The sequence below is a fragment of the Epinephelus fuscoguttatus genome, linkage group LG2 (genome assembly GCF_011397635.1).
Source record: "Epinephelus fuscoguttatus linkage group LG2, E.fuscoguttatus.final_Chr_v1".
Lineage (NCBI taxonomy): Eukaryota > Metazoa > Chordata > Actinopteri > Perciformes > Serranidae > Epinephelus > Epinephelus fuscoguttatus.
The window spans coordinates 25,187,354-25,331,532 of record NC_064753.1 but is presented as its reverse complement, the minus strand read 5'-3'; the positions used below and the strand labels follow the sequence as shown (position 1 = coordinate 25,331,532).

Here is a 144,179-nt window from a genome sequence, read left to right as displayed (position 1 = left end):
ATGAGATTGCCAGCTATGCTCGTCAGCATGGCAGTATGGGCATTCTGGGACAGGACTCAGACTTCATCATATACGATAGGTTTGCTAAAATTATCATGTCTTAATACTTTTGTACTTTGTTGGATTAAAAAAAAAACTTCAAATTTGCTGAGAAAGACTTGCACTACAACTCACCAATCAGTGAACTTAAAATGCTGGGATTTTATGTTACTGTTAATCATGGAAAATGTGGATGAACTTTCTGAACTGAACATGTAGTTTTGTTTTCCAAAGTGCCCCCTACTTGTCTGTGGCAAAGCTGCGGATAGACAGCCTCACCACTGTCCTGTACGACCGACAGAGACTCTGCCAAACCATTGGACTGGCTGTTACCCAGCTACCGCTGCTGGCCTGTCTCCTAGGAAACGATGTGGTGTCAGAGGAGCGGATGCAGCATGTCAGAAACAACGCCATGGAAACATACAGGTGTCTGTCTTTTAATATTTGTTAAAATATATCTCCCAAAATAAGTCATACCTAGTGTTTAGTTATAAGAACATGAAGACTGGATGCACCCATTCATAATGTAAAACCATATTTTCCGCTTCATTTTTAGCCATTTGATAATGAGCCAACTTAGTTCAAACGTACATGGGGACATTACATGACCATAATTTTATTGCTTCCCAGAACAAATGATCCTGCATCACACTCTGGTGCTCCTCAGGGGCAGATGGTGCTAGCTGTATCCCATCTTGTGTGTTCCTTGTGGAATAGAGAGGAGCAACAGACTGGGCTCATCCCTCAGTCTCTGGATTTGTCAGCTCCTCAAAAAGAACTAGTGAAGAAGGGGGTTCGCTCCTATTTACTGCCTGGGCAGGAAGGTCTTCAGCAAGGTGACATTTCTGTGCCTCCCTGTGGCTTTGAGAAACATGTTAGTCCAGAAATATTAAAGGTACGTTCTTTACATCATTCTGTCTTTGACGCTGTGAGAGTAACTATTGCCACATTGGCTTATTATGTTTTTAATTTTCTTCCCCCAGGCATGTAGAGAGAAGCACGTAGCAGCAGAGGGTTACATGGTTTACAGTGTTCTGTGTGAGGGAGTCATTGAATGTAGCAACACTCTGGAGGACGAGGAGGACGCTGAGTTGCAGCCTCAGGCTCTTGTCTACAAGCCATGCAGACAACGCATCTATGGGCTGCTGCTGCTGCAGGGGCATGATGGTGGGACAGTAGATTTACTGCAGCTCATAAACACACACACGTACAGTACAGGCCAAAAGTTTGGACACACCTTCTCATTCAATGCATTTTCTTTATTTTCATGACTATTTACATTGTAGATTCTACACAAAAAAAGGTGAAATAACTGAAAACATGTTTTATATTCTAGTTTCTTCAAAATAGCCACCCTTTGCTCTGATTACTGCTTTGCACACTCTTGGCATTCTCTCCATGAACTTCAAGAGGTAGTCACCTGAAATGGTTTCCACTTCACAGGTGTGCCTTATCAGGGTTAATTAGTGGAATTTCTTGCTTTATCAATGGGGTTGGGACCATCAGTTGTGTTGTGCAGAAGTCAGGTTAATACACAGCCGACAGCCCTATTGGACAACTGTTAAAATTCATATTATGGCAAGAACCAATCAGCTAACTAAAGAAAAACCAGTGGCCATCATTACTTTAAGAAATGAAGGTCAGTCAGTCTGGAAAATTGCAAAAACTTTAAATGTGTCCCCAAGTGGAGTCGCAAAAACCATCAAGCGCTACAACGAAACTGGCACACATGAGGACCGACCCAGGAAAGGAAGACCAAGAGTCACCTCTGCTTCTGAGGATAAGTTCATCCGAGTCACCAGCCTCAGAAATCGCAAGTTAACAGCAGCTCAGATCAGAGACCAGATGAATGCCACACAGAGTTCTAGCAGCAGACCCATCTCTAGAACAACTGTTAAGAGGAGACTGCGCGAATCAGGCCTTCATGGTCAAATAGCTGCTAGGAAACCACAGCTAAGGAGAGGCAACAAGCAGAAGAGATTTGTTTGGGCCAAGAAACACAAGGAATGGACATTAGACCAGTGGAAATCTGTGCTTTGGTCTGATGAGTCCAAATTTGAGATCTTTGGTTCCAACCGCCGTGTCTTTGTGAGACGCAGAAAAGGTGAACGGATGGATTCCACATGCCTGGTTCCCACTGTGAAGCATGGAGGAGGAGGTGTGATGGTGTGGGGGTGTTTTGCTGGTGACACTGTTGGGGATTTATTCAAAACTGAAGGCACGCTGAACCAGCATGGCTACCACAGCATCCTGCAGCGACATGCCATCCCATCCGGTTTGCGATTAGTTGGACGATCATTTATTTTTCAACAGGACAATGACCCCAAACACACCTCCAGGCTGTGTAAGGGCTATTTGACCAAGAAGGAGAGTGATGGAGTGCTGCGGCAGATGACCTGGCCTCCACAGTCACCGGACCTGAACCCAATCGAGATGGTTTGGGGTGAGCTGGACCGCAGAGTGAAGGCAAAGGGGCCAACAAATGCTAAACACCTCTGGGAACTCCTTCAAGACTGTTGGAAAACCATTTCAGGTGACTACCTCTTGAAGCTCATGGAGAGAATGCCAAGAGTGTGCAAAGCAGTAATCAGAGCAAAGGGTGGCTATTTTGAAGAAACTAGAATATAAAACATGTTTTCAGTTATTTCACCTTTTTTGTTAAGTACATAACTCCACATGTGTTCATTCATAGTTTTGATGCCTTCAGTGAGAATCTACAATGTAAATAGTCATGAAAATAAAGAAAACGCATTGAATGAGAAGGTGTGTCCAAACTTTTGGCCTGTACTGTAGATACAAATGCACTATGGCAACACCATACACTCAGTCCAAAAACCACATATCTAAGCATGAAGTCACAAACAGACAAATGTTCATGTGAAGGTAGACACCTGCAGATTTGTTGTGGTTGAAAGAACAAACAAAAATGTTTTTTTTTTTTTGGCAGTCCAAGACTAATCTTGATTTTGCGTGTCCTCAGGCAGCAGTGACGACCTTCCAGCAATTAAGGAATGGTTTGTCTACCCTGGAAATCCTCTGAAGGAACCTGAAATAGTTCCTGCTGTCCCAATCAGCCTTCCAGGTACTGTACTTGATAGTTTCTACATATATTGGTCTCTGTATTTTTTAGCTCAGGTTAGGACAAAATCTGGATCCAATCTAGGAAGACCAGCTGATGCAAATGAAAAAGATGAAGGTATGAGGGGTTTTGATGATTTTCTTCTCGTTAGGATGACATTTTCCCAGTCTTGGGTAATGCACTCTAAATTTACAAAGCTAAGATAAGCAACAAAGACAATATCAACAAACTAGTTATTTGGTAATGGAAAAATCTACAATGTTTCCAGGGAATGGAAACTTAAAGGGACACATATATATTGTTTACTCTGGACCCTATTTTCACATGTTTTTGTGTCTCAGTGACTAATAGGAACAAAATTTTTTGAAACTGACGCAGCAGCGAAACTATAATGTAATGTATTCCCCACAGGCAGTTGTGCACTGTCAATTCATGGCCATTGAAAGTGCTTCTTTTTGCCACTGACAGGCTCCGATTGTTATTACAAGTGTCTGACGACATTACGGAAAAGACTCTACAAAGAAATTAAATGATTTTCTTTACCTATCGCTAGTCTGTTTTATTGTGACCATGTCTGGCTCACAGAAGTCTTGTTCTGAATCTCCCAAGAAGTGACTTGTTGCAGGAAAGGCAACTGTGAAAAATGCGGTGGAAACATTAGTGAGAGTTGGAGAGAGGATTGCAAGATTTCAATGAGGCTTCTCCTTGAGTAAAACTTGGTTACATGCACTAACAACCAGATTGGATCAGCTAAAGGCAAAGAAAATGTGTGATTTCTTTGTGGGATCTTTTCCATAATGTTGTAAAACGCTTCAAAAACGATCTGAACCTGTCAGTGGCAAAAACAAGCACTTTTAATGGACACAAATTGTCAGTGAACAGTTGTACATTGGGATTACATTGCAGCCTGTTTCACTGCTGCAGCTATGGCTGCCTCTCTCAATATTGGACCAATTTAAAAAACTGTTGTCGCCATTCATCACTTAGGCACAGAAACATAGGAAAATAGAGTGCAGGTTCAAAAATACCAAAGTTTTCTCTCGTTATGCTTAATACATCAAAGACATTATGTCACATTTCATGCAGTGATATTATTGTTTCTCTGTCTCAATGTGTAGGTGATCAGCCCAGTCTGGACTCGTTATGGTTTGGTTCTGGTTCTGAAGTTTCTGCTCTTCGCCTGACATGCTTCCTTTCGATTTTTGACTGCCAGGAGTTCTCAGAGTTGCATGGAGCCATTGAGGACTCTCTCCTGGCTGCTCTCTGCCTGGTCACTCACATAGTCCTCCAGGTAGTGTCAATTCTGTCTTGTTTCTTTGATAGATTTCAACAGGAGATGAAAGAAAAGGAAACAGAGCACATTAGCCAAATTCAAACCAATGCTGAGGAGAGTAGTTATTGAACAAAAATGAAATGAATTTCACAGGAAAAGGTGTGTATGAAGGGAAACTGTAAACCTCAGTCAAAGATTTGTACAGGCAGTCCAATGATTTGATTATGGAAGTTATTCACCTCCATGTTTCCTCATGTTTCACTGTGACTGATGTGACTGTTTTGGTTTCTTCAGTCAGGCTGCATGTTTGGCTTAGCCTCAATGAAGAAATTAAGCCGTGAAATGAAACAGTGGAGCACAATGGCATCAGTTTGTACTTAGGCGTTTCATAATGGCAGTGTATGGGTAGTGAAGCCTCACCTGGTGATTTATGTAAACAAAAAATGAAAGACCAAATGTTTTCAGTGACAATTGAACACACAAGGCAGCTTTTGATTTAGGATTTACATCTATAACATATACAACAATTACTCCGCTCTTTTGTCAACTTGTGATTTGAAGTTAAACATCACTTGTTGACGGTCTGTTCTGTGTTGTTTTGTCACTGCTTAATGGTCCCCACTATCACCCACTGAGTGTCCAGTTTAGCCACAGACACTGGTCTTTGTAACTCCAGCTCTTGCGTCAACAACTCCTCTGATAACCACCCAGGGGCTTTGAATATCTTAAGACCCATTTCTTAATTCACTTTATAACAGTCTTGTCCATGTTTTGCTTGTAAATTTTCAGCTATAAACACGTGGGCTGTTTTTAATCCTGTTGTAATGCCTTGTTTTTGATTTTAATTCCTTCAACACAGTGACTACTTTTCAAAGTGTGTGAAAGAAGAAGAGATGTGTGTTTTTGGTTTGTACATATTGCATTGACGTCATCTGACTGAGCTTCAAAACAGCAGAGATCACAAGATCACATCACCAGGATAAAGATGCGTGCGTCATTTTGCAGAAGCTAAACAAAAATTAGATTGTACATTCATACATTCATTGATCAACAATATAACAAACGAAGTCCTTAAGTTATAGCTCAAATGACCTGAATCTTAAGTGTTATCTTGAGTTTTCAAAAAGTGCTCATGAGGTTAGACTTGCCTTGCATATTTCCAAATAATGCTTATATTCCAAACATCTTTTTGTGTCACAAAATATTCCATACATTAGTTTTGTATCTCAAGGGAGTGTGATTTAGTATTGCACCTCTCCACGTTGTTTGACTCCTGATGGACATTGACAAAAAAAATTTCAAAATCAAAGCAGCAGAACCAGAGATATCGTCTCTTTTTTTATTCCAAGCACTCTTCCTCCTGTCAGAATCACAATGCAACTCAAGGTTTGGGTGTTTTTTGCTAGCAGTGTAGTGTAGCCCCGAGTCTTTTGCCTCTAGCAAAGAGGAGGAGTAGGCTCGAGGTCTGGTAAGTTCAAGATTTTTAATGCCTCTGTGTCTTGCAACAGCCGTAACTGGAGGTATTATGTTTTTGGGTTGTCTGTCTCATTCCCATGAACGTGACATCTCAGAAAGCCTTGAGGGAATGTCTTCAAATTTGGCACAAACGTCCAGTTGGAGACAAGAATGAACAGAGTAGATTTTGTTGGTTAAAGCTCAAAGGTCAGTCATATTTTCAGTCATAACTTAAGAATTCAGATGCTAATTGTCACAACACTTCAGACGAATGTCAAACAGAATAAAATCATGAAGTGATTACATTTTATGTCTAAAAGGGCAATGGTCAACTTCACTGTGACATCATAATGTTCTACAAAATCACTTTTCTGGCCTATACTCCACACCATAACTCAGGAACAGATGGGGAGACATTTGGTCAGAATTGGTGGCACTAATCTTGGGTGTCCATCTTGAAACTGGGTTGATTGTCTAGATCTTCTGTGCTGCCGGGTTGAAGACGTGTGTGAAGCATCCACATTTTAGAATGTGTAGCTTCTCTGCAGCAACATCCATATTATTAAGCACTGCCTACTATCATGGCTACTTATGAGTCTGTAAACTGTCACTGCAACTTGACTGGTTGGCAGAGGCATACAGCCGTGAGATGGTAATTCTAGTTTCATTTTCAAACTTGTGGTCTTCATGACTCAAGTGACATCACTTAAGGATGATTCAATTTTGTGCAGCTCCCTCTGGAGCAGCAAGACTTCATACAACTTTTTACATATATGCAATAGTGCTCCCCAGTATCTGTAAACGGACTTTGATGTGTAAAATTGGTGTAGTTCCCCTTTAATGGTACAAGTCTTGTATTTAATTGAGGAACTGTGTCCTCTCCTGCTGTATCCTCATGTAGTTATTAAGTTGAACCAAATAAGTTCCTAACATTTAAGCTCTACAATTGCAGCTCTAGTTTACAATAAAAACGTGATCAGTTTGCTATGAAGGAGCAGTGTTAGACTCTGGCTCTGGTTGACTGGCCACAGTCAAACACACGATCAGTGAAGTTTTAACCAACTAACTGAACAGGATTTTAACCCGACACCTTTGTAAGTTAGAGCTGTTTCTACAATATAATTTTACCCATCAGCACTTTGTTCAGACAGACAGAGATACAGAGGTCAATAGACCGCCTTTCAGACAGATGTAGATTTTTTTGGAAAACAGACAGACAGACACTTGGAGTCAATCATTTAAGTGGCTGAAGGAGCAACAGACAGACAGCAGAGCGGCTTGTTTGACGGCTCGTTAGCTGAGTAGTCAGGCTGACAGACAACAGTAGCTGTTGTTGTGCGATCACTACGGCATTCACATTCCCTCGTCACTCTTCAATTTAAATAGCTTCAGGGTTTGTTTGTTTTGTACACACAGCTGGGCAGCCTTGTTTCTGCATTCAGCATTGTTTCTTTCTATGTTGAATTGTTGCACAGAGAGCAGACAAAACAAACTGACCCACACAGAAGACGCACTGGGATGTGATTGCATTGGCTAACCATATATTTTCCTTTGTGTTTGTGTGTGTGTTTTCAGGTCCAAACTTTGTCTCAAGAGGATGTTGATGCCTACCTGAGCCAGGCTGTGTGTCTGAGACTAAAATCCCCCAAGGAGCTCCAACAGATCAAGGTCAGTTTCAAACATAAACGCACACACACTGCATATATGCGCCACTGTTTATTATTTTCAACCAATAATACCCACGCTTTTAAAAAGGAGCACATCAGTCTACTGATTTCCACTCATTCATTTTGTCCGAATGCACCATAAAGTCGTGGAGTTTCCTGCTGCGAGAAGACAATGTCCTCTGCAGTTTACAGTAAACAAGGTTGTCTTGTGACAAACACAGCTCAGAAAATGTTTCCAATAATAGAAAGTGAGACGAAAAATGGGGAGAAAACACAAATAAGCTGCTGATTGAGTCTTCAGAAAATCAAACAAACAAGCACACAACCAAAACACCCCAAACAATTATGGTTAAACTCTAAAGTGGCTGTAAAGCAAATGGCAATTTTTGTATTATAGATTTTTAAAAAATCAAATGCTGAAATTAAAACACATATGTTTCCATATTCTTTATTTATTTATTTATTTTTTTGATGAATAAGATCCCAAATAACATATTGACAAGCACAACCTGAAAACTGATGGCTTATTATGATATGACTGTCACAACTGAAGCAGCTGTAGTTACATTTTATATCTGTAAACAGTTTTGCAGTTGTTATAGCTGATGATCAAGTTTATTGTGTAAACTACAAACAAAGTAGCACTACCTGCTGACGCTGGTAAAACATGTTACATAACTCTTAAACGTCCAGTGTGCAGGATTTATTGGCATCTAGCAGTGAGGCTGCAGAATTGAAACCGCTCCCGTTTGCCAAATCTGTAGGAGAACTATGGTGGCTAATGCAAATGGCCCTTTCAAGAGCCAGTGCTTGATTTGTCCACTCTGGGTTACTGTAGAATACGTCAGACTCCATGGCAGAGGGACCTCTTGTATATAGGTATAAACAGCTCAATTTGAGGTCATGGGAATCCTAAATGCTATATCATAGCAGATGAGAGAAATTTTCCTTGAGGTCTTTCCTCAGAAAGGGATCTCTTGGTTAAGGTTAGGAAAAAAGTTGTGGTTTGGGTTAAAATGAATGGATTTCTGTCAGAAAGGGCCTTCTGGGAGTCTACAAGGAAAACTAGTAGGCAGCTGGACTTGCTTGAGTTTCTTGAAGACGTTTCACCTCTCATTCAAGAGGCTTCCTCAGTTCTGAACTGGATGAGAGGTGAAAACATCTTCAAGAAACTCAAGCAAGTCCAGTTCCCTGTGATGAAGCACTTTGGATTGTGAACTGTAGTAGATGGGGAAAACAACTTGTAAAATGCCACGTGCCAGTTTCGGTGCTTGCAGCACTACTGTGTGAAAATGGCTGAGGCCAAGTTTAAGTGCATGTTTACATGTTACATTGTTGTAAGGGTAGTGTAGGTCCTCAGGGGGAATAGCTCAGTGCATGGTGGCCAAAACCAAGTGAAGTGCTCGTGTCTTGTTTCCCAACTGCGGGTTGAAGTCAACGGGGGAACCAGTGTCACCGATGGCGGTCTGGAAGCTGAAGCAGCAATGGTTATCAGCTTTTTGTTACCTAGCTGTTTTAGAGTGGTAGAACCAGTCAGTATACACTTTAGTTTGCGTGATCTGTCACAATACTGTTGTTGACAGGAGATTAGTGAAGTTCATATTTACTTTTCAATGACCGTAATAATGATAATAACGATAAGGAAGAAGATATACTTTAAAGAAATTAATTTTAAAATTAACTGCATACTAAATAGTCATTGCAATGTTGTTCTTAGAAAATTGAATTTCCTCATGAGGGATGTGCGCGATGAGTCGACTAGTCGACTAAACATTGCTACCATTGCTAGTCAGCACCAGAAATACTAGTTGGTTAAACTTTTCATTAAAATTACTACTTAATTGATGTGGCCTACACATCTAAATTTCACTGAAAAGGTTAGATCTTTTTAGCTGAATGTTGCTTTACGAAAAAAAACAAGCATTTGTGAACTTCTAATATGAAGAACACAGTTAAGCAAAAACAAAAAACCCACATCTTGTAAAGCCAGCATAGTTTGGTGGGATTTTTATTTTTTACTTACTGACTTGTTTTCATGTTTCGTGGGATAATTTGCAAAGTCCATAATGCACAGTGCAAAGTGCCATGCATTAACGTAGCGTTTAAAATTCTATTAGGTTTTTGAAAAATGTTATTATTGATCTCAGATGGCTTATGGTGATGTTAAGCTAAGTTTAACCTTCCTTTTAAAAGTCAGGGACATTAGTTGTTAGGACGATCGCTGTTCCTCATATCGTTCAGCCCTACACTGAGACCAGCGGGACAGCATCCTTACTTCTGTCTCGTCCCAGAGTCGTCAGTGAGCCCCGTGGATCCGACTAGTGAGCTCTCACAGATGCGAGCATCATCGAGTCAGCTGTGCTTTTCCATCTTCTGGGAAAATGGCTGCAGTGTTTGCTGCCTTGTTGTAGCCCCATTTATTTTTACGGCTTAATTACCATACTTAGGTCTAGTAATTTGTATTTTTGCTGCTCGTCTGTTTTCTACACAATAATTAGGGCTGGGCGTTGATTTGAATATGCTGTCTGGGAGAAGTTCAGAGCTGCAGCAGGAGGTTAACTGAGTGACTAGTGTATGGATTAACTACACACACAGACTAAGCACATGCCAAAGGTGGGATAACACACAGTCAGTTTTTAATATTTGATTGTGTATGCAGTTGTGTGCACAGAGAAACCTGCAGTGCAAAGTCAAAACCTGCCTCTGTGTTTTTCCACAACACCCCCCAAAGAAGCAAAGATTTTTATAAAGTTAGATAAGTGTGTGTGCATGAGCGTGAGTGTTCAAATGAGTGAAAATGAGTCACACTATTTGTGTGTGTGTGTTTAGGGGAAAGGGGTTGTGGGTAGGTTTTGGGATGCGTCGGTTTCATTGCAACATTCCTCCCCATGGGACCGTGATTGTGGCGTGTGTGTGTGTGTGTGTATGTGTGTGTGTGACAGAGAGAGTGTGCTGGCGACAGTCGCCTGTCTGTCCTGGCTGACGCTCACCACATGGAGCTATTTACACCAAGCACACTCCGCCCCGCTGGACACACACACCACACGTTTCTGTCTTTGTTTCTCTCACTCGGTGTGTTCTCATGTTCTCCTGCTTTATACTCTCGACCACTTTCCCTCTTTTGTCTCTCTTCACGTTGCTCTTTACCTCTTGTCTCTCCGTCCTTTTGTGCCTGTGTGTTTGAGCGCTCCTTCAGGCTCTTGTGTCTCCGTCCAGTGGTTCATTGTTTTCAGAAGGTGAAGCTGTGTTTGACTGGAAGCAGGTGGCAGGCAGGGCTGTGTGTGTAAGTGTGTGTGTGTGTGTACACGTAATCACTGTTATCAGTGCTATCTGCCAGAGGACAGGTGACAGCAGAAAGCACACACACAGACATCTGCCTGCTGTTATCGACGGCTGTTGGCACCGTTAACTTGCTCTCCACTTCCTCGTCATCTTCATCCTCCTCCAGTTTCTTTTTTCTGCTCGTACACTGTTGCAGCCTTTTATGGTCTTTGTCAGCAAACAACATAACTGTCCTCCTGTTTTTCCTTTAATGGGTCAACTCAAACTATCGTAACGGAATCCATTATTTAAAAAAAAAAATCGCATTTATTTTGCAGAAGCACAAAACATCTGTAGAAAATCTTTTGTGTTTTTCTCTTTGTTTCAATATTAAATTGAGATGAGATGTTGTCTTTAAAGTGTCACTTTATTAAACAGTGGGTTTCATTGGATATTGAATAACTTGCTGACTCACTTGTGTATATCTTAAATTGTGGATTGGACTGCTTTCTTCCAACAATACAGAAACTCATGGAGCTTTACATTCATAAAAATACATAACCAAAATGTTTTTTCATCCTCACCTTTCCCTTCCTCATGTCTTATCAATTTGTAGTGTACTGAGGGTGCATGCCGGTTCTTTAAAAGTCTTCAAATGTCTTCAATTTTGTAAATATTAGGTCTTAAAAGTCATTAAATAGTCTTAAAAGTTGATTTTGTGAGGTCTTAATTGACACAAACATTTAATCTAATTTTATTTATTGATCTTTTAATTCATTTTTGTCAAAATGAGTTGAGCCCTTCTGTGTGAAAGTTCACATTTCTGGTGTTACAAATCTTAAAACCTAACTTTGAATATAATATCGTCTCTTTACTTTATAATTGAACTCACCTGTTGGCAAAATGTAGATCAACCTAACTCACTCTAATAACCATATTCCTATTAAATAAACCTACCTTGGCACAGGACCACCTATATGGACTGCTGCTTATCTTTATACTCACCTGCAGTGCTTGAATAAGAAGATTATTTATCCGAAAATAAATCACCTTTTAAAGGTCTTAAAAAGCATTTCATGTGCGTATCTGGAGCCTGTAGACACCCTGAGCATATCATTCCATTAGAAAAACTCTACAGTCTCATTTAAATGTCACATATACTGCATTATTTCACTTTAAAATCAGTGTGAAATTTGTTGCAGTGAACAAATCCTAGCAAAGAAGTTTCACTGTCAAATAAAAAAAACCACAGCAGCCAATCACTTTCACCTAGCGGGCTGGATAGCTGGTGACAGTCGAGTGGGTGGTCTGAGTCGTATGTAATTGTGTGATTTATGCATCAGGATTGAGCAGATAAGGTTGTGCAAATTAGGGTTGGGAAACAACAATTATTTTAGCAGCTGAGAGTAAACTCTTAAGGAATTTGTTCCGGGTGGTGACACCGAGCATATTGAAGAAACAGATGGCTCTGTGCAGCAGGACTGTTTCAATGATGCTATGCTTCAGGAAGATGTTTGTGGTGTGTTGATTGAAACTAAAGGTGTTATGGATGCCTCAAACTCGCGACTTCTCTTTTAATTAAGTTAAGTTCAACAAGCTTTATTAATGTAAATGTCATGACAAATATGTCAGAGTGTGTAAGGTGAATTTATTATTGAGGGAGTGTGACTGCTTGTAAATGGATGTATGAAAACTAGTTGAGATTTCTTTGTCTAATGATAATTCATATTTTGCATCAATGATGTCAGTAAATTACAAGATTTTTTTACGGGAAAATTGGTCATCCTTGATGTGGCTGTCCAATCAGTGCTTTAGTAAATGTAGTCAATGAAAGCAAGAAATTTCTCATGCTGTTTTGACCGAGAAAGCTGAGTTGGCTGCTGCAAAATCTGTTCTTCTTCACGCATCCAGCGCCATCATTTGACATGACAGTGATGTAGCTGGATGCCAGGAAGAACCACAGTTTCAGCCTTGTCTTTTAGCATAACCATGGGCCGTTCTCTCGATCAGCGGTTCCCAACTGGTCAAGCCAGGGGGTCCAGATTTCTCCGTAGTCATTATTTTGCAGTCCCACAGTTTAATACATTCAGCGTCATACATAGTGTTTGGCCATGTGGTTGAGCTACTTTGCTGTCTCTGTAAAGTAGCTGTCGGTTAGTCACTCATTCTACAGCAGAAAACAGCACTTCAAAATAAAAGCTCTACGCTGGAAATTTACTGAACTTAACAATTAAATTAAGTGTGGTCACTTACAGTCCATTCAGAATGGGTCCACAACCCACTTTTGGACCAAGACCCTCCACTTGAGAACCACTGCTCTAGATGTTGCTCAAAAACAGAACTTTCTTGTTCTCTTTGCTTGTATTGTAAACTCTCTACATTTCCAAAAGCGAGACACACATCTCAAAATATGAGCGCATGAATACATTTATCATCAACACTGATTGGACATCCACATTAAACGTGGTGAATTTTCCCTTTAATTCACCTCTGTTGATGTCAGGTTTGACCTGCTGGCAGCTCAAAAGACAGTCACCATCACTGCAGTCATGGTTGTCTCATTTTCAAAGTACAGATACTCCAAAGTATCAAGCGTCATGTTAACGTACTACAAACCAAATGTAAAACCAATCTTTTTCTCTCCTCCATTCTCAGCTGCCTTTCCTATCCAGTCGTGCGGTGCAGCTGGGATCTCTCTACATCCGAGGACTGAGCCACCTGCTGGGTGCTAACTGTGCCAGTGGCTGCCCGCTGCCCAACGCTTCCCTCATGCCTTGGCACAGTTTCGATGGACGGCTGTTCCACTCAAAGTACCTGCTGGCACATAGCGGTACAGAGAAGTCTGTGTTGCTGGACAGCGATGTGAGTGGAGACAGAAAAACAAAAAGGGGAATGTGTGTGTGTGTGTTCTGTTGCAGCTGCTTGTATGATATGCTGTATTATTTTTTTACCGTTTATGAACAGTATGATTTTGAGACGTGTAATCCAAAGTGTGTTTTTGTCTATCTCTCTCTTCAGTCGTCCTGTTTGTCTCTTTTTCTCCACCTGAAAGAGAAACTTACAGAAACCTGCAGGAAGCAAGGCAGAGTTCTGCAGTCCAGACCCCGTGTAACAGAACATAAAACCACACCAGGACCCAGATACAGAGGAAGACACATAGGTGAGACATGAGACATACTGACATGTCTTTATAGATGCCCAATAGCTTCCTATAACTTCAGCCACCTGCCTTTTACAGACTGTTTTTAGTACAAGTGAACACTTTCTTCTTACTTATGACCGATGTTGTTTGTGGATGGTTGTCATCATGTAGGGGAAGAGACATCAACACTGTGGGTGTGAAGTTTTGTCTGTAAAGATGTTGCTGTATGCTACCCATACCCACATATCAAAAACATAACAAGGGTCACAATTAAAAAATTATGATACTAGTACCAATGCCACGACCCTCAAAGTGATACAGATACCAATAGAGAATTTAAAACCTTTTTCCCCACTTTATTTGATATCCATCATGTGAGTGGAAGCAATTAGCTGTGTGAAATGCCACCAAACGACACAGGCATGTAGTATAGCCATTGCATTGGACATTTTGGTGGCTCCTGGGCGCACTGAACATCCAGCTCCATCAATCACCAGACCACAGACTGTATGGGTTGTCTTGTTTCTAGATCTAAGTACAAAAGGATCAAATGCAGATATTGTTTAAGCGGAGAAGCTTCAATACTACTTGGCACTGGGTTACTTCAGCCACTACCTTACAGTTATTGAGTACCCATATCCAGTCCTATCAGTGTCTGTTTTTACCTCCAGGTACAAATAGACACTGAATTGTCACACTGCAACTATTCGACTATTTACACCCATCCCCATGACGCATATGGATCCAACAGTGTGCTGTGACTGGTTAGCACTGTTCACATTGACACGTCAAGGTTACAGATTTACATGAAAAAACTCACAAATGTACAGCCAGAGAGTCAGGTGATGTATTATAAAGGTCAGCACTATGCAGGAGGGTAGTAAGACACAGTGAGTGAGCACAGGTCTTTCACACAGGAGACAGGCGTTTGAGTCTCAAGCGAGTCAAGGTTTGGTCTATTATTTTCAGTTTTAGGATGAAGCTGCTGAATGAACATTGTGTACATAAACTTCAGAAGAATAGCTAAATGGACCTGTCTGTGTTTACATGATATTTAGACGTTGCCAGGACACCAAGACCACAATGGCTATTTACACCTGGGGAGTATTAAGTATTGCGTATGAAGTATTGCAAATGTTTTTTGAAATTTGCCAAATTTTCCACTGTTTCGAATCAACTTTGATGATTTTAAACATAAAATCATAATTATTTTAAGCACTTAAATGAGCATGTGCAGTTGTTTTAAAGAATATTTTTTATATTTGTTGAAATGCTTTGTGTTTTAAAAGTGATTTAATGCCTTTCATGTTTTCCCCTTCCTTTCTCTTACTCAACACTCGCTCTGTCTGTGATTGTTGGTTTTGTGTTGTTTCGTGTAACATAATTATGCTGCTATTTTGGCCAGGACTCTTTGGGGAAAAAAAGAGTTTTTGATCTTGTGACCATCCTGGTTAAATAGAGGTCAGAGAGAGAAAAACGTTTTGACCTGAATTAAGAAATATTATGGTGTCTCTAGGGCGCCCTGGTGGCCCAGTGGTTAAGATGCATACCATATAACCACAGTGTCCTTGATGCATATCTGGCTGGGGACCTTTGTCCCATGTCACATCCCTCTTTGTCTTCCTGGGTGTCCTTTCTGTACTGTAAAAGTTTCAATTAAAAGGCAATGGCCCCTAAAAACATAAAAGTGATTTTATAATGTCTGCATATTTTCAAGGCTCTAATAGGAGTTGGTCTTTATTTCCAATCACTGTCCAAAGCACAGAGAAGTAAAAACACTGAGGCTCATATGAGAAACTGATGAAAATACTCCTGGAGCTGAACAGAGAAGCAGCATTTTAATCTTGACAGTTCATCTGTGGTTGTAGTTCTCTGGTGCCCCTCACAGAACCACATTACCCAGAGGGCCGCGCTGTAACGAGCTCCATGTGTGCTGCGGCCTTAATGCATACTGCCCGTGTGTGTGCGCACACACACGCACACGTGCACGCTTGGATCCGAGACTTGCTTTGTCAGTGCACTAGTAATAGTAGGTTTCTGTTTATAGGCTGAGAGAGCTCTATTTTAAGACACACAACAAGACTAACTGATTACAGACCTCTCTCCTCTGTCTCTCCCCTCTTTGTGTTCCCCTTCCTCTCAGTCGTTCCCCTCCGTCTAACTCCTCAGCCTTTTATTTTTCTTCGTTTCTTTGCTTTATTTCTCGCTGTTGCTCTCTTTCTGGTGCTGTGTGCAGAGCCAGACGCCTTTCTGTCTTATTATACTCAGATTTTCAAACACGTCACACACCTACTATCTTGTTTTGTGTCAGTGTGGCCTGTCTGTATGTGATGCTCTTCACTGTACAGACTGGAGCTCTGTCCATACAAGACTCGTCTGTAGTTTACAGACTCACTGGGCAATCTCAGAAGACGACTCAGCAGCAGTTTATGAAACGTGAACCCGTATTTTCTGTTCAACCCTGTGACTCCTTGTAAACCTTTTGTGACTGTTCCTCTGCGTGCCCTGTTGGCGCAGAGTCTCTGAATTGCGCCGAACTGTCTGCGTTTTGCCCAAGTCGACCCTTGTGGGTCTCATGAGGATGTTCGGGGTTTTATAGATGGAAGGCTGTGCACTCTTTATACCTCAGTGTTTCATTTCTGCCAGACGCAGACACCAATCATTACTACAGAACTGTGGGGATATGGAGTGTGTGCCTGTGTGTGTGTGTGTGTGTGTGTGTGTGTGTGTGAGGGGGAGAGAGACAGAGAGTTTGTGTGTGCGTGAGAGTAGTGGTGGCGCTATGTGGTATCGTTGAGGGCCCGGTTTGGTTTTTGTTTGGAATCAGGCCTGATGTTTAGTCTCCTCAGCAAATATCTCCTCTGCCCGCCTGCCCTTGCAATTACACTCCAGCAGTGAATCCAGTATAGCTGCTCTCCCACATCTTTTCAGGTTATTTCTGTCCAAAAAGACAAAAAGTAAATGAAGACAACCTCATTTTCAGATTCGTAGAGTGCGTTTTACTTTGGCTGAGAGAAGTGATGTACCTCTCTCCTCCAGTCTGTCCTCCAGTAGTGTTCATTTTCCTTCACACACATTTAAATCCCGACACAGGAAGAACATATTTTCTCTAATCTCCCTCTTTAATCTTATTTGTCTCCCTCTTTTGGTTTTATTCTGAATCTCTAAGAAACTGAGACTTTTCCGAAGACATGTCGACCACAGAAACAGATCTGAAAGAAGTGTTGGTGCTTGCGGCCTGACTGACACATCCACTTAAGCATGGCGTGCTTTCATGTGCCTTTTTTCTGCACTTTCACACTCAGCGAGTGGATTGATGACAGGATGGTGGCCTGATTTAGTCGAGCAGGCTGCAGCTCCCTTTTGGCAAGATCTAAAGTTGGACTTGATGTTTTATTTCAAGCACTTTGTAATTGGCTTAAAATCTGCCACATCTGTCAAAGTTCTTTAAGTGAAAAGTTTGTCACAGGCTTTTCTGAGAGTGAGGATAGATTTTAATGGTAGCTAAACTGGAGTTGGGAAATATTGAGCTTTTTCTGACGGTTAATAGATTTTGTAACCAATAGTAGAGCAACCGACCATAAATACAAAACACATGTTTCATCTTAGTTTGTTTTTCTGTGAGATGACAGTTGACAAGGAGATCTGTGAGCATTCAGCTCCACGAAACCTTTCTGTCTCTGAATAATTCGGCTTTCGACACTGGCAGCGTTTGTCAGACTTGATGAGTGTGTATGTCCTCTGTGATATGCCGTTTGGTTTTTTTTGGCTGTTCTGTGGGAAGCCTTGAAATAATTGCGGACAGACTTTAAAGACAAGCTGTGTGCGTGTATGTGTGTGTGTGTGCGCGTTTGTTTGGGAGAGAGAGGAGCAATTGTTGATCCTTTTTGCACAGAGCGCGGCATTTAACCAACATCTACTAAGATTGCTGAATTGATTGCTGGCGTTGTCTCTTGGTTACATTAGATTATTCCTAGACTCCTAACACAAGTAAGGCTAGTAGAGGCTCATATTTCAGTAGAAAAACAACTTCACTACCACAGCTTCTCTGTTTTAGTTCACTTTTACTGCTCTCATCAGCATTGGTTTTGGCTTCAGCAGGCAGCTGTTTTCATCAGTCTTTGATAACCCTGCTGTACTCTACCTGCTCAGCACCAAACAGCAGACATACACAGGCTACATCCACACACACTTGAGAACCCCTAAAATGGAGACAGGGATGTGTTCTTGTCGGGACGGGCAGACATGCAGACTTTTTAAAACTACGACGCAGACACCCATGTTCACTTCCAGATTGGGTCTTATCAGTCATGACGTGTCAAGTCAAACATCATAGCTAGGTCTACATACTTTTTGTGATTTTATCCTTCTTGTGTGAGTACTGCCTTCTCATTGTCGTGGCCAGAAACGTTAGAAAGGTAACCATATTTGCTTTGCAGCGACAACCAATAAGTTTATCACTGCCTTGACCACACTAAGCCCTGTTTCCTCCGAGCAGTACGGTACGGATCAGTTCAGTTCAGTACGCTTTTTGCCCATTTCCATTGTGAAAAGTTGTGGATGGCACCAATGGAACTGTTCTGTACCGTCCCCATTTTTGGTCCCCCCTCTGTTGGGGTACCTAGCACACAGTTCCAGTACTAAAAGGTGGAGCTGTGAACACTGCAGTCCGTTGATTGGTCAGTAGTGGACGGTCACTCTTGCTCAGGGCTGAGTTGTGGCTGGTTTTGAAGCTTGTTCATACCATGAAGAGTTTTATGACTGCAAATATAAAATGAAAGGATGAATCGCTACCTCTCACAGCAGCTGTAGTCTGAGAAAAAAAGTAACTTTATTCACTGGGCCGACAGCTGGCGACTTTTAAGGTGAAACATGAACTTGTAATGTTACTCAATGCATGAGTTGACAACGTGAATCAATCAACGCACCTTAAATTTCACTGTGACAACTTGGACCATTTCTTTAGTTTTTATATGACATACACTTTTAGTAATGAGTGGATCTTCCAGTGTTTATATATATTAATTACGACTGGGTTATGTGAACTGCATATATTCTAATCCTCAAAAAAAAAAACATCACGGAGTGCCGTTCATGTGACACTAAACACCTGAACTTGCCTGAGAAGGACTAAATGCACAAACCAGCTATCTTTAAATATCCCATGGAGAGAGACTCTCACTGCAGCCTGTTTAATTTTGTTCTGAAAATGTCAGCGTGTAACCCCGTTCTGTGGACGATAAACGAGGTGCAGACTTCCATATGTGTCACTGCTAATGAGGAAATACAGTGAGTGCTGGACGGAGCAGGGAGTGACAACAACCCTGCCCACATTTAAGGGTACTGTTTGCGGTGGTAACCCTAGGGTCTAGGTACCACGTCTGAAGGGTACTTTTGGTTCCAAAGGTACGATACCGAAAGTGTTTGGTGGAAACAGGGCTTAAGTTTTCCTGTCGTTTAAATATGATATTTCTCACTTTCAGGCCGGCCTCCAGGTGGAGAGAACTGGAGAGAAAGAGGAGAGACGACAGGAGACCATCGACATGGAGGAGGAGGATGGAGGGAGAGAGGGGAGGCAAGAGGAGACCCGCGTGAATATGAAAACAGTGAGAGACTGTGGGACAGAGGAGGAGGGATGAGAGGAGGCCATTTTCACCCTCATTCTCATTCTTATTCTAACTGGCATGATGGAGGACCCCAGAACTGGAGCTGTCCTCCAAGACAGTCCAGAGGTCGATCGTACCGTAACACAGGAAGATACCAGCTGGCTCCGAGGTAACACCAGTGTGGAGCTAAATGTCCTCCTTCTTTAATGTTTCATCTGTTCTTATCTGCACTATAATGTCACATTTCATCCTCTCCTCTCCTCTCCTCTCAGATGGTCACAGCCTCCTGCACCAGGAACATAACTCGACCCTGAACAGAGAGGAGAGAAGAGGAGGATTAGAGGGGAGGATTGAGGAGTTAAGAGGATGGGAAACAGATGATGAAAGGAGCAGAGGAATCAAATTTCTCTGAACAAACTGATTAGTGAATTACCCGTCAGGAGTGTTTGTCTAAAGGATGCAGTAGGTAGAGAAATGGGGATTAAGAGGAGGCAGAATGAAGATCTTAGGAATACGTTATTCAATTTGCCATTTTAACCTGAATTTGTCTTTTTGTGCTTCTCAAAATAATCCCATAGACATACTTTCAAAGTCTATCAATTCAAAGCCTCTCCTTTATCTCAGGGTATCTTACCTTTCTCACTGTGGCAGAAAATGAACAGTATGCATGAGCACTCACCAAACAAACACAGAAATGAGCCACTTTGAAAATGCGCTGAGGAGTGGATTAGAGGTTAATCCTCAAGCCTGTTTTCACCTCTTATCTTTGACAATAAAAGGGCAGAGATCTTAAAAGCTGTGTGTGTCCAGTAGAATAATCCTTTTAAAGGAATGGTTTTAACTGGAGAAACAGTAATGCCGGTATCAGATATCGGCTGAAATAGGGCATCAGTACAGCAGATTTATACCCGCCTGTTAACTGATACCGAGAGCCGTTTGTGACATGTCAAAAACAAAGTGAGACAACTTGAGTTTCAGCTTTTGTCATTCACAGAAGAATGTGGTTGTCTGTAATGGATACTTATGGAGAAAGAGGTTTATATGTTTAACTGTTTTGTACTGACGTAAATGTTTTCTCTTGAGGCCGGTGCGTCCTTTCTTATTTGATGAGGTCGACCGTTAGTGTTTTATTAAAGGCCGTATGATAACGACAGTTTGGAGCAGGGAAAGCTGAACAATTTTTTTCAGTTATTCATACAGTAGTCACCTATAACCAGTGGTGTAGTGGAGGATATATTGAGGTATGCTGGGTACACCCACATCTTTTTCTGGCCATTTATAATATACCCACCTATAAGCTTAAAAGCTACTGGACAGTATACCCACTTTCTCCTTGGTAACCTACCCATCTACCTAGTCGTCCACCCACCTCATCAACTACCACGACACCACTGACTATAACTACAAAATGAAATTACTGACTGAGTTTAATTTACTGTGCCGCTCAAAGGCTACTGCCAGCAGCTACTGGCAACTTTTAAAGTGGAATGTTTTTTTGCATGTCACTCAATGAACAATTGACATCAATCAGTCAATCAAGATAAAAACCATTCCATTTGTTTTTATTGACTCTCTTGCATACGCTTTCAATTTCAACCAGTTAATGTGAACAGTAAATTGTTGCAAGCACACTCCAGGCACATTGCACTGCAACTCATTAGCAGACGACCACACAAGTTATTACGACTTTTACTGAAAGACCTGTAAGTCTTCCACCTCTGGCTTAGCTTAAAATCATGTATGAACAGCCCCTAATTAAACTTGATTTCTCACCTGAAGAGCCGATCTCCAGAGCTATGACTTGCTAGGCAATACCTTTTGGCCACTGTCTTTATAACGATGGGATCGTGGGTGGTTTAGTTTGAGATATTTAACAACCTCAATAATTAGTCTGTTCTTATCAATTCTCAGTCACACATGAGAAACAGTGACAGCAACAGAGTTCTCTTTCTGCATCCATAGTGAGGAGAGGAGTCGAGCTGCCATGGGAGCTGGTATGCTCAAGCAGGGAGTCAGTGGGGGGGGATGCATTTAATTCCAGGGTTGGCAAGGCAAGAAATAGGATAGTGGCGTAAAGTGCTGCGCGTCCAGGAGCACTGATGTGGGATTGCACATTAAAAATGATACGGGCGTATTTTTAACGTGCGGCATTCGCTGCCGGTGTGTTTTGGCCTTAAATATTCTGATGCACTCTGCAGCACTACCCTGCACTATCTAACAGCATGAAAAAAAGATGAGAAGACACCAACTGTGCACAGAAACTTTGGTCACTCAGCTGCTGTGACATTTTGCTATGGTATATAGCAATATACCCTTCAAATGCCATGGCTAAAGCCAGCTAGACAGCAAGGGTCATTCATGTGAGATCAAAAAGTACACTAGACGGTTGCCAATTAATGTGCACATGCCATCAACTGGACAGGGGGGTGATTGACTTAAAGTTACAGTAGAACACTGTCAGTGTTTTAATCTGTGAAAATGACGGATGGATGTATAATGAAACTTTGATCTTAAAATTGTGATCAAGACCGAAGTCAAATAAATGTGTCAGTATTTGTTGACAACATTTGACATGACAACACATGAAAACTCACTCCGTTTGAGTCAGTGCTTATTTTCATTACTTGTGGTTACAGTTGATGTTATCTTGAAACAATAGCATGGAGGATATTGAGTGCATGGGGATCAAAATGTTGTGTGTGTGTGTGTGTGTGTGTGTGTGTGTGTGTGTGTGTGTGTGTGTGTGTGTGTGTGTGTGTGTTGGGTTGATGAGGAATGTATAGCCTTTACAGTCAGGTCGTCTTCCTGTAGCACTGTGAACGTCGTAAAAACCCACTGGAGAGGAAAAGGATGCAGAGAAAGTTCCACAGCCTGAGTGCTCTCATTCCTTTATTCCTTTGTGTGTGTGTGTGTGTGTGTGTGTGTGTGTGTGTGTGTGTGTGTGTGTGTTTGCCTATAAGCAGAGCAGTAAAGAAATGTGAGTGAATTTCTAAACAAATGAGGGGAAGTCAGAGTGTTGATGCAATGATGGTGAGACAGTGTTTGGTGTGACAGAGCTGAGAGTTACATCATTTTTTGTTCACTTCCCACAGGCTTTGAAGCCCCCAGATTTAAAAACCCCTCAGCACATGGACAGTGCTTAAGACAGTAATCCTTACTTCATGTGTTGGTGTGTTGTGGTTTTTGGGGGGAATCATTCCCATTCTTTATGGATTTTGTAGCTGTATGATTACCAACATGTTAAAGATATACTATACAGGATTTTCCTGAAAACAATGTACAGACTCATACAGAAGTAATCCCTCTCAATCATCACTTACGACCCACTAGAAGTGTGTGGTGGTGTATTTTTCAGCAGAGACTCTGCCCTGTATTTTTTTATTTTCTTCTGTGTTAAGGACATTTATGGGTGTGTATCCCCACAGCACTCAGGTGACATCGGGGCTTTATTTAAAGATAGTGACCAGGTGCCAGAGCATAAGCAGCAGACATCCAAGAGACAACAGTGCTAGAAAAAATGCAAATACAGCAAAACACCAAAATGAGAATGAATCTGGGGTTGGCTTTCTTTCACTGGCGTGTGTGTTTACAAATAGTGACCGACCATCTGCATAGTATTCCTTTTAATTTCAAATTTAGAGCAATGAAAAGCATCAATTTGCATAGAAAGCTTGTGCAGATTGCCCTGATACACACTGTTGCATAAGTCCTTGGTTCCCTGAATCTCTACAACAGAGGTGAAGAGTGCAAAGTTAGCATGACCCATAAGCCTCGCTTCTACCAGTTTCAGTTTAATACCCTAAGAACCAGTACGTAACCCATATAGACATGCACCTAAAGCCTTGATCTGTTTAGTGTTACCACCATAGACAGTGCCCTATGTAGCTGCATCACTAGGCCCGTTTCCACTGAAGAAGTTCCTGATACTATTTGGGGGGCAGGAACTACTACAGCAACGTCCTCTCGCTTGGCCCTCTCAACCGCCGTGTCTTCACTGAGAGAGCGGAGTAGGAGGAAGGTTCCTGTAAAGTTATGGGCTCTTGATGTGACGTAATCGTTGCGCGACCATTTACCGGGGAGACGTAGGGACGCCGTTAGCTGATAGCCCTTAGCGGTGTCTGTAATAACTCACTAAATGGCCCGTGAAAAAAAAAAAAATTCCAGCAGATGTCTTAGTTACAACATGATTGAGCTAACTGGAGTAGTTTCATGTCGTATCTGACAACGGGAGGCTTTTAACAGATGAGGTCCTGATGTTAGCCTGCTGTTAGCTGTCCCTGGCAGCTGCAGCCACTGATGCTTTCTAGACATCGTGATTTCCCAAAACTGAATAAATACCACACATAGCAACACAAAACTGCTTTGGTAGCTCAGTCATGTTGTAACTAAGATATCCGCTGGAAAAAATATTTTTTTCACGGGCCATTTAGTGAGTTTTTTTTACATGACGGAGGAAGCTATATGAATCCCCGTCAGCTGAGTTTTAAATATTCCGGCTATTTTGTTGTTTTCTGTTGACATCACATCCCTCCTTGAGTATATCCAATCAGCACCAAGTAATCCCCAAGCCCCAGCCGGGAGTCTTTCGGGGCCGTTCTGAGTACCTACCCCGAGGCAGGGACTTGTTTAGCCCCTGTAAAAGTTCCGGAACTCTGTCCTTCGGGGGTTGTTCCTGCGGTGGAGACACGCACAAACGGCCCCGGCCCCGTAAAATTACCTCGAAGTTCCTGCAGTGGAAACGGGCCTACTGCTCCTTCCAACTCTCGTTGTATGTCCTCTTTACAGGTGATGCAGAGGTGTTGACTATCCACTGAATGGGGTTGCATGCTGACATGCAAAAAAGAACAGGTTGGAGTTTTTACAGTCTTCATGGGATATTTAAGAATAGTGGATATGCGCACTGAGTCCTTGTAGAGCAAGTGTAAAAGATCTCTCTTCACCAGTCAATGAACTGCAGTGTTTCTAACTCCACCTTTTAGTGTGCTAGGTACCTTGACAGAGGGATGACAAAAAAAGGGAGGGAATGGAGCGATTCTATTGGTACCCTCCACAACTTTTGACAATGAAAATGCCAAAATAGCTGTTCTAATGCGTAACGAAACTGAACTGAACCTGACTACTTGGTGGAAAAGAGGCTCTAGACTCACGGTGGCCCCATCTATGGGAATAAAGTTGAAATATAACAAGTCTTTCCTTTAATGTGACTGTGTTATATTCACACTGACCTGCCGAGGAAGACTTACAGAATGCTCTTAGTCTGGATATATGCAGATAACCAGACGACATGTTGTTTTCACATATAATCTGACGTGTAAAGCTGTCAGTGCATGTGTGAAAGGGGCCATTGGTTCCTTGCTGACGTAGGAAAGATTAAACATTTTATTGTCATGCTGAAGTTGTAACAGGGTTAGAGGGGCAGGAATTGAACAGCCCAGTGGTTATAAGAGTTTATAAGGGGATGTGATCAAAGTGTCTACCCCCTGTCTGCCCCCTAAATCCAGAGGCAGCACAAGAAACAACAGAGTGTGTGTTTTTAAGTTAGTAACTGTGGTGAGTGGAGTGGGTGTGTACACAAGGAGGGACGACAAGGGTGGGGTACCCAACACGCACACACACACGCACGCACACGAATTGGGGTCCCGTGGCCCCTTTTACATAATAACAGTAACAGGAGGAGGGATGTTTTCTGGGGTAAAGAGGAAGCGAGGGATGGAAGGTTAAAAAGAGAGGAAGGTGGAAAAAAACAAAGTGAAAGACAGAAACAAAGTGTAAAGGAGAGAGAAGTGAATACTGAGAAGAGGAAAGTGAAGAAGACGAGGAGTGGAGGAAACACACCAGAGGAGTGTGTGATCGAGAGGTAGAAGACTAAGAATAGAGAAGACTACAGAAAACAGGATGAGAGGGGAGAAAAGAGAGGAGCTGGATGTAGAGGGTAAGACAGAGGAGTTAAGAACACAAGCAGCTTGAGTCGGTAGTCTTGCCTCAACCACAGGAAACCCTGTTGGCTGCCCGACAGATCAGCTTCCTGCTAGTGTGGTGGAGGTCTGGGCGTGGTCCCTCCAGCAACAGGGAGACAAACAGTCAAACCCCCTTTGGAGGCCTCCTCCCAGGGACTGAATCAGACCTCTTTCCTCTCCAGTGGCAGTCACTCAACAGGCTGTCTACTTTATTTTGTCTTACACTCTCTCTTGACTTATCTAAACTCTCTGAGGCTTTTCTTCCTGCCAACGTCCTCAAACTAGGCACCCGCTTTAACCCAGTTGGACCAAGGGGATTTGATTTAAACCCTTGTGGCGTCCAGCGGTGGCCACAATGGGTGGCACCGAAATGGATCCCATTGTGACCACAAAACCACTTCAACAGACTTCACCCGGAGCAAAGAGCCACTTTGAGGGAGTTACAATGATTCCACACATGTACCTCTGGCAAGGTGTAAAATAGTTGTACTGTGAAGTGTTTGTCACAGGTGTTTTGGATGATTTGATATTTTCCTAGAAAGTATAATGGTGCATTCTGATTGAAGTCAAAGTCTCACTGACATCCCCCCATTTTCCTCTAGGACCACCAGGAGGTTTACATTTGTGGCTTTGATTAAAATGTCTCAACAACAATTGGATGCATAACCATGAACTTTGGTTCAGACATTCATGTTCCCCTCGGGATGAATTGTTATAACTTTGGTGTTTCTCTAGCTTTTCATCGAAAGGCCAACTTATGATTTCCATGCACTGTACTGTATTCCCCACATTTAGTCCTACCAAGGAAGGGGAACCAACTTTTTCATGTTGTTCAGCCAAATACAACAACAGAAGGAGCTCTTCTTCTTGCTGTAAGGAGGTCTTCATCACATTTTCTGGAACGTGTCTGGTTATACATACCCCCGACTGTAGTATGTGTAGATGTGCATGTGCATCTGCTCGAGTTTGATCAGCTCATAGAGCCGGTATCAGGTCAAACGTTTTATTATGCTTGCTTGGAACTAAATACTTGCAAAACTGACATTCCCATCAGACTTGGTTGTACTTTTTGAGCCTGTTTACACCTGGTATAACACACGTTTGTTTGATCTGAACACAGGTGGACAAGTGAGACACATCGCGGTTCACACCTGTGTCTATCATGCGTCTCCAGCTGACCACTTGTGTTTAGGTTTAAAACTGCCTACGTCACTTATACCAGAAATTCAAGGCACAGTTGTTAGGTCTTTGCTCTTGCTAGCTGCTAGGTAGTCATATAAGTGGTTGTGTCAGTACAACTGGAGATATTGCTCTCAGCAGAACTCAACACTTCTTTTTCCATAGGGTAACATGGCAGTCATGTAACACTTCTTCCAACTCGTTGGTTATAGGCAAGATTTAGAGTATGAACGCGCATAACAACCACCACTGATGACAGAGTCCTTGTCATTGAGCCCAGTCTCACTCCAAAGTTGTCACAATCTGGCACTTGGGCAGTGACTTGCAGCGTCAGAAACCAACAAAAAAAGGCGTCCTTTAACGTCGGCATGATACACAGCAGGTTGCCATTATAGTTTAACGGCGGCCGGCAGCATCAAGGGGAAACGCGGTGGGACAAGGACGAAAGTTAAAGTGGTGAAAGTCCGCCTGGGGTGGGCGGGAGAGGTGGTGGACGGGTCCAACAAACACCGACTTTCACCCAAGAGAGCGGTGTTCACATCCTGTAAGATTCTAAAGCCAAACTCTGTTACTTTTTCCTAAACCTAACCATGTGCTTTTGTTGCCTAAACCCAACCATGTTTGTTTGTTGTTGAAGGAAAAAAAAGTAAATTTGTGGTGGCCGTAGTTAGAATGTGTTCAGTCATCAGGACGCATTAGATTTACACTACAAAAAATATGTGCTCAGATGCATGCCAGACCACCTAGGCAAGTGGTTTGAGTGATCAGATCACAATGCAATTTGGCGGTCATTTACACTTGTATTTAGCACTGTCCACTTTTGATCGGATCACCCGAGATGCATATTAATACCAGGGGTAAACAGGCTCTTTGTTTTGTGCTAATTAGGTTGTCAGTAAGTGATGTGAGATGGATGACACTCCCTTGTTTGTTCAAATTCTGAGCAGCATCCAATTACAGCATTTTGGGAGAAACCGTGAGAGTAGACATCAATTTACCTCAACCACAACACCACTTGTTAACACACAGCACGCTGCCAACAAACCAGCTGTTACAGAGGGTAATTGTTATCATTATACAGTGAATAACATGTGTTCTAGTAAGTTAACAAGTACCTTCAAAATTGAAGTGTTGTTATGTAAAAACCTCCCACTTGGTGTTTTCTCCTTCTTAGATACGGGGTGAGCTTCAGGATCGCAGAGAAAACACGTAAACACGTTTAGAAACACAATATGTTGCAAACCATTCTTTTGTCTAAATGAAGAGCTGTATTTATGCTGCGATGCCTCTTTATTCATCCAAACTGTTACTGCATTCAGATAGACATGCAAAGAGGACGGCCTGTGACTGTGTGTGTGCGTGCGTGCGTGCGTGCGTGCGTGCGTGTGTGTGTATATACACACACAAAGAAAGAATCTTGGCGACAGAAATGGCTCTGTTATTTTGTTGTTGTTGTTTCTGTCGATTTTACAGAGGCACGCACCAAAGTGGCACAGGCATCCAAAAATATACAGAGCCATAGTGACCAAATATAACCCTTCTGTATTTACAGCACAGACTATAAATATAAACTGCTTTCTTTAGCTGAGGCCAGAACACAGAGGGAACAACTCCCAGACTGCTGTGTGTGTGTGTGTGTTTGTGCGTGAGTAACCAAAACTAACACACTCCAGACTCCTGCCTAGTGTAGCAGTGAAATTGGACAGAGAGAGAGGAGGCAACAGAGAAGGAGAGAACAGTGAGCAAACACAAACTGAGAGGAGAAACTAGTCTGACTTTTAGCTCTATTAACCTAAAGGCCCAGACCCACCAAACTGACACTGAGGACTACTGACATTGAAAGCTGACCACTGCATCGCCTCATGTTGCCTGTGTCTTGGCCAAAAAGTTGCACTAGCACAATGTTCTGCACCTGTGAAAGAGGAGTCTACATTCGTCATTCAAAAAGAAAAGTCAGAGGACCGACAAAAGGGATTCAAGACACTTGTTAACAGGTGACAACGGTTGACTTGTGCCAACGGTGCAGGACACACTGCAAAAACTAGGGTAACAGACGCTCACTGACAGCTCGACATTGAACAACAGTCAGTCGTCAGCTTGGTGTGACAGGACCCTGAAATGTAATTGGATCATCCTCATGTTTTATATGTCCTTTCCCCTCCTCTTTCATACTATACCAACAACCAAGTCTGAAGCTCGTCAGGAAGGCTGAACTGTCAGATACAAAGGAGTAACTCCTTCCCAGTGCTAGTCCACAGGTGTTTTGTCAAGGTAACAAAAATATGCGACTTCCAGGAAGTACACCTCTGTCTGTGGAAACAAAATGAGGGGAATTCATACTAAAAACACTGCAGCTTTGGAGGACACTAACTTGATTTGATTTCATTTATCATCCAAGAGTTAGACGAGAGGATTCACTCACATGTCTGTGCATCAAGTATGGAGCTGGAGTCAGGAGGCAACTAGCTTAGCTTAGCATAAAGACTCGAAACAGGGGGAAACAGCTAGCCTGGCTCTGTCTGAAAAAGTACTTTACTCTGATCAGCCTGTTGCTTTAGTAGAAGGCACAGACTGTCGGTACAGAATGTTCACTGCAGTTTAATATGTTCCAACGTGTGCTTGTGATGGAGTGGTGCAACATGTCAACAGGAAGCAGTTCCTCATTATTTAGTTAGTGTTCATGTTAATGCTTTGTGGGATTGATCAGTCAGGTTGGACTCATACGGAGAGAACAAAGCATGCTCTGAAACTGCAGTTGATGCGGATATTTAGAAAAAAGAATGTCGTTGAGCATCATGTAACATGTTTTTTAATCTGGTGGGAGGATTTTTCAGTCAAAGCTGAAACAGTAAAGACATGATGGGTTATACTGTGATTTACAGTGTCCGCCCCACTGACTCCAGTAGAACCAACACCAAAGTCTGGCTCCTCGAATGCTTTCGCTGTCATTATGAGTGTTCTGTCTTTTATATTTTCCTTGGAATGGACTGATGTAGTGCTGCTGTAACCATGGCAATAGGCAATAATGAACTGTAACAAGATCAGTTATTGAGTATTATAGTAAGATGGCGGGATTTTTTTATAGGACTGTAATCTTTTTATCATTACCTTTTAAGTGTCATAAATTGGTTCCTTGAAAATAAGATCTAAAACTAAACCCAAGTAAATATAAATTCATCATTAATTTATTACTGTAAATATGGGTGTTGCAGTTTCAACGCTAACTGTGATATTTAAAAATTCAATATTTATATGATGTTAATAACACACATATGATAATATCATGTAGGCCTAAATAATCATAACCCCTCACCCCACTATATATGAACTACATTGCTCTTAACATTAGAGCAATAGCATCAGTGTCGTTTCGTTGCACCCCGGTGAGTTCACTACATTCCACAAGCTCGCTGAGTTCTTTTAGTCTAATGGATACATGAATAAATATCTTCGTTAAATGCCACAATGTTATAAACGCAGGTGAACTGGCTATCTGGCCCGCTGGTAGTTACTGCACACTGCTGTGGGTGTGTGCTTTGTGCTAACCTTAGCTGCTGAACAAGAGGCTGTCACAGTACAGCGGCTCTCTTGCTCTTCGGTGAGGAGGGTGTGTGCTGTGCAATCATAGACTGTGTGTGCTGCTGCGTTAGTTGCTAACGAAACTGTGTAGCTGCATGACTCGGGGGTCGTGTATGTTACTGTGCTACAGAGTTAGCTGCCAGTGAGAGTCTTTCACTTTGCAGGAACTCCATCTTTGACTCAGCTCCTTTAGCGAACACACCCCAGCATCTCAGAGCAGAGAATAGTGCTCATTTTTGCACAATTTTGAAGCCTAAAATTTTATATTTGCTGGTTTTGTCAATCATTCTAATTTGTCTGGGTGGTTAATAAAGTTGTTTTGTTTTTTTTTCAAATTTTCTGTAGAAATTGTGATAATCCTTATTGTGAACTTTTTTGGCCATGATAATAGTGAAGTGAAACTCTGATATCCAGTCAGCCTTACTTGAAAACTTCCTTCTCATATGTTAATTTGTGTATACATCTCAGAAGTCATACCCGACCTTAGTATTTTGAGGATTTACTCAACAGCCAAAGACAAAGGTGTGTTGTCTCTCCTCACCGCCATGTCAACATCAGCTCACTGAGTCAGTTTGTTTCCAGTGGTGGGTTGGAGCCCTCCCTCCCTCTCCAGCTCCAATCAGCTCCATCCCTCCCTTCTCTCATCCTCCTTTATCTCTCTCCACCTCCACCCACCGCTCCCTCGCTCTTTTGCCATTCGTGTATCTCCGTCTCTCCTCTCCACAGCCTCCTCCTCCTCCTCCTCCTTCTCCACCTCCTCCTCCTGCTCTCCTCTCTCTCTCTGTCTGTCCTTGAATGAATGCTCTCTGACTAGTGGAACATATGCTGCTGGTTGTTCAATACCCTCCCTCTGAGCGGGGGCGCATCCATGCATGTGTGTGAGCGTGTGTGTGTGTGTGTGTGTGTGAATAAGACACAGAGTGTCGTGGGTGTGTGTTTGTGTGTCTGTCCCTGTGTGAATACGAGTGTGTGTGTGTGTTCATTGAAACATATGCCTCCTGTTGCACATCGGCCATCTGTTCCTTGAATGGACTGATGGAGTGCTGCTGTAACCATGGCGATAGGCCATTCAGTCAAATAGCCCGTCAAACAACCCCTGGCTCTGTGCGTGTGTGTATGTATGTATGTGTGTGTGTGTGTGTGTGTGTGTGTTTGTATGTGTTTATGTTTAGGAATTGACTGGCAGAGTGGAGGAATTCTCACATGTTGATGAAATGAGGTTGACTCTCTAAGACGACCTGCTCCTATGTTATCCCATTTCTCCTTTGGTCTCCATATTCACACTGATTTTTTTTTTTGTACTGTAGCTGACTGGGGACATTGTCTCCAGGAGACCTACTAACCCAGCCAGACCATTACAAACCAGGAGGAAAACACTATTCAATTTGATCAATCAACAAAAATATTATTATATATAAAATATATTCACGTATATTAAACTCTGCCATAATAAGAAGTAATAAAGTATTTTCTTGTTTGAGCAAAATCTGTTGCTTGGTAGAGTTTTGCATACATCCAAATTGTGTTTTCTTTTATTCTTCAAACTATCATGTGGAGAAATCCTTTTCTATAATTAGGCCTATTAGCCTGAAAGAAGCTCAAGTAACTGTTATGCTGTGACACTGCGACTTTACGTTTCCTTCACTTTAATTTTATATATATATATATATATATATATATATATATATTAAAGAAGATTTAATATTTTCTGTCATTTGACTCTTTTGGATACTTAAAAGAGTAGAGAACAATAGGATGTTGGAAAGTAAGATTTACACAGTTAACATAAAAGCATATTCTGTGCTTAAAGCAACACACGTACGCATGCACACACACAAACAGCAGCACGGCAACAGTGAAAATGAATATTGAGTTTCAACTGTCTCTAACCACTGGTCTATTCATCTTCACCCTCAGTCAGACCATTCAGCGGCCCCACCCTCACACACACACACACACACACACACACACACACACACACACACACACACACACACACATACACACACCCTGCTCCACCCAGTGCAGTGGTCTGCTGGCCATATGTCAGCCCATCTCCTCAGAGACACCTCCTGGGACCCCCATTTCTTTTGTGTACATGCGTGTGTGTGTGTGTGTGTGTGTGTGTGTGTGTGTGTGAGAGAGAGAGAGAGAGAGAGAGAGAGAGAGAGAGTGTGTGTGTGTGTGTGTGTGTGTGTGTGTGTGTGTTCCCTAATGTGTTTGCCATCCCCACTCACTATCTTCTCTGTGACAAGGATTGAGTCCATGCAAGAGATTTACTTAAAACACATGTAATTTATTATTTAACTAACATCAACACAGAACAAACTATAGAGTGTGTAGTTCAGCAGTGACAGCAGTGCACAGATGTTTGGGTGATGTGCTGTGGAGATGTTGAAGAAGCAAACCAAAAGAAGATGATGCAGGGTGGATGATGGAGGAGAGAGGGGCAGAGGGAGGCACATGGGCCAGAATAGTACTGAAAATAAACTCATATATATGTTCTTTTTTTTTTTTAAACATGGGAAAGACCCCTAAAAGTAAGCGATAGACTCCCTTACCATTTTCAGTAGATCCGAGCCATCAGGCTCTGTTGCAGGTGAGTATGTCTTTCTGTTTTGTTTATTTTCTTTTGTTTATTTCTGGTGTGTTACATTCAACGTCACAGATGTGCCGGGAAACAGGCAAGTAAACAGTAGAAAGCAGCATGGAGTTCAGTGAAAATGTTATGATGGTTACATCTTTTTTTATAACTGTTACCTATTCAGTCTCTCTTTCAAACTCAGTGCCAACTAATGCTAAACGATGTTCGAGTGGAGGTGGGACAGAGACAGACAGTATTTTGTGGGTATCCACCTGGGTGTCTTATTTTCGTCACTGCCGATTGGAGCCAATCGGAACTATAGCCAATAAATACCCATGACTACTGCAGAGTCATTTGTCCCAGGAGTGAATACTGATTGTAATGAAGTGGCTACCTCCAAGGCTGAGAAATGAAGCCAAAGTGCAAGTGCCAAAAACTGCAGTTTCCCAAATGACCACTTGAGGCTGGCTCCAGAAGCTAGTCAATCCCCATAGATCCCCATGTTAAAATGCCCAACTTTACAGCAGAAATAAATATGTTTACAGCCTGGTGCAAAAAATGGTTTTGGTCTCTATAGCTAATTTCAACATTCATGACAACTGTATGGGGGAGTGAATCTTTATATTACTCTACGTTTATATGTTATCAGGTCACATGGCAAAACTAGTTAACTGTTGCATGACACTTATAAATAATATCCAAATATGTAAAGACAATACACACCTCGAGTCTATTTACTTTTGTAGTAACACAGAAAAGTGAAAAATTAAGGAAAGTGACTAGTTTGGTCGGCAGGAAGTGAGCTAAAACCCCTGACCCTAAGTACAAAATGTTGAGATCAAAATGAGCACCAAAGCACATCACAAGTGCCCAATATAGTGTCCTGCAGCAGGACAAAGCAGCAACAATGCTCTGCCTTCAAAAAAATTCCAGCCACCAAATAAACACAAAACTGGAATGACCACATGAGCGCCAAACCAAAGCAGCACTCCAAAAGGTTCCTCTAAACAAAGGCTCACTGGCCAACCAAAACGTCCCAAGACGCAAAACACAAAGAGCAAAACCATGCTACAACAAAGCTTACACAAACAAAACATACCAGAGCATGGGCTGTAGGGCCAACTACTAAAACTGCTTGGCTGAGCTGCCACGTTGCAGACACGAAACCCAACATTAAGGTAGCATTCAAGGGTTAACAACTTCCTCACTGCCAAATTCTAAATCTACGGATTGTAGGTTATACCATGATCAAGTCAATTTATCACGACATCACACCATCAAGAATTGACAAAAGGCTGTTTTACATTATTAGTTATTCTGTGTTCAAGGTTACAAACCCACAAGACAAAAACAAATGTACTGGAACATATGCAGCTATGAAATAAAAGAACCACCACAGAGTCCAAGCTCCCCAACCGTATCTAACAAATTCCACTTATCTAAATAGTCTCAGCCCTGGTCTTTGGACAGATACTGGTGGTGGATTGTTACGCAGTGATTCCACCAGAACCAAAGGGCAACCAGAAACTGGAGAAACTAAGGAGACACTTCCAAAATACTGTCCTCACTCACTTTCTCCACAACACTAAAGTAAAAACACAACCAGATTGGTTGGTCTCCTGTTGATATCAACCAGGTCAGCCTACAGAGGGTATGGATTGCTCCTATAAACTGAGACAGGGCTGTATACCTTTATCCCTAAACAAAGGGGCTCGTAAACTTAACAATTAGGGGACCAATGCTGTTCCCTTCCAACATCCACCAAACAAACTTGTAGCCAAAGCAGCCATGCCAAATAATGGTTTCAATATTTTTAAAGACAGATCTAAGGTGCGTTCTTTCTAATGGCCACCAGGGGGCGATGTCACTGGTTGAGTGGTGAAGTCTTAAAACCCAGAAACAAAATAGCATTTTAGCACTCCCGGTTCCCTTGTCTTGGGTTTTGGTTAGATTCCTGAAGTAAGGTCTGTGGTTAACACAACACCAGTAAATACCCCACTCATGAACTCTGAAGCCTTTAGGTGTCTTGAAAAAGGTGGATGCTAACAAGTTGCTAAATGAGACTACAGAACGTCATCATGCGGAACACAGCTTTATAGCCTCATTGTGGTGGTGACGTTAAGACGTGAGCTTGATGTAGTTTCTTTGTAGCCTAACGTTAGCTTTTTACTTCTGGCGATTGCATTTACTCATAAAAAATCATAAAAGTGGTGCTAATTATTATCTTTCTGAACAAAACATGTAACTATCATATTTTTTTGCTTCCATGGAGCTTATTTTCTGCAATAATCTGAAATCCAACTGAAAAATTGGCATTGACTTTTTGCAGAGGGAACCAGGGCAATGCTAACTTCTGCGTCAGCCAACTGAAAAACGTCATCCTTCAAGCACTCTATGAAGTCTGATTGTACGCTCACTTGATTTATTACTTGAGTGAACGTTTTTCTAATGAGTTTATGTCTCAGTCACTAGTTTCAAGTCTTCTTCAACACAGCGTGGTTTTCATTTTATAAATTATGGTCCCAGTTAGAGCTAAATAGACGATAAAGCATTTTATGATTTAGGCCAGTGGTTCCCAACTGGTGGGTCGCAGTCCAAAAGTGGGTTGCAAGTCCATTCTGAATGGACTAAGAAAAACTAAGAAAACTAAGTCCATTTGCATTCGATTCAATTGCCTTGAGATTTGCTAATGTACTTCTTATGCAATGTCCCCTGTGTAGATATGGTGTTAGAGAGAGAGGGTCAGTTGGGGTGAATCATTCTTGTGAGTAGGACGCCTCCATGTTAAGGCATTCCATGCATGTGGAAAGAGAGGCTGACCCAGAACACGCTAGAGGGATTACATATCCCATCTGGCCTGGGAACTCCTCTGCATCCTCTACAAAGAGCTGCAGAATGTGGCTGAAGAGGAGGCCATCTGGGCCACCATGCTCAGCCTGCTGCTACTATGACCCACATCTGGATGGTAAGACCATGCGGTAAGTGGAAGGCTGGATGGGTGTCGCAGAAGTTCAGCAGATGAACATAAGAAGATGGGCGTATTTGGTGTTTAATGTATCAAGATGAGGACGGTTGAATAGTATGAAGCTGGGGTACATCTTGTTAGAAGTCACAGGCTCTTTAATTCATTTTTAATGTTGTCAAGAGATGTTGTGCAGACATAAAGGCCGTGTGAGTACAGACATCTGAAGACATCTGAAGTTAACAATCAGTTTTTGTGTACACACACACACACACACACACACACAGGGATCCCCCTCTAATACAACAGTATGGGGCAAACTGCAGCATCCTAGTTGTTTGGCAGCTGAGACTCATTCCATGTTGTGGTGTTTTGTGTTTGAGCCCAAATTATGATCTTGGTTTAATGTCAACCACCTAAATTCTTTCCCATTTTGTTGGTCTCTCACCACTGTCTCCACGAACAGACATGCCTTAAATATACTGTTACATTTTCCATAAGTAATACTTTTGTTGTTATTAGTGCTAATGCTGATTTGCTTTCACTGAGAAGAGCCATGCTCATCCCAAGACGGGAGACAACTGTATCCTGATTTATGAGACTGAATTGAAAGTGTTCTGCACGAACAACAGAGTAAAACAAGTAATGCTTAAAATCCAAAAGACATGTTCAATGACTGTGTGTCTTAGTCAATGTGATTGACAGCCATGTGTCTCATTTGTGACTGTGAGGGTGAGTTGGAGGATGAAATAGACCTGAAGGATGCAGCAGGAAAGACTTTAGTTGGTCAGCTTCATTCAGTATTTGTGTGAAGCTTTAGAGATAAATTATATGACATTAGATCGAACAAATTTGGGGTTCCCAGGTTGTGAAAATTTTATGAATAAATCTTGTGTTAACATTTAGGCATCTCTTTGATTCATCAGCAAGATTACTCAAATCAACAGTTCACCCAACTACATTTGAGGAAAGGGCTGCAGAATAAAAATTCATGTATCTGTTTATTTTTTACAAATTCTGAGCTCTTTATAAAATGTGCCTTGTACAAAGTGGTACCAAAAAAATTTTTTTTTAGTACTTTAACTTAGTGGTGGCTAAGCAGACAGTCACAATTTTAAACTTGTAAAATTGTGACTTTTTCTTCAAACTCATCCTAGTCTTTTTTTTTTTTTTTAAATTGTAGTCTTTTTTTCCAAACTTGTAGTCTTTTTTCAAACCTGTAGTCTTCTTTTTAAACCTGTAGTCTTTATTAAAAATGTTTTTCAAACTCATAGGCTAGTCCTTTTTTCAAACTTGTAGTCCTTATTAAAAAATTGTAGTCTTTTTTCAAACTTGTAGTCCTTTTTCAAACTTGTAGTCTTTAAAAATTGTAGTCTTTTTAAAAAAACTTGTAGGTCTTTTTTTTAAAAATGTACAGTCATTTTTTAAATTTGTAGTCTTTTTTCGAATGTGTAACTTAGTCTTTTTTAAAAACTTGAAATCTTTTTTAAACTTGTCTTTTTATTAACACTTTTAGTCCTTTTCTCAAACTTGCAGACTTTTTTTAAAAAAACTTGTAGTCCTTTTTTCAAACTTGTAGTCTTTTTTGAACTTGTAGTCTTTTTTCCGATTGTTCTTTTTTTTTAAAAAAACATGTTGTCTTTTTTAAAAACTTGCAGTCTTTTTTAAATATCCCATCAAGAGAGACCCTCACTCTAGCCTGTTCTTTTTTGTTCTGAAAATGTAGGTGCGCAGCCCTGTTGTGTGGACGATAAACGAGGTGCAGACTCCCCTCTGCATCACCGGTGAAGAACAAACACAGCTGGATGGAACAGTGAGTACCAACAACCAAACAAAATGCTAAACGCATCTTGGGTCTAGGTACGTGTTCGTAGGGGTTACTTTTGGTTCTAAAAGTACTATACCGAAAGTTTTTGGTGAATGCCGCTAAAAGGCTCTGCACAACTTTTCCCCCGTTTTTTTCTGCATTTTATCCAAAGTGACTTACAGTACATGCATTCAGCCATGTGGGTGCAACCACAAAAATGCAAGAATTAAGCAAGTAGGCCAACATTGACTTTGTCAAACATGCTGATCTATTTAAGTGCTAAATTTACAGACAATTAAAGAAAGAGAATTTTGGAAAAAAAAAAAAAATCTAATCATATTTTTTTTATGGAACAGGGTACAGTCTGAGCAGATGATGATCAGTCTTTGATGGAACATGTGTAGGGTTTCTGCTGTCATGATTTCAGTGGGTTTGTTTCACCATTTAGGAGCCAAGGCAGCAAAGACTAGCAGCAACAGAGCGTAGTGGACAAGCTGGTGTGTATGGTTCAACAATATCCTGAATGTAGGGCAGGCCTGAGCAGTTCACAGCACGATAAGCAAGTGCCAGTGTCTTGAATCAGATTCAAGTAGCCACCAGGAGCCAGTGCAGGATGCAGCAGAGCAGGGTAGTGTGGGTAAACTTGGATAAAGGACCAGCCGCGTTGCTACTTTCTGGGTGAACTGCAGAGGTCGGATGGCACATGCAGACACACCAGGAAGGTTGCAGTAGTCAAGCCGTGAGATGACAAGGGTCTGGAGCAAAACCTGCTCTGCCTCCTGGGTGATGTTAGAAGTATCCTTTTGATGTAGTTCACATATGCATTAGTCCTCCCAACACCTGTAAACATTTTGACGTGTAAAATTGGTGAAGTTCTCCTTTAAATGGAATCGCGTTTGTGTGAAGCTTCTGCTTTTGGTTTCTTGGTTCTGTATTCAGCAGTTGTAAAGTTATCTTGGAAAACATGCAAGCAGACAGACACAATACATCTTTGTGTATGAGGGGATGTGTGATATTGTTCAAAAATAATTGAATCATAGAAACTATTCAGCAGGCAGTACAACAGTGTCATCAGCTAGTTATGGTTAACCAAGATGCCTCCCTGCATTCAGTATGTAAGCATGCAAACTAGAGCTGTGTGGCACATCTGGTTGTTTGTGTTTGTGAGCGTTTTAGCTGCAGACTCTCTATCCTCAGACTACTTTCTGTTTCTTTTGGTCCTTTTCTCTTGATGTCTTCTCGTTTGTTTTCTCTTTTCTGAGATCAGTCTCACCACTTTCTCTCCTTGCTCATCATCTTCTTTCCACTTTCTTTTCTTCTGTCTCTATTAAGCAGATCCATGTGGGTTTTTTGTGGAATTTAGTGCAGTTGTACCTCTCTGACAACTATGCGGACACATCTATCCTTCATCCCTACAACTATAAATATAATTCTTTAGTTCTGCTCAGAGCAAAGAGGTTCGGATAATTCATTCTCCACTGGGTCACGAAAGGAATTTTGTCTGTGTACCTGTCTGTCTGTCTGTTAGTATACTGTTGGTTTAACATCCACAAAAACTCACAAGGTCTGAGACACACATGTTATGACACTCAAACGCTGCACACACACAAGCGCACAGTCCTCATTCTTTACACACATTTAATTTTAGCAGCCATTCTTGTGAAATTCCTCCAGACACATTTGTAAAAAATACTCTGGTATGATTAATATTTTGTTTAACTTGGATGTCCCACATAATAGTTTAAACAAAACTGGAAGCAAAATTACTCTTACTTCCTCCTTGAGAAATTCTGGATCTGGACTCGTGCCCCGCCAGCCACTGCTGGTTGCACTAGATCAACCAGTGAAAGAGCAGTGTGCTTTAAGACGCCTAACATTAGCGTTAGAGAGATCAGAAAGATTCATCCAGACATGTTTGAGCCTCAGTCAGACTCAGATGATGTGGTGCATGGAAATTGGTGACCAGCAGACGTATCAGAAGTGTAGTTAGTATCTTTTATTAGTTTGTGTTGTTTGTTGTCATATTAGGTTGTTGGCTAACCAGCAGTTGCTTACACAGCGTTAATGTGGCCTGGTCTCACTCCCAGAGCATCAATATAAGTCTCTTGGGCAGTGCTCGCGGTGTCATTATAGTGACGCCAGGAGCACCGTTTAGCGTCTCTGTGAGACACACTGGGCTTTCCACCAACTCCAGCGTAAACCCAGTTGAAAAAGCTTGACGTCTGCTCAGGTTGGTTGGGGAGTGGATGAGTCCAGGAAGGACTTTGACCCAGGAGACCAGTGTTTGAGCCCAACAAACTACATCTGTCATGACATTTGTGCCACTCAAAGATGATCTTTACTAACCATAACCAAGTAGTTTTTGCCTGAATCTAACCACCAACCACTTTTTACCGTCATCCCCTTCTGCAATGCAAAAGGCTGCCACTGGCGTCATTTAAGTAACGTGGGGGCTTCTGCCCTGGCGGCAAAACACGACAAGTAGGGATGAGATCATGTTGGTCAGTTGTGAAACATACAATAACATCTGCAACAATGGGGTTTTTGATAGATATTGGAAGGATGCTCCGGTTTACATCCAAAAACAGCACATTCTGCCATGTTTGGTGTCAAAACTTTCGCTAAGCTAATGCTAACTCTGCTGTCTGCACTGACAAGCCTGTTCAGATTTTCTTTTGCTAGGCCTGTGTGTTTATTGTATTAGACAGCGATTGTCTTCCGTATTAGTGACATACCTAATCTAGCTGCCCGGTGTACGTTTGAATCTCAGATTTTAGGGAAGTGCGCAGACATCACCCCTTCAGTTGAGGAATATGAAAACACCTCTCTAGTGTCAAACTTTGAACAGATAAAAGTCAGTCAAGGTCAGACATTTTAGGAGACATAAACACAAGAAAAACACATTTTTGAGTGGAAGGGATCTTTAAACAGCGGGCCACAGTGTGCGTGCAGCATGTGTTGACACACTGACTGCTTCCATCTGCAGCTATTTGTGTTCTTCCTAATGATGAAAAAAAAACATCCATTGTTTTGTCGCTTACTGTGAGACAGTCATCTTCATGGATATCTGTGGGTTTTGCTATTGTGTAATCCACAATATTGCCTATGTGAGGGAGTATGTGAGTGTAGTGGGTATACCCACTAGTTCTGTCGACAGTGGTGGAAAAATAAATCTGTAACGTAACACCAAACACATTTTATTTACATTAACCGTATAGCAGTTTTGGTAGGAAACGGGTTCCACAGAAAGTTATCAGTTGGCTCTCAGCAGCTCTAATCAGCTCCTCAAGCGCCTTTGGTTTTGTGGGCTGCAGCTTTAATGTTTTGCTTCATTCTCTCCGCTCTCATAGCATTAATTTTGGCAGCTGTTTTCAGCACAAAAGCTCTAAAAACTCAACTGTATACTAACTAATCAGCGCCAGACAGCAGACAGGCACAGTTAAAGACCAGCTGGTGAATACAGTGGAGCATTTAGCAGCTAAAGAGACAGATATTTCCCACAGGAGTTGGTAAAGACATTAACAAGACTGAATGCTGGTCTTACATTGGCCAGGTCGACAGAAACATAACTCCTAAGGGATGATGATGTTGCTCCAGATCTAATAAATGTGAAAATTTCAGTTAAGGTGATATTATTGATGAATTATGCAAACACTGTGTTGATGAATGTTTTCAGTATTGAATTTTATTTATTAGCATTAGAATTATTCATTATATACTGCAGTATCGTTATATTCAGTTATATTTTTCTGAGCCCTACAAGATCAGAGGAACAGCAGCACCTCTACAGATTCTCCCTTTAACTCCCTGCCCCTCAAACAACCCCACCCGCTGTTGGAAACTATCGTGCCTGTTCCACTTCTCAATGGCATTACTGTGTTAATGCATGAATCATGACACTTTGACTTCTTCTTCTTCTTCCACTCCCTCGTTTTCATTCACATCGTCCTCTCTGTCTCTCTCACCCTGTAACGGTTTAACCCTCCACAGATGACTCTGTGCTGGGACTTCCTCTGAAGTGCTGTTAGGTCACATGCATGACGGCTAGGTTAACAAGCAGGCAGGTTCGGGAGGTGGGTATAGGGGGTCATGGTCAAAGGTCGGGATAACAGGGAAATCCCAGAGCTCAATGCAGGGCTGCTTGGGATGATTACTTCAGAAATCTGCTTTGATCTGCAGCTTGTCGACAGTGCATCTTCTTTAACAAGTGGCAAAGGACTGTTAGATATTCTATCATCTTGTAATTATTTATTTAGCTGTTCGCTCTGCTGGTGACTTTTAAATTTACAGTATTTGCAACAACGATGTACAGCAGCATAGTTTTCATCCTGTTTGTGCCACACTGTGAGCAACAGGTGGTTTCAGTAAAGAGTGTGCACTTCTTGGTTTAGCTTACGGCACAATTCTGCTGTCTGTTTCTTATGTCTAATATATTCAAAGACTGTTTAAAATGCTTTTGTTAATTATCCATTGTCTATTTCATGTTGCCAGTCAGTCCACCTGGCAGAAATTCAAGCCAGCTGGATTTTAAAGTGAGCACAGTGCTCAGTAATACAAGCCACAAAACATGACATGCATACCTTAATTAGTCATCACAATTGCTTTCAACATCAGGACATGCATCATTGTCTGTGAAAAAAATGGATAAGAAGCAATTTAACAGACCTATTAAAGTCTGTCACACCACGGTGGCGTCTTCCTCTGTGTAAATCACATGTCATGGCTGTAAATGCCTGACTGGAAACTCTTTGATCACAGTGAAAGAAAATAAGAGAAGAGGGAGAGGATGTCGACATTTCACTGGTGAGGAGGTGCACCCCAGGTGCTGCCAGGTCATCTTTTTCCGACTGGGCACATGGGAGAATATCTTTGGGGGAATGTAGAGACAGCATTGTGTGTCAAAGAATTCACACTGATGAAATGAGCCTGCAGACAGAAAAGTGCCAAAACTGAGGTAAGTCAAGTCGAGTTGAACCATGCAGAGGAAATGAGGTAGGTAAATGAGCAGCACTGCAATACTTTGACACACTTTATACTTTATACTTATATTCCAGGTTTAAGTAATGACATCTATGCAAGGTTAAGAGGCTCCAGCCATACTGGGAGTAGACACTCTGATTCGTTTAACTTTATGGAAGAAACCAGAAATACATGACACTGCAGATTATTTCCCGGTGATGGTGTGACAACAGATGTTTCCAAATAAGTGTTTTAATACAGAACATATCTCCGCAGGGTTTTGCAACTGCCCCCAACTCCCACGCTAACACACACCACACACACACACACACCCAGTGGTTGGGGGAAACGGCACAGTAAAAAAGCTGATAGCTCTTCAGCAGGTACATGTCACCTCATCAAGCTCTTTGATAAGCACAGACACTTCCCTTTAACATGAGATTGACAAACACAGACACACAATCGACCACCCTCCCTGTGTCCTGTCACGCAGTGATCCTCTGTGACTGTGTCCAAACCAAGCATTTTGAAAATGCATCATTTTGGTCACTACATTTACTGTAGATGCTGGTTTTCACACACCAAAGTGCTTCATATTTCCTTGAACTCTTTCTGCTATTCGAATGTCAGTATACCCAGACACACAGCATTGGTCTGTATTCAATTTGCCAGAAGGCTTTGCAAGGCTAAAATAATAATTTAATCAGTTTCAGTACAAAAATGCAGAAATTACTGTTTGCCTTGCTGAACTGCTTGCATTTGATCTAATCACTCATTCGATGTCATAAAAAAGTACATTTAAAAGTTTTTAAAGTATTCTGTTAGTTCGGCTGTACTGACATGATATAGGTGATGATTGAGAATGGGAGGTGACGGAGTGTACAAAAGTAACGGAGCTGTGTCTGACCTCAAACTTTTCAAATATGACCTGAAAATACTCATGAAGGAGCAGGTTTTGTTCACATGTCAACAACATTTTCAGATTTATCTGCCTGTATCTCTACCTTCTTCTATCTTTATTCGTCATTATGTGTGCAAGAGAGAAACTGTGTGTGAGGTGAAGAGATTTAAATTAAATTAGAGAGGGAAAACAGCACTCTGTGTGCACACCCAGAAGATGATGCTGAGCAAGGCACAAGAAAGGAAGAAAAAACTCTCACAGAAGCCTTAAATAGTACAAATGAGTCCCGGTCTGTCTTTAGCATGTATCCGTCAAAAGGAACAGGATGTCTGTGTGTGTGTGTGTGTGTGCGTGCGTGCGTGAGAGAGGCAGCAAGAGTTTACAGGATCGGCACACTGGCACTATGGAGCTTTTAGCTTTAGAGAACCTAAAGAACATACACATTGCCTCCTCTAAACTGGTGCCTACAGTATAATAGCCTATTCTGATGCTGCCCTTAGCTGTCTCAGTGGGAACGTGTATGAATTAACCACACACATTTTCCTCATTGGACAGGAAAGATGTCTCAAACCGCGGGAAACAATGTGACAGTAAACTGCTCCATTAAAAATCAGTGCACATTTCACTGTAAAAATAACCATTTAACATGTCGGCATGTTTCTGAGAAAAGGTCTAATTTCCACAGCAGGAATCCAGTTTGACAAAATAATGTCTGTCATGATAGTGGAAGGATCATTCCTGTGGTTTTGTCATGTAATTTACATGAGAGGCAACCATTTTCCAAAACATACCATGAGTTGCAGACTGATTTCCTGCCTCAAATGAGCTTGTTAGATGCATAGATGACATGAACCACTGGATGTCTAAATTTTTTTTTTTTTTTTTTTTTTTTTTTTTACAACTTAACAAAGACAAAACTGAAACTCTGAGAGTAGGTCCAGAAGTACAAATGCAGAAGATTGTATCCATATTATCATAATTTTCTCCAAAGGCCCTGACAGTCTAAGCTGACAGTTAGCTGTCGGTCAAAGTTGGGCCGCTGGTGAACGTCTGCCACTCTCGTTGGCCCTTGTCAGTGCTAGTTGGACTTTTTTCTGCCAATTCAGCATGTTTTATTGGCATCCGCACAGCGGAGCTCGTCAGAATATGAAATCACTCTGATTGAGAGTTTAGCTCAGCACATGAGAAGAAAAACAGAAGTGAGGAAAGTAAACAAAGAGCTAAAGTCAAGAGGGAATGAGACAAAAATAAACTTGTTACACAAGGTGAGATTACTTTTCTTAGCCACTGAGCTCTTTAGCAGAAATGTCTCCTGATGGTTTGTGTTATTGTCCACTGGCACATGGTAAATATGCTCTGTTCTTTCAACATTTGATTATGTTGTTCATGTGCTAACTGGCTAACTAGCATCAAGACGGTCTTCTGGCTTCCCCTTTTAAATGATGTTTACAGATGACTGCTGTTTGCTGGTATAGAGGGAAACATACACGCTTGTTGACCGTTGGTTTGTGGTGTTCCTGTGCAACTTTTTGGCCAAAAACACGGCGACAAGAGATGACAAAATGGGGCTCTCATCACCGCTAGCTCTCCACATCAGTTGGGTGAGTCTGGGCCTTTAAGCACAGTGAACATGTCAGAACCCTGGGTGTTACTATTAATGTTAATCTGAACTGAACCAGCATCCCATCACCACCATTACCAAGACAGCTTCCTACCATTTTAAAAACATCTACGGACTCAGGAGCTTCCTGCTCCTGTCTGACTCTGAAAAATTAAGTATTCATCTCCAGCAGATTAGATTACCATAATGCCCTTTTTGCTGAACCTCCCAAAAAGACAATAGGCCCATTCAGAGTATCCCAGTGAGGGTGCTAACTGGAATTAATGACATAGAACATGTTACACCTGTATAGAAAACACTCCACTGGCTGCCGATACAGACCAGAATTGATTTCAAAGTATTACTGCTTGTTTACAAGGCCCTAAATGGTATGGCTCCTAAATATATATCTGACCTGCTCAGTAGCTGTAGCCCAACCAGATTCCTCAGATCATCAAACGTGTCTCCCGAAGGTACCTCAGACTAAAACTAAATCAGATGAAGGTGCATTTAGTCATGATGGTGCTATCCTCTGGAACAAACTGCCTGACAACCTGAGATCTGCTGCAACTGTATCGTCTCCTAAAAGCAGTCTCAAAACATTGCTTTAAGTTAGTTAGTGTTTGTGTGAGTCTATAACTACTTTTACACTGCCTATTCAAGGCAGGAATATCATACCAATATGCTGCCTCGCCGTTCTGTATCTAAGGTACGGTTGCAGAAAGAGGGGACAGAGTTGTGTCACCTCTAAGCCTGTAACAGAGGAAGTAACTGACACAACGTCTGTGAGGAACAGGTGTGATGTTGTGATTACATATTATCTTGGCGACCCACCGCGGGAGATTTATAAAGCAGTTGTTAGCAGTTAGCGTCTAACTCAAAGAAGAAGAACGGCGACTGTAAATGTCCACAAATCGGGAAAACAATGAGATTCGGGAGCTTTGTATTCTCCGAGCAGAGGACAAGATCAGCCGCCACATAACAGAGCAGGTAAATGATTGCGATTGACATGTTATGCCATGTTATTGTTTATAAAGCGCTGTCGACATGTATGTTATATGTCACACTAGAGGCTGGCACTGTTGTGTTACGTCATGCCCATCATGCCTCTTTTGTTTGCAGGATGCTGGAATGCAGTGTATAATCACACACTAGACTTATATATATATAATATATATATAATCACACACTTATGTTTTCTACGCTGCACTGTCAAGCACATTGAATTCACCTGTGTATGAAATGTGCTGTACAAATAAAATTGTCTCAACTTCGAGGAAGCCGTTAGTTTTCCTTCAATTTAAGGTATTTAAACTCTGTTTGAAACCAGTCACAGAGAGTATTTCATCCTGTTTATTCATTTTTATTCATTTATTTCTAAACAACTCACACTATCTTGGCGTGGTGATGCAGTTGCAAGCAGGGATGTTTTCTTTGTTGGTGCGTCCAAGGACTCACTGACATCTGAAATGGATGATCGTACAGTCAAGCAGCAATCTTTTGAGTTCATGAAAGGATCAAATTTACACTATCCTTCAAAACCAAAATATAAAACATGAGTAATGTTTGTTTTATTTGTCCTAGACGTTTGATTTATTAACAACATAGCTTGTGACAACACTCTTTGGCACTGTGCAGATTACAGTTGTTGGAATTTAGGAATGCTTCAAAACCCACAACTGCATTTCTATGGAAATACAATGAGGGTAAAATGCAATAAAGTGGATTGAATGTATCATCAGTCAGTGGAAACTAAATGCTGCAAATCAGAAGATATACAATGAAATCTGGAAAATGGTCAGCAGTCATTAAATCAACATAAATGGGCTGAAACTTCTCTGCAAAGCTGCAGGTATGACCCTTTACTATGCACCAAGGATTTCTGGTATGAGTGTGTGTGTGTGTGTGTGTGTGTGTGTGTGTGTGTATTAGGAGGTTAGTTACAGGATCATCTCCTACTGTCAATGAGGTGTGAACCCCAGATTTCTCACGTCCTCCCACCCCCCTCTTTACACCAGCCCAGGTGTCAAAGCCCCCACTGAGGTGACACTTATCACTGGTCTGGGAAAGAGCCTCTCTGCAACAACACACACACACACACACACACACACACACACACACACACACACACACACACGCTCAGATAGCAGAGGATGACTAGGGTTGGAAAATGTGTCTCCTTCTCACCAGATATTAAGGTCTACAGATTATCAGGTCTAGACAAGAATGACCAAATGACTGTGTTTCCTTGACGACGCAGAGCGCAGATTGTCCATTCTGTTTTAGGTCTTCCAACTGTGTCTATTAAACTGCCCATTTACAGATTTTGGCTCAACTGCTGATCTACATGATCCGTGTGGCTCAGCATGTCTCACATACTGATGCCAACACACACACACACACACACACACACACACACACACACACACACACATTTATCTATGACTACCTGCCTGGTGTCTGTTTTTAGGCGCGTATCTTGCCCTGTTCTCCCTCCTCCTTTCCTCTAAAGATAAATATGTCACTCACACTGCAGACAGAGTGTGTGTGTGTGTGTGTGTGTGTGTGTGTGTTGTGGCTGAGAGGGAGAGTGTGTGGAGATGATTTGGGATGTTGAGTCACCCCACTAAGGTCAGATAACACAGCAGACAGTCAAACACATCAGCACTGAGAACCCAAAACCATTAATTTTTATCAAATTTATGGCAGACTTAATAAACACACAGTAAATGTACAGTTATACTCTGGGATTGTAAACTTCTTTTTGAGTTGTGTGGGTTCACCATGCAACAAAATACTTTAACCAGACATCGAGGACAAAAGTGCAAACAGCAGAATATAAACATTTGTGGAGGACAGTAGCCAAATGGTTGCAGAAGTGACCTTGTGACCAGAGGGTCAGCGGTTCAAATTCCTGGACCGCCTGTTAGAGAAAGTGTCTAAGACACAACAACTGCCATCAAAACACCATAGAGCAGGGATGCTCACCTTGCTTTGTTATGGGGCTACTTTTGTGAAATGACAGGAGGCCAGGGGCCAGATAATTAACAAATAGCAGCTCCACAGAGGGGGCATGTATTGGATTTGAGGACATTCTGGGCTCAGCCTAGACCTCTTTTGGGGTGCAGGGATTAATCCTGGCATCATATGAGCAGAGGGAATCTCCGCTCGTCACTAGGCTATTTTATACAGTGTAAAATGCCATAGGCTTGTATTAATAATGTTAGCATCTTATATTTGTTTGGAAAACTTATTATAAGACAGTTGTTTTTTAGGTGAACCTTGTGAGTTGTAATGGAGCCAAATTCTGTAATGTTACCTTTGTTAAATGTTGCTTATGTCCCTTTCCTGGCTTCATATGAGTAGAGAGAAGTCTGCTAGTCGATAGGCTTATCTATACAATGTAAAATGCCATAAGCTTATGCTAATAACATTAGCATGTTGTATTTGTGGGGAAAATGTGTCCAGATAAAGACAAGTGTTTGTCTGTGAATGCTGTGAGTTATAGTGAAACCTATTTGTGTTCTTAGCCATGTTTAATGTGTGTTTTGAATCAGCTAAACTTCACATCACTTCAGCACTAGCTGCAGACTAGTGTTGTGGAGGTGTAACTGCAGAGTTAAACTGACACACCATCGCACAAGTATAAATGCTCACAACGGCGTAGACGATGTGTGTATGCTACAGTGTAGGATCTGTCACAAAAGTATAAATCCCCCTTACGTTGAGTATCACTGTTAAAGAGCAAGGTACCCAACCCTCAGTCACTGCAGTGGATCAGTAGCAGACTGGTTTATACTGTACCTGGCAGCTACCAGATGCCAAGATGTCACAATCAAATGGTCTCTGCAGCACAGTCAGTGGAAAAAAAGATGTATCTTCTGTAATTTCACAATTTGATTATCAGATCAGATCAGATCAAATCACAACTGTGGGAAAACATGGTAAAACATATTCTATATTAAGATTGGAATTCTGTAAAACAAAATCCTCATATTAATATTTAATCCCTATAAACTGCAAGTGTAACCATTTCTGTCAACCTGACTGATAGCTCTGCTGCTCTCAGATGATATCCGCTCATTGCGTTGGTGTACTATAAAGTCTGGTTGAGTTCCTGTGGCTCCCTCTAGGCAAATGTTTGCACATGTTAGCACATATAACAAAATGTGCACAATAAGTTCATATGGTGTGTCAAAGTTTGTTGCTGTGTGAAGCCAACTAGACCTCAAGCTGTATCCTGTATTATCTGAAAAACAGTTGCTACAACAGATGAAGTTATGTTTTCCTATTAGACATCCAGAACAACCTCAGTTATTATATTACATTAGGATATAGTGTGTCTCTTCTATCTTTTGAGTCTCCTCCAACTTAAACAGTAATGGTTTAATCTTTTGTAAAAGCTGATCATGTGTTTGAGCTTGTGTGTTGTGTCACTACTTTCTGCAGTCATTTTCAACTTTCTGGATATTAGTAGTTTCCCCAAACTGGTGTTTTATCCCGTTGTGATGTGTTAATGTTCACCTTAAAAACAGAAATCATGCAGCTTTAATTCACTGATGCTGACAAATGACTTTTCTGATGAGCTTTCAAGTCAGACAAAATGGAAAACTTGCTACTGCAGCTCATAGAGGAAGATAAAGGCTCCACTGCTCTCTTGTGGCCCCCTACTGTCTGCTGACAGACAGTCTGCCACAGTCACTGCAGGAGCAAAGATATTGGTCTGTTCAAAACTTTAATGCATTAGTGAGTTTGGTTACCTCTCATGCCAAAAGTCTAAATCAAAGAGGAAAAGCACATTTTATGTTCTGTCAGAGGAGGGATACCTCCATCTGTGTGTGGTTTTAATGTCATATCTGAAAGCAGACTGTTATACAGACAGACTGAACGATTTTTTAAAGCTTTCACTTTGTTTGGAAGCCAGACTGGTGTGGCTTCTGGTTTTTCACAAGGCTTCACTGTTCTTAGCAGTGTAGGAAGTATGTCTGTTACTAGTAAAAGTCCTGCAAGTATATAAGTACAATCAGGAAAATGTATTTAAGTATTAAAAGTAAAAGTACTTATTGCAGAAACATGTAAATCAATGTAATCAATAAAAACTAAAATGATTAAAAAGAAATGCAGCAAGAACCTCATATGCGAGAAACTGGAGCCATGAAATGTTTTTTCATGAAAAAAACTATTTCAACAATTATCAGAATCGTTGCCAATAAATTTCTAATCAATAAACTAATTGTTTCTGCACTTCCATATGGTCTGTGTGCAAAAATCTTAATTTGTAAAGCAATTAGTAAGTTAAGTTATTAAATACTTGTAGTGGAGTAAAAAGTACTGTATTTCCGTCCCTGTAGTGGAGTAATGTTAGAAAATTGCATTAGACTAAAATACTCAAGTAAAATAAAAGCACCTCACATTTGTAGTGACGTACAGTACTTGAGTAGATGTACTTAGTTACATTCCACCACTAACTGTTCTTCTCTTTTTGGAGAAGGTTCCAGTTTTTATCCCTTTGTTTTTCCAAACTTTCCAATAGAGTTTCTTGTTTCTGACCCTTTTATTGCAGGGTCCTTCAACATCTTCTGCACCATCATCCTGTTTTTAATTCTCAAAATTCTTGTAAATGCACAGAGCTGTCATTCTATGAGCCAAGACAGAGCCTCAAAGAATCTATACAGAAAACCCCAGAAACAGTCATAAACTGTATTAAAACAAATCAAATGTCAATACATCACCAGAGATCTGTCGTGACCCTGTCTGCACATAAAGCATGATAAAGCTATGACGAGCCTATATGTGTATTTGACCTGCAATTTTTTGTCTCGAGTTCATAAGTGACCTGGATGACTGAGAATCTTCACCTGCAATTTGTCTCGAGTTGTGGCTCTGTCAGCAATAAGAATGACATCTCTCCATGTTCATCAGTCCAGATGGAATAAAACTAACTATCACTTGTGCTGTCTACATAATTTGTGTTTTGTTATCCCTCTAAATGAAGGGGTCTTGACTTTCTGGATCCGAATAATAACAGCTTGCCCCCTCTTGTAGCCCCTGTGTAAGTAGTCTGGTCAGTTGTACTGTAATTGTGACTTTGACTGGGTGTGCCGTCAACCTGTGATATCCCCGTGATAATAGCTGATGTCCTCATAATTGGTGTTATCCATAGTTCTGTCCCTGTAATCTGGACTGTCCCACATGAGGAATCCTCCAGGTGACACTTAGCCTGCCTCCAACAGAGACCATGTTTGATCTGTCACGACCTGCCATCATGGCCTTCACATGTAAATGACACTGGATGCAGTGATGTGAGTACTCCTCACACCTGCCGGGAGTCTGCATGTGGTTACCATTTAAAAACTATTTAAATTAGCCTTCATTTAAATCCCAGCCTTTGATAATCAAACTTCTAAACCTTTGTGTAATGTACTACAAGTCAACATCAATCAAGTCCATGCATATTTTTTAGAAGAGGAACAGCAGCTTGCACATATAATAAAGAAACAACCCAGAAAACTGCACACCACTCTACATGATTTATGATGATGTTTTGGTGAACAATTGGATTTTTCCAGGATATACTCTTTATATATACACACAACATGCACTTAAAAAGCCATCACAAACCTGATAGCAATTAAGTTAATTATCAAGTTTATCCCATAACCAGCACTTCTGGTGTGTGCTCACCACTACTATGTTTCAGTAGCATAGATGAAAATATTTTTAAACCTGAAAGACACACACACAGGGAGGACAAGAAAGAATAAATACTATAATCTCCATAACATAATGGACAATGACAACCCAACACACTCAGCCACATGGTTCTATTTCCTGTTCTGTGTCTTCAGAGGAGAAGCATATTTAAAATGATTTTTATGGCTAGGACAGTATTGTGTGTCCTCAAAGTTACCCCAGATCTTGGTTTATTGAGCCATCTAAACAGAGTCAACACAGGGACAATCCAAGAATAAGTAGAGGTGAAAAGAAAAGAGCAAATACGCCATCTAGTGTAGGCAGGCAGGAGACACAGTGCACTGCTGAATAAAAGCCATAAGTGTGTAATTTGTAAGTTACATTACTGCCTCTTTTCTTATGACTACATAGAGTCTGATGTGGGTTTTTTATTTGAACATTTTCAAACAGATATATGCGGTAACAATAAGTGAAGACTGTATTATATATAGGATTAAAAATTATATATAGGCCATGTAGAAAAAGTATGTGTAGAAAGACTGACCAACAATGATTACATTCATTCATCATTAATTACATGAGTTTAAATGGTGTCTGTGTTTGATTTGTTTGCACTTACAGTTGTGTGTTCTTATTTTGGGGCTATAAGGAGTGTTTAGTTGTTCAACTGTTGGGACTACTATCACCATGTTTGAGTACTGTAATTATGCATACATAATATGATGTTAACTCCACTACAGGGCAGACTTGATGATTTCTAAAATTGGGTGGGCAAAAAATGTTTATGTCAATATCTATATCGGTTATTGGTCAACTGAGTTTTTACACATCGGCATATCAGATATCAACAAAAAAATCCAACATTGTGCATCCCTATGTGGAGTAGTGGTATACAGAAGTGGAAAATGGAAATATACAAATAAAGTTAAACTAATTCAAAACTGTACAGAAGTTGGCTCCAGTGGTTAAGTTAAATGTACTTTTTTCCAATTCAGCTTTATTGAAAACAGAAAAAAATACAAATTCAGACATCATAGAAAGCAAAATATGTCAAAAAGACAAGTAGTTGAAACTGAAATTGACCAAGAAAATGAAACAAAGAAAATCAGAGAAAACATTTAAAATCAAATGGTAGACAAATTATCAAATAGCAGGTCATATTGATCTGTGGTTGTTATTTTTTACATGTTCAAGAGATCTATAAAAAAATCTATAAAAAAAAAAAAACAACAACCAATAACTTTGAAACAGGGTGATGATTTTGCAAATTTTGATCTGTGTATATGAAATTTGCCCAACAGGATCATGAGGTTTGTCGTGAAATTCAATGAATTAACATTTCTTTCAAAATTAAAAAAATGAGTAAATGTACTTACTCCACCAAAAATAGACGTCAGTGACAAAACTTTTATTTTGAACTAATGGCACTTCCTTCTGTCAGCTTGAACCTGGCGAGGAGAGCGAACCTCGGTCGTTGTCTGCCGACGAAAGGACTTCGCGACGAAGTAAATAAACAGCAAACAAGATGAACACTGTGGAAAAGAAGCTGGCGGATTTAATCCGTGAACACCCGAATCTGTACGACCAGACACGGCGGGACTACAAAGACAACCTGAAGGGGCATCTGTCGTGGAGGGATATCGCAGACAACATGGGGAAGTCGGAAGAGGAGGTGAAGCTCAAGTGGAAAAACCTACGTGATAAGTTCTGTAAGGCGAAGAAGCGAATGGCCAAGAGAAACTTCCCTCAGCTAACAGACGAGGAGAACCCGGTGGAGAGGCCCGTCCCGGTGCTGTACAACCAGCTGGCCTGGCTCAGCGCATATGTCAAACCCAGGGTCGACGCTAGCACAGGGGAGGCCGACGAGGTGGGCTCACCTGTCTGTCACTCACTGATGTCAAATGTATTCACTTCTGTGATTTTAAAATGCTAGCTAGGTGACTTATTAGTAGGTAAGTTATCTTTGTAGCTAACGTGGGCCTGCTGCTAACTCTGGACTAACTGCCATCACATTTACCCTCTATAGAGATTTAATGCAATGTTCCTAACGTTAACTAAATATATTTTTATTAAGCTAATCATGTGATAACAACCAGACTACATGACAGCACCATTGCTAACGTTTGACGCTCATAATATCCGGTTTACTTTCAAAATAAAACCACATAGTGGAAAACCCTTACACAGGTGAGAAAAACTGACTGCAGTGGCACTGTATGTGTGTATCAAAGAACAAAAACTACAAACTTAAAGTAACTAATGTTATAGTTGTCTCCACAAAATAAGAATGCAAACGCAAAATTGAGCCTGACAGATATATTTTTAAGGATGAAAGATTTAGTTTAGTTTATTTGGACATACATGTACAGAAAAAGAAAATAAAAGGTAAAACAATGTGCAGGAGAGGTTAGAAGCCAAAAATGGTGTATGAAGATACCTCCCCTATTAAATAACAACAATCATACATAAAAAGAAAAAGATAAAAACAAAGATTGCATAATAAAACAAGAGTTCCAGACTAAGAAGTACTACAAAATTTTTAAAGATGTACATTTTACCAAAAAAAGTTGCAAATTAATCAATGAAGTGTTAAGAGTCTTTGCAAATTAGAGTTCTTTTCAGATGTTTTTTGAATAATGATAATGTAGATGATGATTATAGAGATGGAAGAGGGTTGTTCCGAAGAGGTGGTCCTCTGTATTTCAATGAATATTGATTAAGAGAAGTCCGTGTCTTGTAGAATATGAGTGAATGTCTGAGGAAGACTTAAAAAGATGTGGAAAACACTAGGCAAGTCATGAGTGAGATGTACATATTTATGCTCACATGAACAACTGATATTTTCTACACTCTAAAAAAAACTTTTGAATTAGAAAAATCTTATTGAGATAAGTGGGACATTGGGCAACCCAGTATAACTATACATGGTATGAGGGTAAATTAAGCTATAGTAAAAAGTTGAAATACAGGAATGATTGACCAATGAATGAATATATAAAATATATCAATATTTCACTTATTTTGAACACACACTTATTTGGCTGTTTAGACCTGTGTGGGTGTGATCAGAATGGTCTTGAGCAAGCATAACGGAAAAAACCTTTTGGGGTGTGCACAGCCTTTAAATGTTGTTATCAAAGAGTTGTAATATGTACTGAGCAAGACAAAGTACAAATGAAATGTTGTTGCTCTCTGATGGACAAACTGTGTTGTATCTAAATTACCTCAAACATATCTTTGACATTTCTGCAGTGCAAAGTGTTGTTATTTATTAGCTTATACAATATATCTATGATAAGCTATTTGTGGCGTCTAATATCTATCTGCTGATTAATCAGCAATGGTGGGAAGGTTACTTTTGAATTATAAGAGTTATTAGATTACCAGTCACCCTATTAAAAATCCAATAAGTAATGTAACTATTTTAATAACTTCATCAACGTAATATAACTTATTGCATTTATTTGATTTTGATTACATTTCAAACAAATGTTTTAAACTGGGCAATAAAGCTGAAAAGTCCTAAAAACACAACTTTAAACTAGGCAGTGTAAACCTCAAAACAGTACTCAACCTCTTTTGTTTCAAGTAGGAGGTAGGACTGTTGAAGTAGTTTGCTCCAGCAGATGGCGCTCTAAACATTAGGCATGTTTAACATGAGCTGCAGCTTGCCATGAGAGGTGACAACAATATCCAGTTGCAGCTAATCGTGGTACCAAAAAGCATACCTGAAGTCAAACAACTTGGAGTTACAGTAGGTTTGTCACTACCAGATCCATACTGGAAACCCGATTTGTTCAGTTCATATCTGCTAACTAGTGTCCTGACCCTAACAATCTGAGGTCATTGCCTCACCCCAAACTACACGTGTGTAGAACAAATTGGGTTTGCGGATCAGGCAACAACAAGCTTCAGTTGACTTGCAAAAGTTGAAGTAGCTGTGAAAGAGGATGCAATAGAAGTTCCACCATTATTGTATAGAGATGAACATGATGAACACTGTTCTTGAAAATATCAGTTTATGTTTTAAAGTCTGATCTGATTCAAATTGTGCGGTTCTATGTCAGTCTGGCTCATCTAAAACAAGCACCTTCACTATCAGCATGACCTAGTATTTTAAGAAGATGTCTTACCACAAACCAGCAACCAAAGTGGAGGGGCATTCGATTGTGCATCATTTGAGATTTATTCAGACTTTTTTTTTTTTTTTTGGGAAAAAGTGACAGCCCAGTAGGTATATCTTTTATAAGGGACTTTGATATGTTTGGCTGTGATCTGCAAAGAAATTAAAGCTTGTTAATGTTGTTGCTGTCTGTTTTGATCAGTAATTCTATGTGCTGTTTTCCTGCCACACAGGTAGCTGGAAGCGGTGATGACATAGAGAAAGAGCGAGATAAAGACGAGAAGGAGCAGCACTGTCCCATGCCTGTCGTTAGTACGAGCTATTCTCTCGCGGAGTCCTGTTCAAACAACCATCAGGAGATGGGAGTCTCTCTGAAACGCAGAAGGCAAACCACCACGGACACTGAGATAAGCTCTGCAGATGGGCTCACCAACCTCAGAGATGAAGATGAACTGTTTCTGCTCAGCCTTCTGCCTTCACTGAAGAGACTGACCATTAAAAAAAGGATGGAGGTACGGATGAAATTCCAGCAAGTGCTCTACGCTGCAGAGTTTGAGGACTAAAGGGCTGGTGTTAGAGCCTGTTATTCTCTGTAATTCCATGTTGTCAGAGTTTTTTATTTATCAAGAGCATTATCTCTGAATTTGCAGACAGAGAAAAGTCTCTCATTTTGAATGTAGGTGATGGAGCCACCCTTTTTTACTAGTCGTACCATTAAAGTAACCATTGAGTTGTTAATCAGGTACACATGCAGTAAAATCTAATGCAGTCAAATCCAACAGCCCTGTAACTCCCTCCTGCTGGGTAGCGTGTGTGCATGTGTACCTGTTTAACCTGGTTACTCAGAGCAATGAGCATTTGTTTGGAGCCACTGGTTGATTAAATTCCCTATCGAAAAATTACACACTAATGCCACAATTAAACAGTTTTAGAATATTATGATGTATGACTGTAACAACAATACATAGGAGGCTTTATGTATTAAGTTTCTTAAATTTGGCATGATGTGAATCAAGACAGTGGAATCCCTCATACAGTGTGAAAAACAGAAAATCACCAAGACAACCTGCCACCAAATGCCGGGCATTTCCCAGTTGTTTTACCCTTGTCTCTCCCGCGCATCCTTCCCCAACTTCAATGCCAGCATTAGGGTCTGAAAAACGAGTGTACACCTACACAGAAAGCAAAGGTACTGTGGTGCCTAAACACAGTAACAAAACACCAATCATACAAGTCAAATGAGGGAGTGGGAGACCTATTCTGTGCAATGTTGCAAAAGTGATCCTTACTCTAAGTAACTTAAATTTAAATATCAGTCCAAGACACATTAAAAAAGTCCTAAATCTACCTTTTCTTTGAGGCTCTGTATGCAACATTCAGAACACGAAAGTGAAAGCCCACCCCAGATTCACTTTTCTTTGGCGTGTCACCTTACTATATGTGTTAGCACCGTTAGCTAGATGCCAACTCTGCCACCTCCATGTTGAGAACTGTGTCTAGACAACTCACACTTTGAATTTCACATCGAGCCCCTTTAAACTGTAGGAAACTGTGAATTCCATCCAAGTCAGTGAATCTGCACATCAATGCTGCCAGCTTCTTTTCAGATTATTTTTGCAGATTAGACAGCTCTCTGACTGTACATACATATCTCTCCTTTATCTTTCTGAAAGGAGTCATTTCTACTGTATATATATTTTTTTTTTACAAATAAATATTTTCTCAGAAAAACATTTTTTTGCTTCCTGTTATTTTTGTTCGTCTGTAGATTTACAAAGGGCACTCTGTTATCAAATCTAGGAGTAGTTGCTGCTAAAATGAGTTGATGTTTTACAATAGAGGCTTATCGATGGACAGGAATGGTCGCCCCAACTCCAAAAGTCTTTTCACAAATTGTAACCTGCTACTATTTCAATTTAGAAACATACATGACATTTTAATCTATTATGCGAACTCCACAATTATACTGAATATACGATTGTTTATATTTAATGGTAGAAATGCAGACTGGGCGATTAAGCATTTGCTTTTATCATCCACCCAAGTGTACAATCATCTCTTTTGTCTTTCATTCTGCTGCTCAGTCTTCGTGCTGGTTTACAGGAAAGCATCAGCAGAATGAGCCTTATCTTATATTCCTCTGAGAGCACTTTGTAGCTGCAGTGATACTATTTAATTCTCGTAGCTGCAAAGTCATTCACCAACACACGCACACATACACACACACACCCCAATCCCTGGTCTGTGTCAAAAAGGACCTCCCTCCCTGCTCATGGATTGGTCGGTAACAATAAGCTTCACCCTCCTCTGTCACAAAAAGCACTACTCACCAACATACGTATGTTTTCATTCATTCATGTTTTCCATTCATAAAGCAGTGTATTAATGGTCATGTGTGGGTGGGGTGTGTGTTTGAGAACAAGTCAGTGCTCTCTTGCTGTACTCTCCCATCCTCTCTCTCCTCCTGTCTCAACCTCACCGTATTCATCCCCCTACGAACCTCCTCTCCTCTCTCCTCCCTCTCCCCTCTTTGCTGTGTTACTCCCAAACCCCTCCCCCTCTCGCTGGCTTCCTGCTCTGTTGTCATTGGGTGTTGTGTGGGGTGATGGTTGTGGTTTCTGTCGGTGATGTCTCCACAGCGTTTACCGGCATACTGCTTCTGAACTACAGAAGCTCTTCTTTTTTTTACAGCCTTGTAAAATAGATAGATAGATAGATAGATGTGTTTTGAAAGAACATGTGAAAGAACATACTAAGAGGACATCTGTATCTGCTCATCATCTCTGTGGAAGTACTGTTACCAGCTGAAGTGTCCATCATGGGACATGTAGGAGCCACTAACTGCTGCCTGTAGCTGCCACAGCTGGACTGACACATCTTGGACGAGGAATCGAGCCTATCCTGAGCTGTGTCAACAGAATCATTGCCTAAGACTCCACGTACTGGACCAGAGCATAGACTTATCACATTTGGGACCAGACTACTGACAAGCTACAGAAGCAAGGATCAGCTCTGTGCCTTCTACTGCCTGAGGTGAGATGAAATACTTGCATGATAACATAGTGTACATGTTCATAAGGGACGATGGTGTGAAACATCTTGCTGGTTTAATTACGGTACACGCTCTTCTGCTTTATGAAATTTGCTCCCATCTCTTCTACTATTACAGAACAGTATAATCACTTTGTTTTCTGCTAATCAAAGTGGAATAAATAAATCACAGTGTCAGAATGTGTGAGCACAGCACCACTCCAGCACTGCTGCAGAATGAAAGGCTTGTTACTACGATGATGCAGCATCTCTTCACCCCATTGGTGTGAAGGGGTTCCACTGAGGACTGCTGATTGGTTGCATCGGCCGTCATGTGGAAGGGTGTGTTCCTACAGGGATTAACATGGTCATATGGTACAAACATACCACCCTGGAAGTAGCGTGTTTGTTTAGGTGTGGTTGGGGATGATGAGAGAACAGAGAGAATAGACAGACAGAGTGGAGGAGGAATGTGGATGCAGGGCGGCAGTAGAGAGATGGAAAAATGAGATAAACTGAAAAAGAGTGTGTCATTTGAACTGTTGATGTGGAGTCAGAATGAGCTACCATGCAGGCTGCGTGCATCAAATTCCGAATGCGACAATCAGTCAATTAATTGACGACAAAAAACTGACGGGTGACTATTTTCATCAATGAATAATTGTTTTAGTCATTTTTTTTACACACATCAAGTCATTGACAGCAATGACTTAATGAATGATGTTTTGACTGGCAGGCCATTTCAATGATGGGCATGGGAAATAAGATTTTGATATATTATTATCATCAGTTATATTTTACTATAATAATAATAATAATAATACTAATTTGTTTTTATTTGTTTATTTTAAACATTTTCCCTTATCCTCTCTTGAATGTGCTGATCCTTTCTTGGCTGAGCCCCCCACTTTGAGTCACTGAGTCAGGTAAACATAAAAAGAAACAACAAAACAAGAAGTGGACATCAACAATAGGGAGGCAGCCGCCTGAATTTTGAATTCTCTGCTGAATGCAGCCATTCAGAAAATCAACACAGGCAGTATACAGTCAGCTAAAGGGTGTACGTACGGATCTGCAAGAAACCAGTCATATGACCTCCGGTCAGCCCTCAGCTATTAAAGAGAGAGAGAGAGTGAGAGTGAGTATGGCAAACAGAGGGAGAGAGGCAGAGCAAGAGAAAACAACAATAGGGGAAAAACACCAGTGGTCCTTATAATGCAGTTTACTGGAGCTTCCATGCTTTGACAGTTTATCTTGCTGCGTGCTGTAATGGAGCTTATATAGTCAGTTGGTTTGGTCGAAGGCTTTTACATCCTCCTCTTACATCGTAGTGATGTGAAGGCCAACTGGAGCCATTTCTCATAAGCTACCACTCGAAGAAAAGGTAAAACCTCTGTCTATTCAGTATTTCAGTGACTATTTTTACATTAAATCAAGATTTATTAGAGTTTAGTAGAATATCTGAAGAAAGAACCTTTTGGTTTATATTAGTGATGACAGTGAAAGGTCTCATTGTGTGGAGTACGTGTGAGTGGTGTTTGAATCAGTTAGGAGAAACGGGAGGTGAAGATGTAATGGTCTAAGACAGAGACTATAAACAGTGACTCACCTTTAAGTCTATATTACCCAAGTACATTTTAAGGCAATCTAGTGGCTTGATAATCAGACTGAATGGCCATTTTGAAAACTGGCTTAAAATGCAAATGGTTGGTTGTTTTTCAAAACAGGGGTTCTTGTCCACCTCAAAATTTTGTTTATCCTGGTGGGCCAGCAGTTTCGAACCACCTGTGCCTGGCTTGTGCCCAGCCAGGGATGTTTTGGCGTTTAACAAAGCTCGGTTGTGTTGCAATGTAACTCTTGAAATTACCCTTTGTGTTGTGTATAGATTGGAGTTGGAGCATATATAGCAAAAGCATTTGCATTCCCTGTGTGCTGATGCTGAAATTTCTTTTACACTCTTCTCTAATCTCTCTGCTTCTTAGATCATATTAGCGCTGTCTTCACTGTCTGTTTTGCTCCAGGCTGTCTTCCCCAGCAGAAGCCCAGCACATCCTGAGACCGGCCAAACTGGAACACGCCATATTAGAGGGTCATCTGGTTCCAGGGAATCAGAAAGTTTAAGGAAACTTGACTGTGTGGCACCAGCTCAACAGAAACCAGACCAGAGGAGGCCACTTCAGGACTCAGGGATCTGCTTGATTTACTATCCTCTTTGCAGCAAGGCAGTGGGCAGAGGAAAGTCCAAGTCACCATGTACTCCCCTCAGAGTCTCCACCGCTGGGGCATCACACACAGTGAGAGCATGGAGCGGTTAGCCTACAACCAAGGTAGGTTGGCAAGTGTTATTTTAATCTGTGTCTCTATCTAATATGCAATGACATCTCCCGTCAACTCCTACTGCAACCTGGTCTCATAAAATGTTCTTGTAATGACTCACGAAGAGCTCACTACCAATCAGTGTATCCATGTCACTGCAGTGAAACAAAGCATCCCCCTGTTTGCAGTTCATGTCTATCTATTATAATACATTCAACCAGAAATATCCAGTTCACATCTTTTCCACTCTGACCCTAACCCTTATAGATAGGCTATACAGCGATCTATGTGTTATCCATGAGGCCTGATGTAAGTGAAAGTTAATTAATAGTGCCTTTGATTAAATGAAGCACCATCTTAGTTCTGCTGAAGTCCTGCAGTTGATCAGTATGAGCTGACTGTTGCATATAAATGAGTCACCCATCAACCCAGACAGTGAGGCGGCCTTTACACTCTGATAAGCCTTAGCATTATCCATGACAACATAAAAATTGTTCATTGCTTCATACAGTGTCATACCTTCATTTATTTAACTGCAGGCAGTTCATCCTCTCAGCCCCTCTTTGCCTTGTTCTCTCCCCCTCTGTTTATCAGACCACAAATTAGACAAGAGTTAGCTAGCTAACGTTAGCACCCCACCATCCCTTTGCCTTGCTTTTCGCTGCTGTGGACTGCTTCCCTGGGAGGAGAGCAGGCAGCAGCTCGCGAGACGAACCTTCGGTCGGCGGCTGTAGTGGCTAAAAATCGGTCAGCGCATATCCCCCAGCCATGTTTGCACTGGTTGGATTCATGTCACTGCGGTCACTGACTGGGGGTCTGTAAAGTGAAAGACACAATGTTATTTGAGGCTCTAGCTAATGTTAACCAGGCCTACATAAACAAGAACATAAAGCTGCAGCCGTGCACTTTGGCTCCAGTTAGCAGAGGGCTAAACTATTAGCAACATTTCTTTCTCTATCTCTGAAACACTTTGCCGATACTGAGACATGTTTTGTCTCATTTATTGGGTTGTTGACAGTGTAGGCAGTTGCTGCCAATGCTGGAAAAGCAACTTTCTCTGCAGGATTCTCCACCATTGAATCAGGCTATCACTGAAGGGACGTGTACTGTACACATATCTGCATTTGTAGAACAGCCAGTAGGAACACCCTCTACCTGAAATGACCTGATTGGTCAAAGTCTACCATCACGGCCCATATTTTCCAAAGCCTGAAAACAGAGCCAAGAGAGGGTGCAAAAGTCTAGTTCTCTCCGACCACTTTAACCACAACAGGCTCAAAGTTTATCGTGGGATTTTAAAAATGAAACTGCTTACCCCAGCTTTAATTGACTAGTTGGTAGTTATTCTATAGTTTGGACAATGGGTTGATAATGTATGTCAAAAATGTCACAAATTCACTGGTTTCAGCTTTGACAATTGCGAAGTATTTGCTTGTTTTCTTAGTCCTCTATGATGGTAGACTGTGTGTGGTTTTAGACTGCTGGTCAGCTGTCACCGTGGCCTCTGGGAAATGGGGATGTTTTTTCCCCTGCAATTCTGCCACATTTTATAGACTAAAACAATAATCAGAATAATCAAAGGAATAATCAGCAGATCAAGTGATTATTAAAATAGTAGCAGCTAATGTAGCATGTTTGTCTCACTTGAAACCTTAAACAGGTTTTCCAAAGCTGACTCATCCTGACTCTCTTCATGTCCTCCTCTTCTCTGGCGCCTGTGTGGGCGTTAATTGTTTCCACCGTTATACTTTTAAATTTTACTCAACTCTGTCTTGCATTGGTATTTAAGAAATTTCCTCTGTGGGTTCATCATATTAATTGAAAGTAGGGCCACAGCTAGCTCTTTGGAAATAATGAGGTCATGAGGCCAAATTCCCCCAGCAGAACCCCGTCCACCTCAGAAACTATAGACAAGTCACCAACCAAACCCTGTACATTTTTTTTGAGTATTTAAAGAAATCACATTTCATTCCTTCATTTGACTCTTTAATTATATTATTTGTACATTTTTTCCCTCAAAATCATTTTTGAAAGTCATCATGACACTGTCAGGTTGTTGTGGGGAACAGTAAATTTTATTTAGAAAGCCCAATATCACAAATCACAATTTGCCTCAGAGGGCTTTATAGCATATGACATCCCTCTGTCTTTGGACCCTCACAGCAGATAAGGAAAAACTCCCCCCTACATAGCAGTTTTTGAAAGTGATGAAGTAGAGAGATAGCAGCAGCTAGGGTTGAGCCAAATACCCTGACAAAACAAGTATCCAGTACAAATAATGTCCTTTTTACAAGTACGAGTACCATCTGATTGAAATGTTTCAATATCCGTTCTTCTGATTAAAGAAAATCCACATTTGGGTAGCTGTGTTCAATCTATTATTCTTCTGATCAAAAATAATATGACGCTCAAATCTGAGATTGTTCAGTAAATACTTATCTAATGAACAATAAGTATTGCAACTTCTGATCAACCCTTGTCAATTTTAGATTTTAATAACAACTTCCAGTTTTAAGTCCCACCCATTTTCATTTGAAACCACACCCACTTCCACATTAAAGCCCGCCCATCTCAAATGCCGATAAGGACGCAGATAAATTGGGTGGTTGAACAGATACAGACACAGATAGAGATGCTCATCCCTAGTAGCAGCTGTCTGCTGGGGTACAGCAATACTAACTGCACATCACACATTGTGATATTAGAGCCAGTAGTAATTTGTTAAATGTGTTCATGATTATAACTGCATTTGCTAAAGAATATTTAAAATGGCAGTGTGTGGCTGCCTGTTGTAGCATAGCATTTTTTTCTTCATATTTTATTAATCAAAAACATGGGGACAGGGGGCTCAAGTAAAGTAGCCTCAAACTGCCTCAAATTATAGTATTTGAGTGAATGTATTTAGTTACATTTCATTTTGCAGGTATATTATTGATTTCAGTGGGAGCTACAGCTTCTCTAAAAGTAAATGCTGGACTCTTTTTTTAAGCTCACATATCTTAAAATAGCTGTCTGGGCTCTTGTCTCCAAGCCTCTCTGTCCTCTCCACTCAGTACCATCCTCTACCTGGAGGCTGCCGTGTAGTTCACCCTCTCACCAGCAGGGGGCGGCACGTCCACAACACAGCAGCCGCTGAAATCATTACGTAGTGCTGCCTTTTGTGTGTCTTGTGAGCCTGTTGACACCGCCCCTCCAGAGGGTGCAGGGGGACCGTAAGAAGCCAATTGTCGGTTAGGTCTGCTGGCTGTAAACAAATCTGTACGATGTACGGAAAAGGTTTGAATCCCGAGGAGCAGCTGTCCACGCTGTCGCCGCCGCTGCTATCGTCCACCATGTAGACCGACGCCTACAGTTTACAGTCCGGGGACGGATCGACGGTTGATTGTTGCCTCTTAGCCAGACCTGTCATTGCTTTAGCCGGTGTTATCACAGGTATTTTGATCTTAACGGTTGTCACAATGGATTGTACATCAAAGCTAACTCGCTAACTGTTAGCTAACCGCATGAATCTGACTGTTTCGGTACCGAGCCTCACCAGCTTTACTAATTTCAGAGGTACACGAACATGGCATCGCCCGCTGAGCACGACCTGGCGCTGTCTGAGGCGGACAGCAGCAAAGAGAAAGCTCAGGTGTTTGGCATTTTGAGGCTGCAGGAGGAGAAATCTGGGGATAGAGCTAACAGCAGTAGCACAGTGAGAGGAGGAGGTGGAGGAGGAGGAGGAGGAGACGGGCGATGGCAGGCTCCTATCTTCGCTTTGGCCAGGAAAGCATCCGAGACCATTTCAGGGAGCATTCACGTCCTGCCCAAAGTGTCGGAGCACAGGACGTCTCTGCCTGGGGACTGGACCGTCCAAGGTAGAGTATTATCAGCATCATGGGGGCGTGAGGTTCATGAAGGGAGTGTCAGGTTGATAATAACAAGTCTGAAGACACCCAGTGACTGACTGTTTAGGGGCACATGAGTATATGTGACCTAATGTAACTGTGTTTATCGTTATCCGCCTCCTGGCACAGATCAGTTCTCCCCTGACATCTTCAGGAACAATCAATCATTCAGTCAGCTGCTAATTGGAGCACAGATAATAGTGTCAGCTGGTGTGTGTAGATGTGACAGCCCTAACTGGTACATCTCTCATATCTAACATTACCTATTATATAAACCTAAAATGCAGCAAATAATCACATTTAAGAAGTTGAAACCTGCAACGATTTGGCATTCATGCTTGACAGGGGATCATACTTTTGAATCAACCAATATATGCAAGTTAATTTTCTGTCAAGTGACATTTGATGTTGTTTTAGCAGAGCTCTGGGCTCTGTTTGTTCTCTGCTAGTGCGTCTGTCAACCAATCTGTCAGCAGGACTCCCCACACACTCACAACTATATTTAGCTTCTGACAGATTTCTGGTGTCCATCACAGACTTGCATTGGAGTTATGTAAAACCAGAATCATTTGAAACAACTGAGCAGTTGTTTCAGGCATTCAGTGCAACAGGGCCTCCTGATTGTTTCAGTGTTTTTTTGATTTTTCTTTAAACAAGAAGATTGGGAAATGAATTAGGAGCATAACCTTTAAGGAGAATTTAAAGGGGAACAGCACCCATTTTCAAAAATTCATTCATAGATCAATTCATTCCTGTGATCTAAGACGTTCCAAAAATATTCGTAAACATGGTTAATTCACTCCTAAGTGTAAAAACTAGAGTGCTAAAACTCAAAATTGTGATGTCAAATGGTATTAAGTCTGGAACTGCTCCATTACATGGACCTGAATAACCCTTTTATGAGGCTTATCCCGGTTATGATCATATTTGGGATATGGTGTTAACATGAGCACAGAGAAATTAGGTTATTCATATTCCCCATATTCATCCTGGTTTCTTAAGGACTACTCCAGCTAGCATATTCAGGTTTCAAACACACAAACAGGATGCTCTAAAAACCCGACCATAAACGGGTTATTTATGTCCATGTAAACGCACTTACTGAGTTGGAAAAGCTGTTATAGATGACAGTGAGAGCACCCAGGGGAGTGTTCTGAGTATACGGGTACACTTCCTGTTTCAGAATTGAGAACACTGCAGCAGAATGAAGCTCATTTGGGTATAAAAAGGAAAACAAACTTTCTGTGGATCCACGAAAACAGCCTCCCATTCATGTGTATGGAGAAGCTCCAGACTTCATACCCTATGACATCACAAGTTTGACACTTAATGCTCTGGTTGCTGGCTTTGAGAGAGAGTAGCTCATGCTCACAAATATTGATTGAACTTTCCTAGGGCGTGGAAATAACACATTGCAATTCTAAATTTCAGTGGTGTTTCCCTTTAAAATCCCAATAATTGCATTCAAACTCAATTCGCCATTGAAACATCCCGACACTTAAAGTCCAATGTGTAGGATTTAGTGGCATCTAAGGGTGAGGTTGCGGATCTGAAACTACTCCCGTGTGCTAAGCGTGTAGGAGAACTACAATGGCTGAAGTAAGAACACAAAACGCAAACATCTAGAGCGATCACATGATGACACAGGCAGTCAAAGGGTTACTGTTTTCCCCATATCCCCAGGGCTCACAGCCCAAGGGCACCCAAAAGTCATGCAGCTCCCAAGAAATGATCTGTTGATCTGTCAGCGTCTCTGCCTCTGGGCCAACCTGCTGGGGCAATTAAAGCTCTTTCACTTTGCTAGGCAACATCTTTGCACCTTTTCCACCTGACATTTCTCAGTCCTGCTCTGGTGTTGGCTACACATTAACTCAGAGCTCCATGTGTAGAGCATTTTAAAGCATAACTCTTTGGGAGGTTACTCTTGCAGACTATGGAGTTTTACTTGTATGGAAACGCTAAATACCAGTTTGAAACAAGACAAATATCTAGCAAAGTTATAAAAATGTAGGTGCAGAGTGTCTAAATAAATATTTCTAAGCTAATTCATCATGTTAGGGTAGACCCTTGTTTTACTTGTTTGATTCTGGTGCTTGTTACATACTGTCTGATGATCTGTGTGACTGCAGTGACCGGACACAGAAATGTAAATGGACATGCAGTATTAAGGGTGGATTCTGCCTTCAGACTACTGACATAACATTTGCTGTACCTCCCTACACAGTCAGCATGTTTCTGATGATGACCAGTTGTTGTAAGCCAATAATGCATGCTCACAAGACTGAGTATGTTTGGTAAATGACTGGATTGAATATGATTATTCATCAAGAGAGGACTATCCCTTTGATTTGTATCTGTATTTTATGTGTAAATAAAGGAATAATGTATCAAGTTTTATTAAATATAGTGTGTTTTCCATGCAGTTGTATTGTCACTTTGCAACTAGAGACATTCCGACATCCTTTTTTCCTTCCCAATACCGACTTAGCAGCTGTATACAACCAGCCCTGTATGGACGTGAAATAATTTATGGCATGGCTCAGGTTAAACTCTAAACTAGTGAGACATTTCAATGTAAAATATTGCCAAATTGCAGACATTTTGCGAAGGCTAACGCAACACTTTTTTACCAGAAATCAGTTGTTCCTCGCCGCTCTCAAACAGTGGTTGCACAGGATAGGATTGGTGCATAGACTCGTGTACTTGCTGATACCTGATCCAACATTTCAGGCAGCTTTGGAGGCATTTCCGATATTGGTATCAGAAAAACTCTGTTTAAAACATTTGAACTGCAGTTGTTTTACACTGTACACAACCTGTGCTGTTTTAAACTGTCCAAATACCCAAATTAAACTCAACATTGTATTCTTAAAATTATCACAAACCCCTAATTTGGAAATTGGATATTGATTTAACAACCTTATTTGTGAAATAAAAAAAGTTCATACCATGTATAGCTAATGGTCTTTTGTAAACATTATTGTGTTACCATCCTTTAGCTTCGGGCCGGGTTATTTTACGCACATTCTAAGTTGCGTGTTTTTGTCCTGCAGCCCTTCGAGACCCCATGGCCATGGAGCGAGCCAATCTGCTGAACATGGCCAAGCTGAGTATTAAAGGGCTAATCGAGTCGGCGCTGAGCTTTGGACGAACTCTGGACTCAGACTACCCTCCTCTCCAGCAGTTCTTTGTCGTCATGGAGCACTGCCTCAAACATGGCCTCAGAGGTAAGAGGAACCTCTCAGCTTATTAAAATTTGATGTCTAAGCTGCACAATTGTGTTTGCCTCCCTCACTAAATGTTCATCCCTAGATTTTTATTCACCACTGTGTGTGTCTCTCTTCGCTCTGCAGTGAAGAAGTCCTTCCTGGGGTTTAACAAGTCTCTGTGGGGTCCTCTGGAGCTGGTGGAGAAGCTGTGTCCTGAAGCAGCAGAGATCTCCGCCTCTGTACGAGACCTGCCTGGACTTAAGTAAGGAGTACATTTAACCATGCACACCTGTGCTCACACACACAACTTAACCTGACATCAAGCTGAAGGAACATGAGCCACAGCCTAACCACACACACTCCCATGCACCAGTAACATGAGAATGTGATGTGAGCCAGAGCAGGGAAATACCTGCGTGTGATTTACTTTCACTTCACCTTTCCTCTTCCTGCTGCCTCACTTCTCCCTATTTCTCTGCTTCTTTATTGTGTCTGTGTAACTGCTGGAGCCAGTGCAGACACATTTTCCAAAGACAGTCAGAGTCAGTGTTAAAACTGAGTTTGAAATTCGTCACTGTATTGTCAGTCTTGGGTTATAGACACCATTTTAAAATCAAAATCCGTAATGGTGCAGTAGTATAATTGCTGCCAGTATCGAGGTGATTGTGTAATCAGCATTTTGTTTATTTTTCACTCTAACTTCCTGCTGTGACTATGACTTACAAGTGTTCATAGTGCCCAGTGTGGGTGGTAATAGATCAACCTCAAAATCCCTACTGCTGGTGCATCCTACATTAATATTCAGGGAGTGTCCTCTAGTGGCTTTACTTTCATTCGTGCACATGACTTCCATGTCATGCTTTACTCTGTTCATTTATCAGTTACCATATAGCAGAGCTTCCAGGCAGGAAATCAAGTGAGTAATATTCAGGTCTCGTCTGATGCAGCAAAATGCGGAACAGTTGTGTTGTTTTAGATGGAGAACAGAGTGTGTTTCCTTTAGTGGTGCTGAGTCAGACCAACGGACATGAAGCAGAGCAGCATTTTCCCATACCCAGTAGGCACTGCAATTGTTTTCTCTTGTTATACATTAAAAGACAGTTTTAGTTGATGAGATGACACAACGGCAAAATGAAACATGGTCGTCCAGTCAGATTGAAGTCTTGAAAAGAAAGAAGGGTTAATTAGATGAGCCCATGTTAGATGTTGATAGCAATACACACAAATAAGAACCTAATTAGATCTGAACAGTAGCACAAAACAAATCCAGAGACAAAATCTAACAGTGTTCCCGCCCCACCGGCTTTTGATCCTATAAACTTCCTCCAAATATAATGTAATTACCTGTGTGTGTTTTCTTTCTCCAGGACTCCATTAGGCAGGGCCAGGGCTTGGTTGCGTCTGGCTCTCATGCAGAAACGGCTGGCTGACTACCTACGACTCCTCATCACCAGAAAAGACCTGCTCAGGTACACACACATATTTACATACAGTGACATACACAGAGATTTACATTGTAGCAGCAGGTAAATTTGACTTTTTCTGAAAAATATACCTTTAAAAAATATATCTTTTTATAAACTAATATAACGTGGCTACAGAAACTACATTATAAAAATTCTTGATTGACAATTTTGCCCTTAAAAGTTAAAGGCCCACACGCACCGAAAGAGTCTCATGCAAAACATTTAGAAGTACACCTGTTGTTTTAAAAGGCCGAACACACATCCAAGGATTTTAAGGCATGTCACACTACTTTGATGTCTTTACTATGACCTTGTTTCACCATTGGAACATCAAATAAGGACCCAGCGTCCAAAGTCAGTGAGGCAAAGAGGTGGTATGGAGAGACAGAGAGGTGGACATGCAGCCAAAGGTCACAACAGCTGTCGTTAGCTCCATCACCTTAGCTCAAAACTTTATGAACAATCTAATTACAGTTCTACATTGCTAAACAAAAACAACTACCACTGCCAACAGCCATTGGCTGCTACCTTGGATCTTAAACGCTGAGTTGTCACTTGACAGATACTAAAAAGAAGAACAAAAAAAGCTCACACCCTTGGTAGTGACGTTAGCATAACAGACCCGCAACAGATCATCTATCATGACACATTTACTGGTCATAAAATTTAAATTGCCATATAAACATACCAGTAACAACATTAAGTAATTTGCATAGTACAGAATTACGATTAGCCGTGCTTTAAGTGAGTTTCGCCGATCTGAAAGAAAAAGTAAAGATAAAATGACATGGCTGGTCCCCAGTGGCTTTACTGATGTTGAACTGCCAAATGACTGATGAAAACAGCAGCACATAACCAACAGTTGCCCTCCTGCCTTATTTAATGTGATAGGCTACTCAGAAATGTAAAGAAAATTGACTGGAGGCATCTGTAAAGCATACAAAATGGTACCTGCAGACCTATAAATAGCAACCTTTTTCTAAAAATATTGCTTTTTTTTAATGTTGGTATTTAAAGTCTGATGCTTGCAGTGCACCGTAGGAGCACTGATTGATGCATGTCAAATGAGGCCAGACACAGACACGCTTTAAGTGCCTTTGGGCCTTATGGCTGGAGATATTCTACATTTTTCTTATCATCAACAAATCCCATTCATTTAGACATTAAAATAAAGCTACTCCTTTTTTTGTTTTTACCAGAGCTCCCGTCAGTGTTTGAGAATGTGTTGTTTCTTCCTCTGCAGTGATTTCTATGAGAATTCAGCGCTGATGTTGGAGGAGGAGGGAGCAGTGATAGTGGGCCTGCTGGTGGGCCTGAACGTCATTGATGCTAACCTGTGTGTCAAAGGCGAGGACCTGGATTCTCAGGTAACCACAGCCCTGAGACAATATTTAGACCATTTGACTAAAACAAAACCACATTTACACCAGACATTAAGTCTCCTCTTAATGTCGGTATAAAACATCTGATGACGTGGCTGCATTACAGCTGGTACGCATTATACACTCCTGTCTGGTTTTTACTATGATTAGATCTTGCACTGTTACTCCACTTCCTGTGCATTCTAATTCATTGACATGAAACCGCAGATCTTCAGTGACTCTAGCTTTGTGAAGCAGAAATGCAGACAGGAATTGTCTGTTTTGTCGCATTGTTATCTTGGCACCAGGCAGATGGACAGCAGACACTGTGGTGTCATGTTTCTACTCCATAGGTGGAGACTTTGTCCTGAGTGCAAACACATTTTCTCACTAAAGCAAACACCCTGACTGTGTTCACACCTGACTGAATGTGGCCCAGATACTTGTAACATGATGTAAGCTGGAACTGTGTTTGTTTATATTCAGTCATTGTCTGATCACAGGGTAAAACAAATTACCACAAAGAGATTATACATTTAATAGCAGGTGTCAATTAGGTCTGATTCCAGTCCTGAAGCCAAGATGATAAAATCCATTCATGATAAAAACTAATGATTGGGGTAACTACTTATTTTTACTTATTCATTTTAATTATTTATCAACACATCAAGGTTTCTTTAGACTGTAACTCTGTGTTTTGACTGTGGTAGTTTCAGATTAATTAGTGCTATTAGTAAATGTATAATATATAATGGATATTAACTGTTTACATTCACTTTATCAGCAAACATTTTGTTTGTTTTGTGTGAGTTTTAATTAACGGTGTACTTGTGCACATGCCTGATTGTTGTGAATGTTCTGGTGGCTGTCAGTGTGTAGGATTTAGTGGCATCTAGTGGTGACATTGCAGATTGCAACCAACTGAATACCCCTCTGCTGACCCCTCCCTAACGTGAACTCAGTGACCTTCAGGTGATGTAAAAACCCCAAAGGCCTTATCTAGAGCCAGTGTTTGGTTTGTCTGCTCTGGGCCACTGTAGAAACATGGTGGAACAACATGGCGGACTCTGTTGAAGAAGACTTGCTCCTTATGTAGATATAAAGGGCCTATTCTAAGCTAACGAAAACATGATAACTCTGAATATTATATTTCATATTTGTTATATCTGTTTCCGCCAGTAGATCCCTATAAATCCTACACACGGGTCCTTCCTTTTGAGTGATGTTAACTAAGCTTATTTATTGTTTCATTTGAGGTTGGGGTGATTGACTTCTCCATGTACTTGAAGAACGACATTGATGACTACAGGAGTGAAGAGAGGTACGATCTTTTATCGTCTCTCCCCTTTCTTTAAAACACCAAGTCTCCAAGGCCCCCCTAAATGTGATGCTCTGTTTTATATCTGTTTCCATGGCAACAGGAATAGCCAGATAGCATCCATCTTGGATCAGAAGAACTACGTCGAGGAACTTAACCGACAACTCAAGTAAGACGCTTGTTTTTCTGTGTGTTTTGTACCTGAGCAGTGGCTGATTTTTTCCTCACAGTTTATTTTTTCATCTGTTGATTGATGTTTGAGCAGTGGTATGCCGCCTCAAATCAAAGGCGGGGGGCTGATTGCATCTTAAAATAGAATCACTGTTCAGTCAGTTCTTGTTTGAACACGACTGCTTGTTTCAGAAGTGCAACTCTTTGCCATCTGTCCTACAGACAGACTCGTTAAAGCACAGACTGTCTGTCACACTTCCTCTTTCAGTCTTCCTTTTTCTGTTTTTACAAACCTCGTGTCTCATTTAAATGAAAGTGAGTTGAGCTGCTGCCTTGAATGCAGTCCTGGTTTTGTGAATCTTTATTTAAATCCTGCAGCTGTGACAGAGCTAAAAACCAGCATGTTCATGAGTTAGGAGGATTATTGTACACAAACCTCATGTGTGATATGACACTGAATAACATTGTCAGTTACTGTCCTCAGTCTCTGAACATATGCTAAGCTAACCATGCACGACAAGCTGCAGCTATGAGACACGTCACTCCTCCAAACCTGTGAATGCCAATAAACCTCATAAACTTGATGACAGCTTTTACAAATTGTTATCCAGCTGTATCAATTCAAAGGAGGGAAAACATCTGCTTTCACATGTTAACACTTCAGCTGTGAATATAACACAACTACTACAATCCCATATTCTGAAAAAATGTGCACTATAACTTCATTGAGATTAGAAATGAAATTAAGCTGATTTTAATTTCTGTGTTTGTGTGTCCAGCTCCACAGTTCATGGTCTTCAGGGCAGAGTGGACTCACTAGAGAAGTCCAACTCTAAACTCATAGAGGAGGTGAGGCCCACACTCAGCATTCCTGTGTTAGATTTAGAGTAATGGTGAAAATTGGTACTTTAACCTCAGAGTTCAAGGCTCAGTCCTTCTATACCTCTTGCCCCTACCACTGTGCCCTTACTCCTTTGTTTTGTGCATTCATGTGTAAAGGAAGGCTGTCACAAATAAAGAGGTAGGGCAAAGTGTAGGGCTCCAGACTGAGGTTTTTCAGAGGCACAGGACTCCAAACCTAGAATCATTAGTAAGATGGCTGAACAAGCAACAAAAGAAACCCATAAATGTTTTTTCTTTGTTATTAAAGATTTAATAAATAAGATAACCATTGTATTATCATTGTTTTATATTGTTCAGTGTAATATGATTCCTTTCCTTATAACAACTGATACAAGTTAAGCAATCGTGATGTGATGATTTAATCAAATATTTTTTTTTAAATTACAGTGTCAGTGTCAAACTGTTCGCTATCAGCTGAATTATTTTATCTTGTGTGTGCAGTTAGCCATAGCCAAGAACAACATCATCAAACTCCAGGAAGAGAACCAGCAGCTGAGGAGTGAAAACAGTCTCATTCTGCTGAAGGCACAACAACATTTAGAGGTACAGCATTACACACGCACATAAAATAAACATAAAATTACAGCCCTCAATATTCCAACAGTTACTGTCAGCTCTTACTACAAACTGGTAAAACAGACTCATGATTCGGTTGACATGTTCTTCCTGTTGATGATATTCATCTAGGTAACCCAAGGTGATGCGACAGTGGAGAGAGATACGTACAAACAATCACGTCAGGGGTTGGATGAGATGTACAACGAGGCTCAAAGGCAACTAAAGGAGGAGTGTCAGCTCAGACAGGTCAGACTGGGACTGCATGTGTGTGTGTGTATAAAATGTTGTAGTAACAGAAATAATAACAGAATATATTCATGTATATGGTTTATTTATAGGATGTAGAGAATGAGCTGGTCGTCCAGGTGTCGATGAAACAGGAAATGGAGCTGGCCATGAAACTTCTGGAGAAAGACATTCATGAAAAGCAGGTCAGCATACAGTTTGTGTTTCCATCTGGTTAGCTCTTCACTCTGCTCTCCTTGTGGAGTATTGATTTATTTACAAAAGATTTCAAGAGCTGAATGTAGACGAAATATACACAACAGGAAAGACAAAAGACATTTAATTGTTGGTTTTATCCAGAGTGACTAAAGATGAATGGAAATCACACAACATGAAGACTGAACATTATAAGAGACATGGGTTAATAAATAACTTGCATATAATGGTAAAGGGCCTGTCACGATAATGATGTCATTGACTTAACGTATGATGTATGGACATGACCTCGATCATTTTGCTGACCTTGATTATGCCCGTTGTTTTTACATGTGCGCTCGTTTACATGAGAATGTCAGCAACAATTTAACCAACATGATGCCAGAATAAATGGCCTATAAAACAACACTTTGTAGATGACACGACGAAGCTTAGCCTGCGTAGCCCACAGCTGCACTTTTGAAGCGGAAGACGCACAGCACCTGACAGTTGCCAGTCCCTTGCAGTCCGTCGTTTGCAGTTTTACCCTCCAACAACTCCGTCCTCCACTCCGTAAATCTACCAGCAAACCGCCCAAGCCCTCTATCCAAACGGTCTCAAAATAACAGTAATATCATTAATCACAATTGTTTCTGTGACAATATATCATCCAATAAAAGAAGTTACATGACAGGCCTAAAATGGCAATTGTCAATGGTGACGCCAATTTAGTGCAAACACCGAACAACTGATAAGAAAGGATATATTTAGACTGAGAATGATGTGGTTGTTTTTTAGACATGGTGTCTTCACAACCAGAGAGCTCATGATAACAAGCCCTTTGGGGGCAGAAACTAAAAATATAGCACCAGCCCGTACATGCTCACATGGAGCAGTAATACCATGCCAGCTTCTCTGCCCGTCTCTCTCTGGCAGACCTGCCAGCATCAGGCCTTTGACTACCAACATGTGAACTCTGCTACATAAACACCAGCAGCTGACATTTGTAGCCGAGCTGTGACATATGGGAGTTGTCATGGCTGCAGCATCATCACAGCTTTGTAAGGAGGTTGATGGTGTCATTAAAAACATCATCAGGTGAATCAACTATCAGACTGAAGAGCATCATTATTGCACAGGAGCATGGGGTATGTGACATATGAATATTTGTATCATGCATTGTGACCTCCAGTGTGTCCTTCATATATTTTGGCTCACTAACTGGTAGCTCTTGGCTTGAAATGTTGGTATATACACATGAATGTGACCACGCTCCAAAACTGGCCAGTATTTATCACAGGCCTAGTTCTACAGGGGTGCAAAAGCATGCATAGCACCCTCTGTTTAATATTTTACACTCTCAGTTGAAATTTGAATAATAAATGCCAATGAAAGGTGGCAGGTCTTGGCGTACAGATTGTGTGGGTATCTCCATGTGCACCTTCTATTTCGGTTCTTTTATGTCCAGCAGTAACCACATTAAACGTTATTTTCCATGCCAATTTTGGTTGGAGTGTGTCTAATTGAAATAAATTATTTATGTTTTATATTCTACACTGTTTTTCATTGCTGTTGCTGTCCAGTTTCAGATGCACCCCAAGTAATTTTATTCTGGAACCAGGCCTGATTTAACAGCGTGTATGTACGTATATATAGTCCTGGGTTTATTTTACTCAGACCCCCAGTGAATGAATAATTGTGAAGATGAATAGATACACAATGAATAGTAATAATAAAGCCCTGAAATGACTGACTGACTGAATGGAGGACAGAAAAAATTGAAAGACGAGCATGCTAAATTAAAGAGACTTGCTGCAGGAAACTAGAAGCAGTCACATGAAAACGTGACCTAAACAGTGAATTCTTTGTCTTTCATCAACAGGACACACTCATCGGACTGAGACATCAACTTGATGAAGTCAAAGCCATCAACGTAGAAATGTACCAGAAGATGCAGGTACAAACACGCACATCCTCACCTGGCTGGACTTGTTGTCATGTACTGTAATTATTATTGTTACTTATGACTCTTTTTCATTGTTAGTCTTCTGATGAGGAGATGAAGAAGAAGAACGACGTGATCACTCGTCTGGAGGAGAAGACCAATCAGATCACTGCCACCATGAAGCAGCTGGAACAAAGGTGAGATTCGCTGCCTGTAAAGGAACAGCACGCCTTAATCAGAACAGGAAAATCACATTCTCCCATGTGTCTCCTCAGTCTCTCCTCAGTCTCTCCTCCAATACAAAGCAGGTTCTCTGCTCCCCTACTTTGGTTTACCAAAAGATACATGCTTTAATTTAGCATAGTAAGTTTGACCCACAGGAGAACAGGTTTGATTGTACCATTGAACCAAAATTGTATAAGAAATCCCAAAAAACGGACTAGTTCTCAGGCCAAAATCATCAAAAGTCATCTTGTCTTTATTTTATTTTATATTTTAAAAATAATTACTTAAAAGCACATAGTTATTTAAGGGGCTCTATGCAAAATCCAGAGCATTTGAGTTGTCTGGACATGGTTCTCAACATGTAGATGTGTTAATGGTGTTAATCACATAAACAGCACTACACAATGCTACGCTACGCTTCTGTGACAACGTCACCCCGATATCAGTGACAGCTGCTGTATGAGTGGAGTGCAAAGCAATGCAATGAAGATGAGCTAGCCAATTGAACAAACACATGCATGAAAACGCACGTCCGCACTGCCTAATCACAACAAACCACAGAGAAGCTCTGATTACAGCACACACACAGAGGTAGCTTGACTTTATTCTCTGCTCAGGATGCCATTGCTCTGCTATATCTTTACATAGCTAATCGTGGTTTGCTGCTGTATCATTGCTCTGAATGTTGCATACAGAACCTTTCAGAGGTCTGCATAGTGCAGCTTGAAGCTATCGAGAAGAGAACTGGGAGAAAACATGGAGAAAATGTATTTGACTCTTTCTCCTCTTCACTGTTTAAGGGTTTCTCATAGGAAATTGGTTAAAGGTGTTAATCCTTGTCTCCTCCAAACCTCCTTATTGCTCTCCTGTGCCCTCAGCTTACAAAAATGTTCCACAGCACAACACCTTACTACAGAAGGGTTTTTAGATCACGCTGCAACGTGTGATGGGATTGATAAGTCTCTGTCATTGGCTGAGCTGAGCCTCTGATATGATTGGTTACTCCATGGCAGTCTGAACAGTCATCAAATGTGTTTTGTGAAATGCCTCCCTCCTCACTTTTCTCTGAAGATTTATAAGGTTCTATTTAATAAAGATGTATTCGTTTCTGTTGATGTAAGGAGAGGTAGTCTCAGTTCACTGGAGGCAGCTTGCACTTTTCTCACGAAACTGCAAAAAGACACACTAGAAAGTGTTTGCGTCTTAGATCTCTATGCTGTCCAAAGTTGAAACTAAATCGCACATTGTTATTGTCCACTAAAAACCTTCAAAATTTCCAAAATGTCATTATTTTAGCTGTGATTTATTTACTTTTGCATGCTCCAAAAGTCTTTTTTGTACAGAATTTACTGAAATTTTAGATCCAAAGCTTTTACTTGACAGAGACTTGGCAGGGTTTGCAATTGCCCTAGAGATTCAATTTTATATAATCTACTAAAATTGCCAAAAATATGCTTGAAATCACTGTCCCCAATGCAGGTTTCAGGCCAAGTGAAAAAAAAAGGCCACCTCCACTTACATCATAACATTGTAAAACTGAATACATTTCTATGAAAAATAACGTTAACCTTCAGAGGAAAAGAGCAGAAGCACCATATCATGTGCAGTGTGTATTGAACATTATTGTTCAGGCCATCACCCTTTAACTAAACTGAATATGAGACAAGAAGCGTCAGGATTTCCTATAACTATTTCCTCGGGGAAACCTTGCAGTCCTTAATTTATCTTGTCTATAAATGACCCTGTTGATCTTTCCATGCATGCTGTGTTGCACCACAGTCAGTGTATAATGCTCCTTATTTCCATATCAGTTGTTGTGAGACTCGCTGGTTCATTGGTGCCTTATGATCCCTCCTCACCTCATCGTCTACCAGTCAACACGGTCTACCCCTCCCCTCTCCTCTCCCCTCCCATTGGTTTGAGTCTGTTCCATCCTATTTGTGATTGGTTTTGAATGTTTTTGCTGCTCTATAAGTGTATGTACAGTAGGCTGGTAGGATACAGACCCCAGTACACTTGTTATTTTCAGTGGGAGTTTTGTATTAAAGCTGAAAACTCAAATGAAGAAGGTAAAATGTTCAGACAGAGTTACTGTTTAAAATTATTTAGCAGCTGTTACAGATAAATCTCCCCCTCAGAACTTAATGTGTTGTCTACTTTAGAGAGATTAGGCTTTAATCTATCATGTTGATAGCGTACTTCTGTGCTCACTTCACCTGAAAACTCCACTTTTTGTCTGATGTAGTTATTTATATTCATCTATCTGTCCACATTACCTTTCTGTGCTTCTCCTCCCCACCTATACTCATTACTCATATGCTTACTGTGGAGGGAAATATATCCAGACTGAACAAATCTGATGACAGTGTGAACCTGGCAGCCTGAAATCAGATTTCTGTGTTTTAATGCCTTTTATTTACCCTTACTGCTGTGCTTGTGATGTTGAGAGTCACTTAAAGTGTTCAGTGTAATTGGGGCCACTTAGAATACTGATGTATTGACATCCTTTCTTCCTTCCTTCCTTTCTTTCCTCCTTCTTTCCTCCCTTCTGTTTGTCTCTTTTTATGCCATCCATCCACTCATCCATCCATTCGTTTGCTCCCTTGGAACCACGTTTGGTTTATTTCCTGATTTTATCCCTGCTCCCCTGTGCAGTGATAAGGATCTGCTAAGTCAGACCAGAACGCTTGCTATGTCATTTGTTAAGTGTGCCAGCACAGACACAGAGCACCAGTACAAGCTAGTCAAGGACATCTCCTTCTGAGGACAAACATGCACATACCCACGCAAAACGCAGACACACGATTGCTTACGACCGAATGAATAAACTGACTTAACTTAAAGGAACATTCCTGTTTTTTGCACTTAATATTCAGATGGTTTAATGGCTGGGGAGCAGCCGCAGAATCAGGTGAAACTTGAATGCATGGTTTGGTCCCTTTTTAATTACTGAAACATGATCATCATCAGCAGAGTGAGACCACTGCAACATGTTTTTATGAACTTCAGTTAAATCGTCCTCAGACAACCTTGCTGGTTTATGATAAGGGGAGATAAGTTTCCTCTGAATGTTCCGGTTTAGCTGGTCAGAGAACTGTCTGAATATTACATCAGTTATACTTTAATAGAAACATTTTTAATTAATCATACACTACTTTATCTATCCACTCACATGCTCAGCCTCACACACATACACATGCTACACATTCTTCCTGTCTCCAGTAGTCAGTTTATATGCAGTAACACTGACAGTAAGATAGTTGACTCTGAGGTGTAATCACAGGGTCGTTGTTGTTGTTGTTTACATTGAGTTAGAATGAGTATAGTGGGCTTTCCCGTTGTATCACCACTTCTTAATCTGGCAACATTCAGAGCCACTGGTTAACAGAGTTGTGTCACTCTAGTATTTAGGGACTGTACAACAGTTATTGGGGTAGGGGAGCTGTTGCTAAACTTACTGTTGCACTTTGTAAAAGCAAGACCCCTCCCAGTGTTGATAATATTTTCTTTGGATTCCTCGTCAAAATGGCGTCAGAAAGATGTTAAATTTTGTTTGGAAATATTTTAAAGGTCTAACGATGTAAGACATTTTTCAGACATTGGGCTTTGTTCTCCAAACCTTACGACTAAATGTCCATATTCTACGTCAAAATGACGTTGGTATGAAACGTTTGGAAAATGTTTGATTTTGGTTGCTTAACAACACAACTTTAAACCAACAAAATATCAACATCATCTCTTGTCAGTATTCTACATCAATTGACACTGGCATTAGACATTGTCCTGACATTGAATCATGGTCACTTGACGTCACAACCTAAATTCAACCAAATATCAACATCTAAGGCTTACGGACAACATCTAGTACATCCAGTTCATTTTGCTATTAGTATCTAAAATTGCACAATGAATGTGCGACATTTCTCAATGGAGTAATAATTTTCATGTAGCTAAAAGCACAATAGATAGTGTAATTGCCAGTTGCCACTATTGAAGCAAACCTATCAAACTCATATGTCCTGGTTACAAAAATGTTCCCGCCATTACTGTTTGTTTTTTTGAACCAAAAGTTGTCACTGTCACTTTATCGTACGAGTACGAGTATGCTGTCACTTTATATGACACTTAAACATTTTTGACACATTTTAATTCACTGTCCTGTGCTTTCAGTTTAAATGTTGAATAAAGTGAAATGGCAAATGTCATATTCACTGGAGAGATGGAGAGTTTAGTCACTTACAATACTCCTGCCACTCTCCCAAAAAGTTTAGACTGAAATCCCCTCAGCAGAAATAAAAAAAAAGTGCAACCCTCCCCACTTTCTGGACTCCCCCCTAATAATGACTGTACTGTCCCTAAGTGGCATCCATAGTGGCTCTGCAGAGGTTGTTGAGTAACTTGTTGTTTCATGCTTGACTGTTTTTTAACTTTAAGGGAGCTGACAGTGTTTGGGTCCAAAGCACGAGCAGGAACATAAAACTCATACAGCCTACACAAACTGTTCGTATAGCTGCCTATATTTCATCACAGTCAGTCAGTGGTGTTTGCTACAGATGTTTAGCATGGATGGGAAGAATTTATTGATATTAATACCATTATCGATTCTGCTTATCACTCTGATTCTTTATCGATTCCCTTATTGACTCCTGATCAATTTTCTGTGTGGGGGAAAAGTAGGCCTACACAGGTTTTCAGCATCAATGCAAGTGTTTTATTATCTCTGAGTGTAAACACAGTGTAGATGAAATGAATATTTGTACAGCATTTGTTTTCATGTAAGTTTTTTTAGTCAGAGAAAAATCTACTGATCCTACCTGTGTGGCACTAATGTTAGTACGACGTGTGTCAAATACATGGCATTTGTGAAATTTAAGCCCATGTTGCATAGAAAGTTGTTTAAGTGTATTGCTGGTGTTTCCACCATGACCTGAAGTATCATTTTATAGATATTACAAACAGCACTGAAGCCATGCATTGGACTGTTTCTTCCTCTCTCTGCCATGACTCCTTCTTGTTGCAAGTTTCTGGCAGCGTGGAAGCTTTAGTTTGACATCATTGTGGTACAATACACAACTGTCAGAAAAACATGGCAGCGTCGATAAAAGGAATTGATAAGCACAGAGACGTACGATTCAGATGGATCAGACAATTTGGAACTGGTTCTCAACTGGAACCGGTGCTCAGTTCCCATCCCTGATGTTCAGTCAGACAGGAGTTTGCCTGTGCAGCCTCCTGCTTTTAATTTGTTGCCAGTTTGCTCTGCATGTGTTGCACCTTCTGACCTGCTTCTGACTGGCTGTGATGACCCTCGCTGTGTCTGAAACCAGTCCCCTCTTCACTCACTCACTACTCTCTTACTTAAAATAGTTTCTAGTGAGCAGAAAATAAAGATACCTGGCACTTACCATTGTCATTTTGCATCATCGCTGACAGGTAATGTTATAAAATGTTACAAGCAGAAAGAAGGTCACATGATATGGATGCTACTTTTTTCGCTTTTAGAATTTTTGAGGATAGTGGATTTCACACTCAGACGAGCGGATAAATCTAGTGCAGTCTACAGTGAAAAGCGAGTGATTTCAGACACAGCCCATCTCCTCCTTGTGTAGATTTGCCTGAACTGAAAACTTAAAGATCGAGTCAGGTTTTGCAAATGTATACAGCTCAGTGGGACCAGCAGCTTTAGCTCAAATCATGTGCTTTGTTTCTGTAAAACAGACAGAACTGAGCCAAGTGTTAAAAAAAAAAAAAAGGTAAACCTCTGGAGTTTCTCTCAAGGGAACTTGATGTGTCGTTGTGTCTCGTCTTGGCATATTTATTGACTTTTGTGATAGATCAGGAAGTAATCATTCTACCTATTCTAACTCCATGTTCATAGTACTGTAACTCCTCTCAGTTTATAGACGAATAAACACTCAGTACAGCTGTTGGAAACTCACAACTACTGTCTTTTACCACCGTTACCAATAAAGTTAGATGTTTTGAAAGTGTTGGGTGTGGTTTGAGTTTTTGGCCACGTTCAGAGGGCTGTTAACGCGTGCATTTACTGTGTGATTTTTAAGGAGTTATAAAGCTCCACATCGACAGTTGCTGTCAGGATGTTGTGGGATTGTTCTCCTCATCGTCCAAGTATCTAAGATCTAACCTTTGTTAAAAGACATATCCTGGAAACAAGCTATAAATGTTTCCTCCCTGTGTAATGTTGAGTTAAAACAATGAAATTGGCATATTTTTCTAAATGCTGTGGATATATACTGTACGACGTTGCAAAAGACAGCACTGTTCGCTCTGTCTGAGCTCTCTCTGTTAGCTGTCCTCTTTTATTTCTTGTCAATTCTTTTGCTTGAAGGCGGTTTTCCCTCATTGTTTCATCATGTGTCTTTATTTGGACTCATCACTCCTTTGTGTTCCTAACTGTTTTGAACCCCTGCACTCTTTTATGTTTTACTCTCTGGTGTTATAAGGCAACCTTCATTTACCCTGAGCCACCCCTCTTTCATCTTTCCACCCAGAAACCCCAGTCCCTTCCCAGTCATCCTCTTTTCCTGTATTATTTTATCCCTCTCCCTCCTAACCCCGCGCCCCATCCCAGTTTTTTCTCTCCATGGTCCTGAGTTTGTCCCTGGTTATAATGGTGCAGATTACAGGAGGCAGAGAGGCACCGCACCTCGGCCGAGGAGGGAACCAGACGCTTCAAGTTGGACTTTGCCAACAAGGCCGACAGCCTGCAGCGGCAGATCGAACACAGAGAAAGGCAACTGTAAGCAAAACCCCTCCAAAGACAGACTAATTGGCACACACATACATAAATCTAGAGAAGCTGTAGTGCTCAGAGACACAACAGAGGCTAATACACCATAAGCTGTGTAGCATGGTGAGCCAGCAGTTGGTGATAAAGCTTTTTTCCCTTTAACTGAAACTGTCACAGCCCTCATTCATACCTAGGACCAGTAAAATACAATTAAATCAAACATATACAAAGCAGTGTGGCCTATATAATCTGTTACTCACTGTATCTCTGTCTCTTGTATGTCATCTTTACCTGTTACTGGTGTGTATATACGTTTGTGTTCCTGTAGCCAGCAGCTGGAGATGGACCTGAAGATAGAGAGGGAATGGAGGCAGACGCTACAGAATGATCTAGACAGAGAGAGGGATACTGTGTCTCAGCTCAGCACAGAGGCGCTGCAGATCAACGGACTTAAGAAGGTAAGAAGATTGAGAGAAATTAATGTACCGTGTGTGATACTGTGTAGTACGTTTTATTACATACCTGTGTGTGTGACCCAACATTTGCAGCACGTGATCTGATTTGATCTGATGCATGTCGCCTGTTGCATTTTTCTTCGAGGAGTTCCATCGTCTCCAGGATGAAAACATTCAGCTGAAGACCATCTGTGAGGACCAAGAACAGGCTCTCGAGGAACTGGGCTCCAAACTGAGCGAGTATGTGTGCTTTCATTTTAAAAATGTGTGCGCCATTAGAAAGTTGTGTTTATGAGGGGTGGGGGGGAAAAAAAGACTCATAGGTGAATTGCTATGTAGAGGTGGAATATTTGGCATCGATACACAAATGTCCTTGTCTGTTTTCTAAATGTTAGTGAATAACATGGAACAAAAAAGGCAGATCTCAACTGCGAGGGCAGGACAGCACCTGGACAGTCTACGCACAAGCTGTAGTTATGTTGCATTCACACGCTCTTCAGATGTTCTCATTTCCTTGGAAAGTCTTTCTTCCGACTTTGGTGTGTTCATGAGCTCATTGGTTGTAATGTGGAAACAACAAGGACACCACAAAGAAGTTGTGTTATATATTAATGGCTTAAAACCACTAAAATATTGCTTTACCTGACCTGTTAATGTGGTTAATGCTAATAAATAACTTTTCTAACTATTCTAGGATGCTATACTTGGACAGTAACTAACAGTCGTAACCTAATACCATATTATGAATTATATGTAAGCAAAAACTTGATATGCCATATGTGTGTTAAGAAAAAGTTTCTTAAAATCAACCAAATATTTGTTATTGTCCGCCATGTTTTTGATAATATGAAGTCAACTGAACAAATCTTGTATCTGACTTTCCAAGTTGTTGCTCCGACGTTAGGGATGTTTGTCTAGTTGGTGGGCGGTGCTTAGTACAGTGGCGGGGTCACAAACCTTCTCATTTTGCAGCTAAACAGTACACTAAAATATGTTTCTTAACATTTGAGAAGAGAAACAATCTTGATTCATATTTGTTCAATGCTGCCTAGTTTGACCATATTTCGCAAGCATTGACAGCTGCTTTAGACTTCTTGGCTCCGATTGGTTGTTATTGGAGCACCACCTGCGATTTTAGAAAATGTCATTAGATGCAGTAGGTAGAGGAGCACGGACATGATTTCTTACAGACCATCTTTCTCATGTATTTCTTTCAGAATATAGAGACAGTTTCAGCAGATATGACACTAAGTTATTTTCATAAAACCAACTGTAGCTTTAATGTACCATACCAGTGTTTTTGCATGTTTTACTTGTAATTTACATTCTTGCAAAAAAGTGAAGTTTCCAATTCTTGAGAAAGAGCAAACACATTTTTCTAAATGAAACTAAAAAGAGAACCTCCAATAGTTTCTACTGTTTTTAATAATTCCCTCAGAATGAATAAAGGTTTGATGACCTGAGGTGGTTGATTTTTATGTTTTTCCTTTACCTATAACAGTTTTATCATTTTTGTCATCAGATCCAAACTAAAGATTGAAGACATCAAAGAAGCCAACAAAGCTCTTCAGGTAAAGTAACAGAAATTTTAGTATTAGTGACGTTGTGCTGTTTACTAATGTCTATAATGTGACGTTCAGGTGAAACAGAGATTTACTGTATCATGTTGTTGCAGGGGGGTCAGGTTTGGCTGAAGGACAAGGAAGCCAGCCACTGCAAGCTGTGTGAGAAGGAGTTCTCCATCTCAAGACGAAAGGTCAGTCAACAAATAACCACAAATATGAAGTGAAAAATTCCAATTTCATGTGTTCACACATCTGAAATCCAGACACGGTCAAAACTAGGACTGAACATCATCTGTAGGCCCCTGATGTTGGTGAGGAAGTTAGAAAACCATATCCTTTTTGCATAAGTAAACACCAACTGATAAAACAAAATGAAAGCTTTTGCATTCTAATTTACTTCCTGTTTTGTCACCTGTTATTTACGGCAAAGTCATCCTTCATGCAGGAAGTAAGTTGTTTTAGTTTCCAGCAGCAACAACAAGTCAGAAAATAAGCCACTATGGCTGAAAAGGCAATGTGCAGGAACTCGACAACCATTTGAGGAGATTGATGTTGCAGTCATGGCTTTAGCCTCAAAGGGATCCACAGTTGTGCTAAGCTGAATAATTCACTGCGTTTACATGCGGAAAATACTGTTTTTGTCCTAATACAAAAAAGACAATACTCCCTACTAAGCTGTTTATGTGGCTAATGAAAATAATTATTCCACTAATATCCACATTTACATGCAGCTGTGCATACTCAGATTAACTCTTTTATGTAATTTATCACTTCAAATATGGAAAAGTGGAACGGCTGGAGCTCGATGATGCGAGCACAGCTTTCCTTTTTCACTCCTTCAGGCACCTACCTGGATATTTGTTTGTATCCAAAAACCTGTTAATATCCAAGTCGTGCATAATGTTTAGAAGTAGGCGTTTCTACTCAGGACCAGAAATGTGGGCTTTTGTTTTGGGCATGCATCTCGATCCAGCCTTGCTAACTGTCTGCTAGTTGGTTTGTGTACAACGTATCCATGACAACGGGCAAGCGGCTGTGTGTCGCGAACTGCAGTAAAGACTCTGATTGAGATATATATCCCAAATGCACCCTGTATATGTCTGAACAATACCACCATATCCCACTTCTTAATTGGAAAAGGCCTTATTAGGAATATCCAAACTTAATACGCTGTTTAGATGACTTGTATCAAATTCAGAATATTGTCATTTTTGGAATAATATTGGAATATTAATCAGACTGATTTCTCAGTGGACAGACGATCAGTCAGTTACTGGGGTTCTAACTTCCTGTCTCTCTCTTCAGCACCACTGTAGGAACTGTGGCGAGATTTTCTGTAACAGCTGCTCTGACAATGAGCTCCCTCTGCCCGCCTCACCAAAACCAGTCCGAGTCTGTGACACCTGCCATGCCCTGCTCCTCCAGCGATGCTCCTCCAATCCAACGTGAAGGAGCCCCACACTGTCGCTACGTCAGCTTCAAACAATCTGAGATGGTAAATCTCAGCCCTCCGGCCCTCTGTAAGATCCATCTCCCAACTTCTGTCAACACAGTTTGCTGCTAGACATGGGCCGTGTGCATGAACATTTAGTACATTATTTTATTTACAGGTTTATAGGCAAAATAAGGGGCATCTGCGTCACTCTGACACGTCTCTGTTTGACGTCACTACTTTGTTTGCAGATGCTCTGCAGTATTACTGACTGTACACAGAGAAGGAGGCAATCAGCCCACTGTAACACGGGCCAACATGTATTACTTTGAAACTGAAGGAGTGAGAATATTTGTAGACAGTCATGACTGTTGGCAGACAGATTATTTTAAATATACATCAGTTGTACAAAAGAAACCATTCAGATTAAATTTAGATATGAATGACCTTGGCCGAGGGAGTCATGTGAAACAGAGCTGCGTGAGGACGGAGCTCTGCTATGAAAGGAGGAACGACTTCACGGTGAACTGAAAGTGAAACTGCACTGACTGTGATGAGCACTGCTGCAGCTAAATGCAGACTCTCAATCAAACTATCAGTCTTATTTTGTACTGCATCATTATAATTTATGTATTAAGCCTCAAACTGTATACAGTGAGTGTATAGCCAAACATATGAGATTATATAATTTATAAATACAGTATCACAACCTTGTTACTGAGACTGCAGAGCACCCACTGTAGGGCTGAAGTGAAACTAACAGACATAAAGGCAACATTTACACAGGCACAAAGGTTCAAGTCAACTTGACAGAGGGGCTAAATCTAACTTCACGTGATAGTTAAGTTAATTCGATAACTGCAAGAAGATCACAACTGTTTTGTTTTTTTTGTCCCTGTTTTAATGCACAGGAGCAACATGGGAACATACTTTGTGACCATGAGACAAACTAATTCCACAAACGTTCACAGCTCCACGCCAATTTTGCTATGCTCACACTATGAGCAGACTAGTTCCCCATGCAGCTGTGACTGTCAAAGGAACTGAAAATCTTTTTTCTTTTCTTTTTTTTTTTTTAAATTATGTTGGTGCCGTTTGTGCCTGTGTGAATGCAAGGAGTATTGTGCACTTGTGCTTCTCATGTTGCCAGAATGAGCCCTGGATTTCTACAGACAGGATTTTTGGAGGGAGAGTCTAAAGTAAAATGTTTCCAAGTCGCAACACTAGGCGTCACTAGTAGCCAAGGAAATCTAGATTAAAGGCACATTACACTGTTTGTTGGAGACACTAATGCAGTGGAAGCTGCTTTAAAGGGATCATTTGGGTTTTTTGAGGGAGGTTGTATGAGGCACTCATCCATAGTCAGTGTGTTACCTGCAGTAGATGGCAGTCAGCGTGCCCACAATTTGGAGAAGTAGAAAGGAGTACTGCTATGGAAGAATAAGCAGTGTACCGCAGTGGACGACAGCAGCAGGAAAAAATATTTTAGACACCTAAAATATATGTATGTGTATGTTATATTGACATTGTTTTCATGTCTTTAACCACCTGGAAAATGTGAGGTTAGGTGCTTCTTTTGTGTCTTTTTTTTGTGCCAGCTTTCAAGAGCACAGCAGCAGGTTGTGTCTGAGGTTGCTAAGTAACCTTAATAAGGACTGTATTGTAGCCTATTTACCTGAAATCCTAAGTGTAGAGCTGATCTTCTTCCAGGCACTTTTTGTGTGTAGGCCTATTGTTTGTGGGCATATGAAAAGTTCTGGCAGCCCTGCACCAAAATGATCAAATTTTCCATATTTACCACAAACTGATATTTACGGAAGAAGGGAAAGATATCTGTCAGCTGTGATTGGTTGTTTGTTGTCACATGACATGCAATGTGTGCTGCTGCACTTCAAAAGCTGACCTCTTTATCTCAGGGCACAGTAGTTGCTCCCTGAAAAATAGGCCTTTGGGAACACGTGTGCGTCGCTTTGGTGTTGTGTGCGCCTGCCATGCATCCTCATTGACAACAATTAATTTGAGCACGCAAACAATGTGGCATGTGTACGACCCCTTACCTTGCTATCAGACAGCCCTTTTCCAACAGGAACTTAAAGCCATTGTATGTATGCTCTCTTCAAAGCCACCAGACTCCTTTAACAGCAGATATTTTACCTCGCAGAACATGGGAGGTGCTGGTCTACCACTGCCTCAGTAGGCTAGTTTAGATACACCAAAGTCACACAATAACACTAACTAGCAGATGGAGGTAGTGGTAGACCTGCAACTCCTGCGTCCTGTGAGGTAGAATTACTGATTTTCATGATGGAGTCTGGTGGCTTTAAAGAGACCAGAGATGATAGCTTTAGTGCCCTGTCGGAAAGGGCATCTGTCGGCAGGGTAAAGCGGTGAAAATACTCTAAATATAGTGCACAGTTAAACAGATATTGATGGTTTTTAGGTGTCTAAAATATGTTTCCCTGCTGCCTGCCTCCACAGCAGTACATTGCTTAGCTTCTGTGGCGGTACTCCTGCCTGTTTCTCCAAACTGGGGCGTGCCGACCGCCATCTACTGTAGGTAATACACTGACTGTGGTGAAGTATCAATCTTAACTATCCCTTTAAGGACCAAGAAGAGCACCAGATGCTGTCCTCTCTGGTGACACTTTGAAATCAGTCTTAACTGGCTCTGTAGTTGTTGGCCAGCTCACACCATGACCACTTAACTGACTAGTTAGAAGTTAAGAACAGAGTTGAGTGTTGCACACGTCTGACGCCACAGCCACAAAATATATCTGAACACTTGCCAATCCAATATTACCTGTAAGAAAGATGAATCTGAGAGTATTTATATTTGATTTTGTGTTATGCACAGTCATTTTTACTTTCAGAAGTTTGGGAATTTGTTTGTTTCCTCTTCACTTGAAGTTAGATGTAATTCAGTGCAGATGGAAACGATATAGAAGAACCACATTTTACTGCTGCTCCATTCCTGAGAGGGAAAGTTTGAAACTCTAGACTATTTTTGTTCCTTTTTTTTTTTTTAATGTTTGTGTTTTCAAACTAATGCTGATGACTGTACACTCTTCAGTGACGGGTTATACAAGTTCCACAGCACATTCTGGTTTTGTACTTCAATACGATGTTTACAACCTGTGACCTTTCAAGAACTGGAAGTATTCATTCCCATGAAGAGATGAAACAGGCCTGGGTTTATTTCACCGAGGGTTTTTTTATTGTTTAAAGTATTTAAAACTCAACCAGTTTATCATATCATCATTACTATAGGTACATGTTTCTGAAATGCACCCAGGCCTGAAACCTTTTTGTACAGTGTTGCTCTTAAACATGTCCCAGCTTTCAATGGGACATGTTGTATGTACATAATGTTGATAATCACTGTGGCCCTTTAGCTTACTAAATCCTGCCAGTTTAATATTAACTCTATTGCCAACAGTATGTTGCCTTGACTGTGTAGCAGTTTCTGATTAAACCACATTACAAACAACATTCTTCATGTTTTGACATTGAAATTTCTGTGTGAACATTTACTCTTGTTGCACTGTTCCCGCTTAAATCAGCTAACTCTGATTGTTTCTTGATTACACACCTCATAAACAGAGAATTATTCACAACCGTAACACAAATACTTCTTGTAGAGTGATGTCAGGGAGACAGAAAGAGAATTAAATATAAAATTTATTAGGCAAAATGTACAACAGCTGCATAAGCTATCTTACAGCTCAAATATAGAGACTTTATTTTACTTCCACTCTTTGAGAGTGGAATATAATATTCAACTTACTTTTAAATTCTGTAATGAACTGTGAAAACATTCATAAAAAAACACACTGGCTCACATTTATCAAACCTTCAAAGCAGAAAAGCTGATCTGTTTGAATCAGTAAATTACAGGATGCTTAAATGTTCTGCTGACAACAAATTTAAACCAGAATTAACTAAGATTTTTAATTTTTTAAAGATTCTTATCTTGTAACGTTTTGACGTTGCTTCTTACTGCTACAGTGACCATGCTCGGCCTCAACAGAGCAGTGGCACAAAATGATTCCTTCCTGTATCAGATCCAACAGCTGTTATTATGTCTCCTCTGCACTAATGAACGTCTCCTGCCAACAGTGAGATGAGACGATGAAAGTGCATTCCAATAAAGTCACGAAAAACCGCAACACATTCAGTTACTGCCCTCTCAATACCATTCAAACTCTGAAAAAAAGGTGCTTGATTTCTCTTAATCAGATCAATTGAGAAAACTTACTTTCATGTGAGTCGTAAAAACCTGTATTACAATAACCAACCCTTTTTAAAATATGACAAACAAGAAGTCTCCTATGACCCTTTAACCATGTTCAGCACCTACAACAGCTCCGACATCTTCATGTTGACGAGCTGTTTTGTTCTTCAAATGCTTTTAGGAATGGTGTAACAATAATAATAATAATGATAATAATAGTGCTTGTTCAGGTCGTATTTGGTCTATTTTAGTATCAGAGGTGAAGTTTTAGTACAACTCCACGATAAAAACGACTGACCTCAGATCAGCTCTCCTGCTTAGAAAAAGTAATCGAGTGAATGTGGCCTGAAGAGACTCGAGACAAACAGTCAGGATGGATTGGAAAAGTGCGATGACATCATCAGTATGAACCTCGCAGCCCACTGCTCCGTGAGCCTCCGCCCCCTCCAGAGTTACCGTAGTAACCACTGCCGCCACGACCTAAGAGGGTTGTGAAAAGAAAGGTCAGTGTAAAAATGATGACGTAACTTCATTTGACCGTGATGACCATGTGAGTGAAACTATAAAGGTACTTTATACTTTTATTACTACTTTTATTAATACTTTATCTAAATAGTTAATAAAAACTCACTAATCTCAGCGGCTCCACTGGCTGTTGAGTTCAGAAACAGCTCAATGTAGCGATGCTCTGTGGAAAAAACATCAATCCATCATTCATATTGAAGAACTTGTGTTTCTTCTGCTGTTTGATGTGAACTGAAATGCTTGATTTCCCAGTTTAAGAACAATCTAGGGCTGCACCAAGCAGTTCGAAGCTTCATTTACATTGACATTTGAATTCTGTATCAACATTCTTTTTTTTTTTTTTTTTTTACATGTCAATTAATTATGTTATAACCCAGTATTTCTGCAAAGTTGCACATAAATATTAGGCTATGTAATATTATTAGTATAAAACTTTTTGTAGAATTAGTTCCCGGTGGTGGCTGCAGAGGATTGTTTCCGACTTGTTTGATCCAATCATTTCCAGTAACTCCAGAGAGTTGTGAAGTCCAAAAGGTAAAATTCATTAAAAAAGGATAGATGTAATCATTTCTAAAATTCACAAGATATTTTTATCTAATTTTCTTCATCAGTCCATTTGTGGGCTTTCATGAACAAGTTTTTCACTGCGGTCAAAAAGAACTGTTAGCTCCCTGGCTTGCAGCACACCGAGGGATGCACGCACCTGTATTACCATGGCAGTCTAGCAGCAATCTAACAGCACAATAAATTACATTTATACAACCATAATAAACAAAAAAAATGTTTAGACTCTTACATCATTATAGTAAATTACTTCAGTTATTATTGATTTAAAGATGATGAAAAAGGTGATGTCATAAAATATGATGACAGAAATTAAAAGCTTAATTCAAAATCCTCAACAGAAGCTTAAGAAAAAAGATATTCAGCACAGCCCTATAACAATCTGGAATATCTCAAAATAGTGTCATGAAAAATACCAGGATATTTTTTTATGCTCTTTAAAATGAATTAAGAGCTAACTTTTTAAAACCCTGGCTGTTTGAGTGATGGGCCTGTGAATTTGTTCTAATCTTCTGTTTCTATAGAAACTGATCCACTTCTCTGCTGTTCGTCAGCAGGTAGTTTGTGTCATAAATGTTGTGTAATGTAGCTTGAAAAGTGATGTCACAAGTAGGCTTGGAGAGTATGATAGTATTCTCGTATAGCGGGGTATCTGGAAATAACAGAAATACAGAAGCTCATCTTCTATTAACCTCAAATGGAGAGGCAGTATTGCAGATGTATTAAATGTAGTTCCAGCACACGCCACCAAGGGTCAGTCTCTACTACCGAACAGGCGGCTGCGCTGACAAACAACCGCAAGTGGGAGAGATAATGTTACAAGACTGAGAGAAGGCAGGGAAAAACAGCGTATTTTCACATCTAACTAAGTAAATTAAGGATTTATTGCAACCAATCCAGAGCTGGTGATTGTTGGAACTGACTAACTAACTAGACGACTAAAAAAGACTAACAACGGCAGTTTTGGTTAATTTTATTTTGTTTCTGTCAAGTTTAAATTAAGTGTGAGGAAAAAAAATAGGTAGCTGTGCTGAACTTAAGGAACTGTGTAATTAGTTGTAAAAAAAATCAGGTGGTCTTCAAGGACAGGGCAAACAGTCACATAAAGATAGTGTGTTTTACAACAGGTTAACGAGACCATTAAGTTAGTCTTAATTTGGTGAAAGAGAGAAACTGGAATTCAGGTGCATGGTTGTATTTCTCTGTCTAATAAGGAAAAAGGTGTATGATTGCACTTTTCTGGTCACTTCATGAGTTTGTACTGTTTATTTATAAGACTGATAAAACTAAGAGAGTTTGCACTTCACAGCAAACTTGCCAGTTTGGAGGGGAGAGGTAGCACCACACACTGATACTGTCATATCCTGTACACCCTATAAAATGTCAGGACAGTATTAAGGTATGAAAAAATAGAAACTGCCCAAGCGTTACCACAAGAGGTCAGACAAGCTGAGGAAAGAGGAAAAAGAGAGAACATACGCATGTGGTTCTTGTCTTTGGACATGGCTGCCACAGCGTCTTCATGGGAGCGAAACTCCACATCTGCCTCTCCAGTCGACTTGCCGTTTGGAGCCACATCAATGTGGACCCTCAGTGGATTCAAAGGAGAGAAGAACTACACCAACAAAGAAACACACATACATTTAAATACATGAAGTCACAAAGTTTTTTTTGTTAGTCTGTCAACATTCAGTGTTTATTCAAATATAGTAGCTTATTGAGCTTCTTTAACCAAACCTATCATACAATATTAAGACAATGTAAATAGGAAACAGCCAAATGAGACTGACATCATAAGGTTCAATTTTAGGACCTTTCTATAATAGCACAGAAGACAATTTAACACCTGTTTCACTATCTTACTGTCTATTGTATTAAGTGTGAGGACCCAGATAATTTATAATTACATATTTTCTCTGTAAACACATACTCTGGCTTCTCCAGTCACCTCACCCAGCACATCTTACACATATGGATTGTATAAACTACAACTGACTGTACGTGGCCTTTTTTTTTGCCTCCGCCTTTAGATCTGAACACTTTTTTTATTTTGTTATTTCAGATTCAGTGTTGTTTAAATTCAATGAAATAACTGCAGCAGCAACATGTTGTAACTTGCTGTATTATCCTCTGTTTATGACACCACTGTTGTGGTCACCAAAAAATACGTGCTTTCTAACCTCCACCTCATCTACAAGCACCTCGATTTCTGTGTCAGAAAAATCATTTTTTTCTTGCTCTTCCTCTCGGGTGTTGTTAAGATTCACTCTAAAGATTCACTGATCAGCAGGCTCATTTCTACGCATCAACATTCATGAGGTGCTTTGCATTGACCATTTCAGGTTGAATGTGGCTGTGCAGAGGGCCGGGTATAAGGCTGACAGGCGTATGCAAGGTTTTACATATCAGAACATTTACTTTAAGAACGGATCCTATGCACTGTTTTATAAAAGAAACCCCTAGTCTCAGTGTGCGTGTGTGTTCTTACTTTAGCGACGTCTCCCTCTGTGGCACGGAAAGGTAAACCCCTCATATGGACAAAATGGCCGCTGTGGAAGCCTGAACAAACGTCACTTTGACCACCGTAACCATGTCCTCCCATCCCTGAGCCAAAACACACAAATAAATCCACAGATTACCAAGGTAGCATTTAGTAATGTAGAAGAGAGAAGTAATCCGATACATACCAACTTGGCATTTACTTAATGGAAAGAAAAGTAAATATGCTTTTTAAGTTATTAATGTTTCTTGTTTAATGCATGAAATCTTTATATAACTTCTAATGAGGTCAGAATCTGCTACTGTACAAAACCCAATCCTAACTCTGTTTATTCATACGAACAATGTTAAAATTTAAAAATGTTAAGGTGTAGAAAATTCTAGATTTGTGCTGAACGGTAATTCATGTGAAAGACTTTTTTTTTTTTTTTAAATGAACACCAGAAATGTAAACTAATCAATTACTGGAAGACATTTTAGCCTTTCAGCAGGGATGCCTAGCTTAAAGTATATATTAGAGGGTTTCAAATATTTATTCAGCATTTCTAAATGCCAGACTTTGGAGGGTAAATAAATGTTGGACTTTACCTCTTCCTCCCCTCTCTCCTCTCACTCGCTCATCAAACATGCCATTGCCAAAACAGTAGTTGTTGAAGCCATTGTAGCTGTCAAAGCCACTGTAACCTAGACACAGACAAACATGACACAATTAAAGCAGGGCTCATTCTTTCATATCACAGACTGCTTTTCAACAAAGATAACAGAACTGAATAACTGTCCAACTTCCTGCTGGCTCAGATAAAGGAAATAAAGGCACTGATGCCCAAAATACAGTTGGCACAGACACTAAGCATTGTATAGGCGGGGCAAAGTTTTATACCTGTTACAGACTTTGCTATGTAGTGTGTGGTTGGGTGCCAGCTTCACTGCGTACATACTGAGTTTTGCCAAGTGACAATGCAGTTGGTTATGCAGGGTTGGGAAGTTTAAGCTGTACTCTATTCTTCTGTTCCAATTGTTTTGTGAGAATTGACTAATATGACACTTGAACAATAAAGTAGACATTTACAAGCTAGAACATACAAACATCCTTACCATGTTTTAAGTTCCCCTCCACTCAAAAAAATGTTTTTCTTATTTTTATGTCCCCTTAAATGTCTGACCTTGAATCCTCTGACTTGTAACTGTGAAAAGTTTGTCAACAGAGAGGTGTTTTCACAATCCTCTTCTGAGAGGGGCGATGTCTGTCCATTTCCCTAAAACCGGAGATTTAAACAAATGCCTGGTGAGCTAGATTAGGTATCTCTGAAACACGAAAGCCAACTGCTGTCTGATACAGGAAACACATATTGACGGGGGAACAGACTTCAACGCAACACCAGCAAAGAAACCTGAACCCTCCGGCAGAAAACAGAGTTTGCAACCCAATCCAAGTTTTTGGATGTATTTGCATTAGTGAGTATTGCCTTACTGCTCAGAGTACCATAGAAAACTGAAAAAACAGGCTTCTGCATAATTAATCATCATCGTTTTGTTCTACTGTCTACAGCACTGACCAAGTACACTTTTGCAGCCACAAATACTCATGTGTTGCAGAAACACAGAACTCATCTTACCTCCTCCATAGCCCCCTCCGCTCCTCATGGTGTCCATCAGAGCCCCTCCGCGGCCAGGCCCGGGCCCAAAAAACCCTCCTCTGGCACCCCCCATCATGGGTCTATCGTAGGGCCCTGGTCTCTGACCACCCATTCCCCGCCGGGGAAGCTCATAGTAGGCTCGGATCTCATTGCGACTACTCTTAAAAATCTCTATGTACCTGCAAAATGAAAGGCCCATGAGGTGGAGGGGGGCAGAGGAGAGGGTTAAGGAGTAGAAATGGCTTACCTCAGGTTACATACATAGATATAATTAACAGAGAGATAAGATAAACAAACATAAGACAAATATTCTAAATAGTGGTCTAAGTAGTTTTAACCTGGAGCAGGGTGTCTGAATGACTGAACAACCTCAACAAATTCTCATCATTAACTGGGCTTAGGGCTGTAGTTAAGGATTTCTACACCAATCTCACCTTAGTATTTACAATAGGGAGAATCTTTACAGGGCTTTTAGGTGATGCACTGATCATTTTAATATTAAGAACTGCAGAGATGTTCGATGATTTAATGGGAGAGGCTGCCTTGACTGACCTCTGCTATACATCTACACTTAATCCCCTCTTGCACAGTAAATTATCTGTAAAATAACTGTATAAAAGGATGTAAGGAAGTGCCAATAAAAATGATCTAATATACCCAAATGTTGCTCTAACACAGTTAAACAGAGCTTCCAGGTATTTAACGACTAACAGCAAAACTGTGTATGGCATAAAATACTCACACCACCTTCAATGTACAGATCAGATACATAACCTTTCATCCCATTATTCAACATGTCACCATTGTTACAATACATAACCCCATTAAACCCATGCCATTATCATTTTAATAAATATCACATGACCCACCCAATTAATTTACCCACTTTACCATAATTATTCTAGCACACCATCCCATGCTTATCATTCAACCATAACAGAGCCCATCCCATTAATACCATAATTACTCTAATATGACCACCCATGAAATACTGCAATAGAAGCCCAACCCAGTCCAGCCCGTCCCTTTCCCGTCTGTCCCACCTGTGCCCTATTCTTTCCTTGTGTTTCCCCAGAGCCTTTTCTGCTATCTCCTTTGAGGCAAACTGCACGAAGGCTTCCCCTGTGCTCCTCCCCTGGTAGTCCACTGGCAGAGTAATCCCATTTGGCACGATTCTCAACCCTTTAACCCAAGCACACATAAATACATAGGTCGGTAGGTAGACTGATAGATGTGTAGAATAGATAGAACAATACCCACTGCATCACTGGAGCTTTCAGGATTAATATAAATGTCATAACTGTGATAAACACCAGCTGAAGTATTTGATTAGATTGTATTAAAAAAGGGCATCTCAGAGGGTTGAATATGTTATAAAATTAAAGTGAATGCAGACAAAAAAAAATCTCTTCACAACTGAATTTAGGTGACTGGCAAAATTATTATTACTAATTAGCGTTGAGTGACACTGGCCTGTAATAATTCTTGAGTGTTGATTATCTTAGATAAAGTCTGCCAGTGAGCGTAATCACAGTACTGACCCCAGATCAGTGTCATGGGACTGTCTCCCCTCAGCCAAACCAGCCCAGCCCATCCTATCTTTTATTTTTAATTCATCCCTTTAGGAGGCATGATGTTATGGTCATATTGCACACACATGCTAAACAAAGTGTGAACATAACACTAACATAGAAGGGGCATACTCACAATTCATAACAAGGACTAACTGGTAAACACAGTATGACTATACTACGAGAACAAACATACATTAGGCCTTTGGGCCATGACACAAAGACATGCTGGCTCAAAGTCAAATTAATACCACTTTGTAATATGAGAGAAATCCAAAATGTAAAAACATAATGTTAAACGTTTGTTAGACGGCATATCTGTTGATGAACTTTGAAGGTAAGTGCAAGCTTATGTCGAGGGGTGTGTTTGTGGGGTCGATCTGCAAAGTGGAAATCAGTCTGAAGTGCAGTTGGCAGTAATTTGACTTTTTCATGAATCAGTCAAAGTCCTATTTCCTGATATCGTGGTACTTTTTATGACAGAGCCTGTAAATGTAAGGTTGAACGATGTTCTACTGTTGTGCAAACTTGGCATTAGAATAATGTTAAACTAAATGCTACTCTCAAATTGAAATTCTACATATTGTGGCTTTTAAGGTATACTAAGCAGGATTGCTGGTTACTGTTTTTAAACACACTCGCCAGCAAAAGTGAAAGTAAAAGCCAACCGCAGATTCACTCTGGTTTCACCTGGCTATATTTGCATTGTTTGGTGCTTTGTCTCTTGTATGCCTGCTGCTTACAGTCTGGCAGTTGGTCGCTACCTTTGTTTAAAGCCCAACACACCCATAAACGTCCCCAACACGGAAAAAAATGGGCAGAGTCTCTGCAGAGAAATACACTGCGGCATAAGTCTAGTGGGTCATCTGTGATGATTGAGGGGATTACTTTTGTATGACTCTACAATGTTTTTAGAAAAATCCTGCATAGTATAACTTTCAGTACCTGGGCCATTAGACTTGGAACAGTGAACAGAACTATTAGAAGTGTTTCTTAGACTTATTTCATTAGAGCTATTTCTTGGCCTTATTTAATAATGCCTATGGATTCATTTGACGTGAAACAGCACTATACCTAGATAGTGACTGAGTGAGGAGTAAAATGTATGCAAAGCCTATGTGCATCTGACATTTCTTTTAGTGGTTTTGTATCATTTGATTGTTTTGCACCTCAGGCTAAGAAACTTTTTTGCATATTTAAATGCTAGCAGTAGTTCAGTTGGCACCCTACACTCTGGTGTTGACAGTCCAAAAAAACCCTACAAAACTACAATGTATCAGAAAAACTATCCATCAGATTAACATAAATGGTGCAGTATCAGTACAACTCCATAAGGTTACAAAAGATTAAATGTGTGTGTACCTGAGAAGAACTGAACAATCTCCTCCTTGCTGCAGCCAAAGGGAAGGCCTCTAAGTCGCAGCATGCAGCCGCTGCAACTGTCATAGTCAGCAGGACCGCTACGTTTCAGCACCCAGTCCATCTCACTACGGTTTGACTTGAACACTAAGACAGACACACAGATGGGCACAAATACACGCACGTCAAACTCTGAAAGGACAATTTAAAAAATGATTTTTTTTCATTGGAGTTTGGTTTAAAGCATATCACAGGCACACACAGAGACACAACGCATGCTGGAAAATGTCTATTTGTATGGGTAATTGAACACAGGTGAGCCAAGAAACTTTTACAAACATAGCAAAAAGGAAACAATATCTCTAGAGTACACTGATGAGACAACATCAACAGAGTAAGTTGACCTTTAACTGTTTCTATCAATAATTTCATATAATGCAGCAACTGTTCCGAGAGAAAGTTGACATAAGTAAACAACCACCGCCACATTAGTCTGCTGTGATCGCTTATATTGCTTACCCTCTATGTATCGGTGTCCCATGTATTTACGGTCCTTGGCGAGGGCATTCTTGAAATCCTCTGACGTTTTCAGTTCAATAAATGCCTCTCCACTGGGACGGCCTTCTTTAGAGTAGGTGAAACACACTCCGTTTACTTTCCCAACGATGTCACAGTCTGTAAAGGAGTAAGATTGATTGAGTTTACCTTAAAAGGATGCCTACACAGAAACATTTCCTGTCATAAAAGAAAAACTCACAAAAGAGGGTACGAATGGATCCAATAAAATGAAACGATCACTATCATTCTCTGATTCACCTGAGATCCTTACAGCATTCTCTCTAATGAAATTTGAAACATAAAAATGAGGTAACAGCTTAGAAAAAGTTGAAACCACAGGTTGCTTCTGTGCTTAATAACAAGAGAGGCTGTAGGAGGGAGAGAGGACTCTTGGAAACAAATCAAATGTCTATGAGGCCAGCTAAATTCCACTTAAACCTAGACAACCAAAAAATGATGTTGCAGTGCAGCCCTGAAATCACTAAAATGCACTTATAAACTTATTAAAACCTTTCATGCCTCAAGCTGCAAAGATAATGTGTGTGTATTCTTACCAGAGAAGAAACTGGCAACCTCCTCCTGCGTGCAGGACCATGGTAGTCCTCTGATTCGAACCACATAACCCTCTTCATTCAAAGACATCCTCACTGCCACAGACAAAACAACACAGCAGCCACACATCAAATTACTGTCAATAATACTTTTATACAATTCGCCCATCATAATCATGATTAAAAACACTGTGCTTCCAGTGTCCCCTGACCTCCTAGCACACTTCACTGTGGAGTCCTGGGCCCACTTGAGCATTATCTGTGCAGGTAACTTTAATAAATATGCGTTTAACAAGTTGCTTTAAAAATGTCTTTATGGTCTAGCAATAGCTAACTTTAATGATGAGAGATTATAAAAGACTTGTGTTTTATGAGTAAGGTACATAATAACCAGAGCAATCAACTATGAAATATGCAAATAATTGACAGACATCAACAGCACCATAGAATTTCTACACGAAGCTTACAACGGTGTTATAAACAAGTTTCGCAGTCTATAGGAAACCAAACACATGTCAGAGACTAAAACAGCGTGCCCGAGATTATAAACAGTATGCAATAACATAACCTCAGTAGGAAATATCCGATAATTTAGCTCTATAATGCGGGTCCCTGCAGCTGTCACAGCAGTCATACAAGCTAACGTTTATTACTTCCTCCTTCCAACTGTATCTCAAAGTGTTGGTAAAACCTGGAGCTCTGCTAGCTACGGTAACCACAGTTAAACTTCGACTCCCTAAGACATTTCCAAACATATCCTGAACAGACTTTATCTATTCTTTAGTTAAGTTACTTCTTTGCAGGTCGCCACAGGAGGATATTTGTCAGCCTGGACTCTGGGTTCCCTCAAGATGCTAACGTCTCTCTGCTGTCAGGCTGACGTGCTAACGTTAGCTTGAGCACATTAGCAGTTAGCAGGCTAACGGCTACGGCTAACTGTAGGACACTGACAGCGGTCAAACGTACAGGGCAGACTAGTTTAATTCCCAACGGCCGTGCGCCGCCAAGGGACATCAAAATATATCCCCGGACAGATATATGTCATACGACAGTGACAAATGTCTGAAAACAGTGAAATTATCTCACAGTCGCCTCTCGTCCCCGGTCTCCTGCTCCTGTCCCGAGCCTCAGGTGTCACTACCGTTTCCAGCAAACCCGCTCAGGTATGTTATCGCGAGACTTGGGTACGGGGTTTAAAAAAAAAAAAAAAAAAAATCATGACCGTTTGGACAGTTTATCTTTTTAATAACGACTTATTATTAATAGCAAAAACAGAGATGACGTTACAATAAAAAATAATAAATAAACTTCTTTTAAGAGGAGGAGTTATGGGAGGAGGAGTGTAAACGCGTGTTATATCTTAAAGTTTTATCCAAACAAATAATTAAGATTGTAAAATACCATAGGGACATCCTGTGTATAATATGTGTATAATATATATATATATATATATATATATATATATATATATATATATATATATATATATATATATATACAGCGAGAATTTCGCTGCCTCAGGAGGTTGTTGCATTCAGACAGGCAGATTAAAAACATGCTGTTAATTAATGATCATCTACAAAAGCATGATTTGGATACAGTTTGGAAATTGCAAGAAAATTTGATCCCTGAAAATGTAGATTTCACACTCATCAAAAAGGACTTTGAATTGTCTGGCAACCCCAGTACTTCATTAACTTTTTTTTTTTTTTTTTTGTTATATTATGTTTAAGTTATTTCCTTTATTAATCCCCCTGAGGGGAAATTCAATGTGTTCACTCTTGCTTGTCAATTACACACAGGTCCGAAAGACACACACATGCACAAACAGGACCTATACATGCACAGATTGGAGAGATGTCAGAGTGAGGGGGCTCTATACTATTATTTACTTATTTGATATGAGGAAACAGATCTAAAGTCCTGTACCTCCACATATGACAGCAACAAACTCGTTTCCAACACGTTAAGCGTCTAACAGTAGTCATGCCGCTGAAAGCACTGGCTGCAAATCTAGCCTTGGACCAAGACGTTCATTGCATGAATGTCTTGAAAACGAACCCCGTTTTTCGTGTGGGGGTTCCTGGTCTAGACTGATTCAAATGTGACGGAGATAACAGCTGGGAGCAGAAGTGCTTGTCGACCGGCGTGGAGAAATGCGCGTCTGATGTGAACGGGCTCGCGCGAGAATTTCGGTGCACTGCGCTTCGCAGCACTTCGTTGGCAGTATGGCCCTGAAATAAAACCCAAACAGATTGGGTGTAAAGTCCATAGACAGCAGTGGACTGATTGTGTCAAAGCCCATGTCCTCACTGGAGACCTTTTTAAGCCTATGTCATTCACTATTTAGAACATAATGGAAATTCAAGTGTTCACTCTGGATGCCTTCACTAATTTACCTTTCAAGGGAAACCCTGCGGCCATTTGTCCACTGATGCATGTGAGTAAGGATTACTGTGCAGTTATGTCATAATGCAGAGGAGCATATGGCGGCGTGCATTACGACTTAAAGACACTTCAGCTTGTTGCTTTTGGTGTGTGTTTGGTGGTTTGCTCCTTGTTACATTTATTGATTAAAGGGAAATTTTCAGTGAGTAAAGTTTGCCAGTTTTATTGCTCATGTTATATAATTTATTGTAAAATGAACAGCGCATAGTTATAGCACCCTGGCATGTTTTTAATCTATCAATCTATGTGCATGCACCTCTGTTTGAAATAATTACGTCACAAGTGAAAGTGTATATTTATGCATTGTGTGTGTGTGTTTCTAACAGGAACTGAGTGATGACTTGTATCAGAAGATAGCAGTAGAGATGAACCTGTCAGAAACAGCTTTCATCACCAGGATCAACCCCTCTGATAGTTTTACAACAGGTCAGATAATACAGAGTTAATTATACATCTGTAGATGGATTTAATAGAAATGCACATCTGTGGGACAGGTTTGCATTTCACCACAAGAATGAACCCCAGTATTATTATGATCCTTTGCCTATGTGCAACCCATGTATTGTTGAGGCTCTTTGACTGGGAATAAAACTGCTGCAAGCAAATAAGTGGATATTGGAAACAATAAGGACACGTTAATGAAGATGTAAGTACCTGCTAGTGGCCAGTAGAAGCTGTGACCCTGACCGAACCTTAAATTATTAGTGTTGGATAAAAAAAAAACAGTGATTTTTTTATGGTTAGAGCTTCAACATTTGTTCACAGAATGGCATTACAGGATAAGCCACCTAATATACAGTATGCAATATGCGAAATAGGCACACCTTTACATACTGTGTAGCTATGAGTAGCCTACAATATAGAAAGCACAGAGCTCATGGGATGAAAAACACAAACACTTTTACCTTCAGAGGAAAGAGCAGGCTTTGTTTTTAAGTGTGGGCGACCCCCACTTACCGTTGCTGCCTTCACCATAGATTGGTTTGGAAAATCCAGGTGCACTGATGAGAAGCAAACAGACGAACATCAAATTGGTGCCTCTGACTTCAGCGGCTGCTCTGATAAAGTCATAATGAACATGTTAATGATTGCAAGTAATTAAGTGGCTGTAAGACACAAGGTTAGAATGGCATGTCAGATACTGATAAAGGAACACTTCAACCCCAAGTGATTTTTATTTGTATGTCAGCTACCTCATATTATGCCGAATTCATTTTTCTCGGATGCCTCCAGTAAACAAAGAACAAAACAGATTTGACACAGCTGAACTAAAATTCAAACTTATCAATGGTGTCTTCACAGCCAGACTCCAGTAACAAAAACATTAATTTTACCAGGCTGAACATGGAAGCAGCTGGTCTACCACTGCCTCGATTGGTGGTTTGTTTTATTATTTGCGTGACTTTGGTGAATCCAAACTAACCATTAAAAACACCAAAGTCACACAATAATGCAAACAAAGCTGATTGAGGCAGCATTGGACCAGCAGCTCCTGTGTTCAGTGAGGGAAAATGACTGTTTTTGTCAAAGGAATCTGGCTTTGCAGAGAGCATGGCTAAGTTTCACTTTTATTTCAGTTTCCAAATAGGACTGTCTGTTTGTGAAGCACTGAACACACGACTGGATAAATGTGACTTTGATTAAGCTTCACGGGTTGTGCCAGAGTTCGTATGCCAGAAACACAAAGTTTTCTTCCAAATTCAGCAAAACACCAGGTGGGTAACTGATACACAAAAGGTCATTCAGGGGGTTAAGTATTCCTTTAAAGACATGCTGGCTGCAGGTTAAAGAGACATAGCTGTGAACCTCTGTGCGGTTTGCTGAGGCCATTTTTCCTTTACGTGTTCAGAAAAAATACCTGTCCTCGGCATTTTGACAGGTACGTTAACCACACAGCTAAGACTTGCATTGTTAGGAGTGAGAAGGACAATGCAGTGAGCTGCCAGTTAAAAATGCAGCGTGCAGTCACTCAGTCTCCACACAGAGAGGAATGTGTGTTATTTACACTCAGAAGAATCTTTCAACTAAAGTCACCATATATTACTGTAAAACTTAAACAGGTCACAGGCTTCATTTGATAAAGAAATTAACATCACAGTTACTGTGCTTGTTACTGTGCTTGCACCTCAAGTATTGGCTATTTTACAGTTTACATGCAATTTTACTGCAAATACACTGCATTTGTACAGGTCACTGTATGGACGTGAATAAACAGGATTGATGTGCCATTATACCAAAAGACTAATCTCTTGCAGACAGAATAAGTAATACAGCCTCAAGTGAATATTATTCAGTCTCCATGGTTTCACATTTTTCTTGCATTAAGCAGTAACTTATTGTACACATCAACACAACACAACTGCACTTTCTATCCATTTAAGAAATATTCAATGTGTTATATTCAACAGTTTTAGACTATATGTTCAAGTTCTGTGTGTGTCAAGTCACCTGTCTGACATGTGATTAACAGGATCACGCTTTAAACTTCGATGGTTTACACCAACTAATGAAGTGAACCTGTGTGGTCATGCCACTCTGGCCTCTGCTGCAGTGCTTTTCAACTGCAAGAGTAAGTTACAAAGCAAACACACACACACACACACACACACACACACACAGTGCATCAAGGTTCATTGCCAGTTATAATCCCGTTCATGCACTGGCTTAATTTTTAACACAGGGGCAGAAACACGGAATTTCATGAAGTTTAATTGAGAGGCATGTTGAAATTCTTAAGTAATCTGAAGTATTGTCAGCCAGCTTTACACTGTACAGTAGAGTTAGAGCCATTTCTGATTTCAAAAGGACAGTACGGTTGAATTTGTGGCTCTAAAGGCATTTTTTTTCCAACGACATGGCCGTATGCCTTGGTGTGGTCAGCCGGTCTCAGCCAGGCAATGGGAGACTCCTGTTGGTTAGAGCAAAGCGCAGTGATTTGAATGGCAGACAAGAAGTGATGCAAATTCAAACAAGAGAACCAACCACAATGAATGGAGCCTGTCTGGATGTAGAGACAGCATCTTGTAAGCCATCCTACCCTTGATGGCAGGCATGTCATAAATCCAGCCCAAGCGCCAATCATGGTCAATCATTGTCTCTCAAAATATACTGTATGTAGCCTGCCACACAATATTGGTTAATGAAGCAAGATCACCTTGTATTTTTTTTCTGTTCACCTCATAATAGCACATTATTAACAAGCGTTAAACAGTCACCTAGCAGAAGACATTTCCTGCTAGGTAGCAGACATGGCCACAGCAAAGAAGCTTAAAGTCAACAGCAAGAGATGTTGCTTTCAGGAGTGGTGGAAAGTTGAATATTTTTTCTCTTAAAGCTTAAAGACTAAACAGTTGCGTTTGTCTCATTTCTATGTCTGTGTGTGTGTGTGTGTGTGTGTGTGTGTGTGTGTGTGTGTGTTTTTTAATAATCCATTTATATGAGAGAAGCAGCTGGTCCCCAGGTATTTTCACTTTACCTAATCCCCCATTCAAAGAAGTTTCAACAGTCTGGACACCCCTGCTTGGTGGTGTTGCATTTAAATTTGTCCCAACAGCTTTGGTGACCTGCTTTGTCCGTAAACATGCCAAACATATTAGAAAACATTCCTGCACGGCGCAAAGATGCAAAATAACAAAATGGATGTTTTGATCTAACTATTAAGTTTTTCTTCTTTGTAATCACCAACAATCTTATAATTTCATAGTTACTGTAACAGATTACAATAACAACATATAACTCTGTTAAATGTAACTACTTACCCCTCACCATTGTTCATCATCCACCTGTGAGCACAATGTTATCTTTGAATATATTATGTCTGTCAGAGAATGTCAACCCCAAACTGGTGTTTGAGACCAGGAGTGGAGATCTGGCTGTCACCCAGCAGGGGGAGGGATACCTCATGGACTTTCCTCTCAACCCACCCACCCAGCAGGTACAGTATGTGGTCAGAAGGACAAGGCACTCCTGGCTGAAATCTACTGTTATAGGTTCAATTATTTGTCTCAAAATGTGTATTTATGTTAATAAGTGAGGGATACATAAGGGCTTTAAGGTTAAATTAAGATTAGATTTTCCAAAAGAAACTTTGCAAAGTATTTTAAAATATAACAAAATGCTATTATTTTAAGAGTTTTTTTTTCTAAAAACCCATTTTCACAGGATCCCAATGACTTCAGAGACATCATCCAGGTCAGTAAGGCACCTACTCTCTCTCTCTCTCTCTCTCTCTCTCTGTGAGAGCATGTTTCACAGCAGAATCTGTATGTGCAGCATATGCCAGTGTGAATATGTTCCTGTGTGTTTGTGAGTGAATGTTTAACTGTGTCGCTGCGGGATACAGGCTGCAGTTGGAAACCTCCCAATCCAGGATGTTTATCTGAGCTCCACCACCAAGAAACTGATGGTTCGACTGGCTGACAGCTGTGACAGGTTACAATCATACTCATACACACCTGTAGTATAATAGTTATTCATCTTTACACGTGGACAGCAGTTCCTAAGTCCCTCACTTGTGTTTTGCCATGCTTATGAGTAGCTTTACATTTGTTTTGCATGTGTGTGTTTCTGCAGGTCAGCACTAACCAGTCTGAGAGTTGATCCTGTCGCTTTGCAGAGCAGTGATAGGAGTGGAAGAGTCAAAGGACTAATCCTCACCATGAAAGGTGACGAGAGCTTAAAATTAGATCCTTCGGTTAGACCGGAGAGATGTGATGTATAATTACATATTTTGACACGTTAACAGAACACTGTTAAGTCCTTAACTCTCCTGCCCTCAGCTCATCCAAAAGTCTGCTGCCATCATTTTTATTTGGGCTAGGAAACATGACCACGTTTAACCGACCCTGGCTTTCTTACACTGGCTACCCTTTGCTCATAGAATAGATTTTATGTTATTGTTGATAAAGGATGATCTGCCTGGAGAGATCTGTGATTTCACTTATGGTTTTTTTTGTTTTGTCTTTTTATATTTTTAGTTAATCTTACAATCTGCCTGGTTTTTGGCTCTTAATTCATTTCATTCTTTATGTTTTTAATGTGTTTTTTTTATTGTAAAGCACTTTGTAACTGTGCTTTGAAAGGTTATGTAAATAAAGTTTATTAGTATGGATCATAAAAATGTCCTTATCTATCTGCCAACAGGATCCCCAGACTGCCAGCCAGGATACGACTTCTACTCAAGATACTTTGCTCCGTGGAATGGCATCCCTGAGGATCCCGTCACTGGTACACTAATACGACTACTTCTACTCGTACTACAGCAGCCCCAGTGGCCACACATTCAGACACAGTCTTTCTCAGGTTACAGAGTGTGATATCATGGCAACACGTAGCTCACTGGCAAAAATGCAAAAGCATGTAAAATGCCAGATGTGGCGCAATCACACAGTAAAATAGGTAAATGTTCAGTATGTGTCTTTTAAATGTAAAATTCTGTTAGTGTTCTGATTTTATTTATTTTGTGTCCCTGCAGGGTCGGCTCACACCGTGCTGGGTAGCTACTGGTCTGATAAACTAGGAAAGAAGAGAATGCTGGGTAATTTGTTTAGCCAAATCCACATTAACATTTGAGTTCATCAGCAACTTGTCACTTTAAACCAGTCCACTTTAACAAGCCACAGAAAAAACCATTAAACAATGTGTCATGTCCCGCTATAAACAGTCTATAACTACTGAACTGAAACACAGTGACACTCGTATCATCTCCTGTGTGCGTTTGTGTAGCTTACCAGTGCTCCAGGCGAGGTGGGGAGCTGGAACTGGAAGTGAGAGACGACGGAAGAATCAACATAGGTGGACAGGCCGTCACTGTGCTGCTGGGAACGATCACACTATAGCCGAGGACACATGCAAGCAAAGAGAGTTGGGGATGACGGGACTGTCAGTATGTACCTGCACACAGGAGCAGACACAGGGTTTCCAACATTTGATAGCGATGGTTTAAATAAAAAGAAAAACAGCTTATTGTCCAGACTGGATCATCTAATATTTAAACATCACCAAGCAACAAACTACAAGATGAAAAGAAGCTCTCACGCTTTGATAGTATTTGTATTATTTATTCACCACACAAAGGCAAAAATCACAATGTTAAAAAAGTAAAAATAAAATACAGACAAGACGGGTAAAATCAGAGGTTGTGTCGAAGTAGAATCACAATTAGCTTCTGGCGGGACGTTATCTGACATGCTCTACTCTACAGAAAAACTTAATCATCAGTTAAATCATCGCAGGTCATTAACATTAGATTACATCTGAGGCAAATATATTTCTTACAGATGATGGTTTCCTACAAACTCCTGGAGTTTTAACTGGTGTCAAGATAGCAGGTAGTTTCCTTTGTATTCATTTTGTCTGCGTACACAAAGGAACAGACTCAGAAACCTCAGCCAATTGTTACAGTTTAACACTGTAAACTGATGAATAAAGAGAAATTAAGATTTATATACACGTGTTGTTTCACTTTCTTTGCTGTGTGGACCAATGTAGCTCATTCACAGATTTAAATAGAGTACTGCTGATGCAAGATTTCTTATGTTGAGCTGGAAAAAAAACTGATTTAGTAATTTAGGACTACAAATAATTCTGGTTCTTGTGACATTGTGATGCTTCATTTTTCGGTGTGAAGTCCCTGGTATACTGACCGATAGACATCCCTGAGCTTATCTGACTGTTGAGCAACATGAGCTATAAATAGTTTGGTCTCCATGTTCACATAAATACCGACTTTCTGTGTTGTGTGTGAATACTTACAGAGAGCACCAAAAGTCAAGTCTAAAATAGTCACAGTATATCAACAGAGATATTTGATCTAAAAATATTTGCGTTTATAAATAGTGACCAGTCCTTGTTCAGGTTTAATGCATAGTACAGTAACCCACCACTGTCAGTTTCACAGATGCAGTGCAATGTTATGTGTTATAACAGCTGAATATCTAAGTACCTTGTTTCACAGCATTGAAAATATATGTAGACCATTTCAAACTCGACAAGATAAACACTGTCAAGTGTTTTGCAGCATATGTGAATAACGTCAGTTAACAGGAAGTAAACATGGACCCCAGCTTTTGCCTGGCATTGCAGGTCCGATTGAAACGGTCTATATTTGCTTTTAAATATTGAGTGCTTCAAGTGTGTTTACAATTGATCAACATTAAACATAGCAGTGGTGGCTTGTAGAGGTTCAGCGTGGAGGTTTAGTTTGAATTATTGGTCCAAACTGACCATTTATTGATCAGCAAAAGCATGCAGCAACCGGAAAGGTGCTGAGTAGAGCATGTGTCTCAGTGTTTACATTCTATACAACAAAGCCACCCCTGTTCCAGAGTGCTTTGTTTAACAGAGACTGATAAAAATTATTCTATTATCAAACTTGTAATGTAAAAATCAGAGACAGCCTCCCCTCTAACACCTACATGTTCCTCTTGTGTCATTCCTAGTGTGCTGATTAGTGCAATCTGTATCTCCAGTTAAACATCATCAAATCTTTGTCAAAAGGGACACAAAATATTTGGAGATGAGGCTGTAAAATTAGCCGACAAGCACTGACTGTAGGATGCAAATGCCACTGATCACAGCTGATCGCAGCCTCCAGATCAGTCAGTGTGTTTGCAGATTGGCACGAAGTCTCAGCGCTGTTGAGGTGATCCACATTTACTGGCAGCTCCACTGTGAGACAGACAGGTGACCTGGAACACCATCAAGGCTTCGCAGACTTCTATCACAGGGACATGCTCGGTAAGGCCTTGTGAGCAGCTGGTGGGAGCTGGATAATGTGAAGTAAGGGTTCAGGAAAAAACAGTGTAGACACAGGATACATGAAAAAAAGATAAAACAAACATGACATGTAACAAAAACTCTGGTTAAGTCATCCAAAAACTGCATAGAAGCAGTCTTGTAGCATCAGCCACAAATTGTTGGGAACACTGACGACTTCAACTGTTCAACAGAAAACAGCCCCAGTGCCAGCAAACAATTTGAGCTGGGAAATGAGCAGGAGGACCTGGGCACTGGTAAGATGGAGGGAAGGTTACCACAGTTCATTTACATAATACCCTGGTTGAAACCGAGCAACTGTAAGTAAGTAATCCTCACATTGAAGAGTAATATATAATGTAATTAAAGGATATCATGTTCTCTTGCTGGAGATGGTTGAGTAGTTTCTCCACAGGTGCGTAGCGTCGTAGTGTTGTGGCAGAGCCCACCATCAGCAGCTTGTGTTTAGCTCTGGTGATGGCTACATTCAGGCGACGCCAGTCCTTCAACAGCTCTCCCAACTATGAAAGGAGAAGCAGCAGAGAGTCAGATCAGGTTCTCACTCACCTGTTCACTTGCTTGTTCCCCCATGCAGAGGCACAGAGAAAAGAAATGCAGATGGAGGAGTCAAAAAAAGCGGATGGAGGAGATGCACTTACGTGTCCTTCCTCTGCAGTGCTCTTGACAAAAGAGAAAATGATCAGACTTTTGTCCCGTCCTTGGTACCTGTCCACTGTATTCACTTCTACACCGGTGAAAGCAGAGGACTGCAGCAGAGCAGAGATGCTCTTTAACTGCTGCCTGTAGGGGGCGATCACACCTATATCACTGGGCTTACACCCGGCCTGGAGAGAGTTAAATGAACAGGGGGTCGAACCAAATAAGTTACACCAATTATTTCACTTTCATTCACTGTATTAAAAACACGTTATGACCCTAAAGCTTACGCCAGGACTTTAAAAACCTGCTGCATGATGACATAAACACTTGAGCATGAATTAGGCAACTAATGTACCTTTAACAGCAGTGACAGCAACTTGTGTATAAGAGCAGCCTCAGTGTGATTGCTTACACCTCCCTGCTCCACAGACTCCAGTGCTGGCACCTAAAGGGAACAGTTGAGAGAAACAAGATGTTGACCAGCACACCTTCACTGTCTTACTCACAACAACAGCCCCCCCATGCCAAAAATAACCCCCTTTCCACACAGATTTCTTTCTTTAACACTTGAAACAGCTGACTTAATTCCTTGACCTTTCACCAGAAAGCAGAGCTAATGATGATGTTAAGATCTGCTCTCTCAACTCATTTCTACCCCAACACAGCACATTTGCATCGTATACCAACCATGGAGCAATCTAGGAAGCAAACAGGGTTGCTGGGCAACAAGGTGGCCTGTATCCAATCCAGGTTGTGCTGTGGATGAGTCTCAGAGTAGGACCTAAGCTCTGACTGGACGGACAGCAAGAAGGGCAGGGTGAGCAGGGCCGTGGCTGTCCTCTCTGATCCGCACTCCAGCCGGCCCTCGTACATCAGGGAGTTGCTGAGAGACATAATCGGCCTACAAACACAGAGCACACACTGTTAATTATGGAGGGGCAATCTTTCTGTCTGTCCTAAGACTCCTGCTGTGCTGTTTTGTAGTTGTAATGTGAATAGAATTAAGTTCTCTCTGCAAGGCTAAAGCAAGAGAGAGCGCTATTCACAGTTTCTCTGTCTGAGATCAAAGTGAATTCAGATTTTTTTTTTTTTATTCAAGATAATAAAGCGTGTACTAATGCACTGCTAGCAGTCAGGAGTTCAAGTTCAAGCAGAGTTAAGAATGGATAAGCACATAATAAACAAGACAAGATGACTGAGGCGTACAGTGTCGAATGTGTATGTAGGTGTACCTATTCATCCGGTACTGAACATTGAGTTGAACCACAGCTTCACTGTGGAGCTCAAGTCGCTTAAATAGACTTTCGTCCATCCCAAGTGACCTGCAGAAAAAAACAGACCAAAATTGATATTTCTATTGACAATGTTAAACTCTGTATTAATAACCAAACTGATGCTGTCACATTTTACATATCACACTTTAACATTAACCATGAAAACTGTCTCATGTTTTACCCTCATGACAAATGAATACAATTAATGTACTTGAGGCAATATTTTATTTCTCATTTTATCAAAATACACCTCATCTACACTCACGCATACTTTACCTAGCCTCCTGGTTTTGTACTATTGGTGGCAGCTGTTGGTGGTCTCCAACCAGGACAAATCTCTTGGCATAGAACAGCGGTCCCAGACAGATGGGCTGACTGATTTGTGAGGCTTCGTCTACGATGCAGAAGTCAAACCGCCGACGTGTGAACAGGGGATGCTTGATGCCCATACAGGTGGTTGCCACTATCAGCTAAACAGAGGGAGAAGATCAGTACTGAGTGGTCGGAAGATTAGTCATTTTTTCAAATTGTTATAAGTTACAATATGAATAAGTGACATGTCTTGATGACACTGAGGTCTCATATCAAATATTCTAAACAACTAGGATCACTGCCTCACAGTTGAATGCCTCTGTGAATCTTGTCAAGTTGCAGTGACAGTTTACATCCATGAAAAAATTCCCTCAAGGTCTTCTTGAAGTATCGTGTTCATGACAACGGGACGAACAGATGAACAAAGCAGTAACAATGCCTCCAGCCGCAGCTGGCGCCAGTGAAGAGGCATAAAAATGTTGATTTAAGCCTATAAAAATCAAAGTTGTTGTGATTATACAGTAATATTCCACAAACTAGCTCCTCACCTCCTTGTTATAAAGCTGCTCTAACTCTGACAGTGTGTGAAGTCCTTTCTTTCTCGCACTTTCCTCTGTGTAAGGCAGGATGTCTGGATGAACCTGCAGCAGGAAATAAGAGTCAGAGGGGACAAAACACTTTTGAGTTTTTAAAATGTTCTTTTTTTTGTTTAACTGTTAAATATTTAAAAAATAATTATATTTTTACCATATTACTTTATAACTTTAATATCTAACAGTGATTTGTGCTTTTATGCACATTACCACAAGCAAATAGCCTTTTCTTAAACAGCTCATATACCTACAGTATGACACAGTTTATTTTAATTGTTGTAAAACAAATGTGGGAAGTGAAGACTTATTTTCTGTGCTGTACACACTGAATAACAGACGTCAAACTATAGCGCACCTTCTGCCCTTGCCCAAGACGCAGAAACCCAACCCGGAAGCGCTTTAGCTTCAGTAGGATGTTGTCAACAGCGGAGTGGGTGTAGCTGGTCAGTAACACACTGAACCCACACGCGTGAAGGATGCGAACCTGAATGAAAAAGTGAAGAAGAGACAAAGAGCAAGAAAGAGAGAGAGAATGATGGACGGTGGCACATCAGAAAAGACAGAGACAAAGGTGGGGTGAGAGAGGGTTACAGTTCTGGTCTCACTAGGAAGAATATAATGCTGATTTATGGCTCAGGTGAAATTAGTCGATCATGTTAGGAGTTTACCAGGGTGCAGATGGTCGTGGTTTTGCCTGTGCCTGGCATGCCGACAATGAGTGTGTAGTCTTTAGATAACAAAACCTTCTTCATGGCCTGCTTCTGGGGTTTATTGAGACCTGCAAAGACACACACACACACACACACACACACACACACACACACACACACACAAATGTATGAACTGACCTAACATGCAGACTTGTTTCTCAACCCGGGGGTCACCAAAGCTTTATGGAGGTTGCGAGGCCTTCTTGATTTTATATATAATAAAGATAAATATATAATATATATTATATATTATATAATATATAAACAGTTGGCCTATATCTCAGCATTTCAATCATTCCTTTGAAGACAGAGAAAACTAAATTAAAAAGTCATTTTTAAAGTTTCGGTTATTATTCAAGATATTAAATATCTCACAGGATAAGGGCACAGTGAAGATCTGAACACAAGCTATACTGACAGAGACTTTACTCCCTGCTTAACAGCCTCATCCTGAATAGAAAAGTTCTCAGTTAAAACAACCAAAGAGCTAATGGAACAATGGACAAGTGTCAGGGAGAAGAAAACACTGAATTTGTCAAAAAAAAGAGAAGCCTTACTTAACTTACTGAGTACTTAATGAGTAAAACCGTTGGGAATCACTGATATAAGAAAATAATGGACAATAATGGGTAATTAATGTTCTATTACTGATTGAAGTATGAAACTACAACTCCGGCAAATGTGTAAAAACTTTTGGGAAAGGACGTATTGTGTCTTTTGGTTTAAGGTTGCTCATTTATAGCTTTGTCCCCCAAAGTCATAGAAGGTAGAGCTAAACTAAGTATGAAAAAGAACAAAACAAAGTAAACGAGACAGGCAAAGAGGGAGAGCAAAGCAGCTTGGTCACCTTTGAGGATGTTGGCCACTGTGTCCTTGGCCTCTCTTGGCAGAACAGAACTGAGGTTGGAAATAAACTCAGGGGAGCGAAGGTCAACAACCAGCTCCCTCAGATGATCGCTGCGCAAACATAAAGTGTGTGAGGCTTTTATTTTAACTGTCACCTGATTAATTTTCTAGGGATAAGTTAGTTTTGCCATTACATACATACTATACTATGCTATCATAATGCATACTGCATTTTACTGTACCTACCTGTCCTGACAGTTTTCCATCAGTCTGGAGAGATTGGAGAGGTGAGTGCTGAGGCCCACCACACCTTCATCACTGTCCAGTCGAAACAACACATCCTGGAACTTAGACAGGTCCCTATAAAACACAAACAAAATGACTTCAATTGAGCAGCCAAGGAAGAAAAGTCCAAACAATTCAATGTCCCATAGTCGTCTTTGCCTTCGGTTGAAATACTTCAGTCAGCAGTTACGTGTGGGTTCCTTCTCACCTGTCCAGTGTGCAGCCAACTGATGTTCTGCTGACCTCACACAGGTATCCTGTTGCCAAACCAACCAGATTACCTTTCTGGTTGCTAACAACAATGCGATCACCACTGGCCAAACCACTGCTGGCCAACCCTTTCTGTGGAACCACAGTGCTGCGCTGGAAACGATGGAGGAAAACCCCTTCAGACGGCTCGGTCACCGGGCCACTGAGCTGCACGTTCCCCACACAGCTCCCATTCTTCTCACTAGAAACACAGGTCAGAGCGGGCAAATACTTTTAATTATTTCATACAGTATGAAGGGGCTGATTTTATACAAGATTTTTGGGGGATTTGACTTTACTGGGAGTGTTTACATGTCTAAATATGAGCTGTTTACCTCTCCTCAGATGTCTGAAGCCACACACGCTTTCTGCCATTCTTGGCCTCCATGCTGGTGGCCTCAAGGCAGCAGAGCAGCAGCCAATGGGAGAAATAGCTCAGATGAGGTGGGGTCAGGTGACCTGTCTCCTCCTGCAGGAAGTCGCGCACAACATCCTCGCTGATGTCTGCAGAGTTGCCATCAAGCGCCCTGAAGGAAGGGTAAAGAACGAGGAAAGAGAGGAGATAGGAAGAGAGGAAAGAGCACAAGATAGAGGAAGAGCTTAATGAGACCATTTCACTATGGCTTAAACTCGCCATTTCAACCCTCTGAATTAACAGTTTATTGCATGAACTGGGTTATGCTAACAATAAATTCTAATGCTCGTCATTTCCATGGCTTTTAAAATGAGTTTTAAAAGTTCACCTCTCATATAAAGCACAGTTTCTCTTCTGAGGACAGTACTGGCAGGTCTGTCTGTTGGTCAGGATCTCAGGAAGTCGAGACAGACGACTTCGCTTCGCCTCCTTCTCCACACAGTTGTGAATGTGATGAACCAAGGTGTTCCTCAGCTTCAGCAGCTCTGTGATAAACATAAAGTTCACCAATAAAGGAGATGGAGGAGACACTGCTGTGAGAGAGTGTAGTAAGACAAGGCACCATCATGTCGTAATTCAAGCAAACAATTTAGTTGAAAGGGGGCTGCGTGTTTGTGTTTAATCATTTATAGACAGTCTACAATTGTTAATTGTATAAAACAATATAATTTTATTATAATATTATTGGTCACAACTGATGTTGGGCAGGATGGTTAAGCATATATGGATGTACTGTACCTCTGCGGTCCATGTGGCTGGCCACTACAGGGTGCAGGTTGCCCGTCTTGAGGTAAAGCAGGAAGCCAGCATCAGAATTGTATCTTTCCAAGCTCATCAGAGTGTAAAGAACCACCTACACACAGACAAACACATCTATATGGATATCTTAAAACCACAGTTGTGCATGTCAGTCAGCCTCATTAAATTTGTGTATATGAGTGTAAGGGCCTTTGCACACCATGCCGCATTTTTTCTTAGGCGTATTTTTTAAAAAAATCTGTCATATGATTAAAAATTGTTAGGCACAAAAGAGACGTTTTCTTTCTTGCTTCTCTCCCCTTGAGGTACCTCCCTGGCTGTTGCCACTCTTTGGCTTCTTGCATTTGGCACTGCTGCTACCTGAAGGGGCTGAGCTGTCCTCCCTCTCCGTCTCCACACTGCCACTATCTCTCTGTCTGTGTGCAGTCTTCATCCTCTATTATATCCTCCTCTTTATCACCATCATCATCCACCTCAATATTACTACCTGAGCTGTTAAAAGTAAGCTATTTGTGTTATAAAATATTACTCATAGCCCAGTTCCTGTCTCTTGTTGCGGACGTCTTGCAGGTTACACCACACTGTCTTCACTGCTTGTTGATTACACAACTCTCTGAAGGCTTCCGACGGATGCGAAAAAATGCCGAAAATCAAACGTGATCAGAAAATGTTAATGACAAATGAAAGTTCTGGAGTCTAACTGACATAACATGAGGTCGTATTTATTTCTAAACTTGCAATTTCCAACGAAAAGTAAAGACTCGGTGTGCATAGGCCTTAAACCTGCTTTTTACCTGACCCAACCAGGTGACATGTTCGTTGAGCATGCTGTGATCTACCAACCTGACTACGATGCTCAATCGAGTTTGACTCTTTTCCAGTTTTCAGCTCCAGGGGGACAGTCTTCTCCTCCAGGGCTCTGTGACTACCACCTCGTGGTCTTTGGATTCGAACTCGTGCCGTCACATCGATTTTCCCTTTCAGACCAAATCTCGGCGACCACACATTCTCTTCTATGTCTGCCAGCTCTGCTACGGTGACAACAGTTGACGAGTCCTGACACCTGCTCGGAGCTTTGCTGCTGCTGGGCCTGAGGTCATCAGAGACAGACACATAATCAGCTCTGTAAGGTGATAAAACCTTATTTTCCCACTGGGTTTAGGTAACTGCACTTTTTTCATAAGCATTACAATGATTACTGCAAGACATGGATACAAAACAATTGGTAGACTCTAGCAGAACTAATAAGGTTTTATTAGAAAAGCTGTAGCGCTGTGTGTGTGTGCGCGTGCATACACATACATTTTGAGGCTGATAGCTTTTGGGGTTGGAGAGCTGAGGTATTCCTTTGCCCAATGTTCCAGTGAGGGCAGATAATCGTGTAGTTCCTGCTTCATCTCTTCCTGACTTACACCCAAACTGTACCTACAGACAAATGGACAAAACACAAACATAACTGAAAGAGACAAAGAATACACACAAAAGCCGTTTTCCATTATGAACATCTGTAAAATGTATGTTTACACACATGAAAAGTTCTGCAGCACCCTGCGGGGTTTCACCTGACCACTTACATGTCTCCCAAGTACTGAGGACGACACAGGGCTTCATCAGCCAGCTTAGACAGTGTCTCCAAAGAAAAATCTTTAGCTGTAGCTGCTCTCTGGAAGACTTCATGGACCATGGTGCCATTCAGCATTTGCTTGGAGCCACCGTCAAAACTCTGCGTCACAGCACAGAGAAAAAACAGGAGAGGGTCAAGAGTGTATCTGGGCTGTCCATTTCAAAATGAAATTGGAAATTGGAAATTTAAGAAAAACAAATCAACCATAACATAAAAATTAGGCCATGATATTAGTTGTATTACCCTGAACATATCTCCCAGTACTGCACGCCTCATGCAGCGGATGGAGCTTGAGATGCTGGTACCAGAAATGAGGCTATCAGGTAGTAAAACTAGGAAACCCTGCTCCCTATCTATCACCCAGGATCCACCATCAGAGCGGCCCTCTAGATGCACCACATCACCTCGACAAACAGGCGTCATCTCCCTAAAAATGCCCAAAGAATAAAAAATGTATACCAATACAGACACACAAACATGCATATTGAAGACCTAATGCATAAGATACATCAATACACCCAAACACACAGTCCCTGATCATCACACATGGTCAATTTATCAGACAGAGAAAATAAATTCAAATGCACATCATATATCAATGTACAAACATCTATACACAAAAAGAAATGACAACCTAAAAGGTCCGGTGTGTCGGATTTAGGGGCATCTATTCGCAGAAATTGTATGTAATAATTCTAACTATGATTTAATTAGTTTATAAACACCTGAAAATAACAACGAGTAATGAGAGCTTAAAAATGAACAAACTGGAGAGACATCTGCAAATGAGGCACGCTCAGCATCGGAGCAGGTCAAAGAAATCTTTCCTGCAAAAGAAGTCACATGTTTGTTTGTGTAGCATCTTAGTTATGAGTTTCATATGTCTGTTACGCCCAGTTTAGACCAAAGATTTGCGGCAACACGAGTTGAAACATGCAACTTCTTGCAATGCGCTGTTCTACAACATTCTAAAAACCTGCCAGTTCACACCAATACAACCAGATGAGACAGTGTATCATCTCTATGCAACCACTCTCTGCACCTCTGCTCCGATTGCAGCTTTCCAGGCTTATTTTATGGCTGAATATAACTTGTAGCTTCTTAAAATATGAGTGAGGATAGTGATAGTGAGATACGGGCTACAGCTGCATTTGTAGTAGTGATGCAACGGTGAAAAACCAAGCATCAGATGGACTGTATTCATAATAAATACGCAGTGCCAATTAGTTAGTAAATGAGAATGTGTGTGTGCTGGGGCATAAGCACATACAGCGAGCAGCAGCAGTGACCCACTGTCCAAAACCAGCATGCGTGAAGACGGAAACAGAAGGCTTGGCAGGGACAGAGCACCTGCCGTAGTAGGCAAACACACCGCTGGTGATTTGACCAGCTGAGTTGCAGGTGACACCATCAGCCGGCTTGAGTCGAGCTCAGACAGCCTGGTTCACACTGCTGCAACTTTTCTCTGCATGTTCTATAACAGTTTCATCTTGTCACAAATCTTTGGTCTGAACTGGGTTTAAGTTGGTTTGTTGCTGCAGTAGTAACTTGTCAGTGTCAGTAAAAGGGAATCAGTTCATAAATAAACAGCTCCATAGTGCTACTAGACGTCAAAAACTTCACAAGTTAAATTCAAATACACAAGAAAAAAGAACGAGAATAGAAATAGACACATGCATACACCAGCATACAGTGTTCATCATATTTACCATCCATCTTTCAGCAGACATGTCTCCGTTGGATTTAGAGATCTGGAGCATGAGATGGTCAGTGTTTTGTGGCCAGGCCTCTCCTCCACGTCTGAAACCCAGTAGCGGTTATTTAGGCCTCCAGAAAGGATCACATGGTCTGGCACCTTACTGCAGGGACAAAGAGGACTTATGTCATACATGCTTATGTTTTATCAATCATCCATGGTGCATCATTTCTTACTGAGTGAAGCTTATTCTTTACTAAGTCAAGTGCTTGAACACAAATACTCCACGTGTGTCATGTGCCCTATTCCCATCTATTATTGACACAAGAAAATTCATCATCACATAACCTGGTCAAACGATGCAGCAACATTGTCCAAGCAAGCGTATTCATGGTTCTCTCACCTGGGCTTTTTGGATTGATGCTCTTTGACAAGACCTTCATTGTGATCCATCTGCTCCGCAAACCAGCTCTCGTCCAACCTCTCTTCCACAGGACACGCAGACATCGTTCCTGCATTTTCTTCTGTGCAACAAAATAGCAAAATTAAAAATAAAAAAAGAGGTTAGCAGGGAATAAAAGCAAACTAAGTACAAAGAAATGGCTGAGAATACTGTAATAACATAATACTGATGTCACTGTTAAATAAATAAAAAACTGCATTCAGTTTTAATAACTTAGGGTTCATCACACAGACACTTTGTTTCAGAGAAAACACTTTTGAACCTTGCAGATTCATTCAAGTGGAGCCAGTGCAACACACCTGCTTTTTCGTTAGTCAAAAGTAGCAACATTTTATCATGTAAACAACATGTAGTTTTATCTAAAACAAACAAAAAAAGTAGCTTGCAATTAATATTTCAGCTCTGTCAGTGTACCTCCAGCTCGCTCCTGATCCGACTTTGTCCCGTCATCTCCATCTTTCGTTGATGATGTCAATGCTGTTCTTGAAGCTCCTGTCTTAACATGAATCTTTCCCTCTGTGGCTCTTCTCTGCGTCACAGGTGTGACAGTTTCACTAGGTTTGTACATGTGAGTAGTAAGAGTGTTCTTATCCAGATGAGTGTGTGGGTTTGTCTCAGATGTTTTCTGATCAGTTATCACAGTAAAACCAGAATTTTTCTCATTCACATTTCTCTCTTCCTGATGTTTTCCCTGTTCCCCAACAGAGATTTTGTTGTCATTAAAAACTACTTCAGCGCCTCTGCTGTGACTCTCTAATCTTTTAGACCGACCCTCTGACTGGTAGTTGGAGAAATGAGGTGTCTTCAAAGGGCCAATCAAAGGTGTCGTTGCTTTCAGGTTGCCACCTGTGGGATTGAGCGCAATTCTTTGTGCCGGTGGATTCGCAGTTCTTGATCTTTTGGCATCCTGAGACTGTTGAGGAGGGCTGATGAGTCTTTTTACAGGCCCAGACAATCCCTCCTCCCTCTTGGTGTTTCCTCCCCCCTCAGTCATAACTCTCCGTATACTCTTCACCCTAGCGCGCGGACTACGGCAGATGGGGGACAGTTGGATGAGCTTCTCCAGGCTCGCCACCTCTCTGCTGGTCTGGTCTCTGGAGGGAGAACAGCAAGCAAGCCTGATCTGACTGTTGGGGGTCTCAGGCACAGAGAGGACAAGATCTGGCGAGGAGGGTAGGAGGTTTTCAAGGTCCCCAAGGATACTCCTCTTTAAGGGGGAATGGCATCTGAATGTAGAGGTTTCACCATCTTTGATGTGAGGTTCAGTCTTGGCGAGTGCAGAGCCAGCCACAGATAATTTTGTGGACGATGACAAGTCCTAAAAACAACACAGTCAAATAAGCATTTTAAAATATAGCCTAAAAATTATTAGTAGATTGTTTATATAAATTAGAGAGAGATGCAATAATGCCTTACAACACAAGAAGAAACAAAAGTACATAAAAACAACAAAGGTGAAAAAGAGACGTGCTAGGAAATAACAGAAGATAATGTGAATAAAAGACAATACACAAATGCACTGGATAAAAGGAATAAAATGAGTAAGACAATAACATCCTTGGCAAAAGCAACTTCAAGAGGAGTGTAATGACTTTACATGAAAAGCAGAATGTGCCATGCCTCAAACAACCAAAAAGCACAGAGCAATTACACATGGTAAATACTATATTGATGTAATATAAAATGTCTGGGAATTTTAATTAACTTTAACTTTAATTAACTTTAATTGACGGGCTTAATGTGATGCATGAAATTCGTATTATGGAAAAATTAACCTTTGAGCTGAGAATTAAGACAGCTTTATTTGGAAAAATTGGAAGGGATAAACTGAATTTATTAAGCCATATAGCACAGACTGCTGGCCGATGTACCTAATGACTCAGTGTTGTGACGGTCTTACTAATGTGTCTGTTCCTTCACAGCTTTTCCTCGTGGTTGAAGAGGCGGGCCGTCCAATCTTCCTGGCCACACCTGAGGGTGTGGTCTTACTTTATAAAGTTGTCAGCCTGCTCTCTTTCTCTCCCCCTGACTGAGCAGCTGACTGCCACATGGCCAACATGGTGTAGTTTGGTTTGCCTTTGTTTCATTTGTTCTGTTTTACATACACACCCACACACACACTGCAGCCACTCACGACATGACAACATGTTTTACTTCTTATTTTGAAGTAGATTTAGTTAAATAAATCACCTTTGTACCTTAAATTGTTTGTGTAGACTCTCTTTTGTTGCAAACTGTGAGCCAAGTTTGTAACAGTGTACTGTTGTTAATTTCCTGAATGATGCTAACTCTATGTGTGCTGTCATGCTGTGAGGGCCTAAAGGTGATGCATTCAATGGGCAATTCAATGTAAAACGCCCAAAATAGATACTCCAAGAGGTGCTGTGATGCACTGTGATACTGCCAAAATCCAAAGATATATCATGATGCAGTTGTTCAATCATACCGCCCAGCACTACAGGATCCCCTGGGAACCTGCTACACTTGGCCCTTAGGATCCTTTCTTTTGACTACAAGTATTTATTTAATAATTTGTATTACCTTGTTTTTGTTTGTTAGCTAGCTAGTTAGTTAGTTTGTTTAAATGGTAGGGTTTAATTAATTTGTCTAATATTATTTGTCTATTTAATGCATGGCATTTTGTCAGCTTCAAAAAAGTATGTTGTGTGCAAGTGGCTTTGTACCTGATGATTTCTTTTTTGAATTTAAATAAAAAGAAAATTATAAAAAATATTAATTGTCTGGGAATTTTGATTTTCCTGGTATTATAGCTATTAACAGTCAAATGCTAAAATTTTCTATAAACCTCTACTTATTTAAGTGCTATATGCACGTTACTACTAATTATCTGACTAAGTTATCAATAACTGACATTACGTAATAATGTCATGGTGAGATTTCAAATGACAAAAAGCAAAGAAAAAGCAGCAAAGACAGAAACAACTCACTGAAAGAAAAATAAAATAAAATGTACCTTCTGGTGATTCTGAGAGGAAAAGAAAGAGGAGATGTTCCTCTGCCCTCCTGGAGCCTGACAGAAATCATAAACCAAACAGTTACCAACATTTCACAGTTTTGTCTGTTGTCCAGCATGTTAAAACACAGCATGTTGTTTAAACTGGATCCTCCACACACACACTGAAGCTCCAGGTAACAGCAATAACTCATTGTTCATGTTCATTTAGACAGTACAAGGATATGTAAGTTACGTATGTATCAATTTAAAACCTCACTTGTGTGAAACGTCGCACTGTTTGTATGTAGCCTACATGTATCAATCAGGTGTTTTGAGTTTTTATATCCTTCATTGTTGACCATAAACAAATAAAAAATGGCTGCACTGGAGGGATAATTAAAAGTCAGTCAAGCAGACAGACACAACTGAGTTAATAACAGACTGCACACATAATAAACGATGACAGGTGTCGTTACTTTACGTTAAATGCTTTTATTGTTACCACAGAGAAACAAAGTGAAGTTAGCTAAACCTCCTGAACTCACCTGGGTCTTCTTCAGTTTGGTCCTGTTCATGGTGACTCTGATTAAACAGCCAAGTGTGTGTGTGTGTGTGTGTGTGTGTGTGTGTGTGTGTGTGTGTGTGTGCAACTATGTGCGTTTACTCCACACAGCCAGTCTGTCTAACAGAGATAAAGGAGCTGTTTGTCAGCGATATGTTTTTAGCTAACGGACCGACGGTGTTGTCAACGGACAGCTAAACGCTGCAGCTACATGAAAAGAGCTTATTCTGTTAAACGTTGACCGACTCTGCATCTCCACAACCAGGAGAGTACCCTTACACACTTAGCTGACGTTATTTTCCCGTGTAAACTAACGTTACCGGACTGATTCGACGTTTAAAGCCATCTTCTTGATGTCTCTGGGGCGCCAAAGTTTCAGCTTCGCGCAACGGAAATGACGTCACATGCAGTTCCGCCTTTCTTCTTTCCTTTTGGAAGCGCGCAACTTGGGGGCTGAAAGCGACACTGTCCATGGCCACACATCATAGCAGAGGTGAAGAAGTGCACATCTCTGCTCCTGAACATGACATTATCATATAATTTATGTCTAAACATTAGTTTTTAGGATGTTCTTCCACATATAACCATCGGCTATGACCTGTTCTGTATATATATGTGCAATTAGGGGGTACCCGTACCTCACAATGACCTATATTGAATCCAGACAGTCTGTAAAATTGGGTTATGAAGCATATTTTCATTCAGTTTTCTGCACATACAAATGTGTTTGCCCATGAAAACCATGATGCATATCAGCACTCAAACTGAGACTTGAAACACGCCTTGGTTTGTTCATTCTTTGGTTGAACTGTTGGTGCCATTGAAGGTTGATGTCTGGGAAGGGTTATTTTGTTGAAATATAATCTAGAGATTAAAAAAACCCCATAATACTAGAAACTAGAATTTGCCACCTTGGGTGGTACCAGTTAGTGAAAATTCTGACCTGGGCCAATAAAACACAATCACCACCAATTTCCCAAAATGCTTTCGACCATAACAAATGGATGTTTCCTCTACTGCCCCGTATGTGTTTCTATGGCAAGCCGTTTTAACATTTAATCACTAAGGCTGACTATCCAGAATTATCATTATAGATATCTATAACGTCATTTTGACTAGTAGTAATGTCATTGTGACTAGTATGAATTTCAAGATATCTGTAACATCATTTTGACTAGTCAAAACTGAATTACAGATATCTATGACATCATTCTGACTAGTCAAAACTACAGTTACAGATATCTATAACGTCATTCTGACTAGTCAAAACTACAGTTACAGATATCTGTAATTCAGTTTTGACTAGTAAGATTCAAACTATTTTTGCCATTCATGTGTATGGGGTTTGTCATTATAGATATCTACAATTACATTATGACTATCTATAATTCCAGTTTGAGATATCTACAATGTCATTTTGACTAGTCATAATTCAGATGCAGATATCTACAACGTCATTTTGACTAGTCATAATTCAGTTGCAGATATCTACAACGTCATTTTGACTAGTCATAATTCAGATGCAGATATCTACAACGTCATTTTGACTAGTCATAATTCGAATTCAAGATATCTACAACGTCATTCGGACTATCTGAAACTCAATTCAAGATATCTAGAAAGGACCATGTAGATACACTGCCTGGCCAAAAAAAAAGTCACCACCAAAAAAAAGGTCATACACTCTAATATTTCGTTGGACCGCCTTTAGCTTTGATTACGACACGCATTCGCTGTGGCATTGTTTCGATAAGCTTCTGCAATGTCACAAGATTTATTTCCATCCAGTGTTGCATTAATTTTTCACCAAGATCTTGCATTGATGATGGTAGAGTCTGGCCGCTGCGCAAAGCCTTCTCCAGCACATCCCAAAGATTCTCAATGGGGTTAAGGTCTGGACTCTGTGGTGGCCAATCCATGTGTGAAAATGATGTCTCATGCTCCCTGAACCAGTCTTTCACAATTTGAGCCCGATGAATCCTGGCATTGTCATCTTGGAATATGCCCGTGCCATCAGGGAAGAAAAAATCCATTGATGGAATAACCTGGTCATTCAGTATATTCAGGTAGTCAGCTGACCTCATTCTTTGAGCACATACTGTTGCTGAACCTAGACCTGACCAACTGCAGCAACCCCAGATCATAACACTGCCCCCACAGGCTTGTACAGTAGGCACTAGGCATGATGGGTGCATCACTTCATCTGCCTCTCTTCTTACCCTGATGCGCCCATCACTCTGGAACAGGGTAAATCTGGACTCATCAGACCACATGACCTTCTTCCATTGCTCCAGAGTCCAATCTTTATGCTCCCTAGCAAATTGAAGCCGTTTTTTTCTGGTTAGCCTCACTGATTAGTGGTTTTCTTAAGGCTACACAGCTGTTCAGTCCCAATCCCTTGAGTTCCCTTCGCATTGTGCGTGTGGAAATGCTCTTACTTTCACTATTAAACATAGCCCTGAGTTCTACTGTTGTTTTTCTTCGATTTGATCTCACCAAACGTTTAAGTGATCGCCGATCACGATCGTTGAGGATTTTTTTCCGGCCACATTTCTTCCTCGAAGACGATGGGTCCCCACTATACTTCCAGTTTTTAATAATGCGTTGGACAGTTCTTAACCCAATTTTAGTAGTTTCTGCAATCTCCTTAGATGTTTTCTCTGCTTGATGCATGCCAATTATTTGACCCTTCTCAAACAGACTAACATCTTTTCCACGACCACGGGATGTGTCTTTCGACATGGTTGTTTAGGAAATGAGAAGCAACTCATTGCACCAGTTGGGGTTAAATAACTTGTTGCCAGCTGAAAGATAATCGCCCATGCAGTAATTATCCAATAGGAGGCTCGTACCTATTTGCTTAGTTAAATCCAGGTGGCGACTTTTTTTTGGCCAGGCAGTGTATCTTCAATTGATGATAATTAAAGATATCTTGAACTTGAATTATGACTAGTCAAAATTAAATTGTAGATATCTCAAACTGGAATTACAGATATCCACAATTCAGTTGCAGATATCCGCAATAACAATTGCAGATATCCGCAACCACATTGGAGATATCTATAATGACAAACCCCATACACATGAATGGCAAAAATAGTTTGAATCTTACTAGTCAAAACTGAATTACAGATATCTGTAATTAGAGTTTTGACTACGCAAAATCTAATTACAGATATCTTGAATAAGAGTTTTGACTAGGCAAAATTATGTTGCAGATATCAGTAATGAATATCCAGTCTAGCGATTAAATGTTAAAACGGCTTGCCATATGTTTCCTATTCCATCCCATCAAAGATGCACAGTATGTCTTGTTCTGGTACATCATTATGAAGCACAGCTGGCAGTGTTTGACATTATCTGGGGGAGCTCCACTGACTACTTGAAACAAGGGTGACGATGTTTAATAAACCCAAAGACTGGAGTGCATGTGGAGCAACTAAATTAAGATCATAAAGTGTAGTAGCCCATGTGTACTTCATGATTACTGTTCACCACTGCAATATCTGTTCATATTTATTTATTTATTTATTTATTGCATTTTCATTTGATGCTTGACCATATTTCCTGGTAAGACTGTAATATCTTTTATAATTGAAAATCCCAATAAAACCTGCTCAAAAGATGGATGGAAAATGTTCAATATTCCGATGGGATCACACCCCTTTGTGAAGAGCAGAAGGAGATTCTTTAGGATGGTCCTCTCTGTATCAGAGGAGAAAAAGGCACGGTTTTTACTTATAAATCCAGCCGTTTGTCGTTATATACCAGCAACTATTGCACTCCTTCATATCAGATTCTTTAAAATGTCCACAGGGTGCACACAGAGCTTGATAAAGCTGCTTTCTCTTCTCATGCGCCCAGGTGTGGAATGAGCCTCAAAATGTTGTTGCTTTTAAGAAGCACTCCCTTCTTTGAACATTCTTTCTTTAATCTTTTAAAAACTGCCTTGAATGAAATACAGCACTGTATGTTGCTGTTTTATATAGCCCTTGACCCAGGTGGAGTGAGTATGAACGTAACTTACAGCAGAGAAGTAATGCTACTACAGCATGATAAGCATTAGACAGTCACTGCATCATCATGCCATACACAATTGTGTTGTGCTGTTTTAATGTGCAGTGTTCACTGACCTGTGTCCTCAGGCAGGGTGTTGGGTACAGCACAGTCTTTGCCTTTCAATGTGAAAAAATAAATCAATAAAAATAAAAGGAAAATAAAAAATATTATCTCAGCTGCTGTTGGTGTGTTGGTGTTTTTCTGTTCAGGTTTCAGACACCTGGCTGGAATTTCTATAGTACTATTAATCTTTAAAGTGGACAGCTGAACAGCTGATGTTATAAAGTTGGCTCCACCTTAAAACAACAGCCACAGTTGATACAATGGATTTTAGGTAACCAAATGATTTTCGTTGGTACTGTATTTTTTTTTATTAATTATAATTATCTTTTATTTTAAAGCAGCAGCAATTTAAAGAATTCACTTAGTTCCTTTGCTTATGACCGACACAAAAAAACCTTTGTTACCTTGCCTTACATTTAAAGTACAAGAACAGGGAAAAAGGGAAAAGATAAAATTCAATTCAGCTTTGGATTTTAAAGGGTCAGTTCAACCCAAAATCATAATATATATTTTTCCTCTTACCTGTAGTGCCGTTTATCACTCTAGATTGTTTTGATGTGAGTTGCCGAATGTTAGAGATATCGGCCGCAGAGTTGTCTGCCTTCTCTTGAGTATAATGGAACTAGCACCACTGAGCTAGTTAATGTAACAACGCAGGTGAGGAAGACGCCATTAATGTTTACATCAAAGCCTGTCATAACCACAGGCCTCTCATCCGTGAGCAGATGCACACTTCCATCTCCGCAGTGATACAGTTGGCGAATGTATTTTGATAGAAAGAAAATAGTTCCTACATGAAACAGCTCACAACAAGGTCTGTGGATTATCTTGAGTAACCAGGTCATGATTTCTGGAAAGAGACATTGCTGTTGAGTTTTTTAAAATGTATTTTTTTAGCACTGTGAGCACCACAAGCTGAGTGCCATCTAGTTCATTTTATTTGAGAGAACAACTCGAGAAGACAATTATCATCATCTCCAACACTCAGCAACTCACAACAAAACAATCTAGTTTGATAAATAGCACTACAGGGGAGAGGGAAAATGTGTATTTTTGATTTTGGGGGGAACTGTCCCTTTAAATGTCATTCTCAAAAGCAGACGTTCTGTTTTTTGTTAGTTTTTAGGTGTTTACTGGTCAACGTTTGCTGAATTTGATATCTTTAAAAAAAAAAGTTCCTTATTACAGTAAAATCTTGGTTCTAAAATTGATCTGTGTTTAATCAGGATGTTCACCTGGGGGAAACTGTGATAATCAGTGTTCTGACTCTGGAGACAGACAAAAAGACAATTTTTCAGTAGCACTGTGTTTAATTTAACCTTGACTGATTTAAATAAAATCTGCTTTTGAAATCAACATACGAAAAACATGAACATTAAACAAGGCGTAATTTAAAAAAAAAAAAAAGATAGATGCAACACTTTATTGTCTGTTACCATTGTGAGTATCAGTTATTGTCAAGTATGTTTAGTCTGTGCAAATTCCACTGCCTTCAGTCGTGTGGCCGTTAAAGTAAAGTGAAAACTGTGCTGTGAAACCACACTAATTTTTCATTGATCCTGGTGACAAGTATTGTTAGCCTGTATTTATCTGTGTTGTCCAACTCCACTGTCGTCCAAAAACTATTCAAAATGCATCAGTAAGCCACACGTCTCACTCATGAACATGGGCATTAGTCCCCAACAAATACAGTATGTTTCAATGATTTTTAGAGTGACATTTCCAAAAAACAACAACAATACAATGCTGTTTTAGGAATTTGAGCCTTTTAAAAAATGAAACCACATGCTTGTGACTGGATCTTAAAGATTAATATCTTTAGCAGGTATATATTGGCTCAGGGGTGAGTCAAAGGGGGGGGAAGTTGGAAAGTATTGAGAGATAGTTAGCTTTTCTCTCTATTGGGATTTAGTGACTAGAAGGGCACTTGGAAGGTGCAGATCTTTACCAAGGCCAAATTCGCGATCTACAATGTTAACGAAAGTGAAAGATGGCTCGTGTGTCCGCTCCGTGATTCGAAGTGCTCTGAAATTTAACGGGTTCTTCTCTGGCCCACCTGTCCACCTAGTTTTTCTGTAATCCTGCTGACAAACAGACAAATAAACCAACAAATAAACAAACTGAACTGAAAACATAACCTCCTTGGTGGAGTTAACTAAGAAAATGGATCATCCACGAATATTGCTGACAAACTGATGATGATTTCGAAGAGGGTAAAACTGCCTTGCTTTACTTGGAGTGCCTTGTTGACAAGAAATTAACAACAAAGATTAAATTTGATGACTGCAGCCAACACAAATGATTGTCACTTGGAGAAACATGCAGTCTCAGTTTGCTGAGCAGGGACGGGAACTGATGAGATTTCACTGATATCAATGCCGTTATTGATTCTGCTTATCAGTCTGTTTCTTTTTAGATTCCCTTATCGATTCCTGGCCATACAGTGTGGAAGCAGAGTACAATAAAAGAAGGCATGCATGTGTCTGAGGTGTGCAGAAGCTCTATTGTTTAATTTGGAACCGGGATTACAGGATGATCAAAAATGATAATTTTACAGACATTACACGCAGCACTGTTGTCATCTTTCTTCACAAAAAGGAAGCCAGTAGCTTCCTTTTTATTACAAGTTTCCAGCAGCATAGAAGCATCAGTTTGACAATATTGTTTTGCGATGCGCAACTATCATAAAATCATGCCAGCATTGATAAGAGGCACTGATAAGCTCGGAGGCGAATATCAGTGAATAGGACAATTTGAAACTGGTTCTCAAGTCTCATCCCTTTTGCCAAGTCCTTCATTCTTCAGTACAAAACTAGCAACACACATAGAAAATGGTTTGTACAAAGTTTTTATTTTATGAGTTTATTCTAACTAGGAAATTATCAAGTAAACACCATAGAGCAAATATAATTTCTCCATTCTAGGGATTCTCTCCTGTGTGCGTCTTCATATGAATAATTAAATGTGAGCGCCGAATAAATCTTTTCCCACAGGCAGTGCAACTATATGGCCTTTCCCCTGAATGAGTCTTCATGTGGCGCGTTAAATTAGACTGAGCACTAAATTTCATATTACATACAGTGCAAATGTAAGGTTTCTCACCAGTGTGAATTATGGTGTGCTTGACGAGATCGGCCTTCTCTCTGAAACTTTTACCACAGTCAGTGCAGCTGTGAGGTTTCTCTCCCGTGTGGATTCGTATGTGGGCATTCATGTTTCCGACTTGTGTGAACCCTCTGCCACAGAAGCTACACGTGTGCGGCTTCTGTCCGGAGTGAGAGTTCATGTGAGTCTGCAAATAGGAGCGCTGGATGAAGCTTTTACCACAGACACTGCAGCTGTAGGGTTTCTCTCCCGTGTGTGTCTTCATGTGGCGAGTCAGAATGGATTTAATCCTGAAATTCTTGTTGCAGATGCTGCAGGTGTACGGTCTGTCTGCTGTCTCACCAGCTTGCTGTGGTGTTATCCTGTCTCTCAATTCATCGTCACTTACTTCGCTCATCTGACAGTCACTGTTTGGCTCTGATGCACCACAGTCTCCTTTAACAGGTTCAGATTTCAACTGTTCACATGAGCTGCTGGGCAGACTGTCTCCCCTATCCTCAACCTTCTGGTTTAGATGTGGGAGCTGTCTGCCTTCTTCTTCATTCCTTTGCACGTAAATTATACTGAACATAGAGTCTTTGGTATCAGCTCCCTCCTGCTGCTTTTCACCTGTCTGAGCGGTCCACAGTGCCTCCTCCTGCTCTTCTTTAATCTGTGGAGGCTCCTGGTCATCCTCACACAGGTCAGTCTTCTTCTCACAGGGATCCTGCTCAGAGGGAGTGTCCTCTTCCTGGACAGAGAGCTGCAGGGGGCCTGGACAACATCACATGGGAAAAAAGAAAATTTAGTTGTAGTTTTATGAAATATTTTGATTTGTAAATATTAAGCAGAGTGCTAGACAAGACAGGCAGAACATCAAAATGTGTCCAAGATTATAAATATCTTACAATTTTGCATTGTTTTGTTACTATGTGTGGTCTGCTGATGAAAAGAAGGTAACAGCAACAGTAAAAGTTTGTGAAATTAAAGGGTCTGCTTTGTGATGATGTCTTTTCAAACAAAAGCATATAAAAACATAGGTCTAGATCAACTCACAAGTGCAATGATTTAAAATTTGTATAGAGTTAATAAGTTTGCTTTGCTGCACTCGTTTGGTATTACGTTATGAACAATTCATGTTTTAATAGGTGTAAGTTTTGGGGTCATGGTTCATCGTGTTTTTAATGCCATTAGAAAGACTAGATAAAGGTGGTGCAAGTGCCTCTGTGTTTGCTCATGGCCAAGGGTGTAGGTTTTATGTCAACGCTGGGGGGACACATATGAAAGTCCTCCACAAGGAAATTTTGAGTGTCAAATGCTTAATTTCTTGGTGAATTTTTATGCAAAAAATTGTGCCTTTTCTACTTCAATTTATGGTATAAATGTGTAAATGGTGTAAAAGTCCTCTGCCACTTTCATGTTTTTATTGAGCAAAAGCACATGGTCTAAATATTGAGGGGGCGTGTCCCCTCAGTCCTCTCCAGAATCTACACCTATGCTCGTGGCTACAGGTATGTTAGGTTTTGTGTTAATTTGTCTCTTTGCCTTGAACTCATAAGGCATCACAGACACACGCAATCATACTGATTATAGTCACATGTTTAACCAAATTATACACCACCATATTAGTTGCTGCCTTCTTCATATTGTAAAGATTTGTCAACGTGGTGGGGGTTTAAATCCATTGTGGCCTGGGTCATAATATTATTAACTAAATCTGTAAACAAACATGCCTAATAGAGAAGTAACACACACCAAGGGTTGTAATTAGGTGCTGACTACTGGCACTAAACTTGAGAGTGGGGAAAAAGTGTCACATACTGTGGCTCCAAATGCATTTCAATCAGTTGATCACTCGGTCTGATTTTATTTGAGCACTTTTATACAAACAACACTGCAACACTAAGTGTTTCACACAATTAAACACACACACGCACTAAAATAAGAGTACTCATTAAGAACAGGCACTGAGGAATAGAGGAAACACTATAGGGTGGCAGTGGCTCAGTCCATAGGGACTTGGGTTGGGAACCAGAGGGTCAGGCCAGGAGGTGAACTGGCACCTCTCCGCACTGATGGCTGGAGAGGTGCCAGTTCACCTCCTGGGCAATGCCGAGGTGCCCTCGAGCAAGGCACCGAACCCCCCAACCGCTCGGGGCGCCTCACCAAGGGCAGCCCCCTCACTCTGACATCTCTCTACTTTGTGCATGTATAGGTCCTGTTTGTGCATGTGTGTGTCTTTCGGGCCTGTGTGTTAATGACAAGTAAGAGTGAAAACATTGAATTTCCCCTCAGGGGGATTAATAAAGTAAAGTAAATAAACTAAACTATAGGCAGGATAACACCGAACAACAGAAAGGTTAAAATATAAAAAAGATAAATCGATAAATAAAAACTCGAAGTGAATAATAAGAAGTTAATTAAATATAAGAGCACAAAGCAGAATAATAACTTAATATGTTAATAATAATAATAACTGTAAAACAGACCAAAATGTGTAAGTGAATGAATAAATCAATAAATAAATTTCTCTTTTATTCAGATGACATTTTTTTCAGTTCAGTTCAGCAACATTAATATGACTTACTTAGCCACCATTAATTATAAATGAACAGGAAAGCATAAAGCCCAAAATATTGAGTACTAAATTAATCATATTTTGGGCATGTATTAATACTTATTTTGAGGCATATTGTAGATTTAGGACAGGACCTCTTCATAATGAAAGATATTTTCTTTTATTTTTTATAATTAAGTATCAAATAAACCATTCCCATTGGCTTTAGCCTGCCCTTTAAACTCCATCTTTTTCCCTCTCAACCTGTTTGACACAGTAGAGGTGGAGGTGAGGTAGAAAATGGGATCCACACCCTGTTGCCTATATTCCCACCAGTGTGCATTTTGCCAGGAACAGCCATTTTGCGTCCCCCTCCTCCCTTCAGGGACGCAAAATGGCGCTACTCGCTGTCTCCTATCTATTTAGGGAGTGGTCCAGCTGACTGAAGGTTTCAGCACATCTTAATAAACGTCAGTGTGATTAAACCAGGAGTAAAGAGCCTCAGTGTCACCGCTGTCTACAGACTGGAGTTAACCTGCCGTTAACCGTTACCTCACCTCTCCACCCGGTCAGCCTCCTCCGCTGCTGGTCCACCTCCTGCTGTGACCGTAAAACTATCTCCTCGTAGTCTTTAAGAGTTGTTTCAAAGAGGCTGAATATTTCCTCGGCGGCGGCTTTCAGTCGCTCATTCACCAAAGCTTTTAGTTTCTCTGTTTTGAACATTTCCGCGGCTGACAGGGAGATCTCCGCTCTGTTCCTGACGGGCTGACACGAGACTGGCTGCTCACGGAGTTGCCAGATATCGCGAGAGAAACAAGCAAACGATTCCCTAAATATAGACTCACCCTCTAATGTCTTGGGAATAAAACGGGTTTATATCATACAGTCCATGGTTTTAAACCTTAAATACCCTATGACGTTAACTAATCAATCTTTTATCAATATATTAAAATAAATCATGTCATATTAAAGAAGCCAGGGTGAATCTGATTTTCGTGACGATTAGGCTATCTGGACCTGTGTTCCACTGCCCCAAACACAATCTAAATATTTATAGGGCGACTGCCTTGGACCAAAATGTTTTTATTTTATTTTTAGATCCTACGTTAATCGAGTGTATATGGGTAACGTAACACATGAGAAATATGACATAAAAATATTTCTATTATAACAGAAAAATCAACTGGAAGAAGGAGTTTATTGTGCTCTTCATAAAACATCAAAAGCATCTAGACGGTGCATAAAAATAAAAAATAAAGTAAAACTATAAAAGGACATTTAAAAGCAATTCAGTAAAGGTCTAAAGAATAGAAAACAAAAGGTTAAAATATGCTAAGGCAGGCATAGCATACAAGAATAAAAGTTACAGTGCAGTTAAAATCACTAAAATAACTTGAATAATAAAAATTACAGTGTAGGAGATGAATAAATATTTGATTTGATAAAAAGCAGTGGCAAACAGAGAAGTCTTCAACCTTGATTTAAAAGAAGTGAGAGTTGGTGCCGACCTGCAGTTTTCATAGAGTTTGTTCCAGATGTATGGTGGATACAAACTCTGCTTCTCTGTGTTCTGAGATCTGAACTTTTGTTTGATTCACATTTCTTATTTCTCCTACCTATTTGGGATTAGTAGGACCTGATAAGTATAAAAAACTAAACAATGTCAATGATGATAGTATAAGTAATAAGTCCCAATGTCCTCAAATGTGACAGTAACAAAGTTATTGTATTGAAATGAACAGTTTTAGACTTGAACAGTGACCCCTAACCCATAGAGTCAGAAAATATTGCATTGTTGTCAGTTTAATTGTTGCACACAATGCTCAGGCATTGAAATAAACTGTTTTATACTACATTACACACTTGTGACTAGAAATAAACACAATGTCCTTGTGAGAGGACATAATTTTATTTCCAAAAGTACTTACTGTTAAAAGACATGCTTATCAAGTCCTAGTAATCCTATAGCAAAGAGAAAGGTCTGAGAAAGCTCAGGTCTCAGGAAGCTATGGGAAAGCACAATAAACGGACATGGCAACACAGACATGATAAAGCTTTGCTACCACCTACTGGCCATGAAATAGAACACTGAAACAAAAAAATAAACATTTGCTGGCCATATCAACAGTGGTTTGTGTCAGTTTATATCAGGTTATATGGATATTCACTTTTCAGTTTCAATGTGAAAGGTTAAAAATAAATCAGGAGCAAATTCAGGATTGTTTTATTTTGTGAAACCACCTACCTATACCTAAATGCCTACCTGCCTGCCTTGGTTAGAATTAACCAGTTTGCGGTTGCAGCTGCTGACCAGGAGATGACAGCAGATGCCCAGATAGACCTACAGTCAATGAGTGAAACTCACAAAACATTAGAGAAAAGTTAAGTCAGCTTGAGACACTTGACTGCCTTCATGATGTTAATGACTGCTTTACTTTCATTAGACACTTTAAACTGCCAACGCTGTTATCGTTATGAATGACATTTGCTTCAGTCAGAGCTGCAGCCAGAAGGTGGTGATACTCTGTCAGAGTTGTCAGGATAAATGATGCAAAACAAGGCAGGATAGATTGACATTTTGTTACAGATGTTTGTAATGTTTTTCCTTTGTTTCTTCACGTTTCCCCTCAGTCCCCAAATACATGGATGGACACCTGCCAACCTGCTTTATCAGAGCAAATACTCTCCTCAAACCTCCTATACAGCCTGAGTCATCATCGTATGCTTTATCATTTAGGTTCAGTCTTATGCAGTTTTTGGTGATTATCTTCTAACCTAAATATACAACAAGCTGCAGTGATTCCCTTTTAAAATGCTTTTTTGTCATGAATCCATTGTAAAAATATTAAAGATATTATAAGGATAAATAATTATCAATTTCTAATTAGTTATGATTTATGGATTCTGCTTTACTACTGAGGCTTTTACCATAATACTCTGTCTTACTCTATATGTACATGCCTTTGTCTGTGAGCTCGCTCCTATATGTTCCAGCCTGGCTTTTGAAAAATACCAGAAATACCATTCATGGTATTGTTAGTTTAGACATGAGGATTTACGTCCTCTGTTTCAGAGTGGTCAGACAATAACATACCAGTGGGGGCCCACACACACACGCACACACACACACACACACACACACACACACACACACACACACACACACACACACACACACACACACACACAGAGCAGAACAAGGATTAGGTCAGCCATCATGTAAACCTTACATGCCAACGTGACAGATACCATACCAGCTTGTTCTACACACACCTCACTTTTAAAGTGACGCAACATAGAGCAATATAGTGTTTTGGTATCTGGTCTTCGTCCTCAGCTGTTAGTCAAATGAAAAATGGGGAAGAAGAAGAGTAAAATGAAGCGTTTAAAGTGGATAGTCTGACAGGTGGCACTTTTGTGAATGTTTCTGGTATGACATGTGCACATCGTTACACTGTGTATAGTGTGTGTTTACTCTCTCCTGTGAGCTGGTATAAACATGTGCAAAAGAGTTCTCAGCAGGTATGACAGACTAAAAATAAAGATGATATTACTTCACTGTTGCATCATCTTTTAGCTCATATCTGTAACTTTTTGGGAAGTAGATGTTCATCATCACTGTTGGGGATCAACTGGTTACATGTAAATAGATTAAAAATTGTAATCAGTCATAGTTACTGAGAGAAATATTTAATTAAATTACAAATACAGAGGAAAATGTTGGTCATTACATAAGAGTTACATCCGAATTTATTCTTTTTGGTAAAAAGTTTATATGTAGAATTTAACATTCATTCTGTTGCTGTACGTCTTTTCAGCTTTTTCAGCTTTATTGTCTGGTTAAAAACATGTGTTAGAAAAGTAATCAAAAGTAATAAAATGTAATTAGTTACATCACTTTGACTGTAATTTATTACATTTCAAAAGAAACTTTCCCAACACTGTTAATCTTATAAGAATTATAGTGTTGTTCGGACAGACCCTGTTGCAAACAAACAAACAAAATAAAGTAAGTCTGGTGCAGAGGTTCCCAAATGGTGGGTTGCAGTCCAAAAGCGGCTCGTGGGTCCACTCTGAATGAATCACAAGTGACTTGCAATTGTTTCCTGCTGTAGCGTGAGTGACTGACAGCTGCACATTGGGCAGCTACTTGACAGAGACAGCGAACTAGCTCAACGACATGGTCAAATGCAAGTATGACGCTTAATATATTTAACTGTGTGGACCTTTATCTAATGACTAAGGAGAAATCTGGACCCCGGGGCTGAACCAGTTGGGAACCACTGGTCTAGAGGAACAATTACCCTTAATGAAATGAAATACATGTAAACTGCAATTACCTGAACATTTTTATTTATTACATCGCCTTCCTGTCCCCCCGCAGGTGTAACTGTCAGTCACACATGCAGAGCGGCAACATTAGCACTTCCTTTGCTTTCATGCTCCTTCACAGGTTCATTTTATTATTACTAACACAAGAAAGAAAATATTCTAGTGTCAATTATAGCACTTGAAGAGTTTAATCTTCCTCACATGAGTAATTCTCAGGAGGACTGGGTCTATTAGATTCTTTCAGTACAGGAGTTCGGTTAATATGAAAGCTCTCCTTCAACTGTTCTGCCCATGAAAGCCGCTCATACACTCCTGAAATGTGATTCAGCCTCTGTAATTTCCTTCTAAACAGCTATGTTAGATGTTTGCCAAAAGCGTAGTGTTACTCCTTAAAAAAAAAACAGTCTATTGAATTCACCAATTTGTTGGAGTAATCTTTATATTTTAAATATCAGCAGATCTCATAATTTCCACATGTTTAGTATTACTTTCTTCTTGACACAATCAAATTGTACTTTTATAATATTCAGCTTGCAGAAGTCACAACACTATTGTAGAGTTTGACCTTTAGGTGACACCTGCTGTGCATCTGAAATCCAGTGATATGAATTTGCTGCAGAGCTGTCAGGTCACTGCTGCTGAAAACTTCTGTTGTCTTGTCAGATAGTGAGAGAGTTTCTGCCACGAGCTGGCTATGAACCTCCGTGATGCATTTATCAAGCGGCCGCAGCCCTCTGAGGGATGAGGATGACATTCAGTAAACTCTGGTGTTTACTGCATATTTACACAATCTGATCCAATTACTTCCCTGACTCACACATCCATTCACACATTTCCCTTTTTTTGTACAGTTTCATTATGTCTCTGTCGAAGCACAGGCCCGAGAGGTTTCCCTGCCTCACCACCTCTTCTTTCAAAGGCCAAAGCCAAATTTAGCCAAAGAAAGACAGAAAGAAAGAAAGAAAGAAAGAAATAGATGAGTAGTAGAGAGAAAGGACAGATGGATAATTGCTCTTTGGTAGACTCATTATCATCATACATTTAACAAAGCACCAAATGGCTGACAAGACTGACCTTTCGATCTCCTTCTACATATTAATGATTGAGCTATTAAATACACACAGTCATGTGTAGCTCAGTGAGAATTCAGTTTATCAAACAAAGGATTTTCACAGGCAGATTCAGCTTACAAGGAAAAGGACTCCTATTTTTATTTCTTTCTTTCTATCTACTTGAAGGAGCTCTACATGACATTCACAGCGTATCTATAATTCATAGATTGTCTACACATGGCTCTCATAGAAAATACATTTATGTGTTTTTACAACCTGGTCTCACTCCAAAGTTGTCAAAATCTGACTTCCAGCATCAGACACCAACGAAAAAGGTGTCCTTTAACTTTAGCATGATACGTGGCTGGTTGCTGTTATCGTTTAAAGTTGGCGGCGGCGTCAGGGGGAAATGTGATGGGATAATCGTTGACTTTCATCCGGGAAGCTTGTGTTCACTTCCTGCAAGATTGAAGAAAGCCATATCCTGTTCTTTTTTTGAACAACACCCAACCATGTGCTTTTTTTGGGTGGGTTGTGCATTTATTTTGAAAGAGACTGTATGCAAACTCTACATCTTCTGTGAAAATGGAGGTTTATTTTGAAACCAGACAATGCATGTTACAGGCAGAACTTGACATGATGTGGAGAGACAAAGGATCATAACCATATTACATAAATGTCATCCAGGAAGCAGTAACACATTTGGAGAAAGACCAATTTCAAGGTTAACCTGTACATAAAATTACACGTGTTGCCTCTCCTTTGTCTTTCCTCACTTATCTATTCTCCTCTTACCTCAGTTTTTGCCCTTTATATTCCCCTCCTCTAATTTCCTGTCCTTTATTTTTTCCTCATTGACATTCTTGTGTTCTTACCTCCCAGTGGTGTTTTACATTCTGTCACCTTTTGTTCTCCTCCTCCTGCTGTCCTCTCAAGTCTTCTACAGAGGTCACCATATGGATTTTACAGTGGCCGGCATGATGTATGAGCTATGTATATTCCCTAATTGTGCTGTTCATGCTAAGAAGCACAAGTAGAAATAAACAAACCCAAACACATATTGTTAGGATCTGCTGCAATGCAGGCATACATAAATAAAAGGAGCATCAAAGTCAATAATACATAATGTAGTACAATAAAACGATAATAGAGAGACGGCAAGACTGAAAGTGGAAATGTCAGATGACTAACATGATAAAATATCTTACAGTACATGTCACAGAAATAAATCAGATATGCTATATACAAACACTTTATACGAAACTATACATATTCATTATATAAACATGTAGGCCTACAGGATAACAATCACCTGATGTCCTCTCTTACAAAACACCTGGGAAAGAATGTTTATGCATGCCTGATCCATCCCTGGCAGTCTCCTGCAGACACGTCCAGACATCCAACATTTAGCTTACTTTATGAATCCACAGAGTTTCGGTGGTGTTGACTGTGAGTGAGATAACAGTTATTGAATTTTGAAAGATATGGTCAGTGAATGCATTTTGTGTCAAAGCTGTGAAAAGTAATTCACAGTTTAGTTCTGTTCAAGTTTCTCAGTAAGTGGGGCGTCGGTGGCTTAGTGGTAGAGCAGGCGCCCCATGTACAAAGCTGTTGCCGCAGCGGCCTGGGTTCGACTCCAGCCTGTGGCCCTTTGCTGCATGTCACTCCCTCTCTCTCTCTCTCCCCCTTTCATGCTTGTCTGTCCTATGAAAATAAAGGCTAAAAATGCCCCAAAAAATATCTATAAAAGTTTCCCAGTAAGTAAGCCATGACAGTGTGACAATGACTATGCAAATTATAGCTGCTGTGCAGTGATGGGTCGGGTCCAGGCCTTTTTAGGCAATTCTGAGCAACCTCTGGAACCTAAGACAGTCATCTACCGCTCTGAGCTAATTGGCAAATAGCAACTCAACAGTGGCTTCACAAATTGAGTAAGCAGCATTCACTGGATGGATGGATGGATGGGATCTGCTGGTATTATTTAGGTTTTAGGATCATTCTTTGGACATGTATAAACTGCATTTGGAATATGCATCTCAATTAAGATTTTACCACAGTTTGCAACATGCGACCTCTTGTCAAGGTTTTCAAGGCTGGTTTAGAGATGCATGCCATAAAGAAAAGTTCACATTTCTGGTCAGACGAAAAAACACACCTCAACAAGGTGGTTGAAGGAATGACAGAGGCAGGCTGTGTATGACCATTGAACAAGTCCGCCACCAATGGAAAACTTTTAAAAACTCCTTTTTTGATGCAAAGAGGCACAAGCGGCCTCAGCCATTCCACTTTATCATATTTAATTGTAATAAACAATATGTTAGGACAAGTTATTCGGAGTATGCATGGCTGCATGTAAACACGAAAATAAGTGGAATATTCATTTTCATTAGCCATGTAAACAGATCAATGGGAAAATTGTGCATGCAAATGTAGTCAGTGAACCTGCATGCACAAAACCTGAAACTAAAGCAGATACGAGGAATTCAACCACCATTAATTTTATTATTCTCACTGAACTTTTACCACTGTGACATGCAAGAGACTTATGGTGTACAAGAGGCCGTATGTAAAACTTTCAATATGTAAGAACACCACAGAGAAAGGGGCAGATGACCCTCAGGATAAGACCAAATCTAATTAACCCTACAATAAAACACAGGTGAAAGCACCACATATATGCAGATTTAAGTGCAATCACTCAGTAAGCAGATGATGGAATAAAAAACAGTCTCAGAGTAGAGCAGCAACAGGGGCACCTCCTGCGCAGTGACACCTGCCCGGCTATGTGTGTACGTGTGTGGGCATGTTGGGATGTGGTGCGGGGTGTAGGAATTAATTATAATGGATGAGTTGAAAATGTCATCACACAATTATAAAAAGGAGCACACACCCATGAAACACAACGTGGGGACAAACAGTGCACACATAAAGCACAACGACACAGGAATACACAGATAGCACAGCACACACCTCCAGGCTCAACCTGTACTGCCAGCAGGTAGATATCATGTTCAGACTGAGCTCTGTTGGTTTGAGCTGGCAACATGTCAGATTTTCACAGTGTATCTTTGCCTTTACATGACCAAGGTTCCTTTCCATGGAGTTATTATCACTTTAGTGCACAAGTTACATGAATTGAAAGGAATACCTCACCAACAAAGCAATCATTTGTGTATACATTACTCATCCCATGTTATGCTGAATTAATGAGGGAAATTTTGTTTGTCTTGCGTGTTTAAACTCTGCTTGTGTATTCCATTATGCAGAGTCCAAACGCATATGCTTGCCCAGGTGCACAACTCGGCGTGCATGAAACTGTTGATTTAAAAGTGTTTTGAATAGCAGGGTTTTAATGATAATGCATGTGTTTGGAAAGTGCTGAGAATAGGAGTACATAAATCGGATTTGGATTATACTGCCTGAGTTGTGTGAGAGTTTGCAAACTGATGTTTTGGTACAGTTTTGCTGTCATTAAATAGAGTCCCCCTTTTTACTCCAACTCACCAAGAATTTTTTCAATTTTTGAATTCCTTGTTCACCATAGAGGCATGCGAGAATAACAAAGTTTTCTTCACAAACTCAACATAAAAGGTGAGTGATTGACGTACAAATGATCATTTTGTGGGTGAATTCTTACTTTAAGTCACTTCACAATATATATTTGCAAGACATAGATCAAAAGCTGCATGATTCTACTACTTATCCAGCACTTATCGCTATTTTAACCTCTTTGCTCGCTTGCTAGCTAGTTTTTATGAGCTGTCAATCACAGTGCATGTTCAGGTGTTACAACTAGGTCAGATTGGTGAGAAGTATGTTTATGATGGGCAGCTGCAATTCATCCAAAAGTTGCAATTTTTTTTGGTTGAAAAATGTGAATCATTTGTTTCCACCTACTACTTTCCAAATGTTCTCAAGCTAATGTAATGCGTGACTTTTCAGTGAAGCATGGCATTTCCTTGCTGCTTCCCACCTTAGATAGTATTCATGTTACTTTAATGAATGACTCTTACTCATTTGTACTTTCTGCCCCTTGTCGGCTGCCCTTTTAAATCTGTTTTTGTGATGCTTTCTGGTAAAGTCGATGTATCTGGTTTGACCTTTGTTACATGGCACCCGCCCTCCTCTCCTCGTGTTATCTCTCACTGTATGTTGCTACATTTTTTATTGCAGACAAAATGCTAAAATAGATAGATAGATAGATAGATAGATAGATCCTTTATTGTCGTTGTGTGTTATACAACATAACTTTAATGTAGCAATCCAGTTAGCAGCATATAAATGCATACACATGCACCAACACACACTCATATATTCACATCCTTCTCATGACCACATACACATTCATATCTATATTTTCAAGATATGTGATAAATTCCAACAATAAATCAGTGAAACATAACAGTTATTGCACAGAGTCCATTAATAGTCTCTGGAGTCTGTCCACGGCTCGGGGGAAAAAGCTGTTCCACAGTCTGTTTGTGCGTGTGATGGGGGTTTTCAATCTGCTTGAGGGGAGGGTGGTGGAGAGGGGCTGTCTGAGGTGTGTGTGAGAAGACAACCTGAATGGATGTCACAAAAGTTTGGTAGAAGGGAGCCGATGATCCTCTCAGCCGTCTTGCAGGCCTTTTTTTCAGCTGGAGTATCACACAGTACAGCAGTATGTTATTATGCTCTCAATTGTGCAGTGGTACAAGTGGATCAAAAGTTCCTGAGGAAGCCTGTTAGGTTTCAGGGTCCTCAGAAAGAAGATCCTTTGCTGGGTTCTTTTGATGATGTGGGAGGTGTTCAGACTCCAGGTCAGGTCCTCAGCTATGTGCACCCCCAGGAACTTAAAGCTTACAACCCTCTCACCGTCCACCATCTACTCTGTTATCTGTCAAATAAAGGTAAAGATTCTAAAATAAGACATAAGTAAGTGATTATTCTCTATTTTTGAGGACATTAGTAACCTTTTTCCGGTTACTTTAAAGTCAGCTGAACATGTTTTCTGTGTTTGGGAACACAGTGTATTAAAGAGCATATAATTCTCCCTCTTCACATACGTTC

The 144,179-nt window shown here is 40.5% G+C and overlaps 7 protein-coding genes across 15 annotated transcripts in view; 4 read left to right on the top strand and 3 right to left on the bottom strand.

Annotated features, from left to right (window-relative positions):
* The window catches only part of fam120b (family with sequence similarity 120B), a 24,536-nt gene extending 2,443 nt beyond the window's left edge, over nt 1-22,093 (top strand). Inside the window, exons 5-15 of the mRNA XM_049565338.1 lie at nt 1-79; nt 274-465; nt 670-934; nt 1,023-1,206; nt 3,020-3,121; nt 4,237-4,409; nt 7,422-7,514; nt 13,430-13,636; nt 13,793-13,934; nt 19,400-19,691; nt 19,795-22,093. The exon at nt 1-79 is cut by the window's left edge and continues 44 nt beyond it. Coding sequence (XP_049421295.1) covers nt 1-79; nt 274-465; nt 670-934; nt 1,023-1,206; nt 3,020-3,121; nt 4,237-4,409; nt 7,422-7,514; nt 13,430-13,636; nt 13,793-13,934; nt 19,400-19,691; nt 19,795-19,825 — 1,760 coding nt within the window. The 3' untranslated portion in view covers nt 19,826-22,093. The remainder of the gene's footprint in view (nt 80-273; nt 466-669; nt 935-1,022; nt 1,207-3,019; nt 3,122-4,236; nt 4,410-7,421; nt 7,515-13,429; nt 13,637-13,792; nt 13,935-19,399; nt 19,692-19,794) is intronic.
* Nucleotides 22,094-53,170: 31,077 nt separating this feature from the next.
* On the top strand, nt 53,171-57,546 carry LOC125882108 (uncharacterized). The gene is made up of 2 exons (XM_049565791.1): nt 53,171-53,610; nt 56,100-57,546. The coding sequence occupies exons 1-2, from the start codon at nt 53,269-53,271 to the stop codon at nt 56,427-56,429; spliced, it is 672 nt and encodes a 223-aa protein (XP_049421748.1). The 5' UTR covers nt 53,171-53,268; the 3' UTR covers nt 56,430-57,546.
* A 928-nt stretch (nt 57,547-58,474) lies between these two features.
* Nucleotides 58,475-90,924, top strand: rufy2 (RUN and FYVE domain containing 2). Of its 7 annotated transcripts, none has more exons than XM_049565381.1 (20): nt 58,475-58,899; nt 60,918-61,223; nt 68,153-68,326; nt 68,453-68,570; nt 69,676-69,777; nt 71,018-71,141; nt 72,392-72,456; nt 72,557-72,622; nt 73,404-73,473; nt 73,969-74,070; nt 74,215-74,331; nt 74,424-74,516; nt 76,388-76,462; nt 76,550-76,647; nt 83,316-83,435; nt 83,755-83,884; nt 84,027-84,121; nt 85,404-85,452; nt 85,557-85,637; nt 86,752-90,924. In XM_049565381.1, exons 2-20 carry the CDS (start codon nt 61,148-61,150, stop codon nt 86,893-86,895), a joined length of 1,899 nt encoding a protein of 632 aa, XP_049421338.1. In that variant the 5' UTR covers nt 58,475-58,899; nt 60,918-61,147; the 3' UTR covers nt 86,896-90,924. The 7 variants fall into 7 exon arrangements, with proteins under 7 accessions (XP_049421338.1, XP_049421345.1, XP_049421354.1 ...); XM_049565388.1 differs by lacking the exon at nt 58,475-58,899 and adding an exon at nt 60,040-60,280; XM_049565397.1 differs by lacking the exon at nt 58,475-58,899 and adding an exon at nt 60,040-60,280 and having other exon boundaries at nt 60,879-61,223.
* hnrnph3 (heterogeneous nuclear ribonucleoprotein H3 (2H9)) lies at nt 90,539-101,564 on the bottom strand. 2 transcript variants are annotated; one of them, XM_049565642.1, is made up of 11 exons: nt 101,460-101,564; nt 100,377-100,469; nt 99,784-99,939; nt 99,268-99,411; nt 97,378-97,516; nt 96,314-96,513; nt 95,286-95,381; nt 94,687-94,802; nt 93,678-93,813; nt 91,741-91,797; nt 90,539-91,589 (listed from the first exon to the last, which is right to left on the bottom strand). In XM_049565642.1, the coding sequence occupies exons 2-11, from the start codon at nt 100,462-100,464 to the stop codon at nt 91,510-91,512; spliced, it is 1,212 nt and encodes a 403-aa protein (XP_049421599.1). In that variant the 5' UTR covers nt 100,465-100,469; nt 101,460-101,564; the 3' UTR covers nt 90,539-91,509. The 2 variants fall into 2 exon arrangements, with proteins under 2 accessions (XP_049421599.1, XP_049421592.1); XM_049565635.1 differs by lacking the exon at nt 101,460-101,564 and adding an exon at nt 101,167-101,400.
* Nucleotides 101,565-102,258: 694 nt separating this feature from the next.
* On the top strand, nt 102,259-108,853 carry LOC125882103 (phenazine biosynthesis-like domain-containing protein 1). The gene is made up of 10 exons (XM_049565778.1): nt 102,259-102,813; nt 103,148-103,247; nt 105,292-105,390; nt 106,646-106,755; nt 106,983-107,012; nt 107,164-107,252; nt 107,394-107,485; nt 107,964-108,047; nt 108,295-108,357; nt 108,546-108,853. The coding sequence occupies exons 1-10, from the start codon at nt 102,730-102,732 to the stop codon at nt 108,656-108,658; spliced, it is 864 nt and encodes a 287-aa protein (XP_049421735.1). The 5' UTR covers nt 102,259-102,729; the 3' UTR covers nt 108,659-108,853.
* Nucleotides 108,854-109,443: 590 nt separating this feature from the next.
* On the bottom strand, nt 109,444-124,482 carry dna2 (DNA replication helicase/nuclease 2). 2 transcript variants are annotated; one of them, XM_049565169.1, is made up of 26 exons: nt 124,066-124,482; nt 123,964-124,031; nt 123,437-123,493; nt 120,877-121,780; nt 120,403-120,523; nt 120,013-120,162; nt 118,547-118,730; nt 118,254-118,402; nt 117,982-118,104; nt 117,523-117,769; nt 116,659-116,773; nt 116,249-116,405; nt 115,841-116,032; nt 115,465-115,707; nt 115,218-115,331; nt 114,973-115,082; nt 114,084-114,193; nt 113,771-113,899; nt 113,371-113,463; nt 112,787-112,980; nt 112,469-112,558; nt 111,924-112,137; nt 111,592-111,681; nt 111,236-111,421; nt 110,951-111,097; nt 109,444-110,595 (listed from the first exon to the last, which is right to left on the bottom strand). In XM_049565169.1, exons 2-26 carry the CDS (start codon nt 123,991-123,993, stop codon nt 110,542-110,544), a joined length of 4,203 nt encoding a protein of 1,400 aa, XP_049421126.1. In that variant the 5' UTR covers nt 123,994-124,031; nt 124,066-124,482; the 3' UTR covers nt 109,444-110,541. The 2 variants fall into 2 exon arrangements, with proteins under 2 accessions (XP_049421126.1, XP_049421116.1); XM_049565159.1 differs by having other exon boundaries at nt 123,964-124,482.
* A 5,447-nt stretch (nt 124,483-129,929) lies between these two features.
* LOC125882037 (histone-lysine N-methyltransferase PRDM9-like) lies at nt 129,930-134,520 on the bottom strand. Its single transcript, XM_049565653.1, has 2 exons — nt 134,301-134,520; nt 129,930-131,960 (listed from the first exon to the last, which is right to left on the bottom strand). Exons 1-2 carry the CDS (start codon nt 134,464-134,466, stop codon nt 131,023-131,025), a joined length of 1,104 nt encoding a protein of 367 aa, XP_049421610.1. The 5' UTR covers nt 134,467-134,520; the 3' UTR covers nt 129,930-131,022.
* Nucleotides 134,521-144,179: the final 9,659 nt, after the last annotated feature.

What these genes read in the sequence shown, in the direction of transcription:
- LOC125882108 (XM_049565791.1), top strand. Translation starts at nt 53,269, where the DNA reads ATGAACACTGTGGAAAAGAAGCTGGCGGATTTAATCCGTGAACACCCG. An exon ending in GCACAGGGGAGGCCGACGAG is followed by an intron (nt 53,611 to 56,099) that starts GTGGGCTCACCT and finishes CCTGCCACACAG; the next exon opens with GTAGCTGGAAGCGGTGATGA.
- rufy2 (XM_049565361.1), top strand. Translation starts at nt 64,778, where the DNA reads ATGGCATCGCCCGCTGAGCACGACCTGGCGCTGTCTGAGGCGGACAGC. An exon ending in GAACACAGAGAAAGGCAACT is followed by an intron (nt 83,436 to 83,754) that starts GTAAGCAAAACC and finishes GTGTTCCTGTAG; the next exon opens with CCAGCAGCTGGAGATGGACC. An exon ending in CTGGGCTCCAAACTGAGCGA is followed by an intron (nt 84,122 to 85,403) that starts GTATGTGTGCTT and finishes TTTTGTCATCAG; the next exon opens with ATCCAAACTAAAGATTGAAG.
- hnrnph3 (XM_049565635.1), bottom strand. An exon ending in CAGAGGGAGACGTCGCTAAA is followed by an intron (nt 93,814 to 94,686) that starts GTAAGAACACAC and finishes TTGTTGGTGTAG; the next exon opens with TTCTTCTCTCCTTTGAATCC. An exon ending in CAGTGGAGCCGCTGAGATTA is followed by an intron (nt 91,590 to 91,740) that starts GTGAGTTTTTAT and finishes CAACCCTCTTAG; the next exon opens with GTCGTGGCGGCAGTGGTTAC.
- LOC125882103 (XM_049565778.1), top strand. Translation starts at nt 102,730, where the DNA reads ATGGAAATTCAAGTGTTCACTCTGGATGCCTTCACTAATTTACCTTTC. An exon ending in ACTTCAGAGACATCATCCAG is followed by an intron (nt 107,013 to 107,163) that starts GTCAGTAAGGCA and finishes TGCGGGATACAG; the next exon opens with GCTGCAGTTGGAAACCTCCC. An exon ending in CTGGCTGACAGCTGTGACAG is followed by an intron (nt 107,253 to 107,393) that starts GTTACAATCATA and finishes GTGTTTCTGCAG; the next exon opens with GTCAGCACTAACCAGTCTGA.
- dna2 (XM_049565159.1), bottom strand. Translation starts at nt 123,993, where the DNA reads ATGAACAGGACCAAACTGAAGAAGACCCAG. An exon ending in GCTTCCTAGATTGCTCCATG is followed by an intron (nt 111,682 to 111,923) that starts GTTGGTATACGA and finishes TGTTCCCTTTAG; the next exon opens with GTGCCAGCACTGGAGTCTGT. An exon ending in ATCTCCAGCAAGAGAACATG is followed by an intron (nt 110,596 to 110,950) that starts ATATCCTTTAAT and finishes CCCTTACTTCAC; the next exon opens with ATTATCCAGCTCCCACCAGC.
- LOC125882037 (XM_049565653.1), bottom strand. Translation starts at nt 134,466, where the DNA reads ATGTTCAAAACAGAGAAACTAAAAGCTTTGGTGAATGAGCGACTGAAA. An exon ending in GAGGCTGACCGGGTGGAGAG is followed by an intron (nt 131,961 to 134,300) that starts GTGAGGTAACGG and finishes GATGTTGTCCAG; the next exon opens with GCCCCCTGCAGCTCTCTGTC.